This window comes from Pristiophorus japonicus, chromosome 25 (assembly GCF_044704955.1).
Source record: "Pristiophorus japonicus isolate sPriJap1 chromosome 25, sPriJap1.hap1, whole genome shotgun sequence".
Classification (NCBI taxonomy): Eukaryota; Metazoa; Chordata; class Chondrichthyes; family Pristiophoridae; genus Pristiophorus; species Pristiophorus japonicus.
The window spans coordinates 33,355,049-33,499,227 of NC_092001.1; positions in this window are offsets into that span (position 1 = coordinate 33,355,049).

Consider the following 144,179-nt stretch of genomic DNA (forward strand, 5'->3'; position numbering starts at 1 on the left):
GGAATGATGTGTGTAATGAGGTTTTCAAGGAGGTGTGGAATGAGGGATGGAATGAAGTTTGGATTGATGTGTGGAATTATGTGTTGAATGTTGTGAAATGATACGTTGAATGAGGTGTGGAATGGCGTGTGGAATGATGTGTGGAATGATATATGCAATGATGTATGCAATGATGTGTGGAATGAGGTGTGGAATGAGGTCTGGAATGAGGTGTGGAATGAGGGATGGACTGATGTGTGGAATGATATGTGGAATGATATGTGGAATGATGTGTGGAATGATGTGTGGAATGATGTGTGGAATGATGCGTGGAATGATATGTGGAATGAAGTGTGGAATGATGTTTGGAATAATGTGTGGAATGATGTGTGGAATGATGTGTGGAATGATGTGTGGAATGATGAGTGGAATGAGGTATTTAAATGATGTGTGGAATTATGTGTTGAATGTTGTGAAATGATACGTGGAATGAGGTGTGGAATGGCGTGTGGAATGTTGTGTGGAATGATATATGCAATGATGTATGCAATGATGTGTGGAATGAGGGGTGGAATGATGTGTGGAATGATGTGTGGAATGATGTGTGGAATGATGCGTGGAATGATATGTGGAATGAAGTGTGGAATGATGTGTGGAATGATGTGTTGAATGAGTTGTGGAATGAGGTGTGGAATGATGCATGGAATGATGAGTGGAATGAGGTATTTAAATGATGTGTGGAATGATTTGTGGAATGATGTATGGAATGATGTTTGGAATGATGTGTGCAATGATGTGTGGAATGAGGTGTGGAATGAGGTGTGGAATGAGGTGTGAATTGATGTGAAGAATGATGTGTGTAATGCTGTGTGGAATGACGCGTGGAATTACGTGTGGAATGATGTGTGAAATGAGGTGTGGAATGAGGTGTGGAATGATATTTGGAATGCTGTGTGGAATGATGTGTGGAATGAAGTGTGGAATAACGTGTGGAATGAGGTGTGGAATGATGTGTGGAATGATGTGTGGAATGAGATGTGGAATGATGCGTGGAATGATATGAGGAATGAGGATTGGATGATATTTGGAATGTTGTGTGGAATGATGTGTGGAATGCTGTGTGGAATGATGTGTGGAATGAGGTGTGGAATGAGGTGTGAAATGATGTGTGCAATGATGTGTGGAATGCTGTGTGGAATTATGTGTGGAATGATGTGTGGAATGGTGTGTGGAATGATATGTGGAATGATGTATTGAATGATGTGTGGAATGATGTGTGGAATGAGGTGTGGAATGATGTGTGGAATGATGTGTGAAAAGATGTGTGGATTGATGTGTGGAATGATGTGTGAAATGTTGTGGAATGATGTGTGGTATGAGGTGTGAAATGATGTGTGGAATGATGTGTGGAATGATGTGTGGAATGATGTCTCAATGATGTGTGGAATAATGTGTGGAATGTTGAGTGGAATGTTATGGAATGATGTGTGGAATGAGGTATGCAATGATGTGTCAATGATGAGTGGAATGATGTGTTGAATGATGTATGGAATGATGTGTGGAATAATGTGTGGAATGATGTGTGGAATGATGTGAGGAATGATGTTTGGAATGAGGTATGGAATGATGTGTCAATGATGAGTGGAATGATGTGTGTAATGATGTGTGGAATGTTATGTAAATGAAATGTGGAATGAGGTGTGGAATGATGTGTGGAATGTTGTGTGCAATGATGTGTGGAATGCTGTGTGGAATGATGTGTGGAATGCTGTGTGGAATGATGTGTGGAATGATGTATGGAATGACGTGCGGAACGATGTGTGGAATGATGTGTGGAATTGGATGTGGAATGATGCGTGGAATGATATGTGGAATGACGTGTGGAATGAGGTATGCAATGATGTGTCAATGATGTGTGGAATGATGTGTTGAATGATGTATGGAATGATGTGTGGAATAATGTGTGGAATGATGTGTGGAATGATATGTGGAATGATGTTTGGAATGAGGTATGGAATGATGTGTCAATGATGTGTGGAATGATGTGTGTAATGATGTGTGGAATGTTATGGAATGATGTGTGGAATGAGGTGTGGAATGATGTGTAAATGATATGTGGAATGATGTGTGGAATGAGGTGAAGAATGAGGTATGGACTGATGTGTGGAATGAAGTGTGGAATGTTGTGGAATGATGTGTGGAATGATGTGTGGAATGAGGTGTGGAATGAGGTGTGGAATGAGGTGTGGAATGAGGTGCGGAATGAGGTGTGGAATGATGTGTGGAATGATGTCTGGAATGATGCGTGGAATGAGCTGTGGAATGATGTGTGGACTGATGTGTGAAATGCTGTGTGGAATGAGATTTGGAATGATGCGTGGAATGATATGTGGAATGAGGAGTGGATGATATTTGGAATTTTGTTTGGAATGATGTGTTGAATGATGTGTGGAATGAGGTGTGGAATGATGTGTGCAATGATGTGTGGAATGTTGTGTGGAATGCTGTGTGGAATGATGTGTGGAATGGTATGTGGAATGATGTATTGAATGATGTGTGGAATGATGTGTGGAATGAAGTGTGGAAAGATGTGTGGAATGATGTGTCGAATGACATTTGGAATGATATATGGAAAGATGTGTGGAATGATGTTTGGAATGATGTGTGGAATGATGTGTGGAATGTTATGTGGAATGTGATGTAGAATGAAAATTGGAATGATGTGTGGAATAATGTGTGGAATGATGTGTGGAATGATGTGTGGAATGAGGTGTGGAATGAGGTGTGGAATGATGTGTGCAATGATGTGTGGAATGCTGTGTGGAATTATGTGTGGAATGACGCGTGGAATGATGTGTGGAATGATATGTGGAATGATGTATTGAATGATGTGTGGAATGATGTGTGGAATGAGGTGTGGAATGATGTGTGGAATGATGTGTGAAACGATGTGTGGATTGATGTGTGGAATGATGTGTGAAATGTTGTGGAATGATGTGTGGTATGAGGTGTGAAATGATGTGTGGAATGATGTGTGGAATGATGTGTGGAATGATGTCTCAATGATGTGTGGAATAATGTGTGGAATGTTGAGTGGAATGTTATGGAATGATGTGTGGAATGAGGTACGCAATGATGTGTCAATGATGAGTGGAATGATGTGTTGAATGATGTATGGAATGGTGTGTGGAATAATGTGTGGAATGATGTGTGGAATGATGTGAGGAATGATGTTTGGAATGAGGTATGGAATGATGTGTCAATGATGTGTGGAATGATGTGTGTAATGATGTGTGGAATGTTACGTAAATGAAATGTGGAATGAGGTGTGGAATGATGTGTGGAATGTTGTGTGCAATGATGTGTGGAATGCTGTGTGGAATGATGTGTGGAATGCTGTGTGGAATGATGTGTGGAATGATGTATGGAATGACGTGCGGAATGATGTGTCGAATGATGTGTGGAATTGGATGTGAAATGATGCGTGGAATGATATGTGGAATGACGTGTGGAATGAGGTATGCAATGATGTGTCAATGATGTGTGGAATGATGTTTTGAATGATGTATGGAATGATGTGTGGAATAATGTGTGGAATGATGTGTGGAATGATGTGTGGAATGATGTTTGGAATGAGGTATGGAATGATGTGTCAATGATGTGTGGAATGATGTGTGTAATGATGTGTGGAATGTTATGGAATGATGTGTAGAATGAGGTGTGGAATGATGTGTAAATGATATGTGGAATGATGTGTGGAATGAGGTGAAGAATGAGGTATGGACTGATGTGTGGAATGAAGTGTGGAATGTTGTGGAATGATGTGTGGAATGATGTGTGGAATGAGGTGTGGAATGAGGTGTGGAATGAGGTGTGGAATGAGGTGTGGAATGAGGTGTGGAATGATGTGTGGAATGATGTCTGGAATGATGCGTGGAATGAGGTGTGGAATGATGTGTGGACTGATGTGTGAAATGCTGTGTGGAATGAGATTTGGAATGATGCGTGGAATGATATGTGGAATGAGGAGTGGATGATATTTGGAATGTTGTTTGGAATGATGTGTTGAATGATGTGTGGAATGAGGTGTGGAATGATGTGTGCAATGATGTGTGGAATGTTGTGTGGAATGCTGTGTGGAATGATGTGTGGAATGGTATGTGGAATGATGTATTGAATGATGTGTGGAATGAGGTGAGGAATGATGTGTGGAATGAAGTGTGGAAAGATGTGTGGAATGATGTGTCGAATGACATTTGGAATGATATATGGAATGATGTGTGGAATGATGTTTGGAATGATGTGTGGAATGATGTGTGGAATGTTATGTGGAATGTGATGTAGAATGAAAATTGGAATGATGTGTGGAATAATGTGTGGAATGATGTGTGGAATGATGTGTGGAATGAGGTGTGGAATGAGGTGTGGAATGAGGTTTGGAATGAGGTATGGATTGATGTGTGGAATGATGTGTGGAATGATGTGTGGAATGATGTGTGGAATGATGTGTGGAATGATGTGTGGAATGAGTTGTTCAATGACGTTTGGAATACGGGATGGACTGATGTGTGGAATGATGTGTGGCATGATGTGTGGCATGATGTGTGGAATGAGTTGTTCAATCACGTGTGGAATGAGGGATGGAATGATGTGTGGATTGATGTGTGGAATGATGTGTTGAATGTTGTGGAAAGATTTGTAGAATGAGGTGTGGAATGGGGTGTGGAATGATGTGTGGAATGATGTGTGTAATGAGGTTTTCAAGGAGGTGTGGAATGAGGGATGGAATGAAGTTTGGATTGATGTGTGGAATTATGTGTTGAATGTTCTGGAATGATACGTGGAATGAGGTGTGGAATGACGTGTGGAATGATGTGTGGAATGATGTGTGGAATGATGTGTGGCATGATGTGTGGCATGATGTGTTGAATGATTTGTGGAATGAGGTGTAGAATGATGCGTGCAATGATGAGTGGAATGAGGTGTTTAAATGACGTGTGGAATGATTTGTGGAATGAGGTCTGGAATGAGGTGTGGAATGAGGTGTGAATTGATGTGAAGAAGGATGTGTGTAATGCTGTGTGGAATGACGCGTGGAATTACGTGTGGAATGATGTGTGGAATGAGGTGTGGAATGAGGTGTGGAATGATATTTGGAATGCTGTGTGGAATGATGTGTGGAATGATGTGTGGAATGACGTGTGGAATGAGGTGTGGAATGATGCGTGGAATGATGTGTGGAATGAGATGTGGAATGATGCGTGGAGTGATATGAGGAATGAGGATTGGATGATATTTGGAATGTTGTGTGGAATGATGTGTGGAATGCTGTGTGGAATGATGTGTGGAATGAGGTGTGGAATGAGGTGTGGAATGATGTGTGCAATGATGTGTGGAATGCTGTGTGGAATTATGTGTGGAATGATATGTGGAATGAAGTGTGGAATGATATGTGGAATGATGTATTGAATGATGTGTCGAATGATGTGTGGAATGAGGTGTGGAATGATGTGTGGAATGATGTGTGGAATGATGTGTGGAATGATGTGTGGAATGATGTGTGAAATGTTGTGGAATGATGTGTCGTATGAGGTGTGAAATGATGTTTGGAATGATGTGTGGAATGATGTGTGGAATGATGTCTCAATGATGTGTGGAATAATGTGTGGAATATTGAATGGAATGTTATGGAATGATGTCTGGAATGAGGTATGCAATGATGTGTCAATGATGTGTGGAATGATGTGTTGAATGATGTATGGAATGATGTGTGGAATGATGTGTGTAATGATGTGTGTAATGTTATGAAATGATGTGTGGAATGAGGTGTGGAATGATGTTTATATGAAATGTGGAATGTTGTGTGCAATGATGTGTGGAATGCTGTGTGGAATGATATGTGGAATGCTGTGTGGAATGATGTGTGGAATGATGGATGTAATGATGTTTGGAATGATGTGTGGAATGATGCGTGGACTGTTGTGGAAAGTTGTGGAATGATGTGTGGAATGATGTGTGGAACGATGGGTGGAATGAGGTGTGGAATGAGGTGTGGAATGAGGTTTGGAATGAGGTGAGGAATGATGTGTGGAATGATGAGTGGAATGAGGTGTTTAAATGACGTGTGGAATGATTTGTGGAATGATGTATGGAATGATGTTTGGAATGATGTGTGCAATGATGTGTGGAATGATGTGTGGAATGAGGTGTGGAATGAGTTGTGGAATGAGGTGAGGATTGATGTGAAGAATGATGTGTGTAATGCTGTGTGGAATGACGCGTGGAATTACGTGTGGAATGATGTGTGGAATGAGGTGTGGAATGAGGTGTGGAATGATATTTGGAATGCTGTGTGGAATGATGTGTGGAATGATGTGTGGAATGAGGTGTGGAATGAGGTGTGGAATGATGTGTGGAATGATGTGTGGAATGAGATGTGGAATGATGCGTGGACTGATATGAGGAATGAGGATTGGATAATATTTGCAATTTTGTGTGGAATGATGTGTGGTATGCTGTGTGGAATGATGTGTGGAATGAGGTGTGGAATGAGGTGTGGAATGATGTGTGCAATGACGTGTGGAATGCTGTGTGGAATTATGTGTGGAATGATGTGTGGAATGATGTGTGGAATGATATGTGGAATGATGTATTGAATGATGTGTGGAATGATGAGTGGAATGAGGTGTGGAATGATGTGTGGAATGACGTGTGGAATGATGTGTGGATTGATGTGTGAAATGGTGTGTGGAATGATGTCTCAATGTAGTGTGGAATAATGTGTGGAATGTTGAGTGGTATGTTATGGAATGATGTGTGGAATGAGGTATGGAATGATGTGTCAATGATGAGTGGAATGATGTGTTGAATGCTGTGTGGAATGATGTGTGGAATAATGTGTGGAATGACGTGTGGAATGATGTGTGGAATGATGTTTGGAATGAGGTATGGAATTATGTGTCAATGATGTGTGGAATGATGTGTGTAATGATGTGTGCAATGTTATGGAATGATGTGTGTAATGAGGTGTGGAATGATGTGTAAATGATATGTTGAATGAGGTGTGGAATGATGTGTGGAATGTTGTGTGCAATGATGTGTGGAATGCTGTGTGGAATGATGTGTGGAATGCTGTGTGGGATGAGGTGTGGAATGATGTATGGAATGACGTGCGGAATGATGTGTGGAATGATGTGTGGAATGATGTGTGGAATGATGTGTTGAATGAGTTGTGGAATGAGGTGTGGAATGATGCGTGGAATGATGAGTAGAATGAGGCATTTAAATGACGTGTGGAATGATTTGTGGAATGATGTATGGAATGATGTTTGGAATGATGTGTGCAATGAGCTGTGGAATGATGTGTGGAATGAGGTGTAGAATGAGGTGTGGAATGAGGTGTGAATTGATGTGAAGAATGATGTGTGTAATGCTGTGTGGAATGACGCGTGGAATTACGTGTGGAATGATGTGTGAAATGAGGTGTGGAATGAGGTGTGGGATGATATTTGGAATGCTGTGTGGAATGATGTGTGGAATGATGTGTGGAATGACGTGTGGAATGAGGTGTGGAATGATGTGTGGAATGATGTTTGGAATGAGATGTGGAATGATGCGTGGAATGATATGAGGAATGAGGATTGGATGATATTTGGAATGTTGTGTGGAATGATGCGTGGAATGCTGTGTGGAATGATGTGTGGAATGAGGTGTGGAATGAGGTGTGGAATGATGTGTGCAATGATGTGTGGATTCCTGTGTGGAATTATGTGTGGAATGATGTGTGGAATGATGTGTGGAATGATATGTGGAATGATGTATTGAATGATGTGTTGAATGATGTGTGGAATTAGGTGTGGAATGATGTGTGGAATGATATGTAGAATGATGTGTGGAATGATGTGTGGAATGATGTGTGAAATGTTGTGGAATGATGTGTGGTATGAGGTGTGAAATGATGTGTGGAATGATGTGTGGAATGATGTGTGGAATGATGTCTCAATGATGTGTGGAATAATGTGTGGAATGTTGAGTGGAATGTTATGGAATGATGTGTGGAATGAGGCACGCAATGGTGTGTCAATGATGTGTGGAATGATGTGTTGAATGATGTATGGAATGATGTGTGGAATAATGTGTGGAATGATGTGTGGAATGATGTGTGGAATGATGTTTGGAATGAGGTATGGAATGATGTGTCAATGATGTGTGGAATGATGTGTGTAATGATGTGTGGAATGTTATGGAATGATGTGTGGAATGAGGTGTGGAATGATGTGTAAATGAAATGTGGAATGAGGTGTGGATTGATGTGTGGAATGTTGTGTGCAATGATGTGTGGAATGCTGTGTGGAATGATGTGTGGAATTCTGTGTGGAATGATGTGTGGAATGATGTATGGAATGACGTGCGGAATGATGTGTGCAATGATGTGTGGAATTGGATGTGGAATGATGCGTGGAATGATATGTGGAATGAGGTGTGGAATGAGGTATGCAATGATCTGTCAATGATGTGTGGAATGATGTGTTGAATGATGTATGGAATGATGTGTGGAATATTGTGTGGAATGATGTGTGGAATGATGTGTGGAATGATGTTTGGAATGAGTTATGGAATGATGTGTCAATGATGTGTGGAATGATGTGTGTAATGATGTGTGGAATGTTATGGAATGATGTGTGGAATGAGGTGTGGAATGATGTGTAAATGATATGTGGAATGATGTTTGGAATGATGTGTGGAATGATGTGTGGAATGAGGTGAAGAATGAGGTATGGAATGATGTGTGGAATGAAGAGTGGAATGTTGTGGAATGATGTGTGGAATGAGGTGTGGAATGAGGTGTGGAATCAGGTTTGGAATGAGATATGGACTGATGTGTGGAATGATGTGTGGAATGATGTGTGGAATGATGTGTGGAATGAGTTGTTCAATGACGTGTGGAATAAGGGATGGACTGATCTGTGGAATGATGTGTGGCATGAGGTGTGGCATGATGTGTGGAATGAGTTGTTCAATGACGTGTGGAATGAGGGATGGAATGATGTGTGGATTGATGTGCGGAATGATGTGTTGAATGTTGTGGAATGATTTGTACAATGATGTGTGGAATGGGGTGTGGAATGATGTGTGGAATGATGTGTGTAATGAGGTTTTCAAGGAGGTGTGGAATGAGGGATGGAATGAAGTTTGGATTGATGTGTGGAATTATGTGTTGAATGTTGTGGAATGATACGTGGAATGAGGTGTGGAATGGCGTGTGGAATGATGTGTGGAATGATGTGTGGAATGATGTGTGGAATGATGTGTGGAATGATGTGTGGAATGAGTTGTTCTATGACGTGTTGAATAAGGGATGGACTGATGTGTGGAATGATGTGTGGCATGATGTGTGGCATGATGTGTGGAATGAGTTGTTCAATGACGTGTGGAATGGGGTGTGGAATGAGGTCTGGAATGAGGTGTGGAATGAGGGATGGACTGATGTGTGGAATGATATGCGGAATGATATGTGGAATGATGTGTGGATTGATGTGTGGAATGATGTGTGGAATGATGTGTGGAATGATATGTGGAATGAGGTGTGGAATGATGTTTGGAATAATGTGTGAAATGATGTGTGGAATGATGTGTGGAATGATGTGTGGAATGATGTGTTGAATGAGTTGTGGAATGAAGTGTGGAATGATGCGTGGAATGATGAGTGGAATGAGGTGTTTAAATGACGTGTGGAATGATTTGTGCAATGCTGTGTGGAATGAGGTGTGGAATGAGGTGTGGAATGAGGTGTGAATTGATGTGAAGAAGGATGTGTGTAATGCTGTGTGGAATGAGATGTGGAATGATGTATTGAATGATGTATAGAATGATGTGTGGAACGAGGTCTGAAATGATGTGTGGAATGATGTGTGGAATGATGTGTGGATGGATGTGTGGAATGATGTGTGAAATGTTGTGGAATGATGTGTGGTATGAGGTGTGAAATGATGTGTGGAATGATGTGTGGAATGATGTGTTGAATGATGTCTCAATGATGTGTGGAATAATGTGTGGAATGTTGAGTGGAATGTTATGGAATGATGTGTGGAATGAGGTATGCAATGATGTGTCAATGATGTGTGGAATGATGTGTTGAATGATGTATGGAATGATGTTTGGAATGATGTGTGTAATGATGTGTGGAATGTTATGGAATGATGTGTGGAATGAGGTGTGGAATGAAGTGTAAATGAAATGTGGAATGAGGTGTGGAATGACGTGTGAAATTTTGTGTGCAATGATGTGTGGAATGCTGTGCGAATGATATGTGGAATGTTGTGTGGAATGATGTGTGGAATGATGTATGGAATGACGTGCGGAATGATGTTTGGAATGATGTTTGGAATTAGATGTGGAATGATGCGTGGAATGATATGTGGAATGAGGTGTGGAATAATATTTGGAATGCTGTGTGGAATGATGTGTGCAATGATGTGTGGAATGATGTGTTGAATGATATGTGGAATGATGTATTGAATGATGTGTGGAATGATGTGTGGAATGAGGTGAGGAATGATGTTTGAAATGAAGTGTGGAATGATGTGTGGCATGATGTGTGGAATGTAATGTGCAATGAAGTGTGCAATAATGTTTGGAATGTTGTGTGGAATGATGTGTGGAATGATATGTCCAATGAGGTGTGGATTGATGTGTGGAATGATGTGTGGAATGATGTGTAGAATGTTGAGGAATGTTGTGGAATGATGTGTGGAATGATGTGTGGAATGATGGGTGGAATGAGGTGTGGAATTAGGTGTGGAATGATGTTTGGAATGATGTGTGGAATGATGTGTGGAATGATGCGTGGAATGATATGTGGATTGATGTGTGGAATGTGGTGTGAAATGAGTTGTGGAATTATTTGTGGAATGCTGTGTGGAATGATGGATGTAATGATGTTTGGAATGATGTGTGGAATGATGCGCGGAATGTTGTGGAATGTTGTGGAATGATGTGTGGAATGATGTGTAGAACAATGGGTGGAATGAGGTGTGGAATGAGGTGTGGAATGATGTGTGGAATGAGGTGAGGAATGATGTGTGGAATGATGAGTGGAATGAGGTGTTTAAATGACGTGTGGAATGATTTGTGGAATGATGTATGGAATGATGTTTGGAATGATGTGTGCAATGATGTGTGGAATGATGTGTGGAATGAGGTGTGGAATGAGGTGTGGAATGAGGTGTGAATTGATGTGAAGAATGATGTGTGTAATGCTGTGTGGAATGACGCGTGGAATTACGTGTGGAATGATGTGTGGAATGAGGTGTGGAATGAGGTGTGGAATGATATTTGGAATGCTGTGTGGAATGATGTGTGGAATGATGTGTGGAATGACGTGTGGAATGAGGTGTGGAATAATGTGTGGAATGATGTTTGGAATGAGATGTGGAATGATGCGTGGAATGATATGAGGAATGAGGATTGGATAATATTTGGAATTTTGTGTGGAATGATGTGTGGTATGCTGTGTGGAATGATGTGTGGAATGAGGTGTGGAATGAGGTGTGGAATGATGTGTGGATGGTTGAGTGGTATGTTATGGAATGATGTGTGGAATGAGGTATGGAATGATGTGTCAATGATGAGTGGAATGATGTGTTGAATGATGTGTGGAATGATGTGTGGCATAATGTGTGGAATGATGTGTGGAATGATGTGTCGAATGATGTTTGGAATGAGGTATGGAATGTTGTGTCAATGATGTGTGGAATGACGTGTGTAATGATGTGTGGAATGTTATGGAATGATGTGTGTAATGAGGTGTGGAATGATGTGTAAATGATATGTTGAATGAGGTGTGGAATGACGTGTGGAATGTTGTGTGCAATGATGTGTGGAATGCTGTGTGGAATGATGTGTGGAATGCTGTGTGGAATGATGTGTGGAATGATGTATGGAATGACGTGCGGAATGATGTGTGGAATGATGTGTGGAATGAGATGTGGAATGATGCGTGGAATGATATGTGGAATGAGGTGTGGAATGATATTTGAAATGCTGTGTGGAATGATGTGTGCAATGATGTGTATAATGATGTGTGGAATGATATGTGGAATGATGTATTGAATGATGTGTGGAATGATGTGTGGAATGAGGTGAGGAATGATGTGTGAAATGAAGTGTGGAATGATGTGTGGAATGATGTGTGGAATGTTATGTGGAATGAAGTGTGGAATGATGTTTGGAATGATGTTTGGAATGATGTGTGGAATGATGTGTGGAATGAGGTGTGGAATGATGTGTGGAATGTTGTGTGCAATGATGTGTGGAATGCTGTGCGAATGATATGTGGAATGCTGTGTGGAATGATGTGTGGAATGATGTATGGAATGACGTGCGGAATGATGTGTGGAATGATGTGTGGAATTAGATGTGGAATGATGCGTGGAATGATATGTGGAATGAGGTGTGGAATAATATTTGGAATGCTGTGTGGAATGATGTGTGCAATGATGTGTGGAATGATGTGTGGAATGATATGTGGAATGATGTATTGAATGATGTGTGGAATGATGTGTGGAATGAGGTGAGGAATGATGTTTGAAATGAAGTGTGGAATGATGTGTGGCATGATGTGTGGAATGTTATGTGGAATGAAGTGTGGAATGATGTTTGGAATGTTGTGTGGAATGATGTGTGGAATGATGTGTGGAAAGAGGTGTGGATTGATGTGTGGAATGATGTGTGGAATGATGTTTAGAATGTTGAGGAATGTTGTGGAATGACGTGTGGAATGATGTGTGGAATGATGGGTGGAATGAGGTGTGGAATTAGGTGTGGAATGATGTTTGGAATGATGTGTGGAATGATGTGTGGAATGATGCGTGGAATGATATGTGGATTGATGTGTGGAATGTGGTGTGAAATGAGTTTTGGAATTATTTGTGGAATGAAGTGTGGAATGATGGATGTCATGATGTTTGGAATGATGTGTGGAATGATGCGTGGAATGTTGTGGAATGTTGTGGAATGATGTGTGGAATGATGTGTAGAACGATGGGTGGAATGAGGTGTGGAATGAGGTGTGGAATGAGGTGTGCAATGAGGTGAGGAATGATGTGTGGAATGATGAGTGGAATGAGGTGTTTAAATGACGTGTGGAATGATTTGTGGAATGATGTATGGAATGATGTTTGGAATGATGTGTGCAATGATGTGTGGAATGATGTGTGGAATGAGGTGTGGAATGAGGTGTGGAATGAGGTGTGAATTGATGTGAAGAATGATGTGTGTAATGCTGTGTGGAATGACGCGTGGAATTACGTGTGGAATGATGTGTGGAATGAGGTGTGGAATGAGGTGTGGAATGATATTTGGAATGCTGTGTGGAATGATGTGTGGAATGATGTGTGGAATGACGTGTGGAATGAGGTGTGGAATAATGTGTGGAATGATGTTTGGAATGAGATGTGGAATGATGCGTGGAATGATATGAGGAATGAGGATTGGATAATATTTGGTATTTTGTGTGGAATGATGTGTGGTATGCTGTGTGGAATGATGTGTGGAATGAGGTGTGGAATGAGGTGTGGAATGATGTGTGGATGGTTGAGTGGTATGTTATGGAATGATGTGTGGAATGAGGTATGGAATGATGTGTCAATGATGAGTGGAATGATGTGTTGAATGATGTGTGGAATGATGTGTGGCATAATGTGTGGAATGATGTGTGGAATGATGTGTCGAATGATGTTTGGAATGAGGTGTGGAATGTTGTGTCAATGATGTGTGGAATGACGTGTGTAATGATGTGTGGAATGTTATGGATTGATGTGTGTAATGAGGTGTGGAATGATGTGTAAATGATATGTTGAATGAGGTGTGGAATGACGTGTGGAATGTTGTGTGCAATGATGTGTGGAATGCTGTGTGGAATGATGTGTGGAATGCTGTGTGGAATGATGTGTGGAATGATGTATGGAATGACGTGCGGAATGATGTGTGGAATGATGTGTGGAATGAGATGTGGAATGATGCGTGGAATGATATGTGGAATGAGGTGTGGAATGATATTTGAAATGCTGTGTGGAATGAAGTGTGCAATGATGTGTATAATGATGTGTGGAATGATATGTGGAATGATGTATTGAATGATGTGTGGAATGATGTGTGGAATGAGGTGAGGAATGATGTGTGAAATGAAGTGTGGGATGATGTGTGGAATGATGTGTGGAATGTTATGTGGAATGAAGTGTGGAATGATGTTTGGAATGATGTGTGGAATGATGTGTGGAATGATGTGTGGAATGAGGTGTGGATTGATGCGTGGAATGATGTGTGGAATGATGTGTGGAATGATGTGTAGAATGTTGAGGAATGTTGTGGAATGATGTGTGGAATGATGTGTGGAAGGATGGGTGGAATGAGGTGTGGAATGAGGTGTGGAATGATGTTTGGAATGAAGTGTGGAATGATGTGTGGAATCATGCGTGGAATGATATGTGGTTTGAGGTGTGGAATGAGGTGTGGAATGAGTTGTGGAATGATGTGTGGAATGCTGTGTGGAATGAGATGTGGAATGATGCGTGGAATGATGGGTGGAATGAGGTGTGGAATGAGGTGAGGAATGATGTGTGGAATTATGTATGGAATGAGGAGTGGATGATATTTGGAATGGTGTGTGGAATGACGCGTGGAATTACGTGTGGAATGAGGTGTGCAATGAGGTTTGGAATGAGGTATGGACTGATGTGTGGAATGATGTGTGGAATGATGTGTGGAATGATGTGTGGAATGATGTGTGGAATGATGTGTGGAATGAGTTGTTCAATGACGTGTGGAATAAGGGATGGATTGATGTGTGGAATGATGTGTGGCATGATGTGTGGCATGATGTGTGGAATGAGTTGTTCAATGACGTGTGGAATGAGGGATGGAATGACGTGTGGATTGATGTGTGGAATGATGTGTTGAATGTTGTGGAATGATTTGTGGAATGAGGTGTGGAATGGGGTGTGGAATGATGTGTGGAATGATGTGTGTAATGAGGTTTTCAAGGAGGTGTGGAATGAGGGATGGAATGAAGTTTGGATTGATGTGTGGAATTATGTGTTGAATGTTGTGGAATGATACGTGGAATGAGGTGTAGAATGGCGTGTGGAATGATGTGTGGAATGATATGTGCAATGATGTATGCAATGATGTGTGGAATGAGGTGTGGAATGAGGTGTGGAATGATATTTGGAATGCTGTGTGGAATGATGTGTGGAATGACGTGTGGAATGAGGTGTGGAATGATGTGTGGAATTATGTGTGGAATGAGATGTGGAATGATGCGTGGAATGATGGGTGGAATGAGGTGTGGAATGAGGTGAGGAATGATGTGTGGAATTATGTATGGAATGAGGAGTGGATGATATTTGGAATGGTGTGTGGAATGACGCGTGGAATTACGTGTGGAATGAGGTGTGCAATGAGGTTTGGAATGAGGTATGGACTGATGTGTGGAATGATGTGTGGAATGATGTGTGGAATGATGTGTGGAATGATGTGTGGAATGATGTGTGGAATGAGTTGTTCAATGACGTGTGGAATAAGGGATGGATTGATGTGTGGAATGATGTGTGGCATGATGTGTGGCATGATGTGTGGAATGAGTTGTTCAATGACGTGTGGAATGAGGGATGGAATGACGTGTGGATTGATGTGTGGAATGATGTGTTGAATGTTGTGGAATGATTTGTGGAATGAGGTGTGGAATGGGGTGTGGAATGATGTGTGGAATGATGTGTGTAATGAGGTTTTCAAGGAGGTGTGGAATGAGGGATGGAATGAAGTTTGGATTGATGTGTGGAATTATGTGTTGAATGTTGTGGAATGATACGTGGAATGAGGTGTAGAATGGCGTGTGGAATGATGTGTGGAATGATATGTGCAATGATGTATGCAATGATGTGTGGAATGAGGTGTGGAATGAGGTGTGGAATGATATTTGGAATGCTGTGTGGAATGATGTGTGGAATGACGTGTGGAATGAGGTGTGGAATGATGTGTGGAATTATGTGTGGAATGAGATGTGGAATGATGCGTGGAATGATATGAGGAATGAGGATTGGATGATATTTGGAATGTTGTGTGGAATGATGTGTGGAATGCTGTGTGGAATGATGTGTGGAATGAGGTGTGGAATGAGGTGTGGAATGATGTGTGCAATGATGTGTGGAATGCTGTGTGGAATGCTGTGTGGAATGCTGTGTGGAATGATGTGTGGAATGCTGTGTGGAATGATGTGTGGAATGATGTATGGAATGACGTGCGGAATGATGTGTGGAATGATGTGTGGAATGAGGTGAAGAATGAGGTATGGACTGATGTGTGGAATGAAGTGTGGAATGATGTGGAATGATGTGTGGAATGATGTGTGGAATGAGGTGTGGACTGATGTGTGAAATGCTGTGTGGAATGAGATTTGGAATGATGCGTGGAATGATATGTGGAATGAGGAGTGGATGATATTTGGAATGTTGTGTGGAATGAGGTGTGGAATGATGTGTGCAATGATGTGTGGAATGTTGTGTGGAATAATGTGTGGAATGATGTGTGGAATGGTATGTGGAATGATGTATTGAATGATGTGTGGAATGAGGTGAGGAACGATGTGTGGAATGAAGTGTGGAAAGATGTGTGGAATGAAGTGTCGAATGACAGTTGAAATGATATATGGAATGATGTGTCGAATGATGTTTGGAATGATGTGTGGAATGATGCGTGGAATGTTATGTGGAATGTGATGTAGAATGAAAATTGGAATGATGTGTGGAATGATGTGTGGAATGATGTGTGGAATGAGGTGTGGAATGAGGTGTGGAATGAGGTTTGGAATGAGGTATGGACTGATGTGTGGAATGATGTGTGGAATGATGTGTGGAATGAGGTCTGGCATTATGTGTGGCATGATGTGTGGAATGAGTTGTTCAATGACGTGTGGAATGAGGGATGGAATGACGTGTGGATTGATGTGTGGAATGATGTGTTGAATGTTGTGGAATGATTTGTGGAATGAGGTGTGGAATTATGTGTGCAATGATATATGCAATGATGTGTGGAATGAGGTGTGGAATGAAGTCTGGAATGAGATGTGGAATGAGGGATGGACTAATGTGTGGAATGATATGTGGAATGATATGTGGAATGATGTGTGGAATGATGTGTGGAATGATGTGTGGAATGATGCTTGGAATGATATGTGGAATGAGGTGTGGAATGATGTTTGGAATAATGTGTGGAATGATGTGTGGAATCATGAGTGTAATGAGGTGTGGAATGAGGTGTGAATTGATGTGAAGAATGATGTGTGTAATGCTGTGTGGAATGAGGTGTGGAATGATATTTGGAATGCTGTGTGGAATGATGTGTGGAATGATGTTTGGAATAATGTGTGCAATGATGTGTGGAATGATGTGTGGAATGAGGTGTGGAATGAGGTGTGGAATGAGGTGTGAATTGATGTGAAGAATGATGTGTGTAATGCTGTGTGGAATGAGGTGTGGAATGATATTTGGAATGCTGTGTGGAATGATGTGTGGAATGATGTGTGGAATGACGTGTGGAATGAGGTGTGGAACGATGTGTGGAATGATGTGTGAAATGAGATGTGGAATGATGCGTGGAATGATATGAGGAATGAGGATTGGATGATATTTGGAATGTTGTGTGGAATGATGTGTGGAATGCTGTGTGGAATGATGTGTGGAATGAGGTGTGGAATGTTATGGAATGATGTGTGGAATGAGGTGTGGAATGAAGTGTAAATGAAATGTGGAATGAGGTGTGGAATGATGTGTCAATGATGTGTGGAATGATGTGTTGAATGATGTATGGAATGATGTGTGGAATGATGTGTGTAATGATGTGTGGAATGTTATGTGGAATGAGGTGTGGAATAATATTTGGAATGCTGTGTGGAATGATGTGTGCAATGATGTGTGGAATGATGTGTGGAATGACATGTGGAATGATGTGTTGAATGATGTGTGGAATGATGTGTGGAATGAGGTGAGGAATGATGTTTGAAATGAAGTGTGGAATGATGTGTGGCATGATGTGTGGAATGTTATGTGGAATGAAGTGTGGAATGATGTTTGGAATGTTGTGTGGAATGATGTGTGGAATGATGTGTGGAATGAGGTGTGGATTGATGTGTGGAATGATGTGTGGAATGATGTGTAGAATGTTGAGGAATGTTGTGGAATGATGTGTGGAATGATGTGTGGAATGATGGGTGGAATGAGGTGTGGAATTAGGTGTGGAATGATGTTTGGAATGATGTGTGGAATGATGTGTGGAATGATGCGTGGAATGATATGTGGATTGATGTGTGGAATGAGGTGTGTAATGCTGTGTGGAATGACGCGTGGAATTACGTGTAGAATGATGTGTGGAATGAGGTGTGGAATGAGGTGTGGAATGATATTTGGAATGCTGTGTGGAATGATGTGTGGAATGATGTGTGGAATGACGTGTGGAATGAGGTGTGGAATAATGTGTGGAATGATGTTTGGAATGAGATGTGGAATGATGCGTGGAATGATATGAGGAATGAGGATTGGATAATATTTGGAATTTTGTGTGGAATGATGTGTGGTATGCTGTGTGGAATGATGTGTGGAATGAGGTGTGGAATGAGGTGTGCAATGATGTGTGGATGGTTGAGTGGTATGTTATGGAATGATGTGTGGAATGAGGTATGGAATGATGTGTCAATGATGAGTGGAATGATGTGTTGAATGATGTGTGGAATGATGTGTGGCATAATGTGTGGAATGATGTGTGGAATGATGTGTCGAATGATGTTTGGAATGAGGTATGGAATGTTGTGTCAATGATGTGTGGAATGACGTGTGTAATGATGTGTGGAATGTTATGGAATGATGTGTGTAATGAGGTTTGGCATGATGTGTAAATGATATGTTGAATGAGGTGTGGAATGACGTGTGGAATGTTGTGTGCAATGATGTGTGGAATGCTGTGTGGAATGATGTGTGGAATGCTGTGTGGAATGATGTGTGGAATGATGCATGGAATGACGTGCGGAATGATGTGTGGAATGATGTGTGGAATGAGATGTGGAATGATGCGTGGAATGATATGTGGAATGAGGTGTGGAATGATATTTGAAATGCTGTGTGGAATGATGTGTGCAATGATGTGTATAATGATGTGTGGAATGATATGTGGAATGATGTATTGAATGATGTGTGGAATGATGTGTGGAATGAGGTGAGGAATGATGTGTGAAATGAAGTGTGGAATGATGTGTGGAATGATGTGTGGAATGTTATGTGGAATGAAGTGTGGAATGATGTTTGGAATGATGTGTGGAATGTTGTGTGGAATTATGTGTGGAATGAGGTGTGGATTGATGTGTGGAATGATGTGTGGAATGATGTGTGAAATGATGTGTAGAATGTTGAGAAATGTTGTGGAATGATGTGTGGAATGATGTGTGGAAGGATGGATGGAATGAGGTGTGGAATGAGGTGTGGAATGATGTTTGGAATGAAGTGTGGAATGATGTGTGGAATCATGCGTGGAATGATATGTGGTTTGATGTGTGTAATGAGGTGTGGAATGAGTTGTGGAATGATGTGTGGAATGCTGTGTGGAATGAGATGTGGAATGATGCGTGGAATGATGGGTGGAATGAGGTGTGGAATGGGGTGAGGAATGATGTGTGGAATTATGTATGGAATGAGGAGTGGATGATATTTGGAATGCTGTGTGGAATGACGCGTGGAATTACGTGTGGAATGAGGTGTGCAATGAGGTTTGGAATGAGGTGTGGACTGATGTGTGGAATGATGTGTGGAATGATGTGTGGAATGATGTGTGGAATGATGTGTGGAATGAGTTGTTCAATGACGTGTGGAATAAGGGATGGATTGATGTGTGGAATGATGTGTGGCATGATGTGTGGCATGATGTGTGGAATGAGTTGTTCAATGACATGTGGAATGAGTGATGGAATGACGTGTGGATTGATGTGTTGAATGATGTGTTGAATGTTGTGGAATGATTTGTGGAATGAGGTGTGGAATGGGGTGTGGAATGATGTGTGGAATGATGTGTGTAATGAGGTTTGCAAGGAGGTGTGGAATGAGGGATGGAATGAAGTTTGGATTGATGTTTGGAATTATGTGTTGAATGTTGTGGAATGATACGTGGAATGAGGTGTAGAATGGCGTGTGGAATGATGTGTGGAATGATATGTGCAATGTTGTATGCAATGATATGTGGAATGAGGTGTGGTATGAGGTGTGGAATGATATTTGGAATGCTGTGTGGAATGATATGTGGAATGATGTGTGGAATGACGTGTGGAATGAGGTGTGGAATGATGTGTGGAATTATGTGTGGAATGAGATGTGGAATGATGCGTGGAATGACGCATGGAATTACGTTTGGAAAGATGTGTGGAATGAGGTGTGGAATGAGGTGTGGAATGATATTTGGAATGCTGTGTGGAATGATGTGTGGAATGATGTGTGGAATGACGTGTGGAATGAGGTGTGGAATGATGCGTGGAATGGTGTGTGGAATGAGATGTGGAATGATGCGTGGAGTGATATGAGGAATGAGGATTGGATGATATTTGGAATGTTGTGTGGAATGATGTGTGGAATGCTGTGTGGAATGATGTGTGGAATGAAGTGTGGAATGATATGTGGAATGATGTATTGAATGATGTATAGAATGATGTGTGGAACGAGGTCTGAAATGATGTGTTGAATGATGTGTGGAATGATGTGTGGATGGATGTGTGGAATGATGTGTGAAATGTTGTGGAATGATGTGTGGTATGAGGTGTGAAATGATGTGTGGAATGATGTGTGGAATGATGTGTTGAATGATGTCTCAATGATGTGTGGAATAATGTGTGGAATGTTGAGTGGAATGTTATGGAATGATGTGTGGAATGAGGTATGCAATGATGTGTCAATGATGTGTGGAATGATGTGTTGAATGATGTATGGAATGATGTTTGGAATGATGTGTGTAATGATGTGTGGAATGTTATGGAATGATGTGTGGAATGACGTGTGGAATGAAGTGTAAATGAAATGTGGAATGAGGTGTGGAATGATGTGTGGAATGTTGTGTGCAATGATGTGTGGAATGCTGTGCGAATGATATGTGGAATGCTGTGTGGAATGATGTGTGGAATGATGTATGGAATGACGTGCGGAATGATGTGTGGAATGATGTGTGGAATTAGATGTGGAATGATGCGTGGAATGATATGTGGAATGAGGTGTGGAATAATATTTGGAATGCTGTGTGGAATGATGTGTGCAATGATGTGTGGAATGATGTGTCGAATGATATGTGGAATGATGTATTGAATGATGTGTGGAATGATGTGTGGAATGAGGTGAGGAATGATGTTTGAAATGAAGTGTGGAATGATGTGTGGCATGATGTGTGGAATGTTATGTGGAATGAAGTGTCGAATGATGTTTGGAATGTTGTGTGGAATGATGTGTGGAATGATGTGTGGAATGAGGTGTGGATTGATGTGTGGAATGATGTGTGGAATGATGTGTAGAATGTTTAGGAATGTTGTGGAATGATGTGTGGAATGATGTGTGGAATGATGGGTGGAATGAGGTGTGGAATTAGGTGTGGAATGATGTTTGGAATGATGTGTGGAATGATGTGTGGAATGATGCGTGGAATGATATGTGGATTGATGTGTGGAATGTGATGTGAAATGAGTTGTGGAATTATTTGTGGAATGATGTGTGGAATGATGGATGTAATGATGTTTGGAATGATGTGTGGAATGATGCGTGGAATGAGGTGTGGAATGAGGTGAGGAATGATGTGTGGAATGATGAGTGGAATGAGGTGTTTAAATGACGTGTGGAATGATTTGTGGAATGATGTATGGAATGATGTTTGGAATGATGTGTGCAATGATGTGTGGAATGATGTGTGGAATGAGGTGTGGAATGAGGTGTGGAATGAGGTTTGAATTGATGTGAAGAATGATGTGTGTAATGCTGTGTGGAATGACGCGTGGAATTACGTGTGGAATGATGTGTGGAATGAGGTGTGGAATGAGGTGTGGAATGATATTTGGAATGCTGTGTGGAATGATGTGTGGAATGATTTCTGGAATGACATGTGGAATGAGGTGTGGAATAATGTGTGGAATGATGTTTGGAATGAGATGTGGAATGATGCGTGGAATGATATGAGGAATGAGGATTGGATATTATTTGGAATTTTTTGTGGAATGATGTGTGGTATGCTGTGTGGAATGATGTGTGGAATAAGGTGTGGAATGAGGTGTGGAATGATGTGTGGATGGTTGAGTGGTATGTTATGGAATGATGTGTGGAATGAGGTATGTAATGATGCGTCAATGATGAGTGGAATGATGTGTTGAATGATGTGTGGAATGATGTGTGGCATAATGTGTGGAATGATGTGTGGAATGATGTGTCGAATGATGTTTGGAATGAGGTATGGAATGTTGTGTCAATGATGTGTGGAATGACGTGTGTAATGATGTGTGGAATGTTATGGAATGATGTGTGTAATGAGGTGTGGAATGATGTGTAAATGATATGTTGAATGAGGTGTGGAATGACGTGTGGAATGTTGTGTGCAATGATGTGTGGAATGCTGTGTGGAATGATGTGTGGAATGCTGTGTGGAATGATGTGTGGAATGATGTATGGAATGACGTGCGGAATGATGTGTGGAATGATGTGTGGAATGAGATGTGGAATGATGCGTGGAATGATATGTGGAATGAGGTGTGGAATGATATTTGAAATGCTGTGTGGAATGATGTGTGCAATGATGTGTATAATGATGTGTGGAATTAGATGTGGAATGATGCGTGGAATGATATGTGGAATGAGGTGTGGAATAATATTTGGAATGCTGTGTGGAATGATGTGTGCAATGATGTGTGGAATGATGTGTGGAATGATATGTGGAATGATGTATTGAATGATGTGTGGAATGATGTGTGGAATGAGGTGAGGAATGATGTTTGAAATGAAGTGTGGAATGATGTGTGGCATGATGTGTGGAATGTTATGTGGAATGAAGTGTCGAATGATGTTTGGAATGTTGTGTGGAATGATGTGTGGAATGATGTGTGGAATGAGGTGTGGATTGATGTGTGGAATGATGTGTGAAATGATGTGTAGAATGTTGAGAAATGTTGTGGAATGATGTGTGGAATGATGTGTGGAAGGATGGATGGAATGAGGTGTGGAATGAGGTGTGGAATGATGTTTGGAATGAAGTTTGGAATGATGTGTGGAATCATGCGTGGAATGATATGTGGTTTGATGTGTGTAATGAGGTGTGGAATGAGTTGTGGAATGATGTGTGGAATGCTGTGTGGAATGAGATGTGGAATGATGCGTGGAATGATGGGTGGAATGAGGTGTGGAATGGGGTGAGGAATGATGTGTGGAATTATGTATGGAATGAGGAGTGGATGATATTTGGAATGCTGTGTGGAATGACGCGTGGAATTACGTGTGGAATGAGGTGTGCAATGAGGTTTGGAATGAGGTGTGGACTGATGTGTGGAATGATGTGTGGAATGATGTGTGGAATGATGTGTGGAATGATGTGTGGAATGAGTTGTTCAATGACGTGTGGAATAAGGGATGGATTGATGTGTGGAATGATGTGTGGCATGATGTGTGGCATGATGTGTGGAATGAGTTGTTCAATGACATGTGGAATGAGTGATGGAATGACGTGTGGATTGATGTGTTGAATGATGTGTTGAATGTTGTGGAATGATTTGTGGAATGAGGTGTGGAATGGGGTGTGGAATGATGTGTGGAATGATGTGTGTAATGAGGTTTGCAAGGAGGTGTGGAATGAGGGATGGAATGAAGTTTGGATTGATGTTTGGAATTATGTGTTGAATGTTGTGGAATGATACGTGGAATGAGGTGCAGAATGGCGTGTGGAATGATGTGTGGAATGATATGTGCAATGATGTATGCAATGATATGTGGAATGAGGTGTGGAATGAGGTGTGGAATGATATTTGGAATGCTGTGTGGAATGATGTGTGGAATGATGTGTGGAATGACGTGTGGAATGAGGTGTGGAATGATGTGTGGAATGCTGTGTGGAATGATGTGTGGAATGATGTATGGAATGACGTGCGGAATGATGTGTGGAATGATGTGTGGAATGAGATGTGGAATGATGCGTGGAATGATATTTGGAATGAGGTGTGGAATGATATTTGAAATGCTGTGTGGAATGATGTGTGCAATGATGTGTATAATGATGTGTGGAATTAGATGTGGAATGATGCGTGGAATGATATGTGGAATGAGGTGTGGAATAATATTTGGAATGCTGTGTGGAATGATGTGTGCAATGATGTGTGGAATGATGTGTGGAATGATATGTGGAATGATGTATTGAATGATGTGTGGAATGATGTGTGGAATGAGGTGAGGAATGATGTTTGAAATGAAGTGTGGAATGATGTGTGGCATGATGTGTGGAATGTTATGTGGAATGAAGTGTCGAATGATGTTTGGAATGTTGTGTGGAATGATGTGTGGAATGATGTGTGGAATGAGGTGTGGATTGATGTGTGGAATGATGTGTGAAATGATGTGTAGAATGTTGAGAAATGTTGTGGAATGATGTGTGGAATGATGTGTGGAAGGATGGATGGAATGAGGTGTGGAATGAGGTGTGGAATGATGTTTGGAATGAAGTGTGGAATGATGTGTGGAATCATGCGTGGAATGATATATGGTTTGATGTGTGTAATGAGGTGTGGAATGAGTTGTGGAATGATGTGTGGAATGCTGTGTGGAATGAGATGTGGAATGATGCGTGGAATGATGGGTGGAATGAGGTGTGGAATGGGGTGAGGAATGATGTGTGGAATTATGTATGGAATGAGGAGTGGATGATATTTGGAATGCTGTGTGGAATGACGCGTGGAATTACGTGTGGAATGAGGTGTGCAATGAGGTTTGGAATGAGGTGTGGACTGATGTGTGGAATGATGTGTGGAATGATGTGTGGAATGATGTGTGGAATGATGTGTGGAATGAGTTGTTCAATGACGTGTGGAATAAGGGATGGATTGATGTGTGGAATGATGTGTGGCATGATGTGTGGCATGATGTGTGGAATGAGTTGTTCAATGACATGTGGAATGAGTGATGGAATGACGTGTGGATTGATGTGTTGAATGATGTGTTGAATGTTGTGGAATGATTTGTGGAATGAGGTGTGGAATGGGGTGTGGAATGATGTGTGGAATGATGTGTGTAATGAGGTTTGCAAGGAGGTGTGGAATGAGGGATGGAATGAAGTTTGGATTGATGTTTGGAATTATGTGTTGAATGTTGTGGAATGATACGTGGAATGAGGTGCAGAATGGCGTGTGGAATGATGTGTGGAATGATATGTGCAATGATGTATGCAATGATATGTGGAACGAGGTGTGGAATGAGGTGTGGAATGATATTTGGAATGCTGTGTGGAATGATGTGTGGAATGATGTGTGGAATGACGTGTGGAATGAGGTGTGGAATGATGTGTGGAATTATGTGTGGAATGAGATGTGGAATGATGCGTGGAATGACGCATGGAATTACGTTTGGAAAGATGTGTGGAATGAGGTGTGGAATGAGGTGTGGAATGATATTTGGAATGCTGTGTGGAATGATGTGTGGAATGATGTGTGGAATGACGTGTGGAATGAGGTGTGGAATGATGCGTGGAATGGTGTGTGGAATGAGATGTGGAATGATGCGTGGAGTGATATGAGGAATGAGGATTGGATGATATTTGGAATGTTGTGTGGAATGATGTGTGGAATGCTGTGTGGAATGATGTGTGGAATGAAGTGTGGAATGATATGTGGAATGATGTATTGAATGATGTATAGAATGATGTGTGGAACGAGGTCTGAAATGATGTGTTGAATGATGTGTGGAATGATGTGTGGATGGATGTGTGGAATGATGTGTGAAATGTTGTGGAATGATGTGTGGTATGAGGTGTGAAATGATGTGTGGAATGATGTGTGGAATGATGTGTTGAATGATGTCTCAATGATGTGTGGAATAATGTGTGGAATGTTGAGTGGAATGTTATGGAATGATGTGTGGAATGAGGTATGCAATGATGTGTCAATGATGTGTGGAATGATGTGTTGAATGATGTATGGAATGATGTTTGGAATGATGTGTGTAATGATGTGTGGAATGTTATGGAATGATGTGTGGAATGATGTGTGGAATTAGATGTGGAATGATGCGTGGAATGATATGTGGAATGAGGTGTGGAATAATATTTGGAATGCTGTGTGGAATGATGTGTGCAATGATGTGTGGAATGATGTGTGGAATGATATGTGGAATGATGTATTGAATGATTTGTGGAATGATGTGTGGAATGAGGTGAGGAATGATGTTTGAAATGAAGTGTGGAATGATGTGTGGCATGATGTGTGGAATGTTATGTGGAATGAAGTGTCGAATGATGTTTGGAATGTTGTGTGGAATGATGTGTGGAATGATGTGTGGAATAAGGTGTGGATTGATGTGTGGAATGATGTGTGGAATGATGTGTAGAATGTTGAGGAATGTTGTGGAATGATGTGTGGAATGATGTGTGGAATGATGGGTGGAATGAGGTGTGGAATTAGGTGTGGAATGATGTTTGGAATGATGTGTGGAATGATGTGTGGAATGATGCGTGGAATGATATGTGGATTGATGTGTGGAATGTGGTGTGAAATGAGTTGTGGAATTATTTGTGGAATGATGTGTGGAATGATGGATGTAATGATGTTTGGAATGATGTGTGGAATGATGCGTGGAATGAGGTGTGGAATGAGGTGAGGAATGATGTGTGGAATGATGAGTGGAATGAGGTGTTTAAATGACGTGTGGAATGATTTGTGGAATGATGTATGGAATGATGTTTGGAATGATGTGTGCAATGATGTGTGGAATGATGTGTGGAATGAGGTGTGGAATGAGGTGTGGAATGAGGTTTGAATTGATGTGAAGAATGATGTGTGTAATGCTGTGTGGAATGACGCGTGGAATTACGTGTGGAATGATGTGTGGAATGAGGTGTGGAATGAGGTGTGGAATGATTTCTGGAATGACATGTGGAATGAGGTGTGGAATAATGTGTGGAATGATGTTTGGAATGAGATGTGGAATGATGCGTGGAATGATATGAGGAATGAGGATTGGATAATATTTGGAATTTTTTGTGGAATGATGTGTGGTATGCTGTGTGGAATGATGTGTGGAATGAGGTGTGGAATGAGGTGTGGAATGATGTGTGGATGGTTGAGTGGTATGTTGTGGAATGATGTGTGGAATGAGGTATGTAATGATGCGTCAATGATGAGTGGAATGATGTGTTGAATGATGTGTGGAATGATGTGTGGCATAATGTGTGGAATGATGTGTGGAATGATGTGTCGAATTATGTTTGGAATGAGGTATGGAATGTTGTGTCAATGATGTGTGGAATGACGTGTGTAATGATGTGTGGAATGTTATGGAATGATGTGTGTAATGAGGTGTGGAATGATGTGTAAATGATATGTTGAATGAGGTGTGGAATGACGTGTGGAATGTTGTGTGCAATGATGTGTGGAATGCTGTGTGGAATGATGTGTGGAATGCTGTGTGGAATGATGTGTGGAATGATGTATGGAATGACGTGCGGAATGATGTGTGGAATGATGTGTGGAATGAGATGTGGAATGATGCGTGGAATGATATGTGGAATGAGGTGTGGAATGATATTTGAAATGCTGTGTGGAATGATGTGTGCAATGATGTGTATAATGATGTGTGGAATGATATGTGGAATGATGTATTGAATGATGTGTGGAATGATGTGTGGAATGAGGTGAGGAATGATGTGTGAAATGAAGTGTGGAATGATGTGTGGAATGATGTGTGGAATGTTACGTGGAATGAAGTGTGGTATGATGTTTGGAATGATGTGTGGAATGATGTGTGGAATGATGTGTGGAATGAGGTGTGGAATGATGTGTGGAATGTTGTGTGCAATGATGTGTGGAATGCTGTGCGAATGATATGTGGAATGCTGTGTGGAATGATGTGTGGAATGATGTATGGAATGACGTGCGGAATGATGTGTGGAATGATGTGTGGAATGTTATGGAATGATGCGTGGAATGATATGTGGAATGAGGTGTGGAATAATATTTGGAATGCTGTGTGGAATGATGTGTGCAATGATGTGTGGAATGATGTGTGGAATGATATGTGGAATGATGTATTGAATGATGTGTGGAATGATGTGTGGAATGAGGTGAGGAATGATGTTTGAAATGAAGTGTGGAATGATGTGTGGCATGATGTGTGGAATGTTATGTGGAATGAAGTGTCGAATGATGTTTGGAATGTTGTGTGGAATGATGTGTGGAATGATGTGTGGAATGAGGTGTGGATTGATGTGTGGAATGATGTGTGGAATGATGTGTAGAATGTTGAGGAATGTTGTGGAATGATGTGTGGAATGATGTGTGGAATGATGGGTGGAATGAGGTGTGGAATTAGGTGTGGAATGATGTTTGCAATGATGTGTGGAATGATGTGTGGAATGATGCGTGGAATGATGTGTGGATTGATTTGTGGAATGTGGTGTGAAATGAGTTGTGGATTTATTTGTGGAATGATGTGTGGAATGATGGATGTAATGATGTTTGGAATGATGTGTGGAATGATGCGTGGAATGTTGTGGAATGTTGTGGAATGAAGTGTGGAATGATGTGTAGAACGATGGGTGGAATGAGGTGTGGAATGAGGTGTGGAATGAGGTGTGGAATGAGGTGAGGAATGATGTGTGAAATGATGAGTGGAATGAGGTGTTTAAATGACGTGTGGAATGATTTGTGGAATGATGTATGGAATGATGTTTGGAATGATGTGTGCAATGATGTGTGGAATGATGTGTGGAATGAGGTGTGGAATGAGGTGTGGAATGAGGTGTGAATTGATGTGAAGAATGATGTGTGTAATGCTGTGTGGAATGACGCGTGGAATTACGTGTGGAATGATGTGTGGAATGAGGTGTGGAATGAGGTGTGGAATGATATTTGGAATGCTGTGTGGAATGATGTGTGGAATGATGTGTGGAATGACGTGTGGAATGAGGTGTGGAATAATGTGTGGAATGATGTTTGGAATGAGATGTGGAATGATGCGTGGAATGATATGAGGAATGAGGATTGGATAATATTTGGAATTTTGTGTGGAATGATGTGTGGAATGCTGTGTGGAATGATGTGTGGAATGAGGTGTGGAATGAGGTGTGGAATGATGTGTGGATGGTTGAGTGGTATGTTATGGAATGATGTGTGGAATGAGGTATGGAATGATGTGTCAATGATGAGTGGAATGATGTGTCGAATGATGTTTGGAATGAGGTATGGAATGTTGTGTCAATGATGTGTGGAATGACGTGTGTAATGATTTGTGGAATGTTATGGAATGATGTGTGTAATGAGTTGTGGAATGATGTGTAAATGTTATGTTGAATGAGGTGTGGAATGACGTGTGGAATGTTGTGTGCAATGATGTGTGGAATGCTGTGTGGAATGATGTGTGGAATGCTGTGTGGAATGATGTGTGGAATGATGTATGGAATGACGTGCGGAATGATGTGTGGAATGATGTGTGGAATGAGATGTGGAATGATGCGTGGAATGATATGTGGAATGAGGTGTGGAATGATATTTGAAATGCTGTGTGGAATGATGTGTGCAATGATGTGTATAATGATGTGTGGAATTATATGTGGAATGATGTATTGAATGATGTGTGGAATGATGTGTGGAATGAGGTGAGGAATGATGTGTGAAATGAAGTGTGGAATGATGTGTGGAATGATGTGTGGAATGTTATGTGGAATTAAGTGTGGAATGATGTTTGGAATGATGTGTGGAATGATGTGTGGAATGATGTGTGGAATGAGGTGTGGATTGATGCGTGGAATGATGCGTGGAATGGTGTGTGGAATGATGTTTAGAATGTTGAGGAATGTTGTGGAATGATGTGTGGAATGATGTGTGGAAGGATGGGTGGAATGAGGTGTGGAATGAGGTGTGGAATGATGTTTGGAATGAAGTGTGGAATGATGTGTGGAATCATGCGTGGAATGATATGTGGTTTGAGGTGTGGAATGAGGTGTGGAATGAGTTGTGGAATGATGCGTGGAATGATGGGTGGAATGAGGTGTGGAATGAGGTGAGGAATGATGTGTGGAATTATGTATTGAATGAGGAGTGGATGATATTTGGAATGCTGTGTGGATTGCCGCGTGGAATTACGTGTGGAATGAGGTGTGCAATGAGGTTTGGAATGAGGTATGGACTGATGTGTGGAATGATGTGTGGAATGATGTGTGGAATGATGTGTGGAATGATGTGTGGAATGATGTGTGGAATGAGTTGTTCAATGACGTGTGGAATAAGGGATGGATTGATGTGTGGAATGATGTGTGGCATGATGTGTGGCATGATGTGTGGAATGTGTTGTTCAATGACGTGTGGAATGAGGGATGGAATGACGTGTGGATTGATGTGTGGAATGATGTGTTGAATGTTGTGGAATGATTTGTGGAATGAGGTGTGGAATGGGGTGTGGAATGATGTGTGGAATCATGTGTGTAATGAGGTTTTCAAGGAGGTGTGGAATGAGGGATGGAATGAAGTTTGGATTGATGTGTGGAATTATGTGTTGAATGTTGTGGAATGATACGTGGAATGAGGTGTAGAATGGCGTGTGGAATGATGTGTGGAATGATATGTGCAATGATGTATGCAATGATGTGTGGAATGAGGTGTGGAATGAGGTGTGGAATGATATTTGGAATGCTGTGTGGAATGATGTGTGGAATGACGTGTGGAATGATGTGTGGAATTATGTGTGGAATGAGATGTGGAATGATGCGTGGAATGATATGAGGAATGAGGATTGGATGATATTTGGAATGTTGTGTGGAATGATGTGTGGAATGCTGTGTGGAATGATGTGTGGAATGAGGTGTGGAATGAGGTGTGGAATGATGTGTGCAATGATGTGTGGAATGCTGTGTGGAATGCTGTGTGGAATGCTGTGTGGAATGATGTGTGGAATGCTGTGTGGAATGATGTGTGGAATGATGTATGGAATGACTTGCGGAATGATGTGTGGAATGATGTGTGGAATGAGGTGAAGAATGAGGTATGGACTGATGTGTGGAATGAAGTGTGGAATGATGTGGAATGATGTTTGGAATGATGTGTGGAATGAGGTGTGGACTGATGTGTGAAATGCTGTGTGGAATGAGATTTGGAATGATGCGTGGAATGATATGTGGAATGAGGAGTGGATGATATTTGGAATGTTGTGTGGAATGAGGTGTGGAATGATGTGTGCAATGATGTGTGGAATGTTGTGTGGAATAATGTGTGGAATGATGTGTGGAATGGTATGTGGAATGATGTATTGAATGATGTGTGGAATGAGGTGAGGAATGATGTGTGGAATGAAGTGTGGAAAGATGTGTGGAATGATGTGTCGAATGACATTTGGAATGATATATGGAATGATGTGTCGAATGATGTTTGGAATGATGTGTGGAATGATGCGTGGAATGTTATGTGGAATGTGATGTAGAATGAAAATTGGAATGATGTGTGGAATGATGTGTGGAATGATGTGTGGAATTATGTGTGCAATGATATATGCAATGATGTGTGGAATGAGGTGTGGAATGAAGTCTGGAATGAGATGTGGAATGAGGGATGGACTGATGTGTGGAATGAGGTGTGGAATGATATTTGGAATGCTGTGTGGAATGATGTGTGGAATTATGTTTGGAATGATGTGTGCAATGATGTGTGGAATGATGTGTGGAATGAGGTGTGAAATGAGGTGTGGAATGAGGTGTGAATTGATGTGAAGAATGATGTGTGTAATGCTGTGTGGAATGAGGTGTGGAATGATATTTGGAATGCTGTGTGGAATGATGTGTGGAATGATGTGTGGAATGAGGTGTGAAATGATGTGTGGAATGATGTATTGAATGACGTGTGGAATGATGTGTGGAATGATGTGTGGAATGCTTTGTGGAATTATGTGTGGAATGATGTGTGGAATGATGTGTGGAATGATATGTGGAATGATGTATTGAATGACGTGTGGAATGATGTGTGGAATGAGGTGTGGAATGATGTGTGGAATGATGTGTGGAATGATGTGTGGAATGATGTCTCAATGATGTGTGGAATAATGTGTGGAATGTTGAGTGGAATGTTGTGGAATGATGTGTGGAATGAGGTATGCAATGATGTGTCAATGATGTGTGGAATGATGTTTTGAATGATGTATGGAATGATGTGTGGAATAATGTGTGGAATGATGTGTGGAATGATGTGTGGAATGATGTTTGGAATGACGTATGGAATGATGTGTCAATGATGTGTGGAATGATGTGTGGAATGATGTGTGGAATGATGTGTGGAATGATGTGTGGAATGATGTGTGGAATGAGTTGTTCAATGACGTGTGGAATAAGGGATGGACTGATGTGTGGAATGGTGTGTGGCATGATGTGTGGCATGATGTGTGGAATGAGTTGTTCAATGACGTGTGGAATGAGGGATGGAATGATGTGTGGAATGATGTGTGGATTGATATGTGGAATGATGTGTTGAATGTTGTGGAATGATTTGTGGAATGAGGGGTGGAATGGGGTGTGGAATGATGTGTGAAATGATGTGTGTAATGAGGTTTTCAAGGAGGTGTGAAATGAGGGATGGAATGAAGTTTGGATTGATGTGTTGAATTATGTGTTGAATGTTGTGGAATGATACGTGGAATGAGGTGTGGAATGGCATGTGGAATGATGTGTGGAATGATATGTGCAATGATGTATTCAATGATGTGTGGAATAAGGTGTGGAATGAGGTCTGGAATGAGGTGTGGAATGAGGGATGGACTGATGTGTGGAATGATATTTAGAATGATGTGTGGAATGATGTGTGGAATGATGTGTGGAATGATGCGTGGAATGATATGTGGAATGATGTGTGGAATGATGTTTGGAATAATGTGTGGAATGATGTGAGGAATGATGTGTGGAATGATGTGTGGAATGATGTGTGGAATGAGTTGTGCAATGAGGTTTGGAATGATGCGTGGAATGATGAGTGGAATGATGTGTTTAAATGACGTGTGGAATGATTTATGGAATGATGTATGGAATGATGTTTGGAATGATGTGTGCAATGATGTGTGGAATGATGTGTGGAAAGAGGTGTGGAATGAGGTGTGAAATGAGGTGTGAATTGATGTGAAGAATGATGTGTGTAATGCTGTGTGGAAAGACGCGTGGAATTACGTGTGGAATGATGTGTGGAATGATATTTGGAATGAGGTGTTGAATGATGTGTGGAATGATGTGTTGAATGAGATGTGGAATGATGCGTGGAATGATATGAGGAATGAGGATTGGATGATATTTGGAATGTTGTGTGGAATGATGTGTGGAATGCTGTGTGGAATGATGTGTGGAATGAGGTGTGGAATGAGTTGTGGAATGATGTGTGCAATGATGTGTGGAATGCTGTGTGGAATGCTGTGTGGAATGATGTGTGGAATGATGTGTGGAATGATATGTGGAATGATGTATTGAATGATGTGTGGAATGATGTGTGGAATGCGGTGTGGAATGATGTGTGGAATGATGTGTGGAAGGATGTGTGGATTGATGTGTGGAATGATTTGTGAAATGTTGTGGAATGATGTGTGCAATGAGGTGTGAAATGATGTGTGGAATGATGTGTGGAATGTTGTCTGGAATGATGTCTCAATGATGTGTGGAATAATGTGTGGAATGTTGAGTGGAATGTTATGGAATGATGTGTGGAATGAGGTATGCAATGAAGTGTCAATGATGTGTGGAATGATGTGTTGAATGATGTATGGAATGATGTGTGGAATAATGTGTGGAATGATGTGTGGAATAATGTGTGGAATGATGTTTGGAATGAGGTATGGAATGATGTGTCAATGATGTGTGGAATGATATGAGGAATGAGGATTGGATGATATTTGGAATGTTGTGTGGAATGATGTGTGGAATGCTGTGTGGAATGATGTGTGGAATGAGGTGTGGAATGAGGTGTGGAATGATGTGTGCAATGATGTGTGGAATGCTGTGTGGAATGCTGTGTGGAATGATGTGTGGAATGATGTGTGGAATGATATGTGGAATGATGTATTGAATGATGTGTGGAATGATGTGTGGAATGAGGTGTGGAATGATGTGTGGAATGATGTGTGGAATGATGTGTGGATTGATGTGTGGAATGATGTGGGAATTTTGTGGAATGATGTGTGCCATGAGGTGTGAAATGATGTGTGGAATGATGTGTGGAATGTCGTCTGGAATGATTTCTCAATGATGTGTGGAATAATGTGTGGAATGTTGAGTGGCATGTTACGGAATGATGTGTGGAATGAGGTATGCAATGAAGTGTCAATGATGTTTGGAATGATGTGTTGAATGATGTATGGAATGATGTGTGGAATAATGTGTGGAATGATGTGTGGAATGATGTGTGGAATGATGTTTGGAATGAGGTATAGAATGATGTGTCAATGATGTGTGGAATGACGTGTGTAATGATGTGTGGAATGTTATGGAATGATGTGTGGAATGAGGTATTGAATGATGTGTAAATGAAATGTGGAATGAGGTGTGGAATGATGTGTGGAATGTTGTGTGCAATGATGTGTGGAATGCTGTGTGGAATGATGTGTGGAATGCTGTGTGAAATGATGTGTGGAATGATGTATGGAATGACGTGCGGAATGATGTGTGGAATGATGTGTGGAATTAGATGTGGAATGATGCGTGGAATGATATGTGGAATGAGGTGTGGAATGAGGTATGCAATGATGTGTCAATGATGTGTGGAATGATGTGTTGAATGATGTATGGAATGAGGTGTGGAATAATGTGTGGAATGATGTGTGGAATGATGTGTGGAATGATGTTTGGAATGAGGTATGGAATGATGTGTCAATGATGTGTGGAATGATGTGTGTAATGATGTGTGGAATGTTATGGAATGATGTGTGGAATGAGGTGTGGAATGATGTGTAAATGATATGTGTAATGATGTTGGAATGATGTGTGGAATGATGTGTGGAATAAGGTGAAGAATGAGGTATGGACTGATGTGTGGAATGAAGTGTGGAATGTTGTGGAATGATGTGTGGAATGATGTGTGGAATGAGGTGTGGAATGAGGTGTGGAATGATGTGTGCAATGATGTGTGGAATGCTGTGTGAAATGCTGTGTGGAATGATGTGTGGAATGATGTGTGGAATGATATGTGGAATGATGTATTGAATGATGTGTGGAATGATGTGTGGAATGAGGTGTGGAATGATGTGTGGAATGATGTGTGGAATGATGTGTGTATTGATGTGTGGAATGATTTGTGAAATGTTGTGCAATGATGTGTGCAATGAGGTGTGAAATGATGTGTGGAATGATGTGTGGAATGTTGTCTGGAATGATGTCTCAATGATGTGTGGAATAATGTGTGGAATGTTGAGTGGAATGTTATGGAATGATGTGTGGAATGAGGTATGCAATGAAGTATCAATGATGTGTGGAATGATGTGTTGAATGATGTATGGAATGATGTGTGGAATAATGTGTGGAATGATGTGTGGAATGATGTGTGGAATGATGTTTGGAATAAGGTATGGAATGATGTGTCAATGATGTGTGGAATGATATGAGGAATGAGGATTGGATGATATTTGGAATGTTGTGTGGAATGATGTGTGGAATGCTGTGTGGAATGATGTGTGGAATGAGGTGTGGAATGCTGCGTGGAATGCTGTGTGGAATGATGTGTGGAATGATGTGTGGAATGATATGTGGAATGATGTATTGAATGATGTGTGGAATGATGTGTGGAATGAGGTGTGGAATGATGTGTGGAATGATGTGTGGAATGATGTGTGGAATGATGTGTGGATTGATGTGTGGAATGATGTGGGAATTTTGTGGAATGATGTGTGCAATGAGGTGTGAAATGATGTGTGGAATGATGTGTGGAATGTTGTCTGGAATGATTTCTCAATGATGTGTGGAATAATGTGTGGAATGTTGAGTGGAATGTTATGGAATGATGTGTGGAATGAGGTATGCAATGAAGTGTCAATGATGTTTGGAATGATGTGTTGAATGATGTATGGAATGATGTGTGGAATAATGTGTGGAATGATTTGTGGAATGATGTGTGGAATGATGTTTGGAATGAGGTATGGAATGATGTTTCAATGATGTGTGTAATGACGTGTGTAATGATGTGTGGAATGTTATGGAATGATGTGTGGAATGAGGTGTGGAATGATGTGTAAATGAAATGTGGAATGAGGTGTGAAATGATGTGTGGAATGTTGTGTGCAATGATGTGTGGAATGCTGTGTGGAATGATGTGTGGAATGCTGTGTGGAATGATGTGTGGAATGATGTATGGAATGACGTGCGGAATGATGTGTGGAATGATGTGTGGAATTAGATGTGGAATGATGCGTGGAAAGATATGTGGAATGAGGTGTGGAATGAGGTATGCAATGATGTGTCAATGATGTGTGGAATGATGTGTTGAATGATGTATGGATGAGGTGCGGAATAATGTGTGGAATGATGTCTGGAATGATGTGTGGAATGATGTTTGGAATGAGGTATGGAATGATGTGTCAATGATGTGTGGAATGATGTGTGTAATGATGTGTGGAATGTTATGGAATGATGTGTGGAATGAGGTGTGGAATGATGTGTAAATGATATGTGTAATGATGTTGGAATGATGTGTGGAATGATGTGTGGAATAAGGTGAAGAATGAGGTATGGACTGATGTGTGGAATGAAGTGTGGAATGTTGTGGAATGATGTGTGGAATGATGTGTGGAATGAGGTGTGGAATGAGGTGTGGAATAAGGTGTGGAATGAGGTTTGGAATGATGTGTGGAATGTTGTGTGGAATGATGCGTGGAATGAGGTGTGGAATGATATGTGGAATGAGGTGTGGAATGAAGTGTGGACTGATGTGTGAAATGCTGTGTGGAATGAGATTTGGAATGGTGCGTGGAATGATATGTGGAATGAGGAGTGGATGATATTTGGAATGTTGTGTGGAAAGATGTGTTGAATGATGTGTGGAATGAGGTGTGGAATGAGGTGTGGAATGATATTTGGAATGCTGTGTGGAATGATGTGTGGAATGATGTGTGGAATGACGTGTGGAATGAGGTGTGGAATAATGTGTGGAATGATGTTTGGAATGAGATGTGGAATGATGCGTGGAATGATATGAGGAATGAGGATTGGATAATATTTGGAATTTTGTGTGGAATGATGTGTGGAATGCTGTGTGGAATGATGTGTGGAATGAGGTGTGGAATGAGGTGTGGAATGATGTGTGGATGGTTGAGTGGTATGTTATGGAATGATGTGTGGAATGAGGTATGGAATGATGTGTCAATGATGAGTGGAATGATGTGTCGAATGATGTTTGGAATGAGGAATGGAATGTTGTGTCAATGATGTGTGGAATGACGTGTGTAATGATGTGTGGAATGTTATGGAATGATGTGTGTAATGAGTTGTGGAATGATGTGTAAATGTTATGTTGAATGAGGTGTGGAATGACGTGTGGAATGTTGTGTGCAATGATGTGTGGAATGCTGTGTGGAATGATGTGTGGAATGCTGTGTGGAATGATGTGTGGAATGATGTATGGAATGACGTGCGGAATGATGTGTGGAATGATGTGTGGAATGAGATGTGGAATGATGCGTGGAATGATATGTGGAATGAGGTGTGGAATGATATTTGAAATGCTGTGTGGAATGATGTGTGCAATGATGTGTATAATGATGTGTGGAATGATATGTGGAATGATGTATTGAATGATGTGTGGAATGATGTGTGGAATGAGGTGAGGAATGATGTGTGAAATGAAGTGTGGAATGATGTGTGGAATGATGTGTGGAATGTTATGTGGAATTAAGTGTGGAATGATGTTTGGAATGATGTGTGGAATGATATGTGGAATGATGTGTGGAATGAGGTGTGGATTGATGCGTGGAATGATGCGTGGAATGTTGTGTGGAATGATGTTTAGAATGTTGAGGAATGTTGTGGAATGATGTGTGGAATGATGTGTGGAAGGATGGGTGGAATGAGGTGTGGAATGAGGTGTGGAATGATGTTTGGAATGAAGTGTGGAATGATGTGTGGAATCATGCGTGGAATGATATGTGGTTTGAGGTGTGGAATGAGGTGTGGAATGAGTTGTGGAATGATGCGTGGAATGATGGGTGGAATGAGGTGTGGAATGAGGTGAGGAATGATGTGTGGAATTATGTATTGAATGAGGAGTGGATGATATTTGGAATGCTGTGTGGAATGACGCGTGGAATTACGTGTGGAATGAGGTGTGCAATGAGGTTTGGAATGAGGTATGGACTGATGTGTGGAATGATGTGTGGAATGATGTGTGGAATGATGTGTGGAATGATGTGTGGAATGATGTGTGGAATGAGTTGTTCAATGACGTGTGGAATAAGGGATGGATTGATGTGTGGAATGATGTGTGGCATGATGTGTGGCATGATGTGTGGAATGTGTTGTTCAATGACGTGTGGAATGAGGGATGGAATGACGTGTGGATTGATGTGTGGAATGATGTGTTGAATGTTGTGGAATGATTTGTGGAATGAGGTGTGGAATGGGGTGTGGAATGATGTGTGGAATGATGTGTGTAATGAGGTTTTCAAGGAAGTGTGGAATGAGGGATGGAATGAAGTTTGGATTGATGTGTGGAATTATGTGTTGAATGTTGTGGAATGATACGTGGAATGAGGTGTAGAATGGCGTGTGGAATGATGTGTGGAATGATATGTGCAATGATGTATGCAATGATGTGTGGAATGAGGTGTGGAATGAGGTGTGGAATGATATTTGGAATGCTGTGTGGAATGATGTGTGGAATGACGTGTGGAATGAGGTGTGGAATGATGTGTGGAATTATGTGTGGAATGAGATGTGGAATGATGCGTGGAATGATATGAGGAATGAGGATTGGATGATATTTGGAATGTTGTGTGGAATGATGTGTGGAATGCTGTGTGGAATGATGTGTGGAATGAGGTGTGGAATGAGGTGTGGAATGATGTGTGCAATGATGTGTGGAATGCTGTGTGGAATGCTGTGTGGAATGCTGTGTGGAATGATGTGTGGAATGCTGTGTGGAATGATGTGTGGAATGATGTATGGAATGACGTGCGGAATGATGTGTGGAATGATGTGTGGAATGAGGTGAAGAATGAGGTATGGACTGATGTGTGGAATGAAGTGTGGAATGATGTGGAATGATGTGTGGAATGATGTGTGGAATGAGGTGTGGACTGATGTGTGAAATGCTGTGTGGAATGAGATTTGGAATGATGCGTGGAATGATATGTGGAATGAGGAGTGGATGATATTTGGAATGTTGTGTGGAATGAGGTGTGGAATGATGTGTGCAATGATGTGTGGAATGTTGTGTGGAATAATGTGTGGAATGATGTGTGGAATGGTATGTGGAATGATGTATTGAATGATGTGTGGAATGAGGTGAGGAATGATGTGTGGAATGAAGTGTGGAAAGATGTGTGGAATGATGTGTCGAATGACATTTGGAATGATATATGGAATGATGTGTCGAATGATGTTTGGAATGATGTGTGGAATGATGCGTGGAATGTTATGTGGAATGTGATGTAGAATGAAAATTGGAATGATGTGTGGATTGATGTGTGGAATGATGTGTGGAATTATGTGTGCAATGATATATGCAATGATGTGTGGAATGAGGTGTGGAATGAAGTCTGGAATGAGATGTGGAATGAGGGATGGACTGATGTGTGGAATGAGGTGTGGAATGATATTTGGAATGCTGTGTGGAATGATGTGTGGAATTATGTTTGGAATGATGTGTGCAATGATGTGTGGAATGATGTGTGGAATGAGGTGTGAAATGAGGTGTGGAATGAGGTGTGAATTGATGTGAAGAATGATGTGTGTAATGCTGTGTGGAATGAGGTGTGGAATGATATTTGGAATGCTGTGTGGAATGATGTGTGGAATGACGTGTGGAATGAGGTGTGAAATGATGTGTGGAATGATGTATTGAATGACGTGTGGAATGATGTGTGGAATGATGTGTGGAATGCTTTGTGGAATTATGTGTGGAATGATGTGTGGAATGATGTGTGGAATGATATGTGGAATGATGTATTGAATGACGTGTGGAATGATGTGTGGAATGAGGTGTGGAATGATGTGTGGAATGATGTGTGGAATGATGTGTGGAATGATGTCTCAATGATGTGTGGAATAATGTGTGGAATGTTGAGTGGAATGTTGTGGAATGATGTGTGGAATGAGGTATGCAATGATGTGTCAATGATGTGTGGAATGATGTTTTGAATGATGTATGGAATGATGTGTGGAATAATGTGTGGAATGATGTGTGGAATGATGTGTGGAATGATGTTTGGAATGACGTATGGAATGATGTGTCAATGATGTGTGGAATGATGTGTGGAATGATGTGTGGAATGATGTGTGGAATGATGTGTGGAATGATGTGTGGAATGAGTTGTTCAATGACGTGTGGAATAAGGGATGGACTGATGTGTGGAATGGTGTGTGGCATGATGTGTGGCATGATGTGTGGAATGAGTTGTTCAATGACGTGTGGAATGAGGGATGGAATGATGTGTGGAATGATGTGTGGATTGATATGTGGAATGATGTGTTGAATGTTGTGGAATGATTTGTGGAATGAGGGGTGGAATGGGGTGTGGAATGATGTGTGAAATGATGTGTGTAATGAGGTTTTCAAGGAGGTGTGAAATGAGGGATGGAATGAAGTTTGGATTGATGTGTTGAATTATGTGTTGAATGTTGTGGAATGATACGTGGAATGAGGTGTGGAATGGCATGTGGAATGATGTGTGGAATGATATGTGCAATGATGTATTCAATGATGTGTGGAATAAGGTGTGGAATGAGGTCTGGAATGAGGTGTGGAATGAGGGATGGACTGATGTGTGGAATGATATTTAGAATGATGTGTGGAATGATGTGTGGAATGATGTGTGGAATGATGCGTGGAATGATATGTGGAATGATGTGTGGAATGATGTTTGGAATAATGTGTGGAATGATGTGAGGAATGATGTGTGGAATGATGTGTGGAATGATGTGTGGAATGAGTTGTGCAATGAGGTTTGGAATGATGCGTGGAATGATGAGTGGAATGATGTGTTTAAATGACGTGTGGAATGATTTATGGAATGATGTATGGAATGATGTTTGGAATGATGTGTGCAATGATGTGTGGAATGATGTGTGGAAAGAGGTGTGGAATGAGGTGTGAAATGAGGTGTGAATTGATGTGAAGAATGATGTGTGTAATGCTGTGTGGAAAGACGCGTGGAATTACGTGTGGAATGATGTGTGGAATGATATTTGGAATGAGGTGTTGAATGATGTGTGGAATGATGTGTTGAATGAGATGTGGAATGATGCGTGGAATGATATGAGGAATGAGGATTGGATGATATTTGGAATGTTGTGTGGAATGATGTGTGGAATGCTGTGTGGAATGATGTGTGGAATGAGGTGTGGAATGAGTTGTGGAATGATGTGTGCAATGATGTGTGGAATGCTGTGTGGAATGCTGTGTGGAATGATGTGTGGAATGATGTGTGGAATGATATGTGGAATGATGTATTGAATGATGTGTGGAATGATGTGTGGAATGCGGTGTGGAATGATGTGTGGAATGATGTGTGGAAGGATGTGTGGATTGATGTGTGGAATGATTTGTGAAATGTTGTGGAATGATGTGTGCAATGAGGTGTGAAATGATGTGTGGAATGATGTGTGGAATGTTGTCTGGAATGATGTCTCAATGATGTGTGGAATAATGTGTGGAATGTTGAGTGGAATGTTATGGAATGATGTGTGGAATGAGGTATGCAATGAAGTGTCAATGATGTGTGGAATGATGTGTTGAATGATGTATGGAATGATGTGTGGAATAATGTGTGGAATGATGTGTGGAATAATGTGTGGAATGATATGAGGAATGAGGATTGGATGATATTTGGAATGTTGTGTGGAATGATGTGTGGAATGCTGTGTGGAATGATGTGTGGAATGAGGTGTGGAATGAGGTGTGGAATGATGTGTGCAATGATGTGTGGAATGCTGTGTGGAATGCTGTGTGGAATGATGTGTGGAATGATGTGTGGAATGATATGTGGAATGATGTATTGAATGATGTGTGGAATGATGTGTGGAATGAGGTGTGGAATGATGTGTGGAATGATGTGTGGAATGATGTGTGGATTGATGTGTGGAATGATGTGGGAATTTTGTGGAATGATGTGTGCCATGAGGTGTGAAATGATGTGTGGAATGATGTGTGGAATGTCGTCTGGAATGATTTCTCAATGATGTGTGGAATAATGTGTGGAATGTTGAGTGGCATGTTACGGAATGATGTGTGGAATGAGGTATGCAATGAAGTGTCAATGATGTTTGGAATGATGTGTTGAATGATGTATGGAATGATGTGTGGAATAATGTGTGGAATGATGTGTGGAATGATGTGTGGAATGATGTTTGGAATGAGGTATAGAATGATGTGTCAATGATGTGTGGAATGACGTGTGTAATGATGTGTGGAATGTTATGGAATGATGTGTGGAATGAGGTATTGAATGATGTGTAAATGAAATGTGGAATGAGGTGTGGAATGATGTGTGGAATGTTGTGTGCAATGATGTGTGGAATGCTGTGTGGAATGATGTGTGGAATGCTGTGTGAAATGATGTGTGGAATGATGTATGGAATGACGTGCGGAATGATGTGTGGAATGATGTGTGGAATTAGATGTGGAATGATGCGTGGAATGATATGTGGAATGAGGTGTGGAATGAGGTATGCAATGATGTGTCAATGATGTGTGGAATGATGTGTTGAATGATGTATGGAATGAGGTGTGGAATAATGTGTGGAATGATGTGTGGAATGATGTGTGGAATGATGTTTGGAATGAGGTATGGAATGATGTGTCAATGATGTGTGGAATGATGTGTGTAATGATGTGTGGAATGTTATGGAATGATGTGTGGAATGAGGTGTGGAATGATGTGTAAATGATATGTGTAATGATGTTGGAATGATGTGTGGAATGATGTGTGGAATAAGGTGAAGAATGAGGTATGGACTGATGTGTGGAATGAAGTGTGGAATGTTGTGGAATGATGTGTGGAATGATGTGTGGAATGAGGTGTGGAATGAGGTGTGGAATGATGTGTGCAATGATGTGTGGAATGCTGTGTGAAATGCTGTGTGGAATGATGTGTGGAATGATGTGTGGAATGATATGTGGAATGATGTATTGAATGATGTGTGGAATGATGTGTGGAATGAGGTGTGGAATGATGTGTGGAATGATGTGTGGAATGATGTGTGTATTGATGTGTGGAATGATTTGTGAAATGTTGTGCAATGATGTGTGCAATGAGGTGTGAAATGATGTGTGGAATGATGTGTGGAATGTTGTCTGGAATGATGTCTCAATGATGTGTGGAATAATGTGTGGAATGTTGAGTGGAATGTTATGGAATGATGTGTGGAATGAGGTATGCAATGAAGTATCAATGATGTGTGGAATGATGTGTTGAATGATGTATGGAATGATGTGTGGAATAATGTGTGGAATGATGTGTGGAATGATGTGTGGAATGATGTTTGGAATAAGGTATGGAATGATGTGTCAATGATGTGTGGAAAGATATGAGGAATGAGGATTGGATGATATTTGGAATGTTGTGTGGAATGATGTGTGGAATGCTGTGTGGAATGATGTGTGGAATGAGGTGTGGAATGCTGCGTGGAATGCTGTGTGGAATGATGTGTGGAATGATGTGTGGAATGATATGTGGAATGATGTATTGAATGATGTGTGGAATGATGTGTGGAATGAGGTGTGGAATGATGTGTGGAATGATGTGTGGAATGATGTGTGGAATGATGTGTGGATTGATGTGTGGAATGATGTGGGAATTTTGTGGAATGATGTGTGCAATGAGGTGTGAAATGATGTGTGGAATGATGTGTGGAATGTTGTCTGGAATGATTTCTCAATGATGTGTGGAATAATGTGTGGAATGTTGAGTGGAATGTTATGGAATGATGTGTGGAATGAGGTATGCAATGAAGTGTCAATGATGTTTGGAATGATGTGTTGAATGATGTATGGAATGATGTGTGGAATAATGTGTGGAATGATTTGTGGAATGATGTGTGGAATGATGTTTGGAATGAGGTATGGAATGATGTTTCAATGATGTGTGTAATGACGTGTGTAATGATGTGTGGAATGTTATGGAATGATGTGTGGAATGAGGTGTGGAATGATGTGTAAATGAAATGTGGAATGAGGTGTGAAATGATGTGTGGAATGTTGTGTGCAATGATGTGTGGAATGCTGTGTGGAATGATGTGTGGAATGCTGTGTGGAATGATGTGTGGAATGATGTATGGAATGACGTGCGGAATGATGTGTGGAATGATGTGTGGAATTAGATGTGGAATGATGCGTGGAAAGATATGTGGAATGAGGTGTGGAATGAGGTATGCAATGATGTGTCAATGATGTGTGGAATGATGTGTTGAATGATGTATGGATGAGGTGCGGAATAATGTGTGGAATGATGTCTGGAATGATGTGTGGAATGATGTTTGGAATGAGGTATGGAATGATGTGTCAATGATGTGTGGAATGATGTGTGTAATGATGTGTGGAATGTTATGGAATGATGTGTGGAATGAGGTGTGGAATGATGTGTAAATGATATGTGTAATGATGTTGGAATGATGTGTGGAATGATGTGAGGAATAAGGTGAAGAATGAGGTATGGACTGATGTGTGGAATGAAGTGTGGAATGTTGTGGAATGATGTGTGGAATGATGTGTGGAATGAGGTGTGGAATGAGGTGTGGAATAAGGTGTGGAATGAGGTTTGGAATGATGTGTGGAATGTTGTGTGGAATGATGCGTGGAATGAGGTGTGGAATGATATGTGGAATGAGGTGTGGAATGAAGTGTGGACTGATGTGTGAAATGCTGTGTGGAATGAGATTTGGAATGGTGCGTGGAATGATATGTGGAATGAGGAGTGGATGATATTTGGAATGTTGTGTGGAAAGATGTGTTGAATGATGTGTGGAATGAGGTGTGGAATGAGGTGTGGAATGATATTTGGAATGCTGTGTGGAATGATGTGTGGAATGATGTGTGGAATGACGTGTGGAATGAGGTGTGGAATAATGTGTGGAATGATGTTTGGAATGAGATGTGGAATGATGCGTGGAATGATATGAGGAATGAGGATTGGATAATATTTGGAATTTTGTGTGGAATGATGTGTGGAATGCTGTGTGGAATGATGTGTGGAATGAGGTGTGGAATGAGGTGTGGAATGATGTGTGGATGGTTGAGTGGTATGTTATGGAATGATGTGTGGAATGAGGTATGGAATGATGTGTCAATGATGAGTGGAATGATGTGTCGAATGATGTTTGGAATGAGGAATGGAATGTTGTGTCAATGATGTGTGGAATGACGTGTGTAATGATGTGTGGAATGTTATGGAATGATGTGTGTAATGAGTTGTGGAATGATGTGTAAATGTTATGTTGAATGAGGTGTGGAATGACGTGTGGAATGTTGTGTGCAATGATGTGTGGAATGCTGTGTGGAATGATGTGTGGAATGCTGTGTGGAATGATGTGTGGAATGATGTATGGAATGACGTGCGGAATGATGTGTGGAATGATGTGTGGAATGAGATGTGGAATGATGCGTGGAATGATATGTGGAATGAGGTGTGGAATGATATTTGAAATGCTGTGTGGAATGATGTGTGCAATGATGTGTATAATGATGTGTGGAATGATATGTGGAATGATGTATTGAATGATGTGTGGAATGATGTGTGGAATGAGGTGAGGAATGATGTGTGAAATGAAGTGTGGAATGATGTGTGGAATGATGTGTGGAATGTTATGTGGAATTAAGTGTGGAATGATGTTTGGAATGATGTGTGGAATGATATGTGGAATGATGTGTGGAATGAGGTGTGGATTGATGCGTGGAATGATGCGTGGAATGTTGTGTGGAATGATGTTTAGAATGTTGAGGAATGTTGTGGAATGATGTGTGGAATGATGTGTGGAAGGATGGGTGGAATGAGGTGTGGAATGAGGTGTGGAATGATGTTTGGAATGAAGTGTGGAATGATGTGTGGAATCATGCGTGGAATGATATGTGGTTTGAGGTGTGGAATGAGGTGTGGAATGAGTTGTGGAATGATGGGTGGAATGAGGTGTGGAATGAGGTGAGGAATGATGTGTGGAATTATGTATTGAATGAGGAGTGGATGATATTTGGAATGCTGTGTGGAATGACGCGTGGAATTACGTGTGGAATGAGGTGTGCAATGAGGTTTGGAATGAGGTATGGACTGATGTGTGGAATGATGTGTGGAATGATGTGTGGAATGATGTGTGGAATGATGTGTGGAATGATGTGTGGAATGAGTTGTTCAATGACGTGTGGAATAAGGGATGGATTGATGTGTGGAATGATGTGTGGCATGATGTGTGGCATGATGTGTGGAATGTGTTGTTCAATGACGTGTGGAATGAGGGATGGAATGACGTGTGGATTGATGTGTGGAATGATGTGTTGAATGTTGTGGAATGATTTGTGGAATGAGGTGTGGAATGGGGTGTGGAATGATGTGTGGAATGATGTGTGTAATGAGGTTTTCAAGGAAGTGTGGAATGAGGGATGGAATGAAGTTTGGATTGATGTGTGGAATTATGTGTTGAATGTTGTGGAATGATACGTGGAATGAGGTGTAGAATGGCGTGTGGAATGATGTGTGGAATGATATGTGCAATGATGTATGCAATGATGTGTGGAATGAGGTGTGGAATGAGGTGTGGAATGATATTTGGAATGCTGTGTGGAATGATGTGTGGAATGACGTGTGGAATGAGGTGTGGAATGATGTGTGGAATTATGTGTGGAATGAGATGTGGAATGATGCGTGGAATGATATGAGGAATGAGGATTGGATGATATTTGGAATGTTGTGTGGAATGATGTGTGGAATGCTGTGTGGAATGATGTGTGGAATGAGGTGTGGAATGAGGTGTGGAATGATGTGTGCAATGATGTGTGGAATGCTGTGTGGAATGCTGTGTGGAATGCTGTGTGGAATGATGTGTGGAATGCTGTGTGGAATGATGTGTGGAATGATGTATGGAATGACGTGCGGAATGATGTGTGGAATGATGTGTGGAATGAGGTGAAGAATGAGGTATGGACTGATGTGTGGAATGAAGTGTGGAATGATGTGGAATGATGTGTGGAATGATGTGTGGAATGAGGTGTGGACTGATGTGTGAAATGCTGTGTGGAATGAGATTTGGAATGATGCGTGGAATGATATGTGGAATGAGGAGTGGATGATATTTGGAATGTTGTGTGGAATGAGGTGTGGAATGATGTGTGCAATGATGTGTGGAATGTTGTGTGGAATAATGTGTGGAATGATGTGTGGAATGGTATGTGGAATGATGTATTGAATGATGTGTGGAATGAGGTGAGGAATGATGTGTGGAATGAAGTGTGGAAAGATGTGTGGAATGATGTGTCGAATGACATTTGGAATGATATATGGAATGATGTGTCGAATGATGTTTGGAATGATGTGTGGAATGATGCGTGGAATGTTATGTGGAATGTGATGTAGAATGAAAATTGGAATGATGTGTGGATTGATGTGTGGAATGATGTGTGGAATGAAGTCTGGAATGAGATGTGGAATGAGGGATGGACTGATGTGTGGAATGAGGTGTGGAATGATATTTGGAATGCTGTGTGGAATGATGTGTGGAATTATGTTTGGAATGATGTGTGCAATGATGTGTGGAATGATGTGTGGAATGAGGTGTGAAATGAGGTGTGGAATGAGGTGTGAATTGATGTGAAGAATGATGTGTGTAATGCTGTGTGGAATGAGGTGTGGAATGATATTTGGAATGCTGTGTGGAATGATGTGTGGAATGACGTGTGGAATGAGGTGTGAAATGATGTGTGGAATGATGTATTGAATGACGTGTGGAATGATGTGTGGAATGATGTGTGGAATGCTTTGTGGAATTATGTGTGGAATGATGTGTGGAATGATGTGTGGAATGATATGTGGAATGATGTATTGAATGACGTGTGGAATGATGTGTGGAATGAGGTGTGGAATGATGTGTGGAATGATGTGTGGAATGATGTGTGGAATGATGTCTCAATGATGTGTGGAATAATGTGTGGAATGTTGAGTGGAATGTTGTGGAATGATGTGTGGAATGAGGTATGCAATGATGTGTCAATGATGTGTGGAATGATGTTTTGAATGATGTATGGAATGATGTGTGGAATAATGTGTGGAATGATGTGTGGAATGATGTGTGGAATGATGTTTGGAATGACGTATGGAATGATGTGTCAATGATGTGTGGAATGATGTGTGGAATGATGTGTGGAATGATGTGTGGAATGATGTGTGGAATGATGTGTGGAATGAGTTGTTCAATGACGTGTGGAATAAGGGATGGACTGATGTGTGGAATGGTGTGTGGCATGATGTGTGGCATGATGTGTGGAATGAGTTGTTCAATGACGTGTGGAATGAGGGATGGAATGATGTGTGGAATGATGTGTGGATTGATATGTGGAATGATGTGTTGAATGTTGTGGAATGATTTGTGGAATGAGGGGTGGAATGGGGTGTGGAATGATGTGTGAAATGATGTGTGTAATGAGGTTTTCAAGGAGGTGTGAAATGAGGGATGGAATGAAGTTTGGATTGATGTGTTGAATTATGTGTTGAATGTTGTGGAATGATACGTGGAATGAGGTGTGGAATGGCATGTGGAATGATGTGTGGAATGATATGTGCAATGATGTATTCAATGATGTGTGGAATAAGGTGTGGAATGAGGTCTGGAATGAGGTGTGGAATGAGGGATGGACTGATGTGTGGAATGATATTTAGAATGATGTGTGGAATGATGTGTGGAATGATGTGTGGAATGATGCGTGGAATGATATGTGGAATGATGTGTGGAATGATGTTTGGAATAATGTGTGGAATGATGTGAGGAATGATGTGTGGAATGATGTGTGGAATGATGTGTGGAATGAGTTGTGCAATGAGGTTTGGAATGATGCGTGGAATGATGAGTGGAATGATGTGTTTAAATGACGTGTGGAATGATTTATGGAATGATGTATGGAATGATGTTTGGAATGATGTGTGCAATGATGTGTGGAATGATGTGTGGAAAGAGGTGTGGAATGAGGTGTGAAATGAGGTGTGAATTGATGTGAAGAATGATGTGTGTAATGCTGTGTGGAAAGACGCGTGGAATTACGTGTGGAATGATGTGTGGAATGATATTTGGAATGAGGTGTTGAATGATGTGTGGAATGATGTGTTGAATGAGATGTGGAATGATGCGTGGAATGATATGAGGAATGAGGATTGGATGATATTTGGAATGTTGTGTGGAATGATGTGTGGAATGCTGTGTGGAATGATGTGTGGAATGAGGTGTGGAATGCTGTGTGGAATGCTGTGTGGAATGATGTGTGGAATGATGTGTGGAATGATATGTGGAATGATGTATTGAATGATGTGTGGAATGATGTGTGGAATGCGGTGTGGAATGATGTGTGGAATGATGTGTGGAAGGATGTGTGGATTGATGTGTGGAATGATTTGTGAAATGTTGTGGAATGATGTGTGCAATGAGGTGTGAAATGATGTGTGGAATGATGTGTGGAATGTTGTCTGGAATGATGTCTCAATGATGTGTGGAATAATGTGCGGAATGTTGAGTGGAATGTTATGGAATGATGTGTGGAATGAGGTATGCAATGAAGTGTCAATGATGTGTGGAATGATGTGTTGAATGATGTATGGAATGATGTGTGGAATAATGTGTGGAATGATGTGTGGAATGATGTGTGGAATGATGTTTGGAATGAGGTATGGAATGATGTGTCAATGATGTGTGGAATGATATGAGGAATGAGGATTGGATGATATTTGGAATGTTGTGTGGATTGATGTGTGGAATGCTGTGCGGAATGATGTGTGGAATGAGGTGTGGAATGAGGTGTGGAATGATGTGTGCAATGATGTGTGGAATGCTGTGTGGAATGCTGTGTGGAATGATGTGTGGAATGATGTGTGGAATGATATGTGGAATGATGTATTGAATGATGTGTGGAATGATGTGTGGAATGAGGTGTGGAATGATGTGTGGAATGATGTGTGGAATGATGTGTGGATTGATGTGTGGAATGATGTGGGAATTTTGTGGAATGATGTGTGCCATGAGGTGTGAAATGATGTGTGGAATGATGTGTGGAATGTCGTCTGGAATGATTTCTCAATGATGTGTGGAATAATGTGTGGAATGTTGAGTGGCATGTTATGGAATGATGTGTGGAATGTGGTATGGAATGATGTGTCAATGATGTGTGGAATGATGTGTGTAATGATGCGTGGAATGTTTTGGAATGATGTGTGGAATGAGGTGTGGAATGATGTGTAAATGATATGTGTAATGATGTTGGAATGATGTGTGGAATGATGTGTGGAATAAGGTGAAGAATGAGGTATGGACTGATGTGTGGAATGAATTGTGGAATGTTGTGGAATGATGTGTGGAATGATGTGTGGAATAAGTTGAAGAATGAGGTATGGACTGATGTGTGGAATGAAGTGTGGAATGTTGTGGAATGATGTGTGGAATGATGTGTGGAATGAGGTGTGGAATGAGGTGTGGAATAAGGTGTGGAATGAGGTTTGGAATGATGTGTGGAATGTTGTGTGGAATGATGCGTGGAATGAGGTGTGGAGTGATATGTGGAATGAGGTGTGGAATGATGTGTGGACTGATGTGTGAAATGCTGTGTGGAATGAGATTTGGAATGATGCGTGGAATGATATGTGGAATGAGGAGTGGATGATATTTGGAATGTTGTGTGGAAAGATGTGTTGAATGATGTGTGGAATGAGGTGTGGAATGAGGTGTGGAATGATGTGTGCAATGATGTGTGGAATGCTGTGTGGAATGCTGTGTGGAATGATGTGTGGAATGATGTGTGGAATGATATGTGGAATGATGTATTGAATGATGTGTGGAATGATGTGTGGAATGAGGTGTGGAATGATGTGTGGAATGATGTGTGGAATGATGTGTGGATTGATGTGTGGAATGATGTGGGAATTTTGTGGAATGATGTGTGCAATGAGGTGTGAAATAATGTGTGGAATGATGTGTGGAATGTTGTCTGGAATGATTTCTCAATGATGTGTGGAATAATGTGTGGAATGTTGAGTGGAATGTTATGGAATGATGTGTGGAATGAGGTATGCAATGAAGTGTCAATGATGTTTGGAATGATGTGTTGAATGATGTATGGAATGATGTGTGGAATAATGTGTGGAATGATGTGTGGAATGATGTGTGGAATGATGTTTGGAATGAGGTATGGAATGATGTGTCAATGATGTGTGGAATGACGTGTGTAATGATGTGTGGAATGTTATGGAATGATGTGTGGAATGAGGTGTGGAATGATGTGTAAATTAAATGTGGAATGAGGTGTGAAATGATGTGTGGAATGTTGTGTGCAATGATGTGTGGAATGCTGTGTGGAATGATGTGTGGAATGCTGTGTGGAATTATGTGTGGAATGATGTATGGAATGACGGGCGGAATGATGTGTGGAATGATGTGTGGAATTAGATGTGGAATGTTGCGTGGAATGATATGTGGAATGAGGTGTGGAATGAGGTATGCAATGATGTGTCAATGATGTGTGGAATGATGTGTTGAATGATGTATGGAATGAGGTGTGGAATAATGTGTGGAATGATGTCTGGAATGATGTGTGGAATGATGTTTGGAATGAGGTATGGAATGATGTGTCAATGATGTGTGGAATGATGTGTGTAATGATGTGTGGAATGTTATGGAATGATGTGTGGAATGAGGTGTGGAATGATGTGTAAATGATATGTGTAATGATGTTGGAATGATGTGTGGAATGATGTGTGGAATAAGGTGAAGAATGAGGTATGGACTGACGTGCGGAATGAAGTGTGGAATGTTGTGGAATGATGTGTGGAATGATGTGTGGAATGAGGTGTGGAATGAGGTGTGGAATAAGGTGTGGAATGAGGTGTGGAATGATGTGTGGAATGTTGTGTGGAATGATGCGTGGAATGAGGTGTGGAATGATATGTGGAATGAGGTGTGGAATGATGTGTGGACTGATGTGTGAAATGCTGTGTGGAATGAGATTTGGAATGATGCGTGGAATGATATGTGGAATGAGGAGTGGATGATATTTGGAATGTTGTGTGGAAAGATGTGTTGAATGATGTGTGGAATGAGGTGTGGAATGATGTGAGCAATGATGTGTGGAATGTTGTGTGGAATGACGTGTGGAATGATGTGTGGAATGGTATGTGGAATGATGTATTGAATGATGTTTGGAATGAGGTGAGGAATGATGTGTGGAATGAAGTGTGGAAAGATGTGTGGAATGAAGTGTCGAATGACATTTGGAATGATATATGGAATGATGTGTGGAATGATGTTTGGAATAATGTGTGGAATGATGCGTGGAATGTTATGTAGAATGTGATGCAGAATGAAAATTGGAATGATGTGTGGTATGATGTGTGGAATGATGTGTGGAATGATGTGTGGAATGAGGTGTGGAATGAGGTGTGGAATGAGGTTTGGAATGAGGTATGGACTGATGTGTGGAATGATGTGTGGAATGATGTGTGGAATGATGTGTTCAATGACGTGTGGAATAAGGGATGGTCTGATGTGTGGAATGATGTGTGGCATGATGTGTGGCATGATGTGTGGAATGAGTTGTTCAATGACGTGTGGAATGAGGGATGGAATGACGTGTGGATTGATGTGTGGAATGATGTGTGTAATGCGGTTTTCAAGGAGGTGTGGAATGAGGGTTGGAATGAAGTTTGGATTGATGTGTGGAATTATGTGTTGAATGTTGTGGAATGATATGTGCAATGATGCATGCAATGATGTGTGGAATGAGGTGTGGAATGAGGTCTGGAATGAGGTGTGGAATGAGGGATGGACTGATGTGTGGAATGATATGTGGAATGCTATGTGGAATGATGTGTGGAATGATGTGTGGAATGATGTGTGGAATGTTGCGTGGAATGAGGTGTGAAATGATGTGTGGAATGATGTGTGGAATGATGTGTGGAATGATGTCTCAATGATGTGTGGAATAATGTGTGGAAGGTTGAGTGGTATGTTATGGAATGATGTGTGGAATGAGGTATGGAATGATGTGTCAATGATGAGTGGAATGATGTATTGAATGATGTGTGGAATGATGTGTGGAATAATGTGTGGAATGATGTGTGGAATGATGTGTGGAATGATGTGTGTAATGATGTGTGGAATGTTATGGAATGATGTGTGTCATGAGGTGTGGAATGATGTGTAAATGATATGTTGAATGAGGTGTGGAATAATGTGTGGAATGTTGTGTGCAATGATGTGTGGAATGCTGTGTGGAATGATGTGTGGAATGCTGTGTGGAATGATGTGTGGAATGATGTATCGAATGACGTGCGGAATGGTGTGTGGAATGATGTGTGGAATGAGATGTGCAATGATGCGTGTTATGATATGTGGAATGAGGAGTGGATGATATTTGGAATGTTGTGTGGAATGATGTGTTGAATGATGTGTGGAATGATGTTTGGAATGAGGTGAGGAATGATGTGTGAAATGAAGTGTGGAATGATGTGTGGAATGATGTGTGGAATGTTATGTGGAATGAAGTGTGGAATGATGTTTGGAATGATGTGTGGAATGCTGTGTGGGATGATGTGTGGAATGAGGTGTGGATTGATGCGTGGAATGATGTGTGGAATGATGTGTGGAATGATGTGTAGAATGTTGAGGAATGTTGTGGAATGATGTGTGGAAAGATGTGTGGAATGATGGGTGGAAAGAGGTGTGGAATGAGGTGTGGAATGATGTTTGGAATGATGTGTGGAATGATGTGTGGAATCATGCGTGGAATGATATGTGGTTTTAAGTGTGGAATGAGGTGTTGAATGAGTTGTGGAATGATGTGTGGAATGCTGTGTGGAATGAGATGTGGAATGATGCGTGGAATGATGGGTGGAATGAGGTGTCGAATGACATTTGGAATGATATATGGAATGATGTGTCGAATGATGTTTCGAATGATGTGTGGAATGATGCATGGAATGTTATGTGGAATGTGATGTAGAATGAAAATTGGAATGATGTGTGGAATGATGTGTGGAATGATGTGTGGAATGATGTGTGGAATGAGGTGTGGAATGAGGTGTGGAATGAGGTTTGGAATGAGGTATGGACTGATGTGTGGAATAATGTGTGGAATGATGTGTGGAATGATGTGTGGAATGATGTGTGGAATGAGTTGTTCAATGACGTGTGGAATAAGGGATGGACTGATGTGTGGAATGATGTGTGGCATGATGTGTGGCATGATGTGTGGAATGTTGTGGAATGATTTGTGGAATGAGGTGTGGAATGGGGTGTGGAATGATGTGTGGAATGATGTGTGTAATGAGGTTTTCAAGGAGGTGTGGAATGAGGGATGGAATGACGTGTGGATTGATGTGTGGAATGATGTGTTGAATGTTGTGGAATGATTTGTGGAATGAGGTGTGGAATGGGGTGTGGAATGATGTGTGGAATGATGTGTGTAATGAGGTTTTCAAGGAGGTGTGGAATGAGGGATGGAATGAAGTTTGGATTGATGTGTGGAATTATGTGTTGAATGTTGTGGAATGATACGTGGAATGAGGTGTGGAATGGCGTGTGGAATGATGTGTGGAATGATATGTGCAATGATGTATGCAATGATGTGTGGAATGAGGTGTGGAATGATGTCTGGAATGAGGTGTGGAATGAGGGATGGTCTGATGTGTGGAATGATATGTGGAATGATATGTGGAATGATGTGTGGAATGATGTGTGGAATGATGTGTGGAATGATGCGTGGAATGATATGTGGAATGAGGTGTGGAATGATGTTTGGAATAATGTGTGGAATGATGTGTGGAATGATGTGTGGAATGATGTCTAGAATGATGTGTTGAATGAGTTGTGGAATGAGGTGTGGAATGATGCGTGGAATGATGAGTGGAATGAGTTGTTTAAATGACGTGTGGAATGATTTGTGGAATGATGTATGGAATGATGTTTGGAATGATGTGTGCAATGATGTATGGAATGATGTGTGGAATGAGGTGTGGAATGAGGTGTGAATTGAAGTGAAAAATGATTTGTGTAATGCTGTGTGGAATGACGCGTGGAATTACGTGTGGAATGATGTGTGGAATCAGGTGTGGAATGAGGTGTAGAATCATTTTTGAAATGCTGTGTGGAATGATGTGTGGAATGATGTGTGGAATGACGTGTGGAATGAGGTGTGGAATGATGTGTGGAATGATGTGTGGAATGAGATGTGGAATGATGCGTGGAATGATATGAGGAATGAGGATTGGATGATATTTGGAATGTTGTGTGGAATGATGTGTGGAATGCTGTGTGGAATGATGTGTGGAATGAGGTGTGGAATGAGGTGTGGAATGATGTTGGAATGATGTGTGGAATGATGTGTGGAATCAGGTGAAGAATGAGGTATGGACTGATGTGTGGAATGAAGTGTGGAATGAGGTGTGGAATGATGTGTGGAATGATGTGTGGAATGAGATGTGGAATGATGCGTGGAATGATATGAGGAATGAGGATTGGATAATATTTGTAATTTTGTGTGGAATGATGTGTGGAATGCTGTGTGGAATGATTGGTAGAATGAGGTGTGGAATGATGTGTGGAATGATGTGTGCAATGATGTGAGGAATGCTGTGTGGAATTATGTGTGGAATGATGAGTGGAATGATGTGTGGATTGATATGTGGAATGATGTATTGAATGATGTGTGGAATGATGTGTCGAATGAGGTGTGGAATGATGTGTGGAATGTTGTGTGGAATGATATGTGGATTGATGTGTGGAATGATTTGTGAAATGTTGTGGAATGATGTGTGGAATGAGGTGTGAAATGATGTGTGGAATGTTGTGTGGAATGATGTGTGGAATGATGTCTCCATGATGTGTGGAATAATGTGTGGAAGGTTGAGTGGTATGTTATGGAATGATGTGTGGAATGAGGTATGGAATGATGTGTCAATGATGAGTGGAATGATGTGTTGAATGATGTGTGGAATGATGTGTGGAATAATGTGTGGAATGATGTGTGGAATGATGTGTGGAATGAAGTTTGGAATGAGGTATGGAATGATGTGTCAATGATGTGTGGAATGATGTGTGTAATGATGTGTGGAATGTTATGGAATGATCTGTGTTATGAGGTGTGGAATGATGTGTAAATGATATGTTGAATGAGGTGTGGAATGATGTGTGGAATGTTGTGTGCAATGATGTGTGGAATGCTGTGTGGAATGATGTGTGGAATGCTGTGTGGAATGATGTGTGGAATGATGTAAGGAATGACCTGCGGAATGGTGTGTGGAATGATGTGTGGAATGAGATGTGGAATGATGCGTGGAATGATATGTGGAATGAGGTGTGAAATGATATTTGAAATGCTGTGTGGAATGATGTGTGCAATGATGTGTGGAATGATGTGTGGAATGATATGTGGAATGATGTATTGAATGATGTGTGGAATGAAGTGTGGAATGAGGTGTGGAATGATGTGTGGAATGAGGTGTGGATTGATGCGTGGAATGATGTGTGGAATGATTTGTGGAATGATGTGTAGAATGTTGAGGAATGTTGTGGAATGATGTGTGGAATGATGTGTGGAATGATGGGTGGAATGAGGTGTGGAATGAGGTGTGGAATGATGTTTGGAATGATGTGTGGAATGATGTGTGGAATCATGCGTGGAATGATATATCGTCTGAAGTGTGGAATGAGGTGTGGAATGAGTTGTGGAATGATGTGTGGAATGCTGTGTGGAATGAGATGTGGAATGATGCGTGGAATGATGGGTGGAATGAGGTGTCGAATGACATTTGGAATGATATATGGAATGATGTGTCGAATGATGTTTGGAATGATGTGTGGAATGATGCGTGGAATGTTATGTGGAATTTAACGTAGAATGAAAATTGGAATGATGTGTGGAATGATGTGTGGAATGATGTGTCGAATAATGTGTGGAATGAGCTGTGGAATGAGGTTTGGAATGAGGTATGGACTGATGTGTGGAATGATGTGTGGAATGATGTGTGGATTGATGTGTGGAATGATGTGTGGAATGATGTGTGGAATGAGTTGTTCAATGACGTGTGGAATAAGGGATAGACTGATGTGTGTAATGATGTGTGGCATGATGTGTGGCATGATGTGTGGAATGAGTTGTTCAATGACGTGTGTATTGATGTGTGGAATGATGTGTTGAATGTTGTGGAATAATTTGTGGAATGAGGTGTGGAGTGGGGTGTGGAATGATGTGTGGAATGATGTGTGTAATGAGGTTTTCAAGGAGGTGTGGAATGAGGGCTGGAATGAAGTTTGGATTGATGTGTGGAATTATGTGTTGAATGTTGTGGAATGATACGTGGAATGAGGTGTGGAATGGCGTGTGGAATGAAGTGTGGAATGATATGTGCAATGATGTATGCAATGATGTGTGGAATGAGGTGTGGAATAAGGTCTGGAATGAGGTGTGGAATGAGGGGTGGACTGATGTGTGGAATGATATGTGGAATGAAATGTGGAATGATGTGTGGAATGATGTGTGGAATGATGTGTGGAATGATGCGTGGAATGATATGTGGAATGAGGTGTGGAATGATGATTGGAATAATGTATGGAATGATGTGTGGAATGATGTGTGGAATGATGTGTGGAATGATGTGTTGAATGAGTTGTGGAATGAGGTGTGGAATGATGCGTGGAATGATGAGTGGAATGAGGTGTTTAAGTGACGTGTGGAATGATTTGTGGAATGATGTATGGAATGATGTTTGGAATGATGTGTGCAATGATGTGTGGAATGATGTGTGGAATGAGGTGTGGAATGAGGTGTGGAATGAGGTGTGAATTGATGTGAAGAATGATGTGTGTAATGCTGTGTGGAATGACGCGTGGAATTACGTGTGGAATGATGTGTGGAATGAGGTGTGGAATGAGGTGTGGAATCATATTTGGAATGCCGTGTGGAATGACGTGTGGAATGATGTGTGGAATGATGTGTGGCATGATGTGTGGAATGAGATGTGGAATGATGCGTGGAATGATATGAGGAATGAGGATTGGATGATATTTGGAATGTTGTGTGGAATGATGTGTGGAATGCTGTGTGGAATGCTGTGTGGAATGATGTGTGGAATGAGGTGTGGAATAATGTGTGGAGTGATGTGTGGAATGATGTGTGGAATGATGTGTGGAATGAGTTGTTCAATGACGTGTTGAATAAGGGATGGACTGATGTGTGGAATGATGTGTGGCATGATGTGTGGCATGATGTGTGGAATGAGGTGTTTAAATGACGTGTGGAATGATTCGTGGAATGATGTATGAAATGATGTTTGGAATGATGTGTGCAATGATGTGTGGAATGATTTGTGGAATGAGGTGTGGAATGAGGTGTGGAATGAGGTGTGAATTGTTGTGAAGAATGATGTGTGTAATGCTGTGTGGAATGAGGTGTTGAATGAGGAGTGGAATGATATTTGGAATGATGTGTGGAATGATGCGTGGAATGTTATGTGGAATGTGATGCAGAATGAAAATTGGAATGATGTGTGGAATGATGTGTGGAATGATGTGTGGAATGATGTGTGGAATGAGGTGTGGAATGAGGTATGGAATGAGGTTTGGAATGAGGTATGGACTGATGTGTGGAATGATGTGTGGAATGATGTGTGGAATGATGTGTGGAACCTGTGGTGAACCTGTGGAATTCTCTACCACAGAAAGTAGTTGAGGCCAATTCACTAAATATATTCAAAAGGGAGTTAGATGAAGTCCTTACTACTCGGGGGATCAAGGGTTATGGCGAGAAAGCAGGAAGGGGGTACTGAGGTTTCATGTTCAGCCATGAACTCATTGAATGGCGGTGCAGGCTAGAAGGGCTGAATGGCCTGCTCCTGCACCTATTTTCTATGTTTCTATATTTCTATGAATGATGTGTGGAATGATGTGTGGAATAAGTTGTTCAATGACGTGTGGAATAAGGGATGGACTGATGTGTGGAATGATGTGTGGAATGATGTGTTCAATGACGTGTGGAAGAACGGATGGTCTGATGTGTGGAATGATGTGTGGCATGATGTGTGGCATGATATGTGGAATGAGTTGTTCAATGACGTGTGGAATGAGGGATGGAATGACGTGTGGATTGATGTGTGGAATGATGTGTTGAATGTTGTGGAATGATTTGTGGAATGAGGTGTGGAATGGGGTGTGGAATGATGTGTGGAATGATGTGTGTAATGAGGTTTTCAAGGAGGTGTGGAATGAGGGATGGAATGAAGTTTGGATTGATGTGTGGAATTATGTGTTGAATGTTGTGGAATGATACGTGGAATAAGGTGTGGAATGGCGTGTGGAATGATGTGTGGAATGATATGTGCAATGATGTATGCAATGATGTGTAGAATGAGGTGTGGATTGAGGTCTGGAATGAGGTTTGGAATGAGGGATGGACTGATGTGTGGAATGATATGTGGAATGATATGTGGAATGATGTGTGGAATGATGTGTGGAATGATGTGTGGAATGATGCGTGGAATGATATGTGGAATGAGGTGTGGAATGATGATTGGAATAATGTATGGAATGATGTGTGGAATGATGTGTGGAATGATGTGTGGAATGATGTGTTGAATGAGTTGTGGAATGAGGTGTGGAATGATGCGTGGAATGATGAGTGGAATGAGGTGTTTAAGTGACGTGTGGAATGATTTGTGGAATGATGTATGGAATGATGTTTGGAATGATGTGTGCAATGATGTGTGGAATGATGTGTGGAATGAGGTGTGGAATGAGGTGTGGAATGAGGTGTGAATTGATGTGAAGAATGATGTGTGTAATGCTGTGTGGAATGACGCGTGGAATTACGTGTGGAATGATGTGTGGAATGAGGTGTGGAATGAGGTGTGGAATCATATTTGGAATGCCGTGTGGAATGACGTGTGGAATGATGTGTGGAATGATGTGTGGCATGATGTGTGGAATGAGATGTGGAATGATGCGTGGAATGATATGAGGAATGAGGATTGGATGATATTTGGAATGTTGTGTGGAATGATGTGTGGAATGCTGTGTGGAATGCTGTGTGGAATGATGTGTGGAATGAGGTGTGGAATAATGTGTGGAGTGATGTGTGGAATGATGTGTGGAATGATGTGTGGAATGAGTTGTTCAATGACGTGTTGAATAAGGGATGGACTGATGTGTGGAATGATGTGTGGCATGATGTGTGGCATGATGTGTGGAATGAGGTGTTTAAATGACGTGTGGAATGATTCGTGGAATGATGTATGAAATGATGTTTGGAATGATGTGTGCAATGATGTGTGGAATGATTTGTGGAATGAGGTGTGGAATGAGGTGTGGAATGAGGTGTGAATTGTTGTGAAGAATGATGTGTGTAATGCTGTGTGGAATGAGGTGTTGAATGAGGAGTGGAATGATATTTGGAATGATGTGTGGAATGATGCGTGGAATGTTATGTGGAATGTGATGCAGAATGAAAATTGGAATGATGTGTGGAATGATGTGTGGAATGATGTGTGGAATGATGTGTGGAATGAGGTGTGGAATGAGGTATGGAATGAGGTTTGGAATGAGGTATGGACTGATGTGTGGAATGATGTGTGGAATGATGTGTGGAATGATGTGTGGAACCTGTGGTGAACCTGTGGAATTCTCTACCACAGAAAGTAGTTGAGGCCAATTCACTAAATATATTCAAAAGGGAGTTAGATGAAGTCCTTACTACTCGGGGGATCAAGGGTTATGGCGAGAAAGCAGGAAGGGGGTACTGAGGTTTCATGTTCAGCCATGAACTCATTGAATGGCGGTGCAGGCTAGAAGGGCTGAATGGCCTGCTCCTGCACCTATTTTCTATGTTTCTATGTTTCTATGAATGATGTGTGGAATGATGTGTGGAATAAGTTGTTCAATGACGTGTGGAATAAGGGATGGACTGATGTGTGGAATGATGTGTGGAATGATGTGTTCAATGACGTGTGGAAGAACGGATGGTCTGATGTGTGGAATGATGTGTGGCATGATGTGTGGCATGATATGTGGAATGAGTTGTTCAATGACGTGTGGAATGAGGGATGGAATGACGTGTGGATTGATGTGTGGAATGATGTGTTGAATGTTGTGGAATGATTTGTGGAATGAGGTGTGGAATGGGGTGTGGAATGATGTGTGGAATGATGTGTGTAATGAGGTTTTCAAGGAGGTGTGGAATGAGGGATGGAATGAAGTTTGGATTGATGTGTGGAATTATGTGTTGAATGTTGTGGAATGATACGTGGAATAAGGTGTGGAATGGCGTGTGGAATGATGTGTGGAATGATATGTGCAATGATGTATGCAATGATGTGTAGAATGAGGTGTGGATTGAGGTCTGGAATGAGGTTTGGAATGAGGGATGGACTGATGTGTGGAATGATATGTGGAATGATATGTGGAATGATGTGTGGAATGATGTGTGGAATGATGTGTGGAATGATACGTGGAATGATATTTGGAATGAGGTGTGGAATGATGTTTGGTATAATGTGTGGAATGATGTGTGGAATGATGTGTGGAATGATGTGTGGAATGATATGTTGAATGAGTTGTGGAATGAGGTGTGGAATGATGCGTGGAATGATGAGTGGAATGAGGTGTTTAAATGACGTGTGGAATGATTTGTGGAATGATGTATGAAATGATGTTTGGAATGATGTGTGCAATGATGTGTGGAATGATTTGTGGAATGAGGTGTGGAATGAGGTGTGGAATGAGGTGTGAATTGTTGTGAAGAATGATGTGTGTAATGCTGTGTGGAATGACTCTTGGAATTACGTGTGGAATGATGTGTGGAATGAGGTGTGGAATGAGGAGTGGAATGATATTTGGAATGATGTGTGGAATGATGCGTGGAATGTTATGTGGAATGTGATGCAGAATGAAAATTGGAATGATGTGTGGAATGATGTGTGGAATGATGTGTGGAATGATGTGTGGAATGAGGTGTGGAATGAGGTATGGAATGAGGTTTGGAATGAGGTATGGACTGATGTGTGGAATGATGTGTGGAATGATGTGTGGAATGATGTGTGGAATGATGTGTGGAATGATGTGTGGAATAAGTTGTTCAATGACGTGTGGAATAAGGGATGGACCGATGTGTGGAATGACGTGTGGAATGAGGGACGGAATGACGTGTGGATTGATGTGTGGAATGATGTGTTGAATGTTGTGGAATGATTTGTGGAATGAGGTGTGGAATGGGGTGTGGAATGATGTGTGGAATGATGTGTGTAATGAGGTTTTCAAGGAGGTGTGGAATGAGGGATGGAATGAAGTTTGGATTGATGTGTGGAATTATGTGTTGAATGTTGTGGAATGATACGTGGAATGAGGTGTGGAACGGCGTGTGGAATGATGTGTGGAATGATATGTGCAATGATGTATGCAATGATGTGTGGAATGAGGTGTGGAATGAGGTGTGGAATAATGTGTGGAATGATGTGTGGAATGAGGTGTGGAATGGGGTGTGGAATGATGTGTGGAATGATGTGTGTAATGAGGTTTTCAAGGAGGTGTGGAATGAGGGATGGAATGAAGTTTGGATTGATGTGTGGAATTATGTGTTGAATGTTGTGGAATGATACGTGGAATGAGGTGTGGAATGGCGTGTGGAATGATGTGTGGAATGATATGTGCAATGATGTATGCAATGATGTGTAGAATGAGGTGTGGATTGAGGTCTGGAATGAGGTTTGGAATGAGGGATGGACTGATGTGTGGAATGATATGTGGAATGATATGTGGAATGATGTGTGGAATGATGTGTGGAATGATGTGTGGAATGATGCGTGGAATGATATTTGGAATGAGGTGTGGAATGATGTTTGGTATAATGTGTGGAATGATGTGTGGAATGATGTGTGGAATGATGTGTGGAATGATATGTTGAATGAGTTGTGGAATGAGGTGTGGAATGATGCGTGGAATGATGAGTGGAATGAGGTGTTTAAATGACGTGTGGAATGATTTGTGGAATGATGTATGAAATGATGTTTGGAATGATGTGTGCAATGATGTGTGGAATGATTTGTGGAATGAGGTGTGGAATGAGGTGTGGAATGAGGTGTGAATTGTTGTGAAGAATGATGTGTGTAATGCTGTGTGGAATGACTCTTTGAATTACGTGTGGAATGATGTGTGGAATGAGGTGTGGAATGAGGAGTGGAATGATATTTGGAATGATGTGTGGAATGATGCGTGGAATGTTATGTGGAATGTGATGCAGAATGAAAATTGGAATGATGTGTGGAATGATGTGTGGAATGATGTGTGGAATGATGTGTGGAATGAGGTGTGGAATGAGGTATGGAATGAGGTTTGGAATGAGGTATGGACTGATGTGTGGAATGATGTGTGGAATGATGTGTGGAATGATGTGTGGAATGATGTGTGGAATGATGTGTGGAATAAGTTGTTCAATGACGTGTGGAATAAGGGATGGACTGATGTGTGGAATGACGTGTGGAATGAGGGACGGAATGACGTGTGGATTGATGTGTGGAATGATGTGTTGAATGTTGTGGAATGACTTGTGGAATGAGGTGTGAAATGGGGTGTGGAATGATGTGTGGAATGATGTGTGTAATGAGGTTTTCAAGGAGGTGTGGAATGAGGGATGGAATGAAGTTTGGATTGATGTGTGGAATTATGTGTTGAATGTTGTGGAATGATACGTGGAATGAGGTGTGGAACAGCGTGTGGAATGATGTGTGGAATGATATGTGCAATGATGTATGCAATGATGTGTGGAATGAGGTGTGGAATGAGGTGTGGAATAATGTGTGGAATGATGTGTGGAATGAGGTATGGAATGATGTGTGGAATGAGGTGTGGAATGAGGTGTGGAATGTTGTTTGGAATGAGGTATCGACTGATGTGTGGAATGATGTGTGGAATGATGTGTGGAATGATGTGTGGAATGAGTTGTTCAATGACGTGTGGAATAAGGGATGGACTGATGTGTGGAATGATGTGTGGAATGATGTGTGGAATGAGGTGTGGAATGAGGTGTGGAATGATGCGTGGAATGATATGAGGAATGAGGATTGGATGATATTTGGAATGTTGTGTGGAATGATGTGTGGAATGCTGTGTGGAATGATGTGTGGAATGAGGTGTGGAATAATGTGTGGAATGATGGGTGGAATGATGTGTGGATTGATGTGTGGAATGATGTGTGAAATGTTGTGGAATGATGTGTGGAATGATATGTGGAATGATGTGTGGAATGAGTTGTTCAATGACGTGTGGAATAAGGGATGGACTGATGTGTGGAATGATGTGTGGCATGATGTGTGGCATGATGTGTGGAATGAGGTGTTTAAATGACGTGTGGAATGATTTGTGGAATGATGTGTGGAATGACGTGTGGAATGAGGTGTGGAATGATGTGTGGAATGATGTGTGGAATGAGATGTGGACAGATGCGTGGAATGATATGAGGAATGAGGACTGGATGATATTTGGAATGTTGTGTGGAATGATGTGTGGAATGCTGTGTGGAATGATGTGTGGAATGAGGTGTGGAATGAGGTGTGAAATGTTGTGGAATGATGTGTGGTATGAGGTGTGAAATGATGTGTGGAATAATGTGTGGAATGATGTGTGGAATGATGTCTCAATGATGTGTGGAATAATGTGTGGAATGTTGAGTGGAATGTTATGGAATGATGTGTGGAATGAGGTATGCAATGATGTGTCAATGATGTGTGGAATGATGTGTTGAATGATGTATGGAATGATGTGTGGAATAATGTGTGGAATGATGTGTGGAATGATGTGTGGAATGATGTTTGGAATGAGGTGTGGAATGATGTGTCAATGATGTGTGTAATGATGTGTGTAATGATGTGTGGAATGTTATGGAATGATGTGTGGAATGAGGTGTGGAATGATGTGTAAATGAAATGTGGAATGAGGTGTGGAATGATGTGTGGAATGTTGTGTGCAATGAAGTGTGGAATGCTGTGTGGAATGATGTGTGGAATGCTGTGTGGAATGATGTGTGGAATTAGATGTGGAATGATGCGTGGAATGATATGTGGAATGAGGTGTGGAATGATATTTGGAATGCTGTGTGGAATGATGTGTGCAATGATGTGTGGAATGATGTGTGGAATGATATGTAGAATGATGTATTGAATGATGTGTGGAATGATGTGTGGAATGAGGTGAGGAATGATGTGTGAAATGAAGTGTGGAATGATGTGTGGAATGATGTGTGGAATGTTATGTGGAATGAAGTGTGGAATGATGTTTGGAATGTTGTGTGGAATGATGTGTGGATTGATGTGTGGAATGATGTGTGGAATGATGTGTGGAATGATGTGTAGAATGTTGAGGAATGTTGTGGAATGATGTTTGGAATGATGTGTGGAATGTTGTGGAATGATGTGTGGAATGATGTGTGGAACGATGGGTGGAATGAGGTGTGGAATGAGGTGTGGAATGAGGTGTTGAATGAGGTGAGGAATGATGTGTGGAAAGATATGTGGAATGATGTATTGAATGATGGGTGGAATGAGGTGTGGAATGAGGTGTGGAATGATGTTTGGAATGATGTGTGGAATGATGTCTCAATGATGTGTGGAATGTTGTGTGGAATGATGTGTTGAATGAGATGTGGAATGATGTGTGGAATGATATGTGGAATGAGGAGTGGAAGATATTAGGAAAGTTGTGTGGAATGATGTGAGTGAATGAGGTGTGGAATGAGGTGTGGAATGAGGTGTGGAATGATGTGTGCAATGTTGTGTGGAATGTTGTGTGGAATGATGTGTGGAATGATGTGTGGAATGGTATGTGTAATGATGTATTGAATGATGTGTGGAATGAGGTGAGGAATGATGTGTGGAATGAAGTGTGGAAAGATGTGTGGAATGATGCGTGGAATGATGCGTGGAATGTGATGTGGAATGATGTTTGGAATGATGTGTGGAATGATGAGTGGAATGATGTGTGGAATGATGTTTGGAATGATGTATGGAATGTTGTGTGGAATCAGGTGTGGAATGAGGTGTGGAATGAGGTATGGACTGATGTGTGGAATGATGTGTGGAATGAGGTGTGGAATGATTTGTGGAATGATGAGTGGCATGATGTGTGGAATGAGCTGTTCAATGACGTGTGGAATGAGGGATGGAATGATGTGTGGATTGATGTGTGGAATGATGTGTTGAATGTTGTGGAATGATATGTGGAATGAGGTGTGGAATGGGGTGTGGAATGATGTGTGGAATGATGTGTGGAATGATGTGTGGAATGATGTGTGGAATGAGGTGTGGAATGATGTGTGGAATGATGTGTGGAATGATGTGTGGAATGATGTCTCAATGATGTGTCGAATGATGTGAGGAATGATATGGAATGATGTGTGGAATGAGGTATGGAATGATGTGTCAATGATGTGTGGAATGATGTGTGGAATGATGTGTGGAATGATGTGTGGAATAATGTGTGGAATGATGTGTGGAATGATGTTTGGAATGATCTGTGGAATGATGCGTGGAATGATGCGTGGAATGTGATGTGGAATGATGTGTCAATGATGTGTGGAATGGTATGTGTAATGATGTATTGAATGATGTGTGGAATGAGGTGAGGAATGATGTGTGGAATGAAGTGTGGAAAGATGTGTGGAATGATGCGTGGAATGATGCGTGGAATGTGATGTGGAATGATGTTTGGAATGATGTGTGGAATGATGAGTGGAATGATGTGTGGAATGATGTTTGGAATGATGTATGGAATGTTGTGTGGAATCAGGTGTGGAATGAGGTGTGGAATGAGGTATGGACTGATGTGTGGAATGATGTGTGGAATGAGGTGTGGAATGATCTGTGGAATGATGTGTGGAATGATGTGTGGAACGATGGGTGGAATGAGGTGTGGAATGAGGTGTGGAATGAGGTGTTGAATGAGGTGAGGAATGATGTGTGGAAAGATGAGTGGAATGAGGTGTTTAAATGACGTGTGAAATGATTTGTGGAATGATGTATGGAATGATGTTTGGAATGATGTGTGCAATGATGTGTGGAATGATGTGTGGAATGAGATGTGGAATGATGCGTGGACTGATATGAGGAATGTAGATTGGATAATATTTGGAATTTTGTGTGGAATGATGTGTGGTATGCTGTGTGGAATGATGTGTGGAATGAGGTGTGGAATGAGGTGTGGAATGATGTGTGCAATGACGTGTGGAATGTTGTGTGGAATTATGTGTGGAATGATGTGTGGAATGATGTGTGGAATGATATGTGGAATGATGTATTGAATGATGTGTGGAATGATGTGTGGAATGAGGTGTGGAATGATGTGTGGAATGATATGAGGAATGAGGATTGGATGATATTTGGAATGTTGTGTGGAATGATGTGTGGAATGCTGTGTGGAATGATGTGTGGAATGCTGTGTGGAATGATGTGTGGAATGAGGTGTGGAATGAGGTTTGGAATGATGTGTGCAATGATGTGTGGAATGCTGTGTGGAATGATGTGTGGAATGATGTGTGGAATGATGTGTGGATTGATGTGTGGAATGATGTGTAAAATGTTGTGGAATGATGTGTGGAATGAGATGTGAAATGATGTGTGGAATGATGTGTGGAATGATGTGTGGAATGATGTCTCAATGATGTGTGGAATAATGTGTGGAATGTTGAGTGGAATGTTATGGAATGATGTGTGGAATGAGGTATGAAATGATGTGTCAATGATGAGTGGAATGATGTGTTGAATGATGTGTGGAATGATGTGTGGAATAATGTGTGGAATGATGTGTGGAATGATGTGAGGAATAATGTGTGGAATGTTGAGTGGAATGTTATGGAATGATGTGTGGAATGAGGTATGAACTGATGTGTCAATGATGTGTGGAGTGATGTGTGTAATGATGTGTGGAATGTTATGGAATGATGTGTGGAATGAGGTGTGGAATGATGTGTATTAAATGATATGTGGAATGAGGTGTGGAATGATGTGTGGAATGTTGTGTGCAATGATGTGTGGAATGCTGTGTGGAATGATGTGTGGAATGCTGTGTGGAATGATGTGTGGAATGATGTATGGAATGACGAGCAGAATGATGTTTGGAATGATGTGTGGAATGATGTGTGGAATGATGTGTGGAATGAGGAATGGATTGATGTGTGGAATGATATGTGGAATGATGTGTAGAATGTTTAGGAATGTTGTGGAATGATGTCTGGAATGATGTGTGGAATGATGGGTGGAATGAGGTTTGGAATGATGGGTGGAATGAGGTTTGGAATGATGTGTGGAATGATGTGTGGAATGCTGTGTGGAATGAGATGTGGAATGATGCGTGGAATGATGGTTGGAATGAGGTGTGGAATGAGGTGAGGAATGATGTGTGGAATTATGTGTGGAATGATGTGTGGAATGATGCGTGTAATGATATGTGGAATGAGGAGTGGATGATATTTAGAATGTTGTTTGGAATGATGTGTTGAATGATGTTTGGAATGAGGTGTGGAATGATGTGTGCAATGTTGTGTGTAATGTTGTGTGGAATGTTATATGGAATGATGTGTGGAATGGTATGTGGAATGAGGGATGGAATGATGTGTGGATTGATGTGTGGAATGATGTGTGGAATGAAGTGTGGAATAAGGTGTGGAATGAGGTGTGGAATGAGGTTTGGAACGAGGTATGGACTGATGTGTGTAATGATGTGTGGAATGATGTGTGGAATGATGTGTGGAATGATGTGTGGCATGATGTGTGGAATGAGTTGTTCAATGACGTGTGGAATGAGGATGGAATGATGTGTGGATTGATGTGTGGAATGATGTGTTGAATGTTGTGGAATGATTTGTGGAATGAGGTGTGGAATGGGGTGTGGAATGATGTGTGGAATGATGTGTGGAATGAGGTTTTCATTGAAGTGTGGAATGAGGGATGGAATGAAATGTGGATTGATGTGTGGAATTATGTGTTGAATGTTGTGCAATGATACGTGGAATGAGGTGTTGAATGGTGTGTGGAATGATGTGTGGAATGATATGTGCAATGAGGTGTTGAATGAGGTGTGGAATGAGGTGTGGAATGAGGGATGGACTGATGTGTGGAATGATATGTGGAATGATATGTGGAATGATGTGTGGAATGAAGTGTGGAATGATGCGTGGAATGATGCGTGGAAAGATATGTGGAATGAGGTGTGGAATGATGTTTGGAATATTGTGTGGAATGATGTGTGGAATGATGTGTGGAATGATGTGTTGATTGAGTTGTTGAATGAGGTGTGGAATGATGAGTGGAATGATGAGTGGAATGAGGTGTTTAAATGACGCGTGGAATAAATTGTGGAATGATGTATGGATTGATGTTTGGAATGATGTGTGCAAAGATGTGTGGAATGATGTGTGGAATGAGGTGTGGAATGAGGTGTGGAATGAGGTGTGAATTGATGTGAAGAATGATGTGTGTAATGCTGTATGGAATGACGCGTGGAATTACGTGTGGAATGACGTGTGGAATGATGTGTGGAATGACGTGTGCAATGATATTTGGAATGCTGTGTGGAATGATGTGTGGAATGATGTGTGGAATGACGTGTGGAATGAGGTGTGGAATGATGTGTGGAATGATGTTTGAATGAGATGTGGAATTATGCGTGGAATGATATGAGGAATGAGGATTGGATGATATTTGGAATGTTGTGTGGAATGATGTGTGGAATGCTGTGTGGAATGATGTGTGGAATGAGGTGTGGAATGAGGTGTGGAATGAAGTGTGCAATGATGTGTGGAATGCTGTCTGGAATTATGTGTGGAATGATGTGTGGAATGATGTGTGGAATGATATGTGGAATGACATATTGAATGATGTGTGGAATGATGTGTGGAATGAGGTGTGGAATGATGTGTGGAATGATGTGTGGAATGATGTCTCAATGATGTGTGGAATGTTGTGTGGAATGATGTGTTGAATGAGATGTGGAATGATGTGTGGAATGATATGTGGAATGAGGAGTGGAAGATATTAGGAAAGTTGTGTGGAATGATGTGAGTGAATGAGGTGTGGAATGAGGTGTGGAATGAGGTGTGGAATGATGTGTGCAATGTTGTGTGGAATGTTGTGTGGAATGATGTGTGGAATGATGTGTGGAATGGTATGTGTAATGATGTATTGAATGATGTGTGGAATGAGGTGAGGAATGATGTGTGGAATGAAGTGTGGAAAGATGTGTGGAATGATGCGTGGAATGATGCGTGGAATGTGATGTGGAATGATGTTTGGAATGATGTGTGGAATGATGAGTGGAATGATGTGTGGAATGATGTTTGGAATGATGTATGGAATGTTGTGTGGAATCAGGTGTGGAATGAGGTGTGGAATGAGGTATGGACTGATGTGTGGAATGATGTGTGGAATGAGGTGTGGAATGATGTGTGGAATGATGAGTGGCATGATGTGTGGAATGAGTTATTCAATGACGTGTGGAATGAGGGATGGAATGATGTGTGGATTGATGTGTGGAATGATGTGTTGAATGTTGTGGAATGATATGTGGAATGAGGTGTGGAATGGGGTGTGGAATGATGTGTGGAATGATGTGTGGAATGATGTGTGGAATGATGTGTGGAATGAGGTGTGGAATGATGTGTGGAATGATGTGTGGAATGATGTGTGGAATGATGTCTCAATGATGTGTCGAATGATGTGAGGAATGATATGGAATGATGTGTGGAATGAGGTATGGAATGATGTGTCAATGATGTGTGGAATGATGTTTGGAATGATGTGTGGAATAATGTGTGGAATGATGTGTGGAATGATGTTTGGAATGATCTGTGGAATGATGTGTGGAATGATGTGTGGATTGATGTGTGTAATGATGTGTAGAATGTTATGGAATGATATGTCATTGATGTGTGGAATGCTTTGTGGAATGATGTGTGGAATTTCTTGTGGAGTGAAGTGTGGATTGATGTGTGGAATGATGTGTGGAATGATGTGTGGAAAGAGATGTGGAATGATGTGTGGAATAAGGTTGGAATGATGTGTGGAATGTTGTGTGCAATGATGTGTGGAATGAGATGTGGAATGATGCGTGGAATGATGCGTGGAATGATATGTGGAATGAGGTGTGGAATGATATTTGGAATGATGTGTGGAATGATGTGTTGAATGATGTGTGGAAACATGTGTGGAAAGATATGTGGAATGATGTGTGGAACGAGATGTGGAATGATGTGTGGAATGATGTGTGCAATGATGTGTGGAATGAGATGTTAATGATGCGTGGAATAATGCGTGGAATGATATGTGGAATGAGGTGTGGAATGATATTTGGAATGCTGTGTGGAATGATGTGAGCAATGATGTGTGGAATAATGTGTGGAATGCGGTGTGGAATGATGTGTGGAATGATGTGTGCAATGCTTGTGGAACGATGTGTTGAATGATGTGTGGAATTATGTGTGGAATGATATGTGGAATGATGTATTGAATGATGTGTGGAATGATGTGTGGAATGAGGTGAGGAATTATGTGTGAAATGAAGAGTGGAATGATGTGTGGAATGATGTGTGGAATGATGTGTGGAATGTTATGTGGAATGAGGTGTGGAATGATGTTTGGAATGATGTGTGGAATGATGTGAGGAATGATATGTGGAATGAGGTGTGGAAAGATGTGTGGAATGATGTGTCGAATGACATCTGGAATGATGTATGGAATGATGTGTGGAATGATGAGTGGAATGATGTGTGGAATGTTGAGGAATGTTGTGGAATGATGTGTGGAATGATGTGTGGAATAATGGGTGGAATGAGGTGTGGAATGAGGTGTGGAATGATGTTTGGAATGATGTGTGGAATGATGTGTGGAATGATGCGTGGAATGATATGTGGATTGAGGTGTGGAATGAGGTGAGGAATGTTGCGTGGAATGATGCGTGGAATGTGATGTGGAATGATGTTTGGAATGAAGTGTGGAAAGATGTGTGGAATGATGTGTCGAATGACATCTGGAATGATGTATGGAATGATGTGTGGAATGATGAGTGGAATGATGTGTGGAATGATGTATGGAATAATGTGTGGAATGATGTGGGGAATGTGATGTGGATTGATGTTTGGAATGATATGTGGAATGATGAGTGGAATGAGGTGTGGAATGAGGTGTGGAATGTGGTATGCACTGATGTGTGGAATGATGTATGGAATGAGGTGTGGAATGGTGTGTGGAATGATGTGTGGCATGATGTGTGGAATGATGTGTTGAATGTTGTGGAATGATATGTGGAATTAGGTGTGGAATGGGGTGTGGAATGATGTGAGGAATGATGTGCGGAATGAGGTGTTCAATGAGGTGTGGACTGAGGGATAGAATGCTGTGTGGATTAATGTGTGGAATTATGTGTGGCATGATGTGTGGTATGATGTATGGAATGAAATGTGGAATGATGCATTGAATGATGTGTGGAATGATGTGTGGAATGAGGTGTGGAATGAGGTGTGGAATGATATTTGGAATGCTGTGTGGAATGATGTGTGGAATCACGTGTGGAATGACGTGTGGAATGAGGTGTGGAAGGATGTGTGAAATGATGTGTGGAATGAGATGTGGAATGATGCGTGGAATGATATGAGGAATGAGGATTGGATGATATTTGGAATGTTGAGTGGAATGATGTGTGGAATGAGGTGTGGAATGATGTGTGGAATGATGTGTGGAATGATGGGTAGTATGAAGTGTGGAATGATGTGTGGAAAGATGTGTGGAATGATGTGTGGAAAGATGTGTGGAATGATGTGTGGAAAGAGATGTGGAATGATGTGTGGAATGAGGTGTGGAATGATGTGTGGAATGAGATGAGGAATGATGCGTGGAATGATGCGTGGAATAATATGTGGAATGAGGTGTGGAATGATATTTGGAATGCTGTGTGGAATGATGTGTGCAATGATGTGTGGTATAATGTGTGGAATGCGGTGTGGAATGATGTGTGCAATGATGTGTGCAATGCTTGCGGAATGATGTATGGAATGATGTGTGGAATTATGTGTGGAATGAAATGTGGAATGATGTATTGAATGATGTGTGGAATGATGTGTGGAATGAGGTGAGGAATTTTGTGTGAAATGAAGTGTGGAATGATGTGTGGAATGATGTGTGGAATGATGTGTGGAATGTTATGTGGAATGAGGTGTGTAATGATGTTTGGAATGATGTGTGGCATGATGTGTGGAAAGATGTGTGGAATGAGGTGTGGAATTAGGTAAGGACTGATGTGTGGAATGATGTGTGGAATGATGTGTGGAATGTTGAGGAATATTGTGGAATGATGTGTGGAATGATGTGTGGAATGATGCGTGGAATGATATGTGGAGTGAGGTGTGGAATGAGGTGTGGAATGATTCGTGGAAAGAGGCGTGGAATGTGATTTGGAATGATGTTTGGAATGAAGTGTGGAAAGATGTGTGGAATGATGTGTCGAATGACATCTGGAATGATGTATGGAATGATGTGTGGAATGATGTTTGGAATGATGTGTGGAATGATGTGTTGAATGTTGTGGAATGATTTGTGGAATGAGGTGTGGAATGGGATGTGGAATGATGTGTGTAATGATGTGTGCAATGAGCTTTTCATTGAGCTGTGGAATGAGGGATGGAATGAAGTGTGGATTGATGTGTGGAATTATGTGTTGAATGTTGTGGAATGATACGTGGAATGAGGTGTGGAATGATGTGAAGAATGATGTGTGTAATGCTGTGTGGAAAGACGCGTGGAATTACGTGTGGAATGATGTGTGGAATGATATTTGGAATGAGGTGTTGAATGATGTGTGGAATGATGTGTTGAATGAGATGTGGAATGATGCGTGGAATGATATGAGGAATGAGGATTGGATGATATTTGGAATGTTGTGTGGAATGATGTGTGGAATGCTGTGTGGAATGATGTGTGGAATGAGGTGTGGAATGAGGTGTGGAATGATGTGTGCAATGATGTGTGGAATGCTGTGTGGAATGCTGTGTGGAATGATGTGTGGAATGATGTGTGGAATGATATGTGGAATGATGCATTGAATGATGTGTGGAATGATGTGTGGAATGCGGTGTGGAATGATGTGTGGAATGATGTGTGGAATGATGTGTGGATTGATGTGTGGAATGATTTGTGAAATGTTGTGGAATGATGTGTGCAATGAGGTGTGAAATGATGTGTGGAATGATGTGTGGAATGTTGTCTGGAATGATGTCTCAATGATGTGTGGAATAATGTGTGGAATGTTGAGTGGAATGTTATGGAATGATGTGTGGAATGAGGTATGCAATGAATTGTCAATGATGTGTGGAATGATGTGTTGAATGATGTATGGAATGATGTGTGGAATAATGTGTGGAATGATGTGTGGAATGATGTGTGGAATGATGTTTGGAATGAGGTATGGAATGATGTGTCAATGATGTGTGGAATGATATGAGGAATGAGGATTGGATGATATTTGGAATGTTGTGTGGAATGATGTGTGGAATGATGTGTGCAATGATGTGTGGAATGCTGTGTGGAATGCTGTGTGGAATGATGTGTGGAATGATGTGTGGAATGATATGTGGAATGATGTATTGAATGATGTGTGGAATGATGTGTGGAATGAGGTGTGGAATGATGTGTGGAATGATGTGTGGAATGATGTGTGGATTGATGTGTGGAATGATGTGGGAATTTTGTGGAATGATGTGTGCAATGAGGTGTGAAATGATGTGTGGAATGATGTGTGGAATGTTGTCTGGAATGATTTCTCAATGATGTGTGGAATAATGTGTGGAATGTTGAGTGGAATGTTATGGAATGATGTGTGGAATGAGGTATGCAATGAAGTGTCAATGATGTTTGGAATGATGTGTTGAATGATGTATGGAATGATGTGTGGAATAATGTGTGGAATGATGTGTGGAATGATGTTTGGAATGAGGTATGGAATGATGTGTCAATGATGTGTGGAATGACGTGTGTAATGATGTGTGGAATGTAATGGAATGATGTGTGGAATGAGGTGTGGAATGATGTGTAAATGAAATGTGGAATGAGGTGTGGAATGATGTGTGGAATGTTGTGTGCAATGATGTGTGGAATGCTTTGTGGAATGATGTGTGGAATGCTGTGTGGAATGATGTGTGGAATGATGTATGGAATGACGTGCGGAATGATGTGTGGAATGATGTGTGGAATTAGATGTGGAATGATGCGTGGAATGATATGTGGAATGAGGTGTGGAATGAGGTATGCAATGATGTGTCAATGATGTGTGGAATGATGTGTTGAATGATGTATGGAATGAGGTGTGGAATAATGTGTGGAATGATGTCTGGAATGATGTGTGGAATGATGTTTGGAATGAGGTATGGAATGATGTGTCAATGATGTGTGGAATGATGTGTGTAATGATGTGTGGAATGTTATGGAATGATGTGTGGAATGAGGTGTGGAATGATGTGTAAATGATATGTGTAATGATGTTGGAATGATGTGTGGAATGATGTGTGGAATAAGGTGAAGAATGAGGTATGGACTGATGTGTGGAATGAAGTGTGGAATGTTGTGGAATGCTGTGTGGAATGATGTGTGGAATGAGGTGTGGAATGAGGTGTGGAATGATGTGTGCAATGATGTGTGGAATGCTGTGTGGAATGCTGTGTGGAATGATGTGTGGAATGATGTGTGGAATGATATGTGGAATGAGGTATTGAATGATGTGTGGAATGATGTGTGGAATGAGGTGTGGAATGATGTGTGGAATGATGTGTGGAATGATGTGTGGAATGATGTGTGGAATAAGGTGAAGAATGAGGTATGGACTGATGTGTGGAATGAAGTGTGGAATGTTGTGGAATGATGTGTGGAATGATGTGTGGAATGAGGTGTGGAATGAGGTGTGGAATAAGGTGTGGAAAGAGGTTTGGAATGATGTGTGGAATGTTGTGTGGAATGATGCGTGGAATGAGGTGTGGAATGATATGTGGAATGAGGTGTGGAATGATGTGTGGACTGATGTGTGAAATGCTGTGTGGAATGAGATTTGGAACGATGCGTGGAATGATATGTGGAATGAGGAGTGGATGATATTTGGAATGTTGTGTGGAAAGATGTGTTGAATGATGTGTGGAATGAGGTGTGGAATGATGTGTGCAATGATGTGTGGAATGTTGTGTGGAATGACGTGTGGAATGATGTGTGGAATGGTATGTGGAATGATGTATTGAATGATGTGTGGAATGAGGTGAGGAATGATGTGTGGAATGAAGTGTGGAATGTTGTGTGGAATGACGTGTGGAATGATGTGTGGAATGGTATGTGGAATGATGTATTGAATGATGTGAGGAATGAGGTGAGGAATGATGTGTGGAATGAAGTGTGGAAAGATGTGTGGAATGAAGTGTCGAATGACATTTGGAATGATATATGGAATGATGTGTGGAATGATGTTTGGAATGATGTGTGGAATGATGCGTGGAATGTTATGTGGAATGTGATGTAGAATGAAAATTGGAATGATGTGTGGAATGATGTGTGGAATGATGTGTGGAATGATGTGTGGAATGAGGTGTGGAATGAGGTTTGGAATGAGGTTTGGAATGAGGTATGGACTGATGTGTGGAATGATGTGTGGAATGATGTGTGGAATGATGTGTGGAATGATGTGTTCAATGACGTGTGGAATAAGGGATGGTCTGATGTGTGGAATGATGTGTGGCATGATGTGTGGCATGATGTGTGGAATGAGTTGTTCAATGACGTGTGGAATGAGGGATGGAATGACGTGTGGATTGATGTGTGGAATGATGTGTTGAATGTTGTGGAATGATTTGTGGAATGAGGTGTGGAATGGGGTGTGGAATGATGTGTGGAATGATGTGTGTAATGCGGTTTTCAAGGAGGTGTGGAATGAGGGATGGAATGAAGTTTGGATTGATGTGTAGAATTATGTGTTGAATGTTGTGGAATGATATGTGCAATGATGTATGCAATGATGTGTGGAATGAGGTGTGGAATGAGGTCTGGAATGAGGTGTGGAATGAGGGATGGACTGATGTGTGGAATGATATGTGGAATGATATGTGGAATGATGTGTGGAATGATGTGTGAAATGATGTGTGGAATGATGCGTGGAATGAGGTGTGAAATGATGTGTGGAATGATGTGTGGAATGATGTGTGGAATGATGTCTCAATGATGTGTGGAATAATGTGTGGAAGGTTGAGTGGTATGTTATGGAATGATGTGTGGAATGAGGTATGGAATGATGTGTCAATGATGAGTGGAATGATGTGTTGAATGATGTGTGGAATGATGTGTGGAATAATGTGTGGAATGATGTGTGGAATGATGTGTGGAATGATGTGTGTAATGATGTGTGGAATGTTATGGAATGATGTGTGTAATGATGTGTGGAATGATGTGTAAATGATATGTTGAATGAGGTGTGGAATGATGTGTGGAATGTTGTGTGCAATGATGTGTGGAATGCTGTGTGGAATGATGTGTGGAATGCTGTGTGGAATGATGTGTGGAATGATGTATGGAATGACGTGCGGAATGGTGTGTGGAATGATGTGTGGAATGAGATGTGGAATGATGCGTGGAATGATATGTGGAATGAGGAGTGGATGATATTTGGAATGTTGTGTGGAATGTTGTGTTGAATGATGTGTGGAATGATGTGTGGAATGAGGTGAGGAATGATGTGTGAAATGAAGTGTGGAATGATGTGTGGAATGATGTGTGGAATGTTATGTGGAATGAAGTGTGGAATGATGTTTGGAATGATGTGTGGAATGCTGTGTGGGATGATGTGTGGAATGAGATGTGGATTGATGCGTGGAATGATGTGTGGAATGATGTGTGGAATGATGTGTAGAATGTTGAGGAATGTTGTGGAATGATGTGTGGAAAGATGTGTGGAATGATGGGTGGAAAGAGGTGTGGAATGAGGTGTGGAATGATGTTTGGAATGATGTGTGGAATGTGTGTGGAATCATGCGTGGAATGATGTGTGGTTTTAAGTGTGGAATGAAGTGTGGAATGAGTTGTGGAATGATGTGTGGAATGCTGTGTGGAATGAGATGTGGAATGATGCGTGGAATGATGGGTGGAATGAGGTGTCGAATGACATTTGGAATGATATATGGAATGATGTGTCGAATGATGTTTCGAATGATGTGTGGAATGATGCGTGGAATGTTATGTGGAATGTGATGTAGAATGAAAATTGGAATGATATGTGGAATGATGTGTGGAATGATGTGTGGAATGATGTGTGGAATGAGGTGTGGAATGAGGTGTGGAATGAGGTATGGAATGAGGTATGGACTGATGTGTGGAATAATGTGTGGAATGATGTGTGGAATGATGTGGAATGATTTGTGGAATGAGGTGTGGAATGGGGTGTGGAATGATGTGTGGAATGATGTGTGGCATGATGTGTGGCATGATGTGTGGAATGTTGTGGAATGATTTGTGGAATGAGGTGTGGAATGGGGTGTGGAATGATGTGTGGAATGATGTGTGTCATGAGATTTTCAAGGAGGTGTGGAATGAGGGATGGAATGACGTGTGGATTGATGTGTGGAATGATGTGTTGAATGTTGTGGAATGATTTGTGGAATGAGGTGTGGAATGGGGTGTGGAATGATGTGTGGAATGATGTGTGTAATGAGGTTTCAAGGAGGTGTGGAATGAGGGATGGAATGAAGTTTGGATTGATGTGTGGAATTATGTGTTGAATGTTGTGGAATGATACGTGGAATGAGGTGTGGAATGGCGTGTGGAATGATGTGTGGAATGATATGTGCAATGATGTATGCAATGATGTGTGGAATGAGGTGTGGAATGAGGTCTGGAATGAGGTGTGGAATGAGGGACGGACTGATGTGTGGAATGATATGTGGAATGATATGTGGAATGATGTGTGGAATGATGTGTGGAATGATGTGTGGAATGATGCGTGGAATGAAATGTGGAATGAGGTGTGGAATGATGTTTGGAATAATGTGTGGAATGATGTGTGGAATGATGTGTGGAATGATGTCTGGAATGATGTGTTGAATGAGTTGTGGAATGAGGTGTGGAATGATGCGTGGAATGATGAGTGGAATGAGGTGTTTAAATGACGTGTGGAATGATTTGTGGAATGATGTATGGAATGATGTTTGGAATGATGTATGCAATGATGTATGGAATGATTTGTGTAATGCTGTGTGGAATGACGGGTGGAATTACGTGTGGAATGATGTATGGAATGAGGTGTGGAATGAGGTGTGGAATCATGTTTGAAATGCTGTGTGGAATGATGTGTGGAATGATGTGTGGAATGATGTGTGGAATGAGGTGTGGAATGATGTGTGGAATGATGTGTGGAATGAGATGTGGAATGATGCGTGGAATGATATGAGGAACGGGGATTGGATGATATTTGGAATGTTGTGTGGAATGATGTGTGGAATGCTGTGTGGAATGATGTGTGGAATGAGGTGTGGATTGATGTTGGAATGATGTGTGGAATGATGTGTGGAATGAGGTGAAGAATGAGGTATGGACTGATGTGTGGAATGAAGTGTGGAATGAGGTGTGGAATGATGTGTGGAATGATGTGTGGAATGAGATGTGTAATGATGCGTGGAATGATATGAGGAATGAGGATTGGATAATATTTGTAATTTTGTGTGGAATGATGTGTGGAATGCTGTGTGGAATGATTGGTAGAATGAGGTGTGGAATGAGGTGTGGAATGATGTGTGCAATGATGTGTGGAATGCTGTGTGGAATTATGTGTGGAATGATGAGTGGAATGATGTGTGGATTGATATGTGGAATGGTGTATTGAATGAGGTGTGGAATGAGGTGTGGAATGATGTTTGGAATGATGTGTGGAATGATGTGTGGAATCATGCGTGGAATGATATGTGGTTTGAAGTGTGGAATGAGGTGTGGAATGAGTTGTGGAATGATGTGTGGAATGCTGTGTGGAATGAGATGTGGAATGATGCGTGGAATGAAGGGTGGAATGAGGTGTCGAATGACATTTGGAATGATATATGGAATGATGTGTCGAATGATGTTTGGAATGATGTGTGGAATGATGCGTGGAATGTTATGTGGAATTTAATGTAGAATGAAAATTGGAATGATGTGTGGAATGATGTGTGGAATGATGTGTGGAATGATGTGTGGAATGAGCTGTGGAATGAGGTTTGGAATGAGGTATGGACTGATGTGTGGAATGATGTGTGGAATGATGTGTGGATTGATGTGTGGAATGATGTGTGGAATGATGTGTGGAATGATGTGTGGAATGAGGTGTGGAATGAGGTGTGGAATGATGTGTGGAATGAGTTGTGGAATGAGGTGTGGAATGAGGTTTGGAATGAGGTATGGACTGATGAGTGGAATAATGTGTGGAATGATGTGTGGAATGATGTGTGGAATGATGTGTGGAATGAGTTGTTCAATGACGTGTGGAATAAGGGATGGACTGATGTGTGGAATGATGTGTGGCATGATATGTGGCATGATGTGTGGAATGTTGTGGAATGATTTGTGGAATGAGGTGTGGAATGGGGTGTGGAATGATGTGTGTAATGATGTGTGTAATGAGGTTTTCAAGTTGGTGTGGAATGAGGGATGAAATGACGTGTGGATTGATGTGTGGAATGATGTGTTGAATGTTGTGGAATGATTTGTGGAATGAGGTGTGGAATGGGGTGTGGAATGATGTGTGGAATGATGTGTGTAATGAGTTTTTCAAGGAGGTGTGGAATGAGGGATGGAATGAAGTTTGGATTGATGTGTGGAATTATGTGTTGAATGTTGTGGAATGATACGTGGAATGAGGTGTGGAATGGCGTGTGGAATGATGTGTGGAATGATATGTGCAATGATGTATGCAATGATGTGTGGAATGAGGTGTGGAATGAGGTCTGGAATGAGGTGTGGAATGAGGGATGGACTGATGTGTGGAATGATATGTGGAATGATATGTGGAATGATGTGTGGAATGATGTGTGGAATGATGTGTGGAATGATGCGTGGAATGATATGTGGAATGAGGTGTGGAATGATGTTTGGAATAATGTGTGGAATGATGTGTGGAATGATGTCTGGAATGATGTGTTGAATGAGTTGTGGCATGAGGTGTGGAATGATGCGTGGAATGATGAGTGGAATGAGGTGTTTAAATGACGTGTGGAATGATTTGTGGAATGATGTATGGAATGATGTTTGGAATGATGTGTGCAATGATGTATGGAATGATGTGTGGAATGAGGTGTGGAATGAGGTGTGAATTGATGTGAAAAATGATTTGTGTAATGCTGTGTGGAATGACGCGTGGAATTACGTGTGGAATGATGTATGGAATGAGGTGTGGAATGAGGTGTGGAATCATGTTTGAAATGCTGTGTGGAATGATGTGTGGAATGATGTGTGGAATGACGTGTGGAATGAGGTGTGGAATGATGTGTGGAATAATGTGTGGAATGAGATGTGGAATGATGCGTGGAATGATATGAGGAATGAGGATTGGATGATATTTGGAATGTTGTGTGGAATGATGTGTGGAATGCTGTGTGGAATGATGTGTGGAATGAGGTGTGGAATGAGGTGTGGAATGATTTTGGAATGATGTGTGGAATGATGTGTGGAATGAGGTGAAGAATGAGGTATGGACTGATGTGTGGAATGAAGTGTGGAATGAGGTGTGGAATGATGTGTGGAATGATGTGTGGAATGAGATGTGGAATGATGCGTGGAATGATATGAGGAATGAGGATTGGATAATATTTGTAATTTTGTGTGGAATGATGCGTGGAATGCTGTGTGGAATGATTGGTAGAATGAGGTGTGGAATGAGGTGTGGAATGATGTGTGCAATGATGTGTGGAATGCTGTGTGGAATTATGTGTGGAATGATGAGTGGAATGATGTGTGGATTGATATGTGGAATGATGTATTGAATGATGTGTGGAATGATGTGTCGAATGATATGTGGATTGATGTGTGGAATGATGTGTGAAATGTTGTGGAATGATGTGTGGAATGAGGTGTGAAATGATGTGTGGAATGTTGTGTGGAATGATGTGTGGAAGGTTGAGTGGTATGTTATGGAATGATGTGTGGAATGAGGTATGGAATGATGTGTCAATGATGAGTGGAATGATGTGTTGAATGATGTGTGGAATGATGTGTGGAATAATGTGTGGAATGATGTGTGGAATGATGTGTGGAATGATGTTTGGAATGAGGTATGGAATGATGTGTCAATGATGTGTGGAATGATGTATGTAATGATGTGTGGAATGTTATGGAATGATCTGTGTAATGAGGTGTGGAATGATGTGTAAATGATATGTTGAATGAGGTGTGGAATGATGTGTGGAATGTTGTGTGCAATGAGGTGTGGAATGCTGTGTGGAATGATGTGTGGAATGACGTGCGGAATGGTGTGTGGAATGATGTGTGGAATGAGATGTGGAATGATGCGTGGAATGATATGTGGAATGAGGTGTGGAATGATATTTGAAATGCTGTGTGGAATGATGTGTGCAATGACGTGTGGAATGATGTCTGGAATGATATGTGGAATGATGTATTGAATGATGCATGGAATGATGTGTGGAATGAGGTGAGGAATGATGTGTGAAATGAAGTGTGGAATGATGTGTGGAATGATGTGTGGAATGTTATGTGGAATGAAGTGTGGAATGATGTTTGGAATGATGTGTGGAATGATGTGTGGGATGATGTGTGGAATGAGGTGTGGATTGATGCGTGGAATGATGTGTGGAATGATGTGTGGAATGATGTGTAGAATGTTGAGGAATGTTGTGGAATGATGTGTGGAATTATGTGTGGAATGATGGGTGGAATGAGGTGTGGAATGAGGTGTGGAATGATGTTTGGAATGATGTGTGGAATGATGTGTGGAATCATGCGTGGAATGATATGTGGTTTGAAGTGTGGAATGAGGTGTGGAATGAGTTGTAGAATGATGTGTGGAATGCTGTGTGGAATGAGATGTGGAATGATGCGTGGAATGATGTGTGGAATGATGCGTGGAATGTTATGTGGAATTTAATGTAGAATGAAAATTGGAATGATGTGTGGAATGATGTGTGGAATGATGTGTGGAATGATGTGTGGAATGAGCTGTGGAATGAGTTGTTCAATGACGTGTGGAATAAGGGATAGACTGATGTGTGTAATGATGTGTGGCATGATGTGTGGCATGATGTGTGGAATGAGTTGTTCAATGACGTGTCGAATGAGGGATGGAATGACGTGTGGATTGATGTGTGGAATGATGTGTTGAATGTTGTTGAATAATTTGTGGAATGAGGTGTGGAATGGGGTGTGGAATGATGTGTGGAATGATGTGTGTAATGAGGTTTTCAAGGAGGTGTGGAATGAGGGCTGGAATGAAGTTTGGATTGATGTGTGGAATTATGTGTTGAATGTTGTGGAATGATACGTGGAATGAGGTGTGGAATGGCGTGTGGAATGAAGTGTGGAATGATATGTGCAATGATGTATGCAATGATGTGTGGAATGAGGTGTGGAATAAGGTCTGGAATGAGGTGTGGAATGAGGGATGGACTGATGTGTGGAATGATATGTGGAATGATATGTGGAATGATGTGTGGAATGATGTGTGGAATGATGTGTGGAATGATGCGTGGAATGATATGTGGAATGAGGTGTGGAATGATGATTGGAATAATGTATGGAATGATGTGTGGAATGATGTGTGGAATGATGTGTGGAATGATGTATTGAATGAGTTGTGGAATGAGGTGTGGAATGATGCGTGGACTAATGAGTGGAATGAGGTGTATAAGTGACGTGTGGAATGATTTGTGGAATGATGTATGGAATGATGTTTGGAATGATGTGTGCAATGATGTGTGGAATGATGTGTGGAATGAGGTGTGGAATGAGGTGTGGAATGAAGTTTGAATTGATGTGAAGAATGATGTATGTAATGCTGTGTGGAATGACGCGTGGAATTACGTGTGGAATGATGTGTGGAATGAGGTGTGGATTGAGGTGTGGAATCATATTTGGAATGCTGTGTGGAATGACGTGTGCAATGATGTGTGGAATGATGTGTGGCATGATGTGTGGAATGAGATGTGGAATGATGCGTGGAATGATATGAGGAATGAGGATTGGATGATATTTGGAATGTTGTGTGGAATGATGTGTGGAATGCTGTGTGGAATGATGTGTGGAATTAGGTGTGGAATAATGTGTGGAATGATGGGTGGAATGAAGTGTGGAATGATGTGTGGAATGATGTGTGGAATGATATGTGGAATGATGTGTGGAATGAGTTGTTCAATGACGTGTGGAATAAGGGATGGACTGATGTGTGGAATGATGTGTGGCATGATGTCTGGCATGATGTGTGGAATGAGTTGTTCAATAACGTGTGGAATGAGGGATGGAATGACGTGGGGATTGATGTGTGGAATGATGTGTTGAATGTTGTGGAATGATTTGTGGAATGAGGTGTGGAATGGGGTGTGGAATGATGTGTGGAATGATGTGTGTAATGAGGTTTTCAAGGAGGTGTGGAATGAGGGATGGAATGAAGTTTGGATTGATGTGTGGAATTATGTGTTGAATGTTGTGGAATGATACGTCGAATGAGGTGTGGAATGGCGTGTGGAATGATGTGTGGAATGATATGTGCAATGATGTATGCAATGATGTGTGGAATGAGGCGTGGAATGAGATCTGGAATGAAGTGTGGAATGAGGGATGGACTGATGTGTGGAATGATATGTGGAATGATATGTGGAATGATGTGTGGAATGATGTGTGGAATGATGTGTGGAATGATGCGTGGAATGAAATGTGGAATGAGGTGTGGAATGATGTTTGGAATAATGTGTGGAATGATGTGTGGAATGATGTGTGGAATGATGTCTGGAATGATGTGTTGAATGAGTTGTGGAATGAGGTGTGGAATGATGCGTGGAATGATGAGTGGAATGAGGTGTTTAAATGACGTGTGGAATGATTTGTGGAATGATGTATGGAATGATGTTTGGAATGATGTATGCAATGATGTATGGAATGATTTGTGTAATGCTGTGTGGAATGACGGGTGGAATTACGTGTGGAATGATGTATGGAATGAGGTGTGGAATGAGGTGTGGAATCATGTTTGAAATGCTGTGTGGAATGATGTGTGGAATGATGTGTGGAATGATGTGTGGAATGAGGTGTGGAATGATGTGTGGAATGATGTGTGGAATGAGATGTGGAATGATGCGTGGAATGATATGAGGAACGGGGATTGGATGATATTTGGAATGTTGTGTGGAATGATGTGTGGAATGCTGTGTGGAATGATGTGTGGAATGAGGTGTGGATTGATGTTGGAATGATGTGTGGAATGATGTGTGGAATGAGGTGAAGAATGAGGTATGGACTGATGTGTGGAATGAAGTGTGGAATGAGGTGTGGAATGATGTGTGGAATGATGTGTGGAATGAGATGTGTAATGATGCGTGGAATGATATGAGGAATGAGGATTGGATAATATTTGTAATTTTGTGTGGAATGATGTGTGGAATGCTGTGTGGAATGATTGGTAGAATGAGGTGTGGAATGAGGTGTGGAATGATGTGTGCAATGATGTGTGGAATGCTGTGTGGAATTATGTGTGGAATGATGAGTGGAATGATGTGTGGATTGATATGTGGAATGGTGTATTGAATGAGGTGTGGAATGAGGTGTGGAATGATGTTTGGAATGATGTGTGGAATGATGTGTGGAATCATGCGTGGAATGATATGTGGTTTGAAGTGTGGAATGAGGTGTGGAATGAGTTGTGGAATGATGTGTGGAATGCTGTGTGGAATGAGATGTGGAATGATGCGTGGAATGAAGGGTGGAATGAGGTGTCGAATGACATTTGGAATGATATATGGAATGATGTGTCGAATGATGTTTGGAATGATGTGTGGAATGATGCGTGGAATGTTATGTGGAATTTAATGTAGAATGAAAATTGGAATGATGTGTGGAATGATGTGTGGAATGATGTGTGGAATGATGTGTGGAATGAGCTGTGGAATGAGGTTTGGAATGAGGTATGGACTGATGTGTGGAATGATGTGTGGAATGATGTGTGGATTGATGTGTGGAATGATGTGTGGAATGATGTGTGGAATGATGTGTGGAATGAGGTGTGGAATGAGGTGTGGAATGATGTGTGGAATGAGTTGTGGAATGAGGTGTGGAATGAGGTTTGGAATGAGGTATGGACTGATGAGTGGAATAATGTGTGGAATGATGTGTGGAATGATGTGTGGAATGATGTGTGGAATGAGTTGTTCAATGACGTGTGGAATAAGGGATGGACTGATGTGTGGAATGATGTGTGGCATGATATGTGGCATGATGTGTGGAATGTTGTGGAATGATTTGTGGAATGAGGTGTGGAATGGGGTGTGGAATGATGTGTGTAATGATGTGTGTAATGAGGTTTTCAAGTTGGTGTGGAATGAGGGATGAAATGACGTGTGGATTGATGTGTGGAATGATGTGTTGAATGTTGTGGAATGATTTGTGGAATGAGGTGTGGAATGGGGTGTGGAATGATGTGTGGAATGATGTGTTGAATGAGTTGTGGCATGAGGTGTGGAATGATGCGTGGAATGATGAGTGGAATGAGGTGTTTAAATGACGTGTGGAATGATTTGTGGAATGATGTATGGAATGATGTTTGGAATGATGTGTGCAATGATGTATGGAATGATGTGTGGAATGAGGTGTGGAATGAGGTGTGAATTGATGTGAAAAATGATTTGTGTAATGCTGTGTGGAATGACGCGTGGAATTACGTGTGGAATGATGTATGGAATGAGGTGTGGAATGAGGTGTGGAATCATGTTTGAAATGCTGTGTGGAATGATGTGTGGAATGATGTGTGGAATGACGTGTGGAATGAGGTGTGGAATGATGTGTGGAATAATGTGTGGAATGAGATGTGGAATGATGCGTGGAATGATATGAGGAATGAGGATTGGATGATATTTGGAATGTTGTGTGGAATGATGTGTGGAATGCTGTGTGGAATGATGTGTGGAATGAGGTGTGGAATGAGGTGTGGAATGATTTTGGAATGATGTGTGGAATGATGTGTGGAATGAGGTGAAGAATGAGGTATGGACTGATGTGTGGAATGAAGTGTGGAATGAGGTGTGGAATGATGTGTGGAATGATGTGTGGAATGAGATGTGGAATGATGCGTGGAATGATATGAGGAATGAGGATTGGATAATATTTGTAATTTTGTGTGGAATGATGCGTGGAATGCTGTGTGGAATGATTGGTAGAATGAGGTGTGGAATGAGGTGTGGAATGATGTGTGCAATGATGTGTGGAATGCTGTGTGGAATTATGTGTGGAATGATGAGTGGAATGATGTGTGGATTGATATGTGGAATGATGTATTGAATGATGTGTGGAATGATGTGTCGAATGATATGTGGATTGATGTGTGGAATGATGTGTGAAATGTTGTGGAATGATGTGTGGAATGAGGTGTGAAATGATGTGTGGAATGTTGTGTGGAATGATGTGTGGAAGGTTGAGTGGTATGTTATGGAATGATGTGTGGAATGAGGTATGGAATGATGTGTCAATGATGAGTGGAATGATGTGTTGAATGATGTGTGGAATGATGTGTGGAATAATGTGTGGAATGATGTGTGGAATGATGTGTGGAATGATGTTTGGAATGAGGTATGGAATGATGTGTCAATGATGTGTGGAATGATGTATGTAATGATGTGTGGAATGTTATGGAATGATCTGTGTAATGAGGTGTGGAATGATGTGTAAATGATATGTTGAATGAGGTGTGGAATGATGTGTGGAATGTTGTGTGCAATGAGGTGTGGAATGCTGTGTGGAATGATGTGTGGAATGACGTGCGGAATGGTGTGTGGAATGATGTGTGGAATGAGATGTGGAATGATGCGTGGAATGATATGTGGAATGAGGTGTGGAATGATATTTGAAATGCTGTGTGGAATGATGTGTGCAATGACGTGTGGAATGATGTCTGGAATGATATGTGGAATGATGTATTGAATGATGCGTGGAATGATGTGTGGAATGAGGTGAGGAATGATGTGTGAAATGAAGTGTGGAATGATGTGTGGAATGATGTGTGGAATGTTATGTGGAATGAAGTGTGGAATGATGTTTGGAATGATGTGTGGAATGATGTGTGGGATGATGTGTGGAATGAGGTGTGGATTGATGCGTGGAATGATGTGTGGAATGATGTGTGGAATGATGTGTAGAATGTTGAGGAATGTTGTGGAATGATGTGTGGAATTATGTGTGGAATGATGGGTTGAATGAGGTGTGGAATGAGGTGTGGAATGATGTTTGGAATGATGTGTGGAATGATGTGTGGAATCATGCGTGGAATGATATGTGGTTTGAAGTGTGGAATGAGGTGTGGAATGAGTTGTAGAATGATGTGTGGAATGCTGTGTGGAATGAGATGTGGAATGATGCGTGGAATGATGTGTGGAATGATGCGTGGAATGTTATGTGGAATTTAATGTAGAATGAAAATTGGAATGATGTGTGGAATGATGTGTGGAATGATGTGTGGAATGAGCTGTGGAATGAGTTGTTCAATGACGTGTGGAATAAGGGATAGACTGATGTGTGTAATGATGTGTGGCATGATGTGTGGCATGATGTGTGGAATGAGTTGTTCAATGACGTGTCGAATGAGGGATGGAATGACGTGTGGATTGATGTGTGGAATGATGTGTTGAATGTTGTTGAATAATTTGTGGAATGAGGTGTGGAATGGGGTGTGGAATGATGTGTGGAATGATGTGTGTAATGAGGTTTTCAAGGAGGTGTGGAATGAGGGCTGGAATGAAGTTTGGATTGATGTGTGGAATTATGTGTTGAATGTTGTGGAATGATACGTGGAATGAGGTGTGGAATGGCGTGTGGAATGAAGTGTGGAATGATATGTGCAATGATGTATGCAATGATGTGTGGAATGAGGTGTGGAATAAGGTCTGGAATGAGGTGTGGAATGAGGGATGGACTGATGTGTGGAATGATATGTGGAATGATATGTGGAATGATGTGTGGAATGATGTGTGGAATGATGTGTGGCATGATGCGTGGAATGATATGTGGAATGAGGTGTGGAATGATGATTGGAATAATGTATGGAATGATGTGTGGAATGATGTGTGGAATGATGTGTGGAATGATGTATTGAATGAGTTGTGGAATGAGGTGTGGAATGATGCGTGGACTAATGAGTGGAATGAGGTGTATAAGTGACGTGTGGAATGATTTGTGGAATGATGTATGGAATGATGTTTGGAATGATGTGTGCAATGATGTGTGGAATGATGTGTGGAATGAGGTGTGGAATGAGGTGTGGAATGAAGTTTGAATTGATGTGAAGAATGATGTATGTAATGCTGTGTGGAATGACGCGTGGAATTACGTGTGGAATGATGTGTGGAATGAGGTGTGGATTGAGGTGTGGAATCATATTTGGAATGCTGTGTGGAATGACGTGTGCAATGATGTGTGGAATGATGTGTGGCATGATGTGTGGAATGAGATGTGGAATGATGCGTGGAATGATATGAGGAATGAGGATTGGATGATATTTGGAATGTTGTGTGGAATGATGTGTGGAATGCTGTGTGGAATGATGTGTGGAATTAGGTGTGGAATAATGTGTGGAATGATGGGTGGAATGAAGTGTGGAATGATGTGTGGAATGATGTGTGGAATGATATGTGGAATGATGTGTGGAATGAGTTGTTCAATGACGTGTGGAATAAGGGATGGACTGATGTGTGGAATGATGTGTGGCATGATGTCTGGCATGATGTGTGGAATGAGTTGTTCAATAACGTGTGGAATGAGGGATGGAATGACGTGGGGATTGATGTGTGGAATGATGTGTTGAATGTTGTGGAATGATTTGTGGAATGAGGTGTGGAATGGGGTGTGGAATGATGTGTGGAATGATGTGTGTAATGAGGTTTTCAAGGAGGTGTGGAATGAGGGATGGAATGAAGTTTGGATTGATGTGTGGAATTATGTGTTGAATGTTGTGGAATGATACGTCGAATGAGGTGTGGAATGGCGTGTGGAATGATGTGTGGAATGATATGTGCAATGATGTATGCAATGATGTGTGGAATGAGGCGTGGAATGAGATCTGGAATGAAGTGTGGAATGAGGGATGGACTGATGTGTGGAATGATATGTGGAATGATATGTGGAATGATGTGTGGAATGATGTGTGGAATGATGTGTGGAATGATGTGTGGAATGATATGTGGAATGAGGTGTGGAATGATGTTTGGAATAATGTGTGGAATGATGTGTGGAATGATGTGTGGAATGATGTGTGGAATGATGTGTTGAATGAGTTGTGGAATGAGGTTTGGAATGATGCGTGGAATCATGAGTGGAATGAAGTGTTTAAATGACGTGTGGAATGATTTGTGGAATGATGTATGGAATGATGTTTGGAATGATGTGTGCAATGATGTGTGGAATGATGTGTGGAATGAGGTGTGGAATGAGATGTGAATTGATGTGATGAATGATGTGTGTAATGCTGTGTGGAATGAAGCGTGGAATGACGTGTGGAATGATGTGTGGAATGAGGTGTGGAATGAGGTGTGGAATCATATTTGGAATGCTGTGTGGAATGATGTGTGGAATGATGTGTGGAATGACGTGTGGAATGAGGTGTGGAATGATGTGTGGAATGATGTGTGGAATGAGATGTGGAATGATGCGTGGAATGATATGAGGAATGAGGATTGGATGATATTTGGAATGTTGTGTGGAATGATGTGTGGAATGCTGTGTGGAATGATGTGTGGAATGAGGTGTGGAATGAGGTGTGGAATGATGTGTGCAATGATGTGTGGAATGCTGTGTGGAATAATGTTTGGAATGATGTGTGGAATGATGTGTGGAATGATGTGTGGAATGATGTCTCAATGAAGTGTGGAATGAAGTGTTGAATGTTGTGTGGAATGTTGAGTGGAATTTTATGGAATGATGTGTGGAATGAGGTATGCACTGGTGTGTCAATGATGTGTGGAATGATGTGTGAAATGTTGTGGAATGATGTGTGGAATGTTGTGTGGAATGTTATGCAATGATGTGTGGAATGAGGTATGCACTGATGTGTCAATGATGTGTGGAATGATGTGTTGAATGATGTATGGAATGATGTGTTGAATAATGTGTGGAATGATATGTGGAATGATGTGTGGAATGATGTTTGGAATGAGGTATGGAATGATGTGTCAATGATGTGTGGAATGATGTGTGTAATGATGTGTGGAATGTTATGGAATGATGTGTGGAATGAGGTGTGGAATGATGTGTAAATGATATGTGGATGATGTTGGAATGATGTGTGGAATGAAGTGTGGAATGAGGTGTGGAATGATGTGTGGAATGATGTGTGGAATGAGATGTGGAATGATGCGTGGAATGATATGAGGAATGAGGATTGGATAATAATTGGAAATTTGTGTGGAATGATGTGTGGAATGATGTGTGCAATGATGTGTGGAATGCTGTGTGGAATTATGTGTGGAATGATGTGTGGAATGATGTGTGGATTGATATGTGGAATGGTGTATTGAATGATGTGTGGAATGATGTGTCGAATGAGGTGTGGAATGATGTGTGGAATGATGTGTGGAATGATATGTGGATTGATGTGTGGAATGATGTGTGAAATGTTGTGGAATGATGTGTGGAATGAGGTGTGAAATGATGTGTGGAATGTTGTGTGGAATGATGTGTGGAATGATGTCTCCATGATGTGTCGAATAATGTGTGGAAGGTTGAGTGGTATGTTATGGAATGATGTGTGGAATGAGGTATGGAATGATGTGACAATGATGAGTGGAATGATGTGTTGAATGATGTGTGGAATGATGTGTGGAATAATGTGTGGAATGATGTGTGGAATGATGTGTGGAATGATGTTTGGAATGAGGTATGGAATGATGTGTCAATGATGTGTGGAATGATGTGTGTAATGATGTGTGGAAAGTTATGGAATGATCTGTGTAATGAAGTGTGGAATGATGTGTAAACGATATGTTGAATGAGGTGTGGAATGATGTGTGGAATGTTGCGTGCAATGATGTGTGGAATGCTGTGTGGAATGATGTGTGGAATGCTGTGTGGAATGATGTGTGGAATAATGTATGGAATGACGTGCGGAATGGTGTGTGGAATGATGTGTGGAATGAGATGTGGAATGATGCGTGGAATGATATGTGGAATGAGGTGTGGAATGATATTTGAAATGCTGTGTGGAATGATGTGTGCAATGATGTGTGGAATGATGTGTGGAATGATATGTGGAATGATGTATTCAATGATGTGTATAATGATGTGTGGAATGAGGTGAGGAATGATGTGTGAAATGAAGTGTGGAATGATGTGTGGAATGATGTGTGGAATGTTATGTGGAATGAAGTGTGGAATGATGTTTGGAATGATGTGTGGAATGATGTGTGGGATGATGTGTGGAATGAGGTGTGGATTGATGCGTGGAATGATGTGTGGAATGATGTGTGGAATGATGTGTAGAATGTTGAGGAATGTTGTGGAATGATGGGTGGAATGAGGTGTGGATTGAGGTGTGAAATGATGTTTGGAATGATGTGTGGAATGATGTGTGGAATCATGCGTGGAATGGTATGTGGTTTGAAGTGTGGAATGAGGTGTGGAATGAGTTGGGGAATGATGTGTGGAATGCTGTGTGGAATGAGATGTGGAATGATGCATGGAATGATGGGTGGAATGAGGTGTCGAATGACATTTGGAATGATATATGGAATGATGTGTCGAATGATGTTTCGAATGATGTGTGGAATGATGCGTGGAATGTTATGTGGAATGTGATGTAGAATGAAAATTGGAATGATGTGTGGAATGATGTGTGGAATGATGTGTGGAATGTTGTGTGGAATGAGGTGTGGAATGAGGTGTGGAATGAGGTTTGGAATGAGGTATGGACTGAGGTGTGGAATGATGTGTGGAATGATGTGTGTAATGAGGTGTGGCATGATGTGTGGCGTGATGTGTGGAATGAGTTGTTCAATGACGTGTGGAATGAGGGATGGAATGACGTGTGGATTGATGTGTGGAATGATGTGTTGAATGTTGTGGAATGATTTGTGGAATGAGGTGTGGAATGGGGTGTGGAATGATGTGTGGAATGATGTGTGTAATGAGGTTTTCAAGGAGGTGTGGAATGAGGGATGGAATGAAGTTTGGATTGATGTGTGGAATTATGTGTTGAATGTTGTGGAATGATACGTGGAATGAGGTGTGGAATGGCGTGTGGAATGATGTGTGGAATGATATGTGCAATGATGTATGCAATGATGTGTGGAATGAGGTGTGGAATGAGGTCTTGAATGAGGTGTGGAATGAGGGATGGACTGATGTGTGGAATGATATGTGGAATGATATGTGGAATGATGTGTGGAATGATGTGTGGAATGATGTGTGGAATGATGCGTGGAATGATATGTGGAATGAGGTGTGGAATGATGTTTGGAATAATGTGTGGAATGATGTGTGGAATGATGTGTGGAATGATTTGTTGAATGAGTTGTGGAATGAGGTTTGGAATGATGCGTGGAATCATTAGTGGAATGAGGTGTTTAAATGACGTGTGGAATGATTTGTGGAATGATGTATGGAATGATGTTTGGAATGATGTGTGCAATGATGTGTGGAATGATGTGTGGAATGAGGTGTGGAATGAGATGTGAATTGATGTGAAGAATGATATGTGTAATGCTGTGTGGAATGACGCGTGGAATTACGTGTGGAATGATGTGTGGAATGAGGTGTGGAATGAGGTGTGGAATCATATTTGGAATGCTGTGTGGAATGATGTGTGGAATGATGTGTGGAATGACGTGTGGAATGAGGTGTGGAATGATGTGTGGAATGATGTGTGGAATGAGATGTGGAATGATGCGTGGAATGATATGAGGAATGAGGATTGGATGATATTTGGAATGTTGTGTGGAATGATGTGTGGAATGCTGTGTGGAATGATGTGTGGAATGAGGTGTGGAATGAGGTGTGGAATGATGTGTGCAATGATGTGTGGAATGCTGTGTGGAATTATGTTTGGAATGATGTGTGGAATGATGTGTGGAATGATGTGTGGAATGATGTCTCAATGAAGTGTGGAATGAAGTGTTGAATGTTGTGTGGAATGTTGAGTGGAATGTTATGGAATGATGTGTGGAATGAGGTATGCACTGATGTGTCAATGATGTGTGGAATGATGTGTGAAATGTTGTGGAATGATGTGTGGAATGTTGTGTGGAATGTTATGGAATGATGTGTGGAATGAGGTATGCACTGATGTGTCAATGATGTGTGGAATGATGTGTTGAATGATGTGTGCAATGATGTGTGGAATGATGTGTGGAATGAGGTGTGGAATGAGGTGTGGAATGAGGTGTGGAATCATATTTGGAATGCTGTGTGGAATGACGTGTGGAATGATGTGTGGAATGATGTGTGGAATGATGTGTGGACTGAGATGTGGAATGATGCGTGGAATGATATGAGGAATGAGGATTGGATGATATTTGGAATGTTGTGTGGAATGATGTGTGGAATGCTGTGTGGAATGATGTGTGGAAGGAGGTGTGGAATGAGGTGTGGAATGATGTGTGCAATGATGTGTGGAATGCTGTGTGGAATAAGGTGTGGAATAATGTGTGGAATGATGTGTGGAATGATGTGTGGATTGATGTGTGGAATGATGTGTGAAATGTTGTGGAATGATGTGTGGTATGGTGTGTGGAATGATGTCTCAATGATGTGTTGAATGACGTGTTGAATATTGTGTGGAATGTTGAGTGGAATGTTATGGAATGATGTGTGGAATGAGGTATGCACTGATGTGTCAATGATGTGTGGAATGATGTGTGAAATGTTGTGGAATGATGTGTGGAATGTTGAGTGGAATGTTATGGAATGATGTGTGGAATGAGGTATGCACTGATGTGTCAATGATGTGTGGAATGAGGTGTGAATTGATGTGAAGAATGATGTGTGTAATGCTGTGTGGAATGACGCGTGGAATTACGTGTGGAATGATGTGTGGAATGAGGTGTGGAATGAGGTGTGGAATCATATTTGGAATGCTGTGTGGAATGACGTTTGGAATGATGTGTGGAATGGTGTGTGGAATGATGTGTGGAATGAGATGTGGAATGATGCGTGGAATGATATGAGGAATGAGGATTGGATGATATTTGGAATGTTGTGTGGAATGATGTGTGGAATGCTGTGTGGAATGGTGTGGAAGGAGGTGTGGAATGAGGTGTGGAATGATGTGTGCAATGATGTGTGGAATGCTGTGTGGAATTATGTTTGGAATGATGTGTGGAATGATGTGTGGAATAATATGTGGAATGATGTATTGAATGATGTGTGGAATGATGTGTGGAATGAGGTGTGGAATAATGTGTGGAATGATGTGAGGAATGATGTGTGGATTGATGTGTGGAATGATGTGTGAAATGTTGTGGAATGATGTGTGGTATGAGGTGTGAAATGATGTGTGGAATGATGTGTGGAATGATGTGTGGAATGATGTCTCAATGATGTGTTGAATGTTGTGTGGAATGTTGAGTGGAATGTTATGGAATGATGTGTGGAATGAGGTATGCACTGATGTGTCAATGATGTGTGGGATGATGTGTGAAATGTTGTGGAATGATGTGTGGAATGTTGAGTGGAATGTTATGGAATGATGTGTGGAATGAGGTAAGCACTGATGTGTCAATGATGTGTGGAATGATGTGTTGAATGATGTATGGAATGATGTGTGGAAAAATGTTGGAATGATGTGTGGAATGATGTGTGGAATGATGTTTGGAATGAGGTATGGAATGATGTGTCAATGATGTGTGGAATGATGTGTGTAATGATGTGTGGAATGTTATGGAATGATGTGTGGAATGAGGTGTGGAATGATGTGTAAATGAAATGTGGAATGAGGTGTGGAATGATGTGTGGAATGTTATGTGCAATGATGTGTGGAATGATGTGTTGAATTATGTATGGTATGAGGTGTGGAATAATGTGTGGAATGATGTGTGGAATGATGTGTGGAATGATGTTTGGAATGAGGTATGGAATGATGTGTCAATGATGTGTGTAATGATGTGTGTAATGATGTGTGGAATGTTATGGAATGATGTGTGGGTGAGGTGTGGAATGATGTGTAAATGATATGTGGAATGATGTTTGGAATGATGTGTGAAATGATGTGTGGAATGAGGTGAAGAATGAGGTATGGACTGATGTGTGGAATGAAGTGTGGAATGTTGTGGAATGATGTGTGGAATGATGTGTGGAATGAGGTGTGGAATGAGGTGTGGAATGAGGTGTGGAATGAGGTGTGGAATGAGGTGTGGAATGAGGTTTGGAATGATGTGTGGAATGATGCGTGGAATGAGGTGTGGAATGATATGTGGAATGAGGTGCGGAATGATGTGTGGACTGATAAGTGAAATGCTGCGTGAAATGAGATTTGGAATGATGCGTGGAATGATATGTGGAATGAGGAGTGGTTGATATTTGGAATGTTGTGTGGAATGATGTTTTGAAGGATGTGTGGAATGAGGTGTGGAATGATGTGCGCAATGATGTGTGGAATGTTGTGTAGAATGATGTGAGGAATGATGTGTGGAATGGTAGGTGGAATGATGTATTGAATGATGTGTTGAATGAGGTGAGAAATGATGTGTGGAATGAATTGTGGAAAGATGTGTGGAATGATGTGTCGAATGACATTTGGAATGATATATGGAATGATGTGTCGAATGATGTTTGGAATGATGTGTGGAATGATGCGTGGAATGTTATGTGGAATGTGATGTAGAATGAAAATTGGAATGATGTGTGGAATGATGTGTGGAATGAGGTGTGGAATGAGGTGTGGAATGAGGTTTGGAATGAGGTATGGACTGATGTGTGGAATGATGTCTGGAATGATGTGTAGAATGATGTGTGGAATGATGTGTGGAATGATCTGTGGAATGAGTTGTTCAATGACGTGTGGAATAAGGGATGGACTGATGTGTGGAATGATGTGTGGCACGATGTGTGGCATGATGTGTGGAATGATTTGTGGAATGAGGTGTGGAATGGGGTGTGGAATGATGTATGGAATGTTGTGTGTAATGAGGTTTTCATGGATGTGTGGAATGAGGGATGGAATGAAGTTTGGATTGATGTGTGGAATTATGTGTTGAATGTTGTGGAATGATACGTGGAATGAGGTGTGGAATGGCGTGTGGAATGATGTGTGGAATGATATGTGCAATGATGTATGCAATGATGTGTAGAATGAGGTGTGGATTCAGGTCTGGAATGAGGTGTGGAATGAGGGATGGACTGATGTGTGGAATGATATGTGGAATGATATGTGGAATGATGTGTGGAATGATGTGTGGAATGATGTGTGGAATGATGCGTGGAATGATATTTGGAATGAGGTGTGGAATGATGTTTGGAATAATGTGTGGAATGATGTATGGAATGATGTGTGGAATGATGTGTGGAATGATGTGTTGAATGAGTTGTGGAATGAGGTGTGGAATGATGCGTGGAATGATGACAGGAATGAGGTGTTTAAATGACGTGTGGAATGATTTGTGGAATGATGTATGAAATTATGTTTGGAATGATGTGTGCAATGATGTGTGGAATGATGTGTGGAATGAGGTGTGGAATGAGGAGTGGAATGATATTTGGAATGATGTGTGGAATGATGCGTGGAATGTTATGTGGAATGTGATGCAGAATGAAAATTGGAATGATGTTTGGAATGATGTGTGGAATGATGTGTGGAATGATGTGTGGAATGAGGTGTGGAATGAGGTATGGAATGAGGTTTGGAATGAGGTATGGACTGATGTGTGGAATGATGTGTGGAATGATGTGTGGAATGATGTGTGGAATGATGTGTGGAATAAGTTGTTCAATGACGTGTGGAATAACGGATGGACTGATGTGTGGAATGATGTGAGGAATGATGTGTGGAATGATGTGTGGAATGATGTGTTCAATGACGTGTGGAAGAAGGGATGGTCTGATGTGTGGAATGATGTGTGGCATGATGTGTGGCATGATGTGTGGAATGAGTTGTTCAATGACGTGTCGAATGAGGGATGGAATGACGTGTGGATTGATGTGTGGAATGATGTGTTGAATGTTGTGGAATGATTTGTGGAATGAGGTGTGGAATGGGGTGTGGAATGATGTGTGGAATGATGTGTGTAATGAGGTTTTCAAGGAGGTGTGGAATGAGGGATGGAATGAAGTTTGGATTGATGTGTGGAATTATGTGTTGAATGTTGTGGAATGATACGTGGAATGAGGTGTGGAATGGCGTGTGGAATGATGTGTGGAATGATATGTGCAATGATGTATGCAATGATGTGTAGAATGAGGTGTGGATTGAGGTCTGGAATGAGGTGTGGAATGAGGGATGGACTGATGTGTGGAATGATATGTGGAATGATATGTGGAATGATGTGTGGAATGATGTGTGGAATGATGTGTGGAATGATGCGTGGAATGATATTTGGAATGAGGTGTGGAATGATGTTTGGAATAATGTGTGGAATGATGTGTGGAATGATGTGTGGAATGATGTGTGGAATGATGTGTTGAATGAGTTGTGGAATGAGGTGTGGAATGATGCGTGGAATGATGAGTGGAATGAGGTGTTTAAATGACGTGTGGAATGATTTGTGGAATGATGTATGAAATGATGTTTGGAATGATGTGTGGAATGATGTGTGGAATGATGTGTGGAATGAGGTGTGGAATGAGGTATGGAATGAGGTTTGGAATGAGGTATGGACTGATGTGTGGAATGATGTGTGGAATGATGTGTGGAATGATGTGTGGAATGATGTGTGGAATGATGTGTGGAATGTTATGGAATGATGTGTGGAATGAGGTGTGGAATGATGTGTAAATGAAATGTGGAATGAGGTGTGGAATGATGTGTGGAATGTTGTGTGCAATGATGTGTGGAATGCTGTGTGGAATGATGTGTGGAATGCTGTGTGGAATGATGTGTGGAATGATGTATGGAATGACGTGCGGAATGATGTGTGGAATGATGTGTGGAATTAGATGTGGAATGATGCGTGGAATGATATGTGGATGGGGTATGGAATGATATTTGGAATGCTGTGTGGAATGATGTGTGGAATGATGTGTGGAATGACGTTTGGAATGAGGTGTGGAATGATGTGTGGAATGATGTGTGGAATGAGATGTGGACAGATGCGTGGAATGATATGAGTAATGAGGAATGGATGATATTTGGAATGCTGTGTGGAATGATGTGTGGAATGCTGTGTGGAATGATGTGTGGAATGAGGTGTGGAATGAGGTGTGGAATGATGTGTGCAATGATGTGTGGAACGCTGTGTGGAATTATGTGTGGAATGATGTGTGGAATGATGTGTGGAATGATATGTGGAATGATGTATTGAATGATGTGTGGAATGATGTGTGGAATGAGGTGTGGAATGATGTGTGGAATGATGTGTGGAATGATGTGTGGAAAGATGTGTGGAATGATGTGTGAAATGTTGTGGAATGATGTGTGGTATGAGGTGTGAAATGATGTGTGGAATGATGTGTGGAATGATGTGTGGAATGATGTCTCAATGATGTGTGGAATAATGTGTGGAATGATGTGTGGAATGATGTGTGGAATGATGTTTGGAATGAGGTGTGGAATGATGTGTGGAATGATGTGTGGAATGAGGTGTGGAATGATGTGTGGAATGATGTGTGGAATGATGTGTGGAATGATGTGTGAAATGTTATGGAATGATGTGTGGAATGAGGTATGCCATGATGTGTCAATGATGTGTGGAATGATGTGTTGAATGATGTATGGAATGATGTGTGGAATAATGTGTGGAATGATGTGTGGAATGATGTGTGGAATGATGTTTGGAATGAGGTGTGGAATGATGTGTCAATGATGTGTGTAATGATGTGTGTAATGATGTGTGGAATGTAATGAAATGATGTGTGGAATGAGGTGTGGAATGATGTGTAAATGAAATGTGGAATGAGGTGTGGAATGATGTGTGGAATGTTGTGTGCAATGATGTGTGGAATGCTGTGTGGAATGATGTGTGGAATGCTGTGTGGAATGATGTGTGGAATGATGTGTGGAATGATGTGTGTAATGATGTGTGGAATGTTATGGAATGATGTGTGGAATGAGGTGTGGAATGATGTGTAAATGAAATGTGGAATGAGGTGTGGAATGATGTATGGAATGTTGTGTGCAATGATGTGTGGAATGCTGTGTGGAATGATGTGTGGAATGCTGTGTGGAATGATGTGTGGAATGATGTATGGAATGACGTGCGGAATGATGTGTGGAATGATCTGTGGAATTAGATGTGGAATGATGCGTGGAATGATATGTGGAATGAGGTGTGGAATGATATTTGGAATGCTGTGTGGAATGATGTGTGCAATGATGTGTGGAATGATATGTAGAATGATGTATTGAATGATGTGTGGAATGATGTGTGGAATGAGGTGAGGAATGATGTGTGAAATCAAGTGTGGAATGATGTGTGGAATGATGTGTGGAATGTTATGTGGAATGAAGTGTGGAATGATGTTTGGAATGCTGTGTTGAATGATGTGTGGAATGATGTGTGGAATGAGGTGTGGATTGATGTGTGGAATGATGTATGGAATAACGTGCGGAATGATGTGTGGAATGATGTGTGGAATGATGTGTAGAATGTTGAGGAATGTTGTGGAATGATGTGTGAAATGATGTATGGAATGATGGGTGGAATGAGGTGTGGAATGAGGTGTGGAATGATGTTTGGAATGATGTGTGGAATGATGTGTGGAATGATGCGTGGAATGATATGTGGATTGAGGTGTGGAATGAGGTGTGGAATGAGTTGTGGAATTATGTGTGGAATGATGTGTGGAATGATGGATGTAATGATGTTTGGAATGCTGTGTGGAATGATGTGTGGAATGATGTGTGGAATGACGTGTGGAATAAGGTGTGGATTAATGTGAGAATGATGTTTGGAATGAGATGTGGAATGATGCGTGGAATGATATGAGGAATGAGGATTGGATAATATTTGGAATTTTGTGTGGAATGATGTGTGGAATGATGTGTGGACTGATGTGTGGAATGAGGTGTGGAATGAGGTGTGGAATGATGTCTGGATGGCTGAGTGGTATGTTATGGAATGATGTGTGGAATGAGGTATGGAATGATGTGCCAATGATGAGTGGAATGATGTGTTGAATGATGTGTGGAATGATGTGTGGCATAATGTGTGGAATGATGTGTGGAATGATGTGTGGAATGATGTTTGGAATGAGGTAAGGAATGATGTGTCAATGATGTGTGGAATGACGTGTGTAATGATGTGTGGAATGTTATGGAATGATGTGTGTAATGAGGTGTGGAATGATGTGTAAATTATATGTTGAATGAGGTGTGGAATGACGTGTGGAATGTTGTGTGCAATGATGTGTGGAATGCTGTGTGGAATGATGTGTGGAATTCTGTGTGGAATGATGTGTGGAATGATGTATGGAATGACGTGCGGAATGATGTGTGGAATGATGTGTGGAATGAGATGTGGAATGATGCGTGGAATGATATGTGGAATGAGGTGTGGAATGATATTTGAAATGCTATGTGGAATGATGTGTGCAATGATGTGTGGAATGATGTGTGGAATGATATGTGGAATGATGTATTGAATGATGTGTGGAATGATGTGTGGAATGTTACGTGGAATGTAGTGTGGAATGATGTTTGGAATGATGTGTGGAATGATGTGTGGAATGATGTGTGGAATGAGGTGTGGATTGATGCGTGGAATGATGTGTGGAATGATGTGTGGAATGATGTGTAGAATGTTGAGGAATGTTGTGGAATGATGTGTGGAATGATGTGTGGAAGGATGGGTGGAATGAGGTGTGAAATGAGGTGTGGAATGATGTTTGGAATGAAGTGTGGAATGATGTGTGGAATCATGCGTGGAATGATATGTGGTTTGAGGTGTGGAATGAGGTTTGGAATGAGTTGTGGAATGATATGTGGAATGCTGTGTGGAATGAGATGTGGAATGATGCGTGGAATGATGGGTGGAATGAGGTGTGGAATGAGGTGAGGAATGATGTGTGGAATTATGTATGGAATGAGGAGTGGATGATATTTGGAATGCTGTGTGGAATGACGCGTGGAATTACGTGTGGAATGATGTGTGGAATGAGTTGTGGAATGCGGTGTGGAATGATATTTGGAATGCTGTGTGGAATGATGTGTGGAATAATGTGTGGAATGACGTGTGGAATGAGGTGTGGAATGATGTGTGGAATGATGTGTGGAATGAGATGTGGACAGATGCGTGGAATGATATGAGGAATGAGGATTGGATGATATTTGGAATGTTGTGTGGAATGATGTGTGGAATGCTGTGTGGAATGATGTGTGGAATGAGGTCTGGAATGAGGTGTGGAATGATGTGTGCAATGATGTATGGAATGCTTTGTGGAATGATGTGTGGAATGATGTTTGGAATGAGGTATGGAATAATGTGTCAATGATGTGTGGAATGATGTGTGTAATGATGTGTGGAATGTTATGGAATGATGTGTGGAATGAGGTATGCAATGATGTGTCAATGATGTGTGGAATGATGTGTTGAATGATGTGTGGAATGATGTGTGGAATAATGTGTGGAATGATGTGTGGAATGATGTGTGGAATGATGTTTGGAATGAGGTATGGAATAATGTGTCAATGATGTGTGGAATGATGTGTGTAATGATGTGTGGAATGTTATGGAATGATGTGTGGAATGAGGTGTGGAATGATGTGTAAATGAAATGTGGAATGAGGTGTGGAATGATGTGTGGAATGTTGTGTGCAATGATGTGTGGAATGCTGTGTGGAATGATGTGTGGAATTAGATGTGGAATGATGCGTGGAATGATATGTGGAATGGGGTGTGGAATGATATTTGGAATGCTGTGTGGAATGATGTGTGGAATGATGTGTGGAATGACGTGTGGAATGAGGTGTGGAATGATGTGTGGAATGATGTGTGGAATGAGATGTGGACAGATGCGTGGAATGATATGAGGAATGAGGACTGGATGATATTTGGAATGTTGTGTGGAATGATGTGTGGAATGCTGTGTGGAATGATGTGTGGAATGAGGTGTGGAATGAGGTGTGGAATGATGTGTGCAATGATGTGTGGAATGCTGTGTGGAATTATGTGTGGAATGATGTGTGGAATGATGTGTGGAATGATATGTGGAATGATGTATTGAATGATGTGTGGAATGACGTGTGGAATGAGGTGTGGAATGATGTGTTGAATGATGTGTGGAATGATGTGTGGAATGATGTGTGGAATGATGTGTGAAATGTTGTGGAATGATGTGTTGTATGAGGTGTGAAATGATGTGTGGAAAGATGTGTGGAATGATGTGTGGAATGATGTCTCAATGATGTGTGGAATAACGTGTGGAATGTTGAGTGGAATGTTATGGAATGATGTGTGGAATGAGGTATGCAATGATGTGTCAATGATGTGTGGAATGATGTGTTGAATGATGTATGGAATGATGTTTGGAATGAGGTTTGGAATGATGTGTCAATGATGTGTGTAATGACGTGTGTAATGATGTGTGGAATGTTATGGAATGATGTGTGGAATGAGGTGTGGAATGATGCGTAAATGAAATGTGGAATGAGGTGTGGAATGATGTGTGGAATGTTGTGTGCAATGATGTGTGGAATGCTGTGTGGAATGATGTGTGGAATGCTGTGTGGAATGATGTATGGAATGACGTGCGGAATGATGTGTGGAATGATGTGTGGAATTAGATGTGGAATGATGCGTGGAATGATATGTGGAATGAGGTGTGGAATGATATTTGGAATGCTGTGTGGAATGATGTGTGCAATGATGTGTGATATGATGTGTGGAATGATATGTAGAATGATGTATTGAATGATGTGTGGAATGATGTGTGGAATGAGGTGAGGAATGATGTGTGAAATGAAGTGTGGAATGATGTGTGGAATGATGTGTGGAATTTTATGTGGAATGAAGAGTGGAATGATATTTGGAATGCTGTGTGGAATGATGTGTGCAATGATGTGTGGAATGATATGTAGAATGATGTATTGAATGATGTGTGGAATGATGTGTGGAATGAGGTGAGGAATGATGTGTGAAATCAAGTGTGGAATGATGTGTGGAATGATGTGTGGAATGTTATGTGGAATGAAGTGTGGAATGATGTTTGGAATGCTGTGTTGAATGATGTGTGGAATGATGTGTGGAATGAGGTGTGGATTGATGTGTGGAATGATGTATGGAATAACGTGCGGAATGATGTGTGGAATGATGTGTGGAATGATGTGTAGAATGTTGAGGAATGTTGTGGAATGATGTGTGAAATGATGTATGGAATGATGGGTGGAATGAGGTGTGGAATGAGGTGTGGAATGATGTTTGGAATGATGTGTGGAATGATGTGTGGAATGATGCGTGGAATGATATGTGGATTGAGGTGTGGAATGAGGTGTGGAATGAGTTGTGGAATTATGTGTGGAATGATGTGTGGAATGATGGATGTAATGATGTTTGGAATGCTGTGTGGAATGATGTGTGGAATGATGTGTGGAATGACGTGTGGAATAAGGTGTGGATTAATGTGAGAATGATGTTTGGAATGAGATGTGGAATGATGCGTGGAATGATATGAGGAATGAGGATTGGATAATATTTGGAATTTTGTGTGGAATGATGTGTGGAATGATGTGTGGACTGATGTGTGGAATGAGGTGTGGAATGAGGTGTGGAATGATGTCTGGATGGCTGAGTGGTATGTTATGGAATGATGTGTGGAATGAGGTATGGAATGATGTGCCAATGATGAGTGGAATGATGTGTTGAATGATGTGTGGAATGATATGTGGCATAATGTGTGGAATGATGTGTGGAATGATGTGTGGAATGATGTTTGGAATGAGGTAAGGAATGATGTGTCAATGATGTGTGGAATGACGTGTGTAATGATGTGTGGAATGTTATGGAATGATGTGTGTAATGAGGTGTGGAATGATGTGTAAATTATATGTTGAATGAGGTGTGGAATGACGTGTGGAATGTTGTGTGCAATGATGTGTGGAATGCTGTGTGGAATGATGTGTGGAATGCTGTGTGGAATGATGTGTGGAATGATGTATGGAATGACGTGCGGAATGATGTGTGGAATGATGTGTGGAATGAGATGTGGAATGATGCGTGGAATGATATGTGGAATGAGGTGTGGAATGATATTTGAAATGCTATGTGGAATCATGTGTGTGCAATGATGTGTGGAATGATGTGTGGAATGATATGTGGAATGATGTATTGAATGATGTGTGGAATGATGTGTGGAATGTTACGTGGAATGTAGTGTGGAATGATGTTTGGAATGATGTGTGGAATGATGTGTGGAATGATGTGTGGAATGAGGTGTGGATTGATGCGTGGAATGATGTGTGGAATGATGTGTGGAATGATGTGTAGAATGTTGAGGAATGTTGTGGAATGATGTGTGGAATGATGTGTGGAAGGATGGGTGGAATGAGGTGTGAAATGAGGTGTGGAATGATGTTTGGAATGAAGTGTGGAATGATGTGTGGAATCATGCGTGGAATGATATGTGGTTTGAGGTGTGGAATGAGGTTTGGAATGAGTTGTGGAATGATATGTGGAATGCTGTGTGGAATGAGATGTGGAATGATGCGTGGAATGATGGGTGGAATGAGGTGTGGAATGAGGTGAGGAATGATGTGTGGAATTATGTATGGAATGAGGAGTGGATGATATTTGGAATGCTGTGTGGAATGACGCGTGGAATTACGTGTGGAATGATGTGTGGAATGAGTTGTGGAATGCGGTGTGGAATGATATTTGGAATGCTGTGTGGAATGATGTGTGGAATAATGTGTGGAATGACGTGTGGAATGAGGTGTGGAATGATGTGTGGAATGATGTGTGGAATGAGATGTGGACAGATGCGTGGAATGATATGAGGAATGAGGATTGGATGATATTTGGAATGTTGTGTGGAATGATGTGTGGAATGAGGTCTGGAATGAGGTGTGGAATGATGTGTGCAATGATGTATGGAATGCTTTGTGGAATGATGTGTGGAATGATGTTTGGAATGAGGTATGGAATAATGTGTCAATGATGTGTGGAATGATGTGTGTAATGATGTGTGGAATGTTATGGAATGATGTGTGGAATGAGGTATGCAATGATGTGTCAATGATGTGTGGAATGATGTGTTGAATGATGTGTGGAATGATGTGTGGAATAATGTGTAGAATGATGTGTGGAATGATGTGTGGAATGATGTTTGGAATGAGGTATGGAATAATGTGTCAATGATGTGTGGAATGATGTGTGTAATGATGTGTGGAATGTTATGGAATGATGTGTGGAATGAGGTGTGGAATGATGTGTAAATGAAATGTGGAATGAGGTGTGGAATGATGTGTGGAATGTTGTGTGCAATGATGTGTGGAATGCTGTGTGGAATGATGTGTGGAATTAGATGTGGAATGATGCGTGGAATGATATGTGGAATGGGGTGTGGAATGATATTTGGAATGCTGTGTGGAATGATGTGTGGAATGATGTGTGGAATGTTATGGAATGATGTGTGGAATGAGGTGTGGAATGATGTGTAAATGAAATGTGGAATGAGGTGTGGAATGATGTGTGGAATGTTGTGTGCAATGATGTGTGGAATGCTGTGTGGAATGATGTGTGGAATGCTGTGTGGAATGATGTATGGAATGACGTGCGGAATGATGTGTGGAATGATGTGTGGAATTAGATGTGGAATGATGCGTGGAATGATATGTGGAATGAGGTGTGGAATGATATTTGGAATGCTGTGTGGAATGATGTGTGCAATGATGTGTGATATGATGTGTGGAATGATATGTAGAATGATGTATTGAATGATGTGTGGAATGATGTGTGGAATGAGGTGAGGAATGATGTGTGAAATGAAGTGTGGAATGATGTGTGGAATGATGTGTGGAATTTTATGTGGAATGAAGAGTGGAATGATATTTGGAATGCTGTGTGGAATGATGTGTGCAATGATGTGTGGAATGATATGTAGAATGATGTATTGAATGATGTGTGGAATGATGTGTGGAATGAGGTGAGGAATGATGTGTGAAATCAAGTGTGGAATGATGTGTGGAATGATGTGTGGAATGTTATGTGGAATGAAGTGTGGAATGATGTTTGGAATGCTGTGTTGAATGATGTGTGGAATGATGTGTGGAATGAGGTGTGGATTGATGTGTGGAATGATGTATGGAATAACGTGCGGAATGATGTGTGGAATGATGTGTGGAATGATGTGTAGAATGTTGAGGAATGTTGTGGAATGATGTGTGAAATGATGTATGGAATGATGGGTGGAATGAGGTGTGGAATGAGGTGTGGAATGATGTTTGGAATGATGTGTGGAATGATGTGTGGAATGATGCGTGGAATGATATGTGGATTGAGGTGTGGAATGAGGTGTGGAATGAGTTGTGGAATTATGTGTGGAATGATGTGTGGAATGATGGATGTAATGATGTTTGGAATGCTGTGTGGAATGATGTGTGGAATGATGTGTGGAATGACGTGTGGAATAAGGTGTGGATTAATGTGAGAATGATGTTTGGAATGAGATGTGGAATGATGCGTGGAATGATATGAGGAATGAGGATTGGATAATATTTGGAATTTTGTGTGGAATGATGTGTGGAATGATGTGTGGACTGATGTGTGGAATGAGGTGTGGAATGAGGTGTGGAATGATGTCTGGATGGCTGAGTGGTATGTTATGGAATGATGTGTGGAATGAGGTATGGAATGATGTGCCAATGATGAGTGGAATGATGTGTTGAATGATGTGTGGAATGATATGTGGCATAATGTGTGGAATGATGTGTGGAATGATGTGTGGAATGATGTTTGGAATGAGGTAAGGAATGATGTGTCAATGATGTGTGGAATGACGTGTGTAATGATGTGTGGAATGTTATGGAATGATGTGTGTAATGAGGTGTGGAATGATGTGTAAATTATATGTTGAATGAGGTGTGGAATGACGTGTGGAATGTTGTGTGCAATGATGTGTGGAATGCTGTGTGGAATGATGTGTGGAATGCTGTGTGGAATGATGTGTGGAATGATGTATGGAATGACGTGCGGAATGATGTGTGGAATGATGTGTGGAATGAGATGTGGAATGATGCGTGGAATGATATGTGGAATGAGGTGTGGAATGATATTTGAAATGCTATGTGGAATCATGTGTGTGCAATGATGTGTGGAATGATGTGTGGAATGATATGTGGAATGATGTATTGAATGATGTGTGGAATGATGTGTGGAATGTTACGTGGAATGTAGTGTGGAATGATGTTTGGAATGATGTGTGGAATGATGTGTGGAATGATGTGTGGAATGAGGTGTGGATTGATGCGTGGAATGATGTGTGGAATGATGTGTGGAATGATGTGTAGAATGTTGAGGAATGTTGTGGAATGATGTGTGGAATGATGTGTGGAAGGATGGGTGGAATGAGGTGTGAAATGAGGTGTGGAATGATGTTTGGAATGAAGTGTGGAATGATGTGTGGAATCATGCGTGGAATGATATGTGGTTTGAGGTGTGGAATGAGGTTTGGAATGAGTTGTGGAATGATATGTGGAATGCTGTGTGGAATGAGATGTGGAATGATGCGTGGAATGATGGGTGGAATGAGGTGTGGAATGAGGTGAGGAATGATGTGTGGAATTATGTATGGAATGAGGAGTGGATGATATTTGGAATGCTGTGTGGAATGACGCGTGGAATTACGTGTGGAATGATGTGTGGAATGAGTTGTGGAATGCGGTGTGGAATGATATTTGGAATGCTGTGTGGAATGATGTGTGGAATAATGTGTGGAATGACGTGTGGAATGAGGTGTGGAATGATGTGTGGAATGATGTGTGGAATGAGATGTGGACAGATGCGTGGAATGATATGAGGAATGAGGATTGGATGATATTTGGAATGTTGTGTGGAATGATGTGTGGAATGAGGTCTGGAATGAGGTGTGGAATGATGTGTGCAATGATGTATGGAATGCTTTGTGGAATGATGTGTGGAATGATGTTTGGAATGAGGTATGGAATAATGTGTCAATGATGTGTGGAATGATGTGTGTAATGATGTGTGGAATGTTATGGAATGATGTGTGGAATGAGGTATGCAATGATGTGTCAATGATGTGTGGAATGATGTGTTGAATGATGTGTGGAATGATGTGTGGAATAATGTGTAGAATGATGTGTGGAATGATGTGTGGAATGATGTTTGGAATGAGGTATGGAATAATGTGTCAATGATGTGTGGAATGATGTGTGTAATGATGTGTGGAATGTTATGGAATGATGTGTGGAATGAGGTGTGGAATGATGTGTAAATGAAATGTGGAATGAGGTGTGGAATGATGTGTGGAATGTTGTGTGCAATGATGTGTGGAATGCTGTGTGGAATGATGTGTGGAATTAGATGTGGAATGATGCGTGGAATGATATGTGGAATGGGGTGTGGAATGATATTTGGAATGCTGTGTGGAATGATGTGTGGAATGATGTGTGGAATGATGTGTGGAATGAGGTGTGGAATGATGTGTGGAATGATGTGTGGAATGAGATGTGGACAGATGCGTGGAATGATATGAGGAATGAGGACTGGATGATATTTGGAATGTTGTGTGGAATGATGTGTGGAATGCTGTGTGGAATGATGTGTGGAATGAGGTGTGGAATGAGGTGTGGAATGATGTGTGCAATGATGTGTGGAATGCTGTGTGGAATTATGTGTGGAATGATGTGTGGAATGATGTGTGGAATGATATGTGGAATGATGTATTGAATGATGTGTGGAATGACGTGTGGAATGAGGTGTGGAATGATGTGTTGAATGATGTGTGGAATGATGTGTGGAATGATGTGTGGAATGATGTGTGAAATGTTGTGGAATGATGTGTTGTATGAGGTGTGAAATGATGTGTGGAAAGATGTGTGGAATGATGTGTGGAATGATGTCTCAATGATGTGTGGAATAACGTGTGGAATGTTGAGTGGAATGTTATGGAATGATGTGTGGAATGAGGTATGCAATGATGTGTCAATGATGTGTGGAATGATGTGTTGAATGATGTATGGAATGATGTTTGGAATGAGGTTTGGAATGATGTGTCAATGATGTGTGTAATGACGTGTGTAATGATGTGTGGAATGTTATGGAATGATGTGTGGAATGAGGTGTGGAATGATGCGTAAATGAAATGTGGAATGAGGTGTGGAATGATGTGTGGAATGTTGTGTGCAATGATGTGTGGAATGCTGTGTGGAATGATGTGTGGAATGCTGTGTGGAATGATGTATGGAATGACGTGCGGAATGATGTGTGGAATGATGTGTGGAATTAGATGTGGAATGATGCGTGGAATGATATGTGGAATGAGGTGTGGAATGATATTTGGAATGCTGTGTGGAATGATGTGTGCAATGATGTGTGATATGATGTGTGGAATGATATGTAGAATGATGTATTGAATGATGTGTGGAATGATGTGTGGAATGAGGTGAGGAATGATGTGTGAAATGAAGTGTGGAATGATGTGTGGAATGATGTGTGGAATTTTATGTGGAATGAAGAGTGGAATGATGTTTGGAATGTTGTGTGGAATGATGTGTGGATTGATGTGTGGAATGATGTGTGGAATGATGTGTGGAATGATGTGTAGCATGTTGAGGAATTTTGTGAAATGATGTTTGGAATGATGTGTGGAATGATGTGTGGAATGATGCGTGGAATGATATGTGGATTGAGGTGTGGAATGAGGTGTGGAATGAGTTGTGGAATTATGTGTGGAATGATGTGTGGAATGATGGATGTAATGATGTTTGGAATGATGTGTGGAATGATGCGTGGAATGTTGTGGAATGTTGTTGAATGATGTGTGGAATGATGTGTGGAACGATGGGTGGAATGAGGTGTGGAATGAGGTGTGGAATGAGGTGTTGAATGATGTGAGGAATGATGTGTGGAAAGATGAGTGGAATGAGGTGTTTAAATGACGTGTGAAATGATTTGTGGAATGATGTATGGAATGATGTTTGGAATGATGTGTGCAATGATGTGTGGAATGATGTGTGGAATGAGATGTGGAATGATGCGTGGACTGATATGAGGAATGAGGATTGGATAATATTTGGAATTTTGTGTGGAATGATGTGTGGTATGCTGTGTGGAATGATGTGTGGAATGAGGTGTGGAATGAGGCGTGGAATGATGTGTGCAATGACGTGTGGAATGCTGTGTGGAATTATGTGTGGAATGATGTGTGGAATGATGTGTGGAATGATATGTGGAATGATGTATTGAATGATGTGTGGAATGATGTGTGGAATGAGGTGTGGAATGATGTGTGGAATGATATGAGGAATGAGGATTGGATAATATTTGGAATGTTGTGTGGAATGATGTGTGGAATGCTGTGTGGAATGATGTGTGGAATGCTGTGTGGAATGATGTGTGGAATGATGTGTGGAATGACGTGTGGAATGAGGTATCGAATGATGTGTGCAATGATGTGTGGAATGAGATGTGGAATGATGCGTGGAATGATATGAGGAATGAGGATTGGATGATAATTGGAATGTAGTGTGGAATGATGTGTGGAATGCTGTTTGGAATGATGTGTGGAATGAGGTGTGGAATGAGGTTTGGAATGATGTGTGCAATGATGTGTGGAATGCTGTGTGGAATTATGTGTGGAATGATGTGTGGAATGATGTGTGGAATGATATGTGGAATGATGTATTGAATGATGTGTGGAATGATGTGTGGAATGAGGTGTGGAATGATGTGTGGAATGATGTGTGGAATGATGTGTGGATTGATGTGTGGAATGATGTGTAAAATGTTGTGGAATGATGTGTGGAATGAGGTGTGAAATGATGTGTGGAATGATGTGTGGAATGATGTGTGGAATGATGTCTCAATGATGTGTGGAATAACGTGTGGAATGTTGAGTGGAATGTTATGGAATGATGTGTGGAATGAGGTATGAAATGATGTGTCAATGATGAGTGGAATGATGTGTTGAATGATGTGTGGAATGATGTGTGGAATAATGTGTGGAATGATGTGTGGAATGATGTGAGGAATAATGTGTGGAATGTTGAGTGGAATGTTATGGAATGATGTGTGGAATGAGGTATGGAATGATGTGTCAATGATGTGTGGAATGATGTGTGTAATGATGTGTGGAATGTTATGGAATGATGTGTGGAATGAGGTGTGGAATGATGTGTATTAAATGATATGTGGAATGAGGTGTGGAATGATGTGTGGAATGTTGTGTGCAATGATGTGTGGAATGCTGTGTGGAATGATGTGTGGAATGCTGTGTGGAATGATGTGTGGAATGATGTATGGAATGACGAGCAGAATGATGTTTGGAATGATGTGTGGAATGATGTGTGGAATGATGTGTGGAATGAGGAATGGATTGATGTGTGGAATGATGTGTGGAATGATGTGTGGAATGATGTGTAGAATGTTGAGGAATGTTGTGGAATGATGTCTGGAATGATGTGTGGAATGATGGGTGGAATGAGGTTTGGAATGATGTGTGGAATGATGTGTGGAATGCTGTGTGGAATGAGATGTGGAATGATGCGTGGAATGATGGTTGGAATGAGGTGTGGAATGAGGTGAGGAATGATGCGTGGAATGTTGTGGAATGTTGTTGAATGATGTGTGGAATGATGTGTGGAACGATGGGTGGAATGAGGTGTGGAATGAGGTGTGGAATGAGGTGTTGAATGATGTGAGGAATGATGTGTGGAAAGATGAGTGGAATGAGGTGTTTAAATGACGTGTGAAATGATTTGTGGAATGATGTATGGAATGATGTTTGGAATGATGTGTGCAATGATGTGTGGAATGATGTGTGGAATGAGATGTGGAATGATGCGTGGACTGATATGAGGAATGAGGATTGGATAATATTTGGAATTTTGTGTGGAATGATGTGTGGTATGCTGTGTGGAATGATGTGTGGAATGAGGTGTGGAATGAGGCGTGGAATGATGTGTGCAATGACGTGTGGAATGCTGTGTGGAATTATGTGTGGAATGATGTGTGGAATGATGTGTGGAATGATATGTGGAATGATGTATTGAATGATGTGTGGAATGATGTGTGGAATGAGGTGTGGAATGATGTGTGGAATGATATGAGGAATGAGGATTGGATGATATTTGGAATGTTGTGTGGAATGATGTGTGGAATGCTGTGTGGAATGATGTGTGGAATGCTGTGTGGAATGATGTGTGGAATGATGTGTGGAATGACGTGTGGAATGAGGTATCGAATGATGTGTGGAATGATGTGTGGAATGAGATGTGGAATGATGCGTGGAATGATATGAGGAATGAGGATTGGATGATAATTGGAATGTAGTGTGGAATGATGTGTGGAATGCTGTTTGGAATGATGTGTGGAATGAGGTGTGGAATGAGGTTTGGAATGATGTGTGCAATGATGTGTGGAATGCTGTGTGGAATTATGTGTGGAATGATGTGTGGAATGATGTGTGGAATGATATGTGGAATGATGTATTGAATGATGTGTGGAATGATGTGTGGAATGATGTGTGGAATGAGGTGTGGAATGATGTGTGGAATGATGTGTGGAATGATGTGTGGATTGATGTGTGGAATGATGTGTAAAATGTTGTGGAATGATGTGTGGAATGAGGTGTGAAATGATGTGTGGAATGATGTGTGGAATGATGTGTGGAATGATGTCTCAATGATGTGTGGAATAACGTGTGGAATGTTGAGTGGAATGTTATGGAATGATGTGTGGAATGAGGTATGAAATGATGTGTCAATGATGAGTGGAATGATGTGTTGAATGATGTGTGGAATGATGTGTGGAATAATGTGTGGAATGATGTGTGGAATGATGTGAGGAATAATGTGTGGAATGTTGAGTGGAATGTTATGGAATGATGTGTGGAAAGAGGTATGGAATGATGTGTCAATGATGTGTGGAATGATGTGTGTAATGATGTGTGGAATGTTATGGAATGATGTGTGGAATGAGGTGTGGAATGATGTGTATTAAATGATATGTGGAATGAGGTGTGGAATGATGTGTGGAATGTTGTGTGCAATGATGTGTGGAATGCTGTGTGGAATGATGTGTGGAATGCTGTGTGGAATGATGTGTGGAATGATGTATGGAATGACGAGCGGAATGATGTTTGGAATGATGTGTGGAATGATGTGTGGAATGATGTGTGGAATGAGGAATGGATTGATGTGTGGAATGATGTGTGGAATGATGTGTGGAATGATGTGTAGAATGTTGAGGAATGTTGTGGAATGTTGTCTGGAATGATGTGTGGAATGATGGGTGGAATGAGGTTTGGAATGATGTGTGGAATGATGTGTGGAATGCTGTGTGGAATGAGATGTGGAATGATGCGTGGAATGATGGTTGGAATGAGGTGTGGAATGAGGTGAGGAATGATGCGTGGAATGTTGTGGAATGTTGTTGAATGATGTGTGGAATGATGTGTGGAACGATGGGTGGAATGAGGTGTGGAATGAGGTGTGGAATGAGGTGTTGAATGATGTGAGGAATGATGTGTGGAAAGATGAGTGGAATGAGGTGTTTAAATGACGTGTGAAATGATTTGTGGAATGATGTATGGAATGATGTTTGGAATGATGTGTGCAATGATGTGTGGAATGATGTGTGGAATGAGATGTGGAATGATGCGTGGACTGATATGAGGAATGAGGATTGGATAATATTTGGAATTTTGTGTGGAATGATGTGTGGTATGCTGTGTGGAATGATGTGTGGAATGAGGTGTGGAATGAGGCGTGGAATGATGTGTGCAATGACGTGTGGAATGCTGTGTGGAATTATGTGTGGAATGATGTGTGGAATGATGTGTGGAATGATATGTGGAATGATGTATTGAATGATGTGTGGAATGATGTGTGGAATGAGGTGTGGAATGATGTGTGGAATGATATGAGGAATGAGGATTGGATGATATTTGGAATGTTGTGTGGAATGATGTGTGGAATGCTGTGTGGAATGATGTGTGGAATGCTGTGTGGAATGATGTGTGGAATGATGTGTGGATTGACGTGTGGAATGAGTTATCGAATGATGTGTGGAATGATGTGTGGAATGAGATGTGGAATGATGCGTGGAATGATATGAGGAATGAGGATTGGATGATAATTGGAATGTAGTGTGGAATGATGTGTGGAATGCTGTTTGGAATGATGTGTGGAATGAGGTGTGGAATGAGGTTTTGAATGATGTGTGCAATGATGTGTGGAATGCTGTGTGGAATTATGTGTGGAATGATGTGTGGAATGATGTGTGGAATGATATGTGGAATGATGTATTGAATGATGTGTGGAATGATGTGTGGAATGAGGTGTGGAATGATGTGTGGAATGATGTGTGGAATGATGTGTGGATTGATGTGTGGAATGATGTGTAAAATGTTGTGGAATGATGTGTGGAATGAGGTGTGAAATGATGTGTGGAATGATGTGTGGAATGATGTGTGGAATGATGTCTCAATGATGTGTGGAATAACGTGTGGAATGTTGAGTGGAATGTTATGGAATGATGTGTGGAATGAGGTATGAAATGATGTGTCAATGATGAGTGGAATGATGTGTTGAATGATGTGTGGAATGATGTGTGGAATAATGTGTGGAATGATGTGTGGAATGATGTGAGGAATAATGTGTGGAATGTTGAGTGGAATGTTATGGAATGATGTGTGGAATGAGGTATGGAATGATGTGTCAATGATGTGTGGAATGATGTGTGTAATGATGTGTGGAATGTTATGGAATGATGTGTGGAATGAGATGTGGAATGATGTGTATTAAATGATATGTGGAATGAGGTGTGGAATGATGTGTGGAATGTTGTGTGCAATGATGTGTGGAATGCTGTGTGGAATGATGTGTGGAATGCTGTGTGGAATGATGTGTGGAATGATGTATGGAATGACGAGCGGAATGATGTTTGGAATGATGTGTGGAATGATGTGTGGAATGATGTGTGGAATGAGGAATGGATTGATGTGTGGAATGATGTGTGGAATGATGTGTGGAATGATGTGTAGAATGTTGAGGAATGTTGTGGAATGATGTCTGGAATGATGTGTGGAATGATGGGTGGAATGAGGTTTGGAATGATGTGTGGAATGATGTGTGGAATGCTGTGTGGAATGAGATGTGGAATGATGCGTGGAATGATGGTTGGAATGAGGTGTGGAATGAGGTGAGGAATGATGTGTGGAATTATGTGTGGAATGATGTGTGGAATGATGCGTGTAATGATATGTGGAATGAGGAGTGGATGATATTTAGAATGTTGTTTGGAATGATGTGTTGAATGATGTTTGGAATGAGGTGTGGAATGATGTTTGCAATGATGTGTGGAATGTTGTGTGGAATGTTATATGGAATGATGTGTGGAATGGTATGTGGAATGAGGGATGGAATGATGTGTGGATTGATGTGTGGAATGATGTGTGGAATGATGTGTGGAATGAGGTGTGGAATGAGGTGTGGAATGATGTGTGCAATGATGTGTGGAATGCTGTATGGAATGATGTGTGGAATGATGTGTGGAATGATGTGTGGAATGATATGTGGAATGATGTATTGAATGATGTGTGGAATGACGTGTGGAATGAGGTGTGGAATGATGTGTTGAATGATGTGTGGAATGATGTGTGGAATGATGTGTGGAATGATGTGTGAAATGTTGTGGAATGATGTGTTGTATGAGGTGTGAAATGATGTGTGGAAAGATGTGTGGAATGATGTGTGGAATGATATCTCAATGATGTGTGGAATAACGTGTGGAATGTTGAGTGGAATGTTATGGAATGATGTGTGGAATGAGGTATGCAATGATGTGTCAATGATGTGTGGAATGATGTGTTGAATGATGTATGGAATGATGTGTGGAATAATGTGTGGAATGATGTGTGGAATGATGTGTGGAATGATGTTTGGAATGAGGTTTGGAATGATGTGTCAATGATGTGTGTAATGACGTGTGTAATGATGTGTGGAATGTTATGGAATGATGTGTGGAATGAGGTGTGGAATGATGCGTAAATGAAATGTGGAATGAGGTGTGGAATGATGTGTGGAATGTTGTGTGCAATGATGTGTGGAATGCTGTGTGGAATGATGTGTGGAATGCTGTGTGGAATGATGTGTGGAATGATATATGGAATGACGTGCGGAATGATGTGTGGAATGATGTGTGGAATTAGATGTGGAATGATGCGTGGAATGATATGTGGAATGGGGTGTGGAATGATATTTGGAATGCTGTGTGGAATGATGTGTGGAATGATGTGTGGAATGACGTGTGGAATGAGGTGTGGAATGATGTGTGGAATGATGTGTGGGATGAGATGTGGACAGATGCGTGGAATGATATGAGGTATGAGGACTGGATGATATTTGGAATGTTGTGTGGAATGATGTGTGGAATGCTGTGTGGAATGATGTGTGGAATGAGGTGTGGAATGAGCTGTGAAATGTTGTGGAATGATGTGTGGTATGAGGTGTGAAATGATGTGTGGAATGATGTGTGGAATGATGTGTGGAATGATGTCTCAATGATGTGTGGAATAATGTGTGGAATGTTGAGTGGAATGTTATGGAATGATGTGTGGAATGAGGTATGCAATGATGTGTCAATGATGTGTGGAATGATGTGTTGAATGATGTATGGAATGATGTGTGGAATAATGTGTGGAATGATGTGTGGAATGATGTGTGGAATGATGTTTGGAATGAGGTGTGGAATGATGTGTCAATGATGTGTGTAATGATGTGTGTAATGATGTGTGGAATGTTATGGAATGATGTGTTCAATGAGGTGTGGAATGATGTGTAAATGAAATGTGGAATGAGGTGTGGAATGATGTGTGGAATATTGTGTGCAATGAAGTGTGGAATGCTGTGTGGAATGATGTGTGGAATGCTGTGTGGAATGATGTGTGGAATGATGTATGGAATGACGTGCGGAATGATGTGTGGAATGATGTGTGGAATTAGATGTGGAATGATGCGTGGAATGATATGTGGAATGAGGTGTGGAATGATATTTGGAATGCTGTGTGGAATGATGTGTGCAATGATGTGTGATATGATGTGTGGAATGATATGTAGAATGATGTATTGAATGATGTGTGGAATGATGTGTGGAATGAGGTGAGGAATGATGTGTGAAATGAAGTGTGGAATGTTATGTGGAATGAAGAGTGGAATGATGTTTGGAATGTTGTGTGGAATGATGTGTGGATTGATGTGTGGAATGATGTGTGGAATGATGTGTGGAATGATGTGTAGAATGTTGAGGAATGTTGTGGAATGATGTTTGGAATGATGTGTGGAATGATGTGTGGAATGATGCGTGGAATGACATGTGGATTGAGGTGTGGAATGAGGTGTGGAATGAGTTGTGGAATTATGTGTGGAATGATGTGTGGAATGATGGATGTAATGATGTTTGGAATGATGTGTGGAATGATGCGTGGAATGTTGTGGAATGTTGTTGAATGATGTGTGGAATGATGTGTGGAACGATGGGTGGAATGAGGTGTGGAATGAGGTGTGGAATGAGGTGTTGAATGAGGTGAGGAATGATGTGTGGAAAGATGATTGGAATGAGGTGTTTAAATGACGTGTGAAATGATTTGTGGAATGATGTATGGAATGATGTTTGGAATGATGTGTGCAATGATGTGTGGAATGATGTGTGGAATGAGATGTGGAATGATGCGTGGACTGATATGAGGAATGAGGATTGGATAATATTTGGAATTTTGTGTGGAATGATGTGTGGTATGCTGTGTGGAATGATGTGTGGAATGAGGTGTGGAATGAGGCGTGGAATGATGTGTGCAATGACGTGTGGAATGTTGTGTGGAATTATGTGTGGAATGATGTGTGGAATGATGTGTGGAATGATATGTGGAATGATGTATTGAATGATGTGTGGAATGATGTGTGGAATGAGGTGTGGAATGATGTGTGGAATGATATGAGGAATGAGGATTGGATGATATTTGGAATGTTGTGTGGAATGATGTGTGGAATGCTGTGTGGAATGATGTGTGGAATGCTGTGAGGAATGATGTGTGGAATGATGTGTGGAATGACGTGTGGAATGAGGTATGGAATGATGTGTGGAATGATGTGTGGAATGATGTGTGGAATGATGTGTGGAATGATGTGTGGAATGCTGTGTGGAATTATGTGTGGAATGATGTGTGGAATGATGTGTGGAATGATATGTGGAATGATGTATTGAATGATGTGTGGAATGATGTGTGGAATGAGGTGTGGAATGATGTGTGGAATGATGTGTGGAATGATGTGTGGATTGATGTGTGGAATGATGTGTAAAATGTTGTGGAATGATGTGTGGAATGAGGTGTGAAATGATGTGTGGAATGATGTGTGGAATGATGTGTGGAATGATGTCTCAATGATGTGTGGAATAACGTGTGGAATGTTGAGTGGAATGTTATGGAATGATGTGTGGAATGAGGAATGAAATGATGTGTCAATGATGAGTGGAATGATGTGTTGAATGATGTGTGGAATGATGTGTGGAATAATGTGTGGAATGATGTGTGGAATGATGTGAGGAATAATGTGTGGAATGTTGAGTGGAATGTTATGGAATAATGTGTGGAATGAGGTATGGAATGATGTGTCAATGATGTGTGGAATGATGTGTGTAATGATGTGTGGAATGTTATGGAATGATGTGTGGAATGAGGTGTGGAATGATGTGTATTAAATGATATGTGGAATGAGGTGTGGAATGATGTGTGAAATGTTGTGTGCAATGATGTGTGGAATGCTGTGTGGAATGATGTGTGGAATGCTGTGTGGAATGATGTGTGGAATGATGTATGGAATGACGAGCGGAATGATGTTTGGAATGATGTGTGGAATGATGTGTGGAATGATGTGTGGAATGAGGAATGGATTGATGTGTGGAATGATGTGCGGAATGATGTGTGGAATGATGTGTAGAATGTTGAGGAATGTTGTGGAATGATGTCTGGAATGATGTGTGGAATGATGGGTGGAATGAGGTTTGGAATGATGTGTGGAATGATGTGTGGAATGCTGTGTGGAATGAGATGTGGAATGATGCGTGGAATGATGTTTGGAATGAGGTGTGGAATGAGGTGAGGAATGATGTGTGGAATTATGTGTGGAATGATGTGTGGAATGATGCGTGTAATGATATGTGGAATGAGGAGTGGATGATATTTAGAATGTTGTTTGGAATGATGTGTTGAATGATGTTTGGAATGAGGTGTGGAATGATGTGTGCAATGATGTGTGGAATGTTGTGTGGAATGTTATATGGAATGATGTGTGGAATGGTATGTGGAATGAGGGATGGAATGATGTGTGGATTGATGTTTGGAATGATGTGTGGAATGATGTGTGGAATGAGGTGTGGAATGAGGTGTGGAATGAGGTTTGGAATGAGGTATGGACTGATGTGTGTAATGATGTGTGGAATGATGTGTGGAATGATGTGTGGCATGATGTGTGGAATGAGTTGTTCAATGACGTGTGGAATGAGGATGGAATGATGTTAGGATTGATGTGTGGAATGATGTGTTGAATGTTGTGGAATGATTTGTGGAATGAGGTGTGGAATGGGGTGTGGAATGATGTGTGGAATGATGTGTGGAATGAGGTTTTCATTGAAGTGTGGAATGAGGGGTGGAATGAAATGTGGATTGATGTGTGGAATTATGTGTTGAATGTTGTGGAATGATACGTGGAATGAGGTGTTGAATGGTGTGTGGAATGATGTGTGGAATGATATGTGCAATGATGTATGCAATGATGTGTGCAATGAGGTGTTGAATGAGGTGTGGAATGAGGTGTGGAATGAGGGATGGACTGATGTGTGGAATGATATGTGGAATGATATGTGGAATGATGTGTGGAATGAAGTGTGGAATGATGCGTGGAATGATGCGTGGAAAGATATGTGGAATGAGGTGTGGAATGATGTTTGGAATATTGTGTGGAATGATGTGTGGAATGATGTGTGGAATGATGTGTTGATTGAGTTGTTGAATGAGGTGTGGAATGATGCGTGGAATGATGAGTGGAATGAGGTGTTTAAATGACGCGTGGAATGAATTGTGGAATGATGTATGGATTGATGTTTGGAATGATGTGTGCAAAGATGTGTGGAATGATGTGTGGAATGAGGTGTGGAATGAGGTGTGGAATGAGGTGTGAATTGATGTGCAGAATGATTTGTGTAATGCTGTATGGAATGACGAGTGGAATTACGTGTGGAATGACGTGTGGAATGATGTGTGGAATGAGGTGTGCAATGATATTTGGAATGCTGTGTGGAATGATGTGTGGAATGATGTGTGGAATGACGTGTGGAATGAGGTGTGGAATGAGGTGTGGAATGAGGTGTGGAATGAAGTGTGCAATGATGTGTGGAATGCTGTCTGGAATTATGTGTGGAATGATGTGTGGAATGATGCGTGGAATGATATGAGGAATGAGGATTGGATGATATTTGGAATGTTGTGTGGAATGATGTGTGGAATGCTGTTTGGAATGATGTGTGGAATGAGGTGTGGAATGAGGTGTGGAATGAAGTGTGCAATGATGTGTGGAATGCTGTCTGGAATTATGTGTGGAATGATGTGTGGAATGATGTGGGGAATGATATGTGGAATGATGTATTGAATGATGTGTGGAATGATGTGTGGAATGAGGTGTGGAATGATGTGTGGAATGATGTGTGGAATGATGTCTCAATGATGTGTGGAATGTTGTGTGGAATGATGTGTTGAATGAGATGTGGAATGATGTGTGGAATGATATGTGGAATGAGGAGTGGAAGATATAAGGAAAGTTGTGTGGAATGATGTGAGTGAATGATGTGTGGAATGAGGTGTGGAATGAGGTGTGGAATGATGTGTGCAATGTTGTGTGGAATGTCGTGTGGAATGATGTGTGGAATGATGTGTGGAATGGTATGTGTAATGATGTATTGAATGATGTGTGGAATGAGGTGAGGAATGATGTGTGGAATGAAGTGTGGAAAGATGTGTGGAATGATGCGTGGAATGATGCGTGGAATGTGATGTGGAATGATGTTTGGAATGATGTGTGGAATGATGAGTGGAATGATGTGTGGAATGATGTTTGGAATGATGTATGGAATGTTGTTTGGAATCAGGTGTGGAATGAGGTGTGGAATGAGGTATGGACGGATGTGTGGAATGATGTGTGGAATGAGGTGTGGAATGATGTGTGGAATGATGAGTGGAACGATGTGTGGAATGAGTTGTTCAATGACGTGTGGAATGAGGGATGGAATGATGTGTGGATTGATGTGTGGAATGATGTGTTGAATGTTGTGGAATGATATGTGGAATGAGGTGTGGAATGGGGTGTGGAATGAAGTGTGGAATGTTGTGTGGAATGATGTGTGGAATGATGTGTGGAATGAGGTGTGGAATGATGTGTGGAATGATGTGTGGAATGATGTGTGGAATGATGTCTCAATGATGTGTCGAATAATGTGAGGAATGATATGGAATGATGTGTGGAATGATGTGTGGAATGATGTGTGGAATAATGTGTGGAATGATGTGTGGAATGATGTTTGGAATGATCTGTGGAATGATGTGTGGAATGATGTGTGGATTGATGTGTGTAATGATGTGTAGAATGTTATGGAATGATATGTCATTGATGTGTGGAATGCTTTGTGGAATGATGTGTGGAATTTCTTGTGGAGTGAAGTGTGGATTGATGTGTGGAATGATGTGTGGAATGATGTGTGGAAAGAGATGTGGAATGATGTGTGGAATAAGGTTGGAATGATGTGTGGAATGTTGTGTGCAATGATGTGTGGAATGAGATGTGGAATGATGCGTGGAATGATGCGTGGAATAATATGTGGAATGAGGTGTGGAATGATATTTGGAATGATGTGTGGAATGATGTGTTGAATGATGTGTGGAAACATGTGTGGAAAGATTTGTGGAATGATGTGTGGAACGAGATGTGGAATGATGTGTGGAATGATGTGTGCAATGATGTGTGGAATGAGATGTGGAATGATGCGTGGAATAATGCGTGGAATGACATGTGGAATGAGGTGTGGAATGATATTTGGAATGCTGTGTGGAATGATGTGGGCAATGATGTGTGGAATAATGTGTGGAATGCGGTGTGGAATGATGTGTGGAATGATGTGTGCAATGCTTGTGGAACGATGTGTTGAATGATGTGTGGAATTATGTGTGGATTGATATGTGGAATGATGTATTGAATGATGTGTGGAATGATGTGTGGAATGAGGTGAGGAATTATGTGTGAAATGAAGAGTGGAATGATGTGTGGAATGATGTGTGGAATGATGTGTGGAATGTTATGTGGAATGAGGTGTGGAATGATGTTTGGAATGGTGTGTGGAATGATGTGAGGAATGATATGTGGAATGAGGTGTGGAAAGATGTGTGGAATGATGTGTCGAATGACATCTGGAATGATGTATGGAATGATGTGTGGAATGATGAGTGGAATGATGTGTGGAATGTTGAGGAATGTTGTGGAATGATGTGTGGAATGATGTTTGGAATAATGGGTGGAATGAGGTGTGGAATGAGGTGTGGAATGATGTTTGGAATGATGTGTGGAATGATGTGTGGAATGATGCGTGGAATGATATGTGGATTGAGGTGTGGATTGAGGTGAGGAATGTTGCGTGGAATGATGCGTGGAATGTGATGTGGAATGATGTTTGGAATGAAGTGTGGAAAGATGTGTGGAATGATGTGTCGAATGACATCTGGAATGATGTATGGAATGATGTGTGGAATGATGAGTGGAATGATGTGTGGAATGATGTGTGGAATAATGTGTGGAATGATGTGGGGAATGTGATGTGGATTGATGTTTGGAATGATGTGTGGAATGATGAGTGGAATGATGTGTGGAATGATGTGTGGAATGATGTGTGGAATGAGGTGTGGAATGAGGTGTGGAATGTGGTATGGACTGATGTGTGGAATGATGTATGGAATGAGGTGTGGAATGGTGTGTGGAATGATGTGTGGCATGATGTGTGGAATGAGTTGATGAATGCCGTGTGTAATGAGGGATGGAATGAAATGTGGTTTGATGTGTGGAATGATGTGTTGAATGTTGTGGAATGCTATGTGGAATTAGTTGTGGAATGGGGTGTGGAATGATGTGAGGAATGATGTGCGGAATGAGGTGTTCAATGAGGTGTGGAATGAGGGATAGAATGCTGTGTGGATTAATGTGTGGAATTATGTGTGGCATGATGTGTGGAATGATGTGTGGAATGAAATGTGGAATGATGTATTGAATGATGTGTGGAATGATGTGTGGAATGAGGTGTGGAATGAGGTGTGGAATGATATTTGGAATGCTGTGTGGAATGATGTGTGGAATCACGTGTGGAATGAGGTGTGGAATGAGGTGTGGAAGGATGTGTGAAATGATGTGTGGAATGAGATGTGGAATGATGCGTGGAATGGTATGAGGAATGAGGATTGGATGATATTTGGAATGTTGTGTGGAATGATGTGTGGAATGAGGTGTGGAATGATGTGTGGAATGATGTGTGGAATGATGGGTAGTATGAAGTGTGGAATGATGTGTGGAATGATGTGTTGAATGATGTGTGGAAAAATGTGTGGAAAGATGTGTGGAATGATGTGTGGAAAGATGTGTGGAATGATGTGTGGAAAGAGATGTGGAATGATGTGTGGAATGAGGTGTGGAATGATGTGTGGAATGAGATGAGGAATGATGCGTGGAATGATGCGTGGAATAATATGTGGAATGAGGTGTGGAATGATATTTGTAATGCTGTGTGGAATGATGTGTGCAATGATGTTTGGTATAATGTGTGGAATGCGGTGTGGAATGATGTGTGCAATGATGTGTGCAATGCTTGCGGAATGATGTATGGAATGATTTGTGGAATTATGTGTGGAATGAAATGTGGAATGATGTATTGAATGATGTGTGGAATGATGTGTGGAATGAGGTGAGGAATTTTGTGTGAAATGAAGTGTGGAATGATGTGTGGAATGATGTGTGGAATGATGTGTGGAATGTTATGTGGAATGAGGTGTGTAATGATGTTTGGAATGATGTGTGGCATGATGTGTGGAAAGATGTGTGGAATGAGGTGTGGAATTAGGTAAGGACTGATGTGTAGAATGATGTGTGGAATGATGTGTGGAATGTTGAGGAATATTGTGGAATGATGTGTGGAATGATGTGTGGAATGATGGGTGGAATGAGTTGTGGAATGAGGTGTGGAATGATGTTTGGAATGAGGTGTGGAATAATGTGTGGAATGATGCGTGGAATGATATGTGGAGTGAGGTGTGGAATGAGGTGTGGAATGATGCGTGGAATGAGGCGTGGAATGTGATTTGGAATGATGTTTGGAATGAAGTGTGGAAAGATGTGTGGAATGATGTGTCGAATGACATCTGGAATGATGTATGGAATGATGTGTGGAATGATGTTTGGAATGATGTGTGGAATGATGTGTTGAATGTTGTGGAATGATTTGTGGAATGAGGTGTGGAATGGGATGTGGAATGATGTGTGGAATGATGTGTGGAATGAGCTTTTCATTGAGCTGTGGAATGAGGGATGGAATGAAGTGTGGATTGATGTGTGGAATTATGTGTTGAATGTTGTGGAATGATACGTGGAATGAGGTGTTGAATGGTGTGTGGAATGATGTGTGGAATGATATGTGCAATGATGTGTGCAATGCTGTGTGGAATGAGGTGTGGAATGAGGTGTGGAATGAGGGATGGACTGATGTGTGGAATGATATGTGGAATGATATGTGGAATGATGTGTGGAATGATATGTGGAATGAGGTGTGGAATGATGTTTGGTATAATGAGTGGAATGATGTGTGAAATGACGTGTGGAATGATGTGTGGAAAGATGTGTTGAATGAGATGTGGAATGAGGTGTGGAATGATGCGTGGAATGATGAGTGGAATGAGATGTTTAAATGACGCGTGGAATGATTTGTGGAATGATGTATGGAATGATGTTTGGAATGATGTGTGGAATGATGTGTGGACTGAGATGTGGAATGATGCGTGGAATGATATGAGGAATGAGGATTGGATGATATTTGGTATGTTGTGTGGAATGATGTGTGGAATGATGTGTGGAATGATATGTGGAATGATGTATTGAATGATGTGTGGAATGATGTGTGGAATGAGGTGTGGAATGATGTGTGGAATGATGTGTGGAATGATGTGTGGAATGATGTCTCACTGATGTGTGGAATGCTGAGTGGAATGTTATGGAATGATGTGTGGAATGATGTATGGAATGATGTTTCAATGACGTGTGGAATGATGTGTGGAATGATGTGTGGAATGATGTGTGGAATAATGTGTGGAATGATGTGTGGAATGATGTTTGGAATGATGTGTGGAATGATGTGTGGAATGATGTGTGGATTGATGTGTGTAATGATGTGTGGAATGTTATGGAATGATGTGTGGAATGAGGAGTGGAATGATGTGTCATTGATGTGTGGAATGATTTGTGGAATGATGTGTGGAATTATATGTGGAGTGAGGTGTGGATTGATGTATGGAATGATGTGTGGAATGAGGTGTGGAATGATGTGTGGAATGATGTGTTGAAAGATGTGTGGAATGATGTGTGGAAAGAGATGTGGAATGAAATGTGGAATGAGGTGTGGAATGATGTGTGGAATGTTGTGTGCAATGATGTGTGGAATGCTGTGTGGAATGATGTGTGGAATGATGTGTGGAATGCTGTGTGGAATGAAGTGTGGAATGATGTATGGAATATGGTGTGGAATGATGCGTGGAATATGGTGTAGAATGATGTGTGGAATGATGTGGAATTTGATGTGGAATGATGTTTGGAATGATGTGTGGTATGCTGTGTGGAATGATGTGTGGAATGAGTTGTCGAATGATGTGTGGAATGAAGTGTGGAAAGATGTGTGGAATGATGTGTCGAATGACATCTGGAATGATGTATGGAATGATGTGTGGAATGATGTTTGGAATGATGTGTGGAATGATGTGTGGAATGTTCTGTGGAATTTGATGTGGAATGATGTTTGGAATAATGTGTGGAATGATGTGTGGAATGAGATGTGGAAAGGTATGTTGAATGAGGTGTTGAATGATGTGTGGAATGATGTGTGGAATGATGTGTGGAATGATGTGTGGAATGATGTGTGGAATGAGATGTGGAATAATGCGTGGAATGATATATGGAATGAGGAGTGGATGCTATTTGGAAAGTTGTGTGGAATAATGTGAGTGAATGATGTGTGGAATGAGGTGTGGAATGAGGTGTGGAATGATGTGTGCAATGTTGTGTGGAATGTTGTGTGGAATGTTGAGTGGAATGATGTCTGGAATGGTATGTGTAATGATGTATTGAATGATGTGTAGAATGAGGTGAGGAATGATGTGTGGAATGAAGTTTGGAAAGATGTGCGGAATGATGCGTGGAATGATGTGTGGAATGTGATGTGGAATGATGTTTGGAATGATGTGTGGAATGATGTGTGGAATGATGTGTGGAATGATGTGTGGAATAAGGTGTGGAATGAGGTGTGGAATGAGGTATGGACTGATCTGTGGAATGATGTGTGGAATGAGTTGTGGAATGATGTGTGGAATGATATGTGGCATGATGTGTGGAATGAGTTGTTCAATGACGTGTGGAACGAGGGATGGAATGATGTGTGGATTGATGTGTGAAATGATGTGTTGAATGTTTTGGAATGATATGTGGAATGAGGTGTCGAATGCTGTGTGGAATGATGTGTGCAATGATTTGTGCTATAATGTGTGGAATGCGGTGTGGAATGATGTGTGGAATGATGTGTGCAATGCTTGCGGATTGATGTGTGGAATGATGTGTGGAATGCGGTGTGGAATGATGTGTGGAATGATGTGTGCAATGCTTGCGGATTGATGTGTGGAATGATGTGTGGAATTATGTGTAAAATGATATGTGGAATGATGTATTGAATGATGTGTGGAATGATGTGTGGAATGAGCTGAGCAATTATATGTGAAATGAAGTGTGGAATGATGTGTGGAATGATGCTTGGAATGATGTGTGGAATGTTATGTGGAATGAGGTGTGGAATGATATTTGGAATGATGTGTGGCATGATGTGTGGAAAGATGTGTGGAATGAGGTGTGGAATTAGGTAAGGACTGATGTGTGGAATGATGTGTGGAATGTTGAGGAATGTTGTGGAATGATGTGTGGAATGATGTGTGGAATGATGGGTGGAATGAGGTGTGGAATGAGGTGTGGAATGATGTGTGGAATGATGTGTGGAATGAGGTGTGCAATGAAGTGTGGAATGAGGGATAGAGTGATGTGTGGATTAATGTGTGGAATTATGTGTGGAATGATGTGTGGAATGATGTGTGGAATGAGATGTGGAATGGTGTATTGAATGATGTGTGGAATGATGTGTGGAAGGAGGTGTGGAATGAGGTGTGGAATTATATTTGGAATGCTGTGTTGAATGTTGTGTGGAATTACGTGTGGAATGAGGTGTGGAATGAGATGTGGAATGACGCGTGGAATGATATGAGGAATGAGGATTGGTTGATATTTGGAAAGTTGTGTGGAATGATGTGTGGAATGAGGTGTGGAATGATGTGTGGAATGATGTGTTAAATGAGGTGTGCAATGAAGTGTGGAATGAGGGATAGAGTGAGGTGTGGATTAATGTGTGGAAAGATGCGTGGAAAGATGTGTGGAATGATGTGTGGAAAGATGTGTGGAATGATGTGTGGAAAAAGATGTGGAATTATGTGTGGAATGAGGTGTGGAATGATGTGTGGAATGAGATGTGGAATGATGCGTGGAATGATGCGTGGAATAATATGTGGAATGAGGTGTGGAATGGTATTTGGAATGCTGTGTGGAATGATGTGTGCAATGATGTGTGGTATAATGTGTGGAATGCGCTGTGGAATGATGTGTGGAATGATGTGTGCAATGCTTGCGGAATGATGTGTGGAATGATGTGTGGGATTATGTGTGGAATGATATGTGGAATGATGTATTGAATGATGTGTGGGATGATGTGTGGAATGAGGTGAGGAATGATGTGTGGAATGATGTGTGGAATGTTATGTGGAATGAGGTGTGGAATGATGTTTGGAATGATGTGTGGCATGATGTGTGGAAAGATGTGTGGAATGAGGTGTGGAATTAGGTAAGGACTGATGTGTGGAATGATGTGTGGAATGATGTGTGGAATGTTGAGGAATGTTGTGGAATGATGTGTGGAATGATGGGTGGAATGAGGTGTGGAATGAGGTGTGGAATGAGGTGTGGAATGATGTTTGGAATGATGTGTGGAATGATGTGTGGAATGATGCGTGGAATGATATGTGGATTGAGGTGGGAATGAGGTGTGGAATGATGCGTGGAATGAGGCGTGGAATGTGATGTGGAATGATGTTTGGAATGAAGTGTGGAAAGATGTGTGGAATGATGTGTCGAATGTCATCTGGAATGATGTCTGGAATGATGTGTGGAATGATGTTTGGAATGATGTGTGGAATGATGTGTGGAATGTGATGTGGAATGATGTTTGGAATGATGTGTGGAATGATGTGTGGAATGATGGGTGGAATGAGGTGTGGAATGAGGTGTGGAATGATGCGTGGAATGAGGCGTGGAATGTGATGTGGAATGATGTTTGGAATGAAGTGTGGAATGATATGTGGATTGAGGTGGGAATGAGGTGTGGAATGATGTGTGGAATGATGTGTCGAATGACATCTGGAATGATGTATGGAATGATGTGTGGAATGATGTTTGGAATGATGTGAGGAATGATGTACGGAATGATGTGTGGAATGAGGTGTGGAATGGTGTTTGGAATGATGTGTGGAATGATGTGTAGAATGAGGTGTGGAATGAGGTGTGGAATGAGGTATGGACTGATGTGTGCAATGATGTATGGAATGAGGTGTGGAATGAGGTGTGGAATGGAGTTTAGAATGATGTGTGGAAAGATGTGTGGAATGAGGTGTTGAATGAGGTGTGGAATGAGGTATGGACTGATGTGTGGAATGATGTGTGGAATGAGGTGTGGAATGGTGTGTGGAATAATGTGTGGCATGATGTATGGAATGAGTTGATGAATGACGTGTGGAATGAGGGATGGAATGATGTGTGGATATATGTGTGGAATGATGTGTTGAATGTTGTGGAATGATTTGTGGAATGAGGTGTGGAATGGGGTGTGGAATGATGTGTGGAATGATGTGTGGAATGTTATGTGGAATGAGGTGTGGAATGATGTTTGGAATGATGTGTGGCATGATGTGTGGAAAGATGTGTGGAATGAGGTGTGGAATTAGGTAAGGACTGATGTGTGGAATGATGTGTGGAATGATGTGTGGAATGTTGAGGAATGTTGTGGAATGATGTGTGGAATGATGGGTGGAATGAGGTGTGGAATGAGGTGTGGAATGAGGTGTGGAATGATGTTTGGAATGATGTGTGGAATGATGTGTGGAATGATGCGTGGAATGATATGTGGATTGAGGTGGGAATGAGGTGTGGAATGATGCGTGGAATGAGGCGTGGAATGTGATGTGGAATGATGTTTGGAATGAAGTGTGGAAAGATGTGTGGAATGATGTGTCGAATGTCATCTGGAATGATGTCTGGAATGATGTGTGGAATGATGTTTGGAATGATGTGTGGAATGATGTGTGGAATGTGATGTGGAATGATGTTTGGAATGATGTGTGGAATGATGTGTGGAATGATGGGTGGAATGAGGTGTGGAATGAAGTGTGGAATGATGCGTGGAATGAGGCGTGGAATGTGATGTGGAATGATGTTTGGAATGAAGTGTGGAATGATATGTGGATTGAGGTGGGAATGAGGTGTGGAATGATGTGTGGAATGATGTGTCGAATGACATCTGGAATGATGTATGGAATGACGTGTGGAATGATGTTTGGAATGATGTGAGGAATGATGTACGGAATGATGTGTGGAATGAGGTGTGGAATGGTGTTTGGAATGATGTGTGGAATGATGTGTAGAATGAGGTGTGGAATGAGGTGTGGAATGAGGTATGGACTGATGTGTGCAATGATGTATGGAATGAGGTGTGGAATGAGGTGTGGAATGGAGTTTGGAATGATGTGTGGAAAGATGTGTGGAATGAGGTGTGGAATGAGGTGTGGAATGAGGTATGGACTGATGTGTGGAATGATGTGTGGAATGAGGTGTGGAATGGTGTGTGGAATAATGTGTGGCATGATGTATGGAATGAGTTGATGAATGACGTGTGGAATGAGGGATGGAATGATGTGTGGATTGATGTGTGGAATGATGTGTTGAATGTTGTGGAATGATATGTGGAATGAGGTGTGGAATGGGGTGTGGAATGATGTGTGGAATGATGTGTGGAATGAGGTGTGCAATGAAGTGTGGAATGAGGGATAGAATGAGGTGTGGATTAATGTGTGGAATTATGTGTGGAATGATGTGTGGAATGATGTGTGGAATGAGATGTGGAATGATGTATTGAATGATGTGTGGAATGATTTGTGGAATGAGGGGTGGAATGAGGTGTGGAATGATATTTGGAATGCTGTGTGGAATGTTGTGTGGAATTACGTGTGGAATGAGGTGTGGAATGAGGTGTGGAAGGATGTGTGGAATGATGTGTGGAATGAGATGTGGAATGATGCGTGGAATGATATGAGGAATGAGGATTGGATGGTATTTGGAATGTTGTGTGGAATGACGTGTGGAATGAGGTGTGGAATGATGTGTGGAATAATGTGCGGAATGATATGTAGTATGATGTGTGGAATTATGTGTGGAATGATGTGTTGAATGATGTGTGGAAAGATGTGTGTAAAGATGTGTGGAATGATGTGTGGAAAGATGTGTGGAATGATGTGTGGAAAGAGATGTGGAATGATGTGTGGAATGAGTTGTGGAATGATGTGTGGAATGAGATGAGGAATGATGCGTGGAATGATGCGTGGAATAATATGTGGAATGAGGTGTGGAATGATATTTGGAATGCTGTGTGGAATGATGTGTGCAATGATGTGTGGTATAATGTGTGGAATGCGCTGTGGAATGAAGTGTGGAATGATGTGTGCAATCTTTGCGGAATGATGTGTGGAATGATGTGTGGGATTATGTGTGGAATGATATGTGGAATGATGTATTGAATGATGTGTGGGATGATGTGTGGAATGAGGTGAGGAAATATGTGTGGAATGATGTGTGGAATGTTATGTGGAATGAGGTGTGGAATGATGTTTGGAATGATGTGTGGCATGATGTGTGGAAAGATGTGTGGAATGAGGTGTGGAATTAGGTAAGGACTATTGTGTGGAATGATGTGTGGAATGATGTGTGGAATGTTGAGGAATGTTCTGGAATGAGGTGTGGAATGATGTGTGGAACGATGGGTGGAATGAGGTGTGGAATGAGGTGTGGAATGATGTTTGGAATGATGTGTGGAATGTTGTGTGGAATGATGCGTGGAATGATATGTGGATTGAGGTGTGGAATGAGGTGTGGAATGATGCGTGGAATGAGGCGTGGAATGTGATGTGGAATGATGTTTGGAATGAAGTGTGGAAAGATGTGTCGAATGATGTGTCGAATGACATCTGGAATGATTTCTGGAATGATGTGTGGAATGATGTTTGGAATGATGTGTGGAATGATGTGTGGAATGTGATGTGGAATGATGTTTGGAATGATGTGTGGAATGATGAGTGGAATGATGAGTGGAATGATGTGTGGAATGTTGTGTGGAATGAGGTGTGGAATGAGGTGTGGAATGGTGTTTGGAATGATGTGTGGCATGATGTGTGGAATGAGTTGTTCAATAACGTGTGGAATGAGTGATGGAATGATGTGTGGATCGATGTGTGGAATGATGTGTTGAATGTTTTGGAATGATATGTGGAATGAGGTGTGGAATGGGGTGTGGAATGATGTGTGGAATGATGTGTGGAATGAGGTGTTCAATGAGGTGCGGAATGAGGGATAGAATGATGGGTGGATTAATGTGCGGAATGATGTGTTGAATGTTGTGGAATGATACGTGGAATGAGCTGTGGAATGGTGTGTGGAATGATGTGTGGAAAGATATGTGCAATGATGTCTGCAATGTTGTGTGGAATTAGGTGTGGAATGAGGTGTGGAATGAGGGATCGAATGATGTGTCGAATGATGTGTGGAATAATATGTGGAATGATGTTTGGAATGAGGTGTGGAATGATGCGTGGAATGATGAGTGGAATGAGGTGTTTAAATGACGTGTGGAATGATTTGTGGAATGATGTGTGGAATGAGGTTTGTAAATGATGTGTGGAATTACGTGTGCAATGATGTGTTGAATGATTTGTGGAACGAGGTGTGGAATGAGGTGTGGAATGATGTGTGGAATGAGATGTGGAATGATGTATTGAATGATGTGTGGAATGATGTGTGGAATGCGGTGTGGAATGAGGTGTGGAATGATAGTTGGGATGCTGTGTGGAATGATGTGGAATCACGTGTGGAATGAGGTGTGGAATGAGGTGTGGAATGATGTGTGGAATGATGTGTGGAATGATGTGTAGTATGATGTGTGGAATGATCTGTGGAATGATGTGTTGAATGATGTGTGGAAAGTTGTGTGGAAAGATATGTGGAATGATGTGTGGAAAGATGAGTGGAATGATGTGTGGAAAGAGATGTGGAATGATGTGTGGAATGAGCTGTGGAATCAGGTGTGGAATGAGATGTGGAATGACGCGTGGAATGATGCGTGGAATGATAAGTGGAATGAGATGTGGAATGATATTTGGAATACTGTGTGGAATGATTTGTGCAATGATGTGTGGAATGATGTGTGCAGTGCTTGTGGCATGATGTGTTGAATGATGTTTGGAATGATGTGTAGAATGATATGTGGAATGATGTATTGAATGATGTGTGGAATGATGTGTGGCATGAGGTGAGGTATTATGTGTGAAATGAAGTGTGGAATGATGTGTGGAATGCTGTGTGGAATGATGTGTGGAATGAGGTGTGGAATGATGTGTGGAATGATGTGTACTATGATGTGTGGAATGATGTGTGGAATGAAGTGTGGAATGAGATGTGGTATGATGCGTGGAATGATGCGTGGAATGATATGTGGAATGAGGTGTGGAATGATATTTGGAATGCTGTGTGGAATGATGTGTGCAATGATTTGTGGAATGATGTATTGAATGATGTGTGGAATGATGTGTGGAATGAGGTGAGGAATTATGTGTGAAATGAAGTGTGGAATGATGTGTGGAATGTTATGTGGAATGAGGTGTGGAATGATGTTTGGAATGATGTGTGGCATGATGTGTGGAAAGATGTGTGGAATGAGGTGTGGAATGAGGTATGGAATGATGTGTGGAATGATGTGTAGAATGATGTGTGGAATATTGAGGAATGTTGTGGAATGATGTGTGGAATGATGTGTGGAATGATGCGTGGAATGATATGTGGATTGATGTGTGGAATGAGGTGTGGAATGATGCGTGGAATGATCCGTGGAATGTGATGTGGAATGATGTTTGGAATGAAGTGTGGAAAGATGTGTGAAATGATGTGTCGAATGACGTCTGGAATGATGTATGTAATGATGTGTGGATTGATGTTTGGAATGATGTGTGGAATGAAGTGTGGAATGATGCGTGGAATGATGCGTGGAATGTGATGTGGAATGATGTTTGGAATGATGTGTGGAATGATGAGTGGAATGATGTGTGGAATGGTTTGTGGAATGATGTGTGGAATGAGGTGTGGAATGGGGTGTGGAATGATGTGGAATGATATGTGGAATGAGGTATGGAATGATGTTTGGAATAATGTGTGGAATGATGTGTGGATTAATGTGCGGAATGATGTGTTGAATGTTGTGGAATGATACATGGAATGAGGTGTGGAATGGTGTGTGGAATGATGTCTGCAATGATATGTGCAATGATGTGTGCAATGTTGTGTGGAATGAGGTGTGGAATGAGGAGTGGAATGAGGGATATAATGATGTGTCGAATGATGTGTGGAATTATATGTGGAATGATGTGTGGAATGATGTATTCAATGATGTGTGGAATGATGCATGGAATGATATGTGGAATGAGGTGTGGAATGATGTTTGGAATAATGTGTGGAATGATGTGTGGAATGATGTGTTGAATGAGCTGTGGAATGAGCTGTGAACTGATGCGTTGAATGATGAGTGGAATGAGGTGTTTAAATGATGTGTGGAATGACGTGTGCAATGATGTGTTGAATGATTTGTGGAATGAGGTGTGGAATGATGTGTGGAATGAGATGTGGAATGTTATGAGGAATGAGGATTGGATGATATTTGGAATGTTGTGTGGAATGATGTGTGGAATACTGTGTGGAATGATGTGTGGAATGAGGTGTGGAATGAGGTGTGGAATGAAATTTGGAATGCTGTGTGGAATGATGTGTGGAATCACGTGTGGAATGAAGTGTGGAATGAGGTGTGGAATGATGTGTGGAATGATGTGTGGAATGAGATGTGGAATGATGCGTGGAATGATATGAAGAATGAGGATTGGATGATATTTGGAATGCTGTGTGGAATGATGTGTGGAATGAGGTGTGGAATGATGTGTGGAATGATCTCTAGTATGATGTGTGGAATGATGTGTGGAATGATGTGTTGAATGATGTGTGGAAAGATGTGTGGAAAGATGTGTGGAATGATGTGTGGAAAGATGTGTGGAATGATGTGTGGAAAGAGATGTGGAATGATGTGTGGAATGATTTGTGGAATGATGTGTGGAATGATGTGTGGAATGAGGTGAGGAATTATGTGTGAAATGAAGTGTGGAATGATGTGTGGAATGATGTGTGGAATGTTATGTGGAATGAGGTGTGGAATGATGTTTGGAATGATGTGTGGCATGATGTGTGGAATCACGTGTGGAATGAAGTGTGGAATGAGGTGTGGAATGATGTGTGGAATGATGTGTGGAATGAGATGTGGAATGATGCGTGGAATGATATGAAGAATGAGGATTGGATGATATTTGGAATGCTGTGTGGAATGATGTGTGGAATGAGGTGTGGAATGATGTGTGGAATGATCTCTAGTATGATGTGTGGAATGATGTGTGGAATGATGTGTTGAATGATGTGTGGAAAGATGTGTGGAAAGATGTGTGGAATGATGTGTGGAAAGAGATGTGGAATGATGTGTGGAATGATTTGTGGAATGAGGTGTGGAATGAAGTGTGGAATGAGATGTGGTATGATGCGTGGAATGATGCGTGGAATGATATGTGGAATGAGGTGTGGAATGATATTTGGAATGCTGTGTGGAATGATGTGTGCAATGATGTGTGGAATGATGTATTGAATGATGTGTTGAATGATGTGTGGAATGAGGTGAGGAATTATGTGTGAAATGAAGTGTGGAATGATGTGTGGAATGGTGTGTGGAATGATGTGTGGAATGTTATGTGGAATGAGGTGTGGAATGATGTTTGGAATGATGTGTGGCATGATGTGTGGAATGATGTGTGGACTGAGGTGTGGAATGAGGTATGGACTGATGTGTGGAATGATGTGTGGAATGATGTGTGGAATGTTGTGGAATGATGTGTGGAATGATCTGTGGAATGATGGGTGGAATGAGGTGTGGAATGAGGTGTGGAATGATGTTTGGAATGGTGTTTGGAATGATGTGTGGAATGATGTGTGGAATGATGTGGAATGTGATGTGGAATGATGTTTGGAATGATGTGTGGAATGATGTGTGGAATGATTTGTGGAATGATGTGTGGAATGTTGTGGAATGTTGTGGAATGATGTGTGGAATGATGTGTGGAAAGATGGGTGGAATGAGGTGTGGAATGAGGTGTGGAATGAGGTGTGGAATGATGTTTGGAATGATGTGTGGAATGATGTGTTGAATGTTGTGGAATGATATGTGGAATGTGGTGTGGAATGGCGTGTGGAATGATGTGTGGAATGATGTGTGGAATGATGTGTGGAATGGGGTGTTCAATGAGTTGTGGAATGAGGGATGGAATGATGTGTGGATTAATGTATGGAATGATGTGTTGAATGTTGTGCAATTATACATGCAATGAGGTGTGGAATGGTGTGTGGAATGATGTGTGGAATGATTTGTGCAATGATGTATGCAATGTTGTGTGGAATGAGGTGTGGAATGAGGTGTGGAATGAGGGATGGAATGATGTGTCGAATGATGTGTGGAATGATATGTGGATTGAGGAGTGGAATGATGTTTGGAATAATGCGTGGAATGAGGTGTGGAATGTGTTGTATAATGAGATGTGGAATGATGCATGGAATGATGCGTGGAATGATGCGTGGAATGATAACTGGAATGAGGTGTTTAAATGACGTGTGGAATGATTTGTGGAATGATGTGTGGAATGATGTTTGGAATTAAGTGTGCAATGATGTGTGGAATGAAGTGTGGAATGAGGTGTGGAATGAGGTGTGTAATGAGGTGTGAATTGATGTGAAGAATGATGTGTGTAATGCTGTGTGGAATGCCGCGCTTAATTACATGTGGAATGTGGTGTGGAATGAGGTGTGGAATGAGGTGTGGAATGGTATTTGGAATGCTGTGTGGAATGATGTGTGGAATGATGTGTGGAATGACGTGTGGAATGAGGTGTGGAATGAAGTGTGGAATGATGTGTGGAATGAGATGTGGAATGATGCGTGGAATTATGTGTGCAATGATGTGTGGAATTATGTATGCAATGATATGTGGAATGATTTATTGAATGAGGTGTGGAATGCTGTGTGGAGTGATTTATGGAATGAGATGCGGAATGATGCGTGGAATGATATGAGGAATGAGGATTGGATGATATTTGGAATTTTGTGCGCAATGATGTGTGCAATGATGTGTGGAATGCTGTGTGGAATGATGTGTGGAATGATGTATGGAATGACGTGCGGAATGACGTGTGGAATGAGGTGTGGATTGATGTGTGGAATGATGTGTGGAATGTTGTGTGGAATGATGTGTGGAATGAGATGTGGAATGATGCGTGGAATGATATGTGGAATGAGGTGCGGAATGATATTTGGAATGCTGTGTGGAATGATGTGTGCAATGATGTGTGGAATGATGTGTGGAATGAGGTGTGGAATGATTTGTGGAATGATGTGTGGAATGATGTGTGGAATGTTGTGGAATGTTGTGGAATGATGTGTGGAATGATGTGTGGAAAGATGGGTGGAATGATGTGTGGAATGATGTGTGGAATGTTATGTGGAATGAGGTGTGGAATGATGTTTGGAATGATGTGTGGCATGATGTGTGGAAAGATGTGTGGAATGAGGTGTGGAATGAGGTATGGAATGATGTGTGGAATGATGTGTAGAATGATGTGTGGAATATTGAGGAATGTTGTGGAATGATGTGTGGAATGATGTGTGGAATGATGCGTGGAATGATATGTGGATTGATGTGTGGAATGAGGTGTGGAATGATGCGTGGAATGATCCGTGGAATGTGACGTGGAATGATGTTTGGAATGAAGTGTGGAAAGATGTGTGAAATGATGTGTCGAATGACATCTGGAATGATGTATGTAATGATGTGTGGATTGATGAGTGGAATGATGTGTGGAATGATTTGTGGAATGATGTGTGGAATGAGGTGTGGAATGAGGTGTGGAATGATGAGTGGAATGATATGTGGAATGAGGTGTGGAATGATGTTTGGAATAGTGTGTGGAATGATGTGTGGATTAATGTGCGGAATGATGTGTTGAATGTTGTGGAATGATACGTGGAATGAGGTGTGGAATGGTGTGTGGAATGATGTCTGGACTGATATGTACAATGATGTGTGCAATGTTGTGTGGAATGAGGTGTGGAATGAGGAGTGGAATGAGGGATATAATGATGTGTCGAATGATGTGTGGAATAATATGTGGAATGATGTGTGGAATGATGCATGGAATGATATGTGGAATGAGGTGTGGAATGATGTTTGGAATAATGTGTGGAATGATGTGTGGAATGATGTGTTGAATGAGCTGTGGAATGAGCTGTGGACTGATGCGTGGAATGATGAGTGGAATGAGGTGTTTAAATGATGTGTGGAATGACGTGTGCAATGATGTGTTGAATGATTTGTGGAATGAGGTGTGGAATGATGTGTGGAATGAGATGTGGAATGTTATGAGGAATGAGGATTGGATGACATTGGAATGTTGTGTGGAATGATGTGTGGAATACTGTGTGGAATGATGTGTGGAATGAGGTGTGGAATGAAATTTGGAATGCTGTGTGGAATGATGTGTGGAATCACGTGTGGAATGAAGTGTGGAATGAGGTGTGGAATGATGTGTGGAATGATGTGTAGTATGATGTGTGGAATGATGTGTGGAATGATGTGTTGAATGATGTGTGGAAAGATGTGTGGAAAGATGTGTGGAATGATGTGTGGAAAGATGTGTGGAATGATGTGTGGAAAGAGATGTGGAATGATGTGTGGAATGATGTGTAGTATGATGTGTGGAATGATGTGTGGAATGATGTGTTGAATGATGTGTGGAAAGATGTGTGGAAAGATGTGTGGAATGATGTGTGGAAAGATGTGTGGAATGATGTGTGGAAAGAGATGTGCAATGATGTGTGGAATGATTTGTGGAATGAAGTGTGGAATGAGATGTGGTATGATTCGTGGAATGATGCGTGGAATGATATGTGGAATGAGGTGTGGAATGATATTTGCAATGCTGTGTGGAATGATGTGTGGAATGATGTGTGGAATGATGTGTTCAATGATGTGTGGAAAGATGTGTGGAAAGATGTGTGGAATGATGTGTGGAAAGATGTGTGGAATGATGTGTGGAAAGAGATGTGGAATGATGTGTGGAATGATTTGTGGAATGAGGTGTGGAATGAAGTGTGGAATGAGATGTGGTATGATTCGTGGAATGATGCGTGGAATGATATGTGGAATGAGGTGTGGAATGATATTTGCAATGCTGTGTGGAATGATGTGTGCAATGATGTGTGGAATGAGGTGTGGAATGATGTGTGGAATGATATGTGGAATGAGATGTGGAATGATGCTTGGAATGATATGAGGAATGAGGATTGGATGATATTTGGAATGCTGTGTGGAATGATGTGTGGAATGAGGTGTGGAATGATGTGTGGAATGATGTGTGGAATGATATGTGGATTGATGTGTGCAATGATGTGTGGAATGATGTGTGGAATGATGCGTGGAATGATATGTGGAATGAGGAATGGAATGATGTTTGGAATAATGTGTGAAATGATGTGTGGAATGATGTGTGGAATGATGTGTGGAATGAGGTGTGGAATGTGTTGTATAATGAGATGTGGAATGATGCATGGATTGATGCGTGGAATGATGCGTGGAATGATAACTGGAATGAGGTGTTTAAATGACGTGTGGAATGATTTGTAGAATGATGTGTGGAATGATGTTTGGAATTAAGTGTGCAATGATGTGTGGAATGAAGTGTGGAATGAGGTGTGGAATGAGGTGTGTAATGAGGTGTGAATTGATGTGAAGAATGATGTGTGTAATGCTGTGTGGAATGCCGCGCTTAATTACATGTGGAATGTGGTGTGGAATGAGGTGTGGAATGAGGTGTGGAATGGTATTTGGAATGCTGTGTGGAATGATGTGTGGAATGATGTGTGGAATGACGTGTGGAATGAGGTGTGGAATGATGTGTGGAATGATGTGTGGAATGAGATGTGGAATGATGCGTGGAATTATGTGTGCAATGATGTGTGGAATGATGTATGCAATGATATGTGGAATGATTTATTGAATGAGGTGTGGAATGAAGTGTGGAATGAGGTGTGGAATGATGTGTGGAGTGATGTATGGAATGAGATGCGGAATGATGCGTGGAATGATATGAGGAATGAGGATTGGATGATATTTGGAATTTTGTGTGCAATGATGTGTGGAATGAGGCGTGGAAAGATGTGTGGAATGACGTAAGGAATGATGTGTGGAATGTTGTGTGCAATGATGTGTGGAATGCTGTGTGGAATGATGTGTGGAATGATGCGTGGAATGATATGTGGAATGAGGTGCGGAATGATATTTGGAATGCTGTGTGGAATGATGTGTGCAATGATGTGTGGAATGATGTGTGGAATGAGGTGTGGAATGATGTGTGGAATGATGTGTGGAATGATGTGTGGAATGTTGTGGAATGTTGTGGAATGATGTGTGGAATGATGTGTGGAAAGATGCGTGGAATGAGGTGTGGAAAGAGATGTGGAATGATGTGTGGAATGAGCTGTGGAATGAGGTGTGGAACAAGATGTGGAATGACGCGTGGAATGATGCGTGGAATGATAAGTGGAATGAGGTGTGGAATGATATTTGGAATGCTGTGTGGAATGATTTGTGCAATGATGTGTGGAATGATGTGTGCAGTGCTTGTGGCATGATGTGTTGAATGATGTGTGGAATGATGTGTGGAATGATATGTGGAATGAGGTGTGGAATGGTGTGTGGAATGATGTCTGGAATGATATGTGCAATGATGTATGCAATGTTGTGTGGAATGAGGTGTGGAATGAGGAGTGGAATGAGGGATATAATGATGTGTCGAATGATGTGTGGAATAATATGTGGAATGATGTGTGGAATGATGTATTCAATGATGTGTGGAATGATGCATGGAATGATATGTGGAATGAGGTGTGGAATGATGTTTGGAATAATGTGTGGAATGATGTGTTGAATGAGCTGTGGAATGAGCTGTGGACTGATGCGTGGATGATGAGTGGAATGAGGTGTTTAAATGATGTGTGGAATGACGTGTGCAATGATGTGTTGAATGATTTGTGGAATGAGGTGTGGAATGATGTGTGGAATGAGATGTGGAATGTTATGAGGAATGAGGATTGGATGACATTGGAATGTTGTGTGGAATGATGTGTGGAATACTGTGTGGAATGATGTGTGGAATGAGGTGTGGAATGAAATTTGGAATGCTGTGTGGAATGATGTGTGGAATCACGTGTGGAATGAAGTGTGGAATGAGGTGTGGAATGATGTGTGGAATGATGTGTAGTATGATGTGTGGAATGATGTGTGGAATGATGTGTTGAATGATGTGTGGAAAGATGTGTGGAAAGATGTGTGGAATGATGTGTGGAAAGATGTGTGGAATGATGTGTGGAAAGAGATGTGGAATGATGTGTGGAATGATGTGTAGTATGATGTGTGGAATGATGTGTGGAATGATGTGTTGAATGATGTGTGGAAAGATGTGTGGAAAGATGTGTGGAATGATGTGTGGAAAGATGTGTGGAATGATGTGTGGAAAGAGATGTGGAATGATGTGTGGAATGATTTGTGGAATGAGGTGCAGAATGAAGTGTGGAATGAGATGTGGTATGATGCATGGAATGATGCGTGGAATGATATGTGGAATGAGGTGTGGAATGATATGTGGAATGCTGTGTGGAATGATGTGTGCAATGATGTGTGGAATGATGTATTGAATGATGTGTGGAATGATGTGTGGAATGAGGTGAGGAATTATGTGTGAAATGAAGTGTGGAATGATGTGTGGAATGATGTGTGGAATGATGTGTGGAATGATGTGTGGAATGACGTGCGGAATGACGTCTGGAATGAGGTGTGGATTGATGTGTGGAATGATGTGTGGAATGATGTGTGGAATGATGTGTGGAATGAGATGTGGAATGATGCGTGGAATGATATGTGGAATGAGGTGCGGAATGATATTTGGAATGCTGTGTGGAATGATGTGTGCAATGATGTGTGGAATGATGTGTGGAATGAGGTGTGGAATGATGTGTGGAATGATGTGTGGAATGATGTGTGGAATGTTGTGGAATGTTGTGGAATGATGTGTGGAATGATGTGTGGAAAG